The sequence below is a fragment of the Crinia signifera genome, chromosome 3 (genome assembly GCF_055691185.1).
Source record: "Crinia signifera chromosome 3, ASM5569118v1, whole genome shotgun sequence".
Taxonomy (NCBI): domain Eukaryota; kingdom Metazoa; phylum Chordata; class Amphibia; order Anura; family Myobatrachidae; genus Crinia; species Crinia signifera.
Genome location: NC_139219.1, coordinates 134,681,405 through 134,825,583, shown reverse-complemented (window position 1 = coordinate 134,825,583; position 144,179 = coordinate 134,681,405). Strand labels below are relative to the sequence as shown.

At 44.1% G+C, this 144,179-nt stretch overlaps 1 protein-coding gene across 4 annotated transcripts; it reads right to left on the bottom strand.

Moving 5' to 3' along the window:
* Positions 1–32,026: 32,026 nt before the first annotated feature.
* Positions 32,027–143,887, bottom strand: TAGAP (T cell activation RhoGTPase activating protein). Of its 4 annotated transcripts, XM_083176566.1 has the most exons (15): positions 143,745–143,887; positions 101,775–101,863; positions 95,154–95,195; positions 75,116–75,286; positions 63,784–63,948; positions 47,960–48,001; positions 43,252–43,336; positions 42,446–42,499; positions 42,103–42,169; positions 41,332–41,492; positions 39,256–39,417; positions 37,205–37,314; positions 35,387–35,582; positions 34,891–35,005; positions 32,027–34,443 (listed from the first exon to the last, which is right to left on the bottom strand). In XM_083176566.1, the coding sequence occupies exons 1-15, from the start codon at positions 143,814–143,816 to the stop codon at positions 33,206–33,208; spliced, it is 2,769 nt and encodes a 922-aa protein (XP_083032692.1). In that variant the 5' UTR covers positions 143,817–143,887; the 3' UTR covers positions 32,027–33,205. The 4 variants fall into 4 exon arrangements, with proteins under 4 accessions (XP_083032692.1, XP_083032693.1, XP_083032694.1 ...); XM_083176567.1 differs by lacking the exon at positions 95,154–95,195; XM_083176568.1 differs by lacking the exon at positions 143,745–143,887 and having other exon boundaries at positions 95,154–95,246.
* Between the last annotated feature and the right edge of the window lie 292 nt (positions 143,888–144,179).

The following is a 144,179-nucleotide window of genomic DNA, read 5'->3' as shown; positions in this document are numbered from 1 at the left end:
CCGAAGGAGTATGCTGATAGCGTCTGGAATAGGAAAGGCCAAGAAACGGTGTCAAACGCTTTGTGGGCGTCTAGGCTCAATAGCATATGTGGGGCAGTAGGATGGAGATTAGAAGCAATTACCGAAGCTATTACGGTGCGTATTCCCTTAACTGATTGTCGGCCCGCGACAAAACCCAGTTGGTTGGGTGAGATAATCTCCGAAAAGAAAGATTGGATTCTTGTTGCCATAATTTTGGATAGTAGTTTAAAGTCTACGTTTAAAAGAGTAATGGGGCGGTATGAGTCTAGTTTTGTGGGTTCCCGTCCAGGCTTGGGGATTAAGGTTGTATACGCCTCATTGAAGGAGGGGTATAAAGGTTGGGTTTTGTGAATGGTTCGGTATAGTTCTAATAGTGTCGGGACGATATCTGGCTGTAGTATTTTATAATATTCCCCAGAAAATCCATCTGGCCCCGGGGATTTATTTGTTTGAAGTGAAGATATTGCTTGAGTTATCTCTTCAGCTGTTATATCTGCATCTAATTTTTCCATTTGGGCTTGGGAGAGGGAGGGTAGTCTGGTGTCTTTAAGTAATTGGTCTATTTGTGTGTAGTCTGGGGGGTCGGCCGAGTATAGCGTGGTGTAGAAGGCTTGAAAAGCACTGACTATGTCGTGGGTTTTAGTAAGGGGTAGGGAGTCATTATTTTGTTTTATAGATGTAATATGGCTTCTACGATGGTTGGATTTTGTTAGGTTTGCCAGTAAGCGTCCGGTGCGATTGCCCCATCTATAATATCTGTTTTTTGTGAAGTCGAGGTGTCTTTGGGCTTGTGAGGTTAGAAAGTCTTCAAGAAGATGTTTTGCCTGTTGGTAGGCTGTATGGTTATCAGTAATGGGGTTTGCGATATAGGAGTTTAAGCATGAGGTCATATTGGCGTGGAGGGAATTATATTGTGTTCTAGAGGCTTTGTTACGTTTGGCCACGTATGCTATAATGTGTCCTCTCATTACAGTCTTTGCAGTTTCCCAGAATAGTACTGGCGTGTCCCAATGTTCAATGTTGGTGTCTATGTAGTCCATCCAGTGATGTTTTAGATATTGGCGGAAATTTTCTGAGTGAAAAAGGTATGAGGGGAATCTCCAGGATTTATGGAGGGGGTTTGTACATGTTAGATTAAGGGATAGAGTTACGGGGGCGTGGTCTGAGATCAATATGTCTCCTATATTGGCTGAAGTGACTGAGGAGATTAGATGGTCTGCTACTAGGATATAGTCTATCCGCGAAAATGAGTGGTGGACTCCCGAGTGGAATGTGTATGTCTTATCAGTGGGGTGAAATAATCTCCATGCATCAGTCATGTGAGTCTGTGCCGTAAATGTGTTAAATGCTGTCCATATGTTGGAGTGTGTAGACGTTGGGGGAGGGGGGGAGTCTGTCCAATGTGGGATCTTTAACTATATTAAAGTCTCCTCCTATGATTAGGGATGAGTGAGGTCTTTGTGCTAATAATTGAGAAATCTGGCAGAGAAAATTTGGGGTCTGGGTGTTGGGGGCATATATATTTAGGATAGTATATGCAGACTCCCCTATCTTAATATCTAATAGTAGGAATCTGCCCTCGGGATCCAAGACTGAATCTACTACAGAATAGATAAGTTTTTTAGCAAAGAGTATGGCCACCCCTCGGGTTTTAGTGGTATAAGAGGCTGATATGCACTCTGCTATCCATGGCGCTCTAAGTGTTGAGTTCTCATCCGCCTTCCAGTGGGTCTCCTGTAATAGGATGATATCTGGGTTGTGATTTTTTAAGTGGGTGATTATTCTCCTTCTCTTAATAGGGGAATTTAGGCCACACACATTCCAAGATAAGATGTTAATTGAATGTGCGGGGGGCGAATATGGCAGGTTTGTTGGGATGTGTGGTGTCATCCTACTCCGGCCCTGGCAATGACAACAAAGCAAGGATTAAGCGTACAAGAGGGCCCTCCATCCCAGCGAGTAAAGGGCCGTGTCTTAACATGTGATAGACCCCATTTTTGGTGGTATAGACATGTCTGAAATAACAATGTGGATTGAACAGTTGTGACAAACAGATCATATATTGTAGATGACTTATGAAGCTTTGACAACATTTTCCATTTTTTCCAAACCAAGCTATCGCAGTGGGTTCCGATTGGGGTATCAGAACCGACCGGATATGAACTATACATTAACAACATTATACCTAACAGTGGTAAAATTAACATTACTTTAAATCTAGCATAAGGAGAAACCATAGTTTATGCAGTATTGTGAAGAAAATAAAAAATAAAAAATAAAATAAAATAAAAATTCAAGTGGTCACTGGCGAGCCATGGGGGCTAATTGATGGCAGAAAGTGCGCTCTTGCAGCTTCGGGGTCGTCAAATAGTAAAGTACGGCCATTATCCGTTACCCGGAGTTTGGCTGGGTACAATAAGGCAAATCTCCTATGGGAGTCCACCAAAAATTTGCAGATTGGGGAGAATGCTTTGCGTTTCTGGGCCACCGCCACAGAGAAATCTTGGAATATGAGTACACGAGTGCCATCAATTAGGAGTTGGTCCATTTTTTTGTATGCACGTAGTACCTGTTCTTTGGTTCTAAAATCAAGGTATCGTGCTATCACAGGTCGGGGACGTGAGTTTGGGTCTGATTTTTCTTGTCCAATTCTGTGGACTCGTTCTATCTGGGGGAGATCAACTGTGTCCAACACTTCTAAGGCTAATAATAGTTTAGAGGTAAGGTAGTCTGATAGCATATTTGGTTTGATGCTTTCAGGTATTCCTATGAATCGAAGGTTATTCCTCCTGTTTCTATTTTCTAAATCCTCAATCTTATCTTGGAGTTCCTGTATCATCATTGTAGAGGATTGCATGTTGTTAATAGTGTCTTCTGCATCGCTCATTCTTTGTTCAAGATCAGCTATGCGGGAGGTGTTAGCTGCGACTTCCCTCACTGTAGTTTGGAAAGACGCTTTAAACTCTTCTAATTTTTTGTCAATATGTGGCATTAGGACTGACAATATTTCCTGTGCCATAGATGAGCCTGTCTGACTGTCTGAGGGGCGGTCGTCGTCAGGTGTGGGGCTCACATCTGTATTAGATTGTGAGGTGTGAGGGGTTGGGGGGTTTTGTTTAACGGGTTTATTGCGTCTCATTTTGTTCTCTTCAAGAGGTAAGGTAGAATGTGAGCGCGTTGGGGACAGGAACCTTTCCATTAACCAGTGTTAGTTTAAACAAAAAAGGGGGGGGAGGGGTAGATGTAAAGGAGGGGGCGTCACCTGGCGTATAGTGTTTAAGCTGCAATGGGCACGGATAATGTGTAATAAATTATTCCGTTAGCGGTCCAAACGTTTTAGGTGTCGTGTGTTTCCCTTCCCTACTTCGCCTCCTGTCACCGGGGCAGCTCGGGTCAGACCACAGTGTATTAGGACCAGATTAGGCCTACCAGTAAAGTCAAAACAGGATAAAAGTGTTCTGTATCACATTAACACATTATATTATGACAAGTAAGTGTTTCTCCCTATTGAATAGAAGGGTCTACATTATTACCTTAAAATAAAAGTTGTTAGCAACTGGGGGGACAAGAGGATGGTCAAACAATTAGTATGTTTGTCCGGTGTTACATAACGTTGGCAACCAAGACAGTTTTCTGTAATCACAGGATATGTGAAGCTTCCCCAGGTCTTTCTCAGAGTGTAGGATGTATGCTATAAAATCAGGAAGATTTTAAGGTAATTTCAATACTTTCCTCTAGGTGGCAGTATATACTAAGCAATTATTTTGTGAACGCAGTACTTTGATGTATAGAGATAAGGAAATGGGTTATCTAACCAAGGAGGTACACTGCCATAAATATGGTCACTGTGACTGCCCAGGCTATTTCTCTTACAGTACAATATGATATTGTGTTAAGCCATTAGAATAGTAAAACAGCAAGTATGTTATATGGTAAGGCGGACAGAGATATAAGGCAGAGAGTCTCAGCTGTTACCCGTTGTCTTCAGAGTTTCGGGTAGGTAAAAGTGGATTTGCTCAATAGCTGCAGCCTTTCAGTGGGGTTCAAGTTGAGAGAGTTCCTGGGAAGAGAAGGGATGGGGGGATGGTATTGGGAGAGCAGGTGGGGAGGGGGCCGAGGCACCAGTGTGATAAGGCCTGTAGAGGGTTTTGGTAATCCAAGGTGTGTGCTGGGCAATGATTCAGGATTCTCTTATCAAGTTGCAAGGTATATCGCAGCCAGTGTTTCCAGGCTGTGTGATAGGCAGAAGGGTTATTCAGTGCAGGCTTAGTGTGTGCCTGTCAGGGGGGTGTTCCAGGGAAAAGTCTCTGTGGAGCAAGGGCAAGGGTGCTGTCCGTTGGTTGTGGGGCTGGCAGAGGGGCACGATGCCTGGGTTTTAGGGCATGTGCAGTCTATCCAGCCTGGGCAGTTCCCTGGTTCTCACACATTCACAGGGGCTGGGTTGATTACTTTGTAGGGCTCTGTCTGATAGCCACTTGCGCTGCCCGCTGTATGAACCCCAAGAGCTCCCGACCTCCTGACCCCGCTCCTGTGTCTTAGGATAGATGCCGGTACCGGTGCGGTGATCTGTGGGCTTAGGGGCAGGGAATATGAGGTGCGTGGGGGGTATAGGCTCACCGTGCCGCGACTCCGCGGTGATGACTGCTGTGGAGCTCTCCAACGGTCTCCGGTGTGAGGCGCCAAGCTGCGTGTGTTTCCTCTGCTGTCTCCGGAGCCGGTCACAGCTCCACGGAAGCGTTGTCGGGTCTGTGGGGGAGTTCGGCGGGCTTCTGGTTGTTAGCCGCTCCCTGCGTGTTGTCTGTCCTGGCTCCCAGCACGTCTCCGGACAGGGGCTCGTCGCGTCTTCGCGGCTTCGTCTGTCGCCACCGGATCCGAGCTGCCTCACTCGTCTACCGGGACTCAGCAGCAGGGGGGGGGGGGCAAGGTATGATGGGCGAGGAGTGGGTCTCGGAGGGGCGAGTATCTGTAGGGGAGGAAAGCCAGGTCTCTCCCGGTCCCCAATTCAGCGGCGACCCACGTGAGGACCCGATCACGGGTCAGACTTCGGCGGAGGTAGGCTCTCCCAGGGTCCTGGTCCACAATATAGATGTCGGTCGATTCTCCAGGTAGTCAGGGGGCGACCTAGCCTGGTCTCCAGTTGATCTCTGGGTTGGTTGCGGGTGGATTAGGAGGGATGCTGCCTGTGTGAGCGGAGCTCTGTTAAAACGTGGCCATCTTGGATGTGCCACCCACCGGAAGTCACCCACCCCTTTTCAAAAAATAGTGAGCTCAATGGTAGATAAGCGCATAAAGTGACCAACGTAGCGCTCTCCACTTCCTGATTATATCTCGTTGCTAGGCAATGAAACGCAAGCCTAGCGCTATGCTTCCCAGATGGCCGGATACACAATGTTGCACACCGCCTTCCCGGCTGCGAGGCACCCGGACGGACGGCGGATACTGCAGGCTGTGACGCGGCCGGGGACGTTGCCCGGCAGCGTCTCAAGCCTCCTTCTGGCGGAGAGCGTCGGGACGTTGCTAGGCAACGTTCCCGGCTTCCGCCCGGCGGCAGATGACGTGCGCGCCTGACGTCAGTCAGGCGGCGCGAAAATTCAAATAAATAGCCGGCGTCTGCTGGGCACAGACGCCGGTTATAGCTTTAGCTTAGTTTAAGCTGCTAGCTCTCTGCCCTGTTGGCAGATAGCTTGTGCCTCCGGTCCCCGTGGCTTCTCAGCCCATTTCTCTGCATTCTGTTCCTGGTCCCTTCGTTTCCTCGTTTTTTTCCAGCGTCTTCTGGTGTGTCCTGTCAGCCACCTGCTTCAGCCAGAAAACCAGCTTCAGCCTGAGCCTGCGTTTGGCCCACTGTCTCCATCATCTCGTGGGTCACGTAAGTGCTCCTGTGGAGCCCCGGTCCTTCTTTCTGTCTTCCGTGGCCCGCCGTGGCCGTGCCCCTCCGTGGGTTCTGTATTCTCTTTTTCTTCAGCTCTTGTGGCCCGCCGTGGCCGTGTCCCTCCGTGGGTTCAGGGTTCCCTTTCAATTCAGCTTCCGTGGTCCGCCGTGGCCGTGCCCTTTAGGGGCTTCATTCTTTATCTTCTTGTATCTTTCTGTCTTTATTAACACCTGTCAGGCAGGGAGTGCCCTCTTGTCATATCCCGGTTTTGAGGAGTCACTGTCCCTGTAGCTTAGCCTGCTGGAGACTCCTCTTCCCATTTGGTTGTGTCTGCGACTTGGTCGCTTCCCGGTTTTGGCCTGGTGCCGGCAGTCAGGGGTCAATTCCCAGTGAGGCCTGGTAGTTAGCAGTCCTCTTGGGTGCCCTGTGGCGATCGTTTACCCCTTGTCCATACTTAAGACCTGGCTGCATCGGGGTCGGAGCGGGCCTAACTCGCTCCTTCGGACGCGGCGGCCACAGGTGAAGCCTAGCTCTGCAGGGGTTTACCATCTGCCTCAGGGACTCAATAGAGTCAGAGTAGGATCCGCTGTGGCCGTCCTAACCGGCGGTCCCGGCTGCGGGCTCACGCCTGACCACTTGCTCAAGTCCTCCACCCATCTCACCTGGTGCCACCGTAGGCATCGTAACATTATAACCGGCCATAAAAATAAAAGTCAGGCTATATTTGGTCTTATATCCCTTCTATTATTTTTTGGGTAATTCTGTATTATGAGTACCACTCCCCAGACTTTCTCTGATCAGCTCCAGGGGCTCACTCAGATGGTGCTGGAATTGTCTTTAAAAGTAGCTTCGCAAGAGCAAAGGATGAGGCCCCCAGAGTCAGGAGGTTCAGACCCCAAGATGAACCTACAAGACCGGTTCTCTGGGGATCGCAAAACCTTCTTTAATTTCAGGGAGAGCTGTAAACTGTATTTTAAGCTCAAACCCCGCTCTTTCACGTCCGAGGCCCAGCGTATTGGGTTAGTAATATCTTTACTGCAGGGTGACCCCCAGACCTGGGCCTTTGGACTGCCTTCTGACAGCCCAGCTTTGACCTCGCTGGACAGTTTCTTTAGTTCCCTTGGGTTGTTATATGATGACCCCGATCGTGAAGCCTCAGCAGAGACTCATCTCAGGGCCCTTAAACAAGGGAGAGACCCGGCTGAGGCTTATTGTACATCGAGTTCCGCCGATGGGCAAATGACTGCGGATGGAATGATCCAGCATTACGCAGCCAATTTCGTTGTGGTCTGGCCGACGAAATTAAGGATTGCCTCATTCAATATCCAGTGCCTAAAACTCTGGACAAATTAATGGAATTAGCCATTAAAATTGACCGTCGCCTCCGTGAGCGGAGGTCTGAACGGGGCTCTCTCACCCGGGTGGTTCCCTATGTTTTGGTGACCCCTGAGGAAAGTGAGGAGCCAATGCAACTCGGGGCAGCTCGCATTTCCCCGGAGGAAAGAGCTCGCCGACTGAGTTCAGGACTGTGCCTATAATGTGGGTGCAAGGGTCACATCTTAAGAAATTGTTCCAATAGGCCAGTAAAAGGCCGGGCCAAGTGAACGAAGGGAGGGTTCACTTTAGCCTTCAACTATTCTCCTCTCTAGATTCGTTATTAGTACCGGGCTGTATCACCTTTCAAGGAGACAAATTTTCTGGTTCTGTTTTTATTGATAGTGGTGCGGCTGGTAACTTCTTAGATGCTGCCATCGCCCAAAGTTTGGGGATTCCCCAACTTCGGCTTCCTGTTCCCATCACCCTACGGGGTTTAGATGGTGGAGTGCTCTCCAATGGGGCCATCTTATTTCAGACTCCCCCTCTGCAGTTGACCATTGGTCTTTTCCACCAAGAGGAAATTTCGTTTCTGTTAACATCCTGTCCTTCGGTGCCCATCGTGTTGGGTTTCCCCTGGTTGAAGAAACATAATCCCATGATTGATTGGCACCTGGGAGAGATTGCCCATTTGAGTCCCACCTGTCAGCAACAGTGCCTTCAGATCTCCCTTCCGGTAAATTCCCTTTCCTTAGCAGGGGTCCCCGTTCCCTACCAAGATTTTTTAGATGTTTTTTCAAAGGGCAAGGTCGACACTTTGCCTCCACACCGGCCTTACGACTGTGCCATCCAGTTGGTTCCCAACGCTCCACTACCCAAGTGCAGGCTTTATGCCTTATCTGTCCCGGAGACTAAGGCCATGGATGAGTATATCCAAGAGAGTCTTTCTAAAGGTTTTATTCGGCCCTCTAAGTCACCTCTCAGTGCCGTTTTTTTCTTTGTGGCAAAAAAAGACGGTTCCTTGAGACCTTGCATCGATTTTCGTGCCCTCAATAAGATTACGGTGAAAAATACCTATCCCCTTCCTTTGATTACAGTTCTGTTTGACCAACTTCGATCTGCTACCATTTTTTCCAAAATCGATCTTAGGGGGGCTTATAACCTCATTAGAATCAAGGAAGGGGATGAGTGGAAAACAGCATTCAGTACTCAGACGGGGCACTACGAGTACCTGGTAATGCCATTCGGCCTCTCCAATGCCCCAGCCGTTTTTCAGGATTTTATCAATGACGTCCTTCGGGAATTCTTGGGTAAATTTGTTGTTGTCTATTTGGACGATATCTTAATTTTTTCCCGGGACTTGGACTCACATAGGGCACAAGTGCACCAGGTTTTGCAAAAGTTGCGGGAAAACCAGTTATGCGCAAAGCTAGAAAAATGCAAATTTGAGGTGACCCAGGTTTCTTTTTTGGGGTATATAATTTCCTCCCAAGGTTTCCAGATGGACCCCAAAAAATTACAAGCCATTGTGGATTGGGTTCGTCCCACCAATTTAAAAGCGATCCAGCGGTTCCTTGGGTTCGCTAATTATTATAGGCGTTTTATTCATGCCTTTTCCTCAATTGTGGCACCCTTGGTGGCTCTGACCAAAAAAGGGGCAGATCCATCAGTATGGAGTCCTCAAGTAGAACTTGCCTTTGAGACTTTGAAGCAAGCCTTCATTTCTGCTCCAATTCTTAAACACCCCAATCCTGATCTGCCATTTGTGGTAGAAGTTGATGCCTCTGAAGTAGGGGCTGGGGCGGTTCTCTCACAGAGAGATCCTGAAACACTACAGTTCCACCCTTGTGCCTATATGTCCCGAAAATTTTCCCAGGCAGAGTCCAATTATGACGTAGGCAACAGAGAATTACTTGCCATTAAGTGGGCATTCGACGAGTGGCGACAGTGGCTGGAAGGTGCGGTCCATCAGATTCTTGTCTTGACTGACCATAAGAACCTGCAATACATTGAGTCAGCCAAAAGACTAAACTCTCGCCAAGCCCGATGGGCTCTCTTCTTTATGCGGTTTAATTTTATCATCTCATATAGACCTGGGTCTAAAAACATCAGAGCAGACGCTCTTTCTAGATGTTTCCTCCCTCAACAGGAGAGTAGAGATAAGTCGGGGCCCATCGTTCCCACATCCTGTGTTCATGCGGGATTGAGTCAAACCTTGGAGGGTCTTCTCCGCCAAGCTCAAGGTCAAGCTCCAGCCCAAACACCAGAGAACAGGTTGTTCGTTCCTCCATCTCTAAGACGCAGAGTCTTGGCAGAATGCCATGACTCCAAAATTGCGGGTCATCCAGGAGTTTATAAAACACTTGCTCTTCTATCTCGTGTGGTCTGGTGGCCAGGTATGGCCAGGGACAGCAAGGATTTCGTACTGTCTTGTCCGGATTGTGCCCGCCATAAGGTTCCGCGTTCTCGACCCCTTGGAGAATTGTTGCCTCTGTCCGTTCCCTGCAGGCCTTGGTCTCATCTGGCCATGGATTTTATCGTTGGTCTTCCGATCTCTTCCCAGTGTCAGGTCATCTGGGTAGTCATCGATAGATTTTCCAAGATGGCACACTTTGTGGCCTTAAGACAATTACCCTCAGCTAGGGAATTGTCCACTTTGTTCCTCCAACACATTTTTCGGTTACACAGACTTCCCAGTGATATAGTTTCCGACCGTGGTCCACAGTTTGTGGCACAGTTCTGGAGACTGTTCTGTGCAGTCTTAAAAGTAAAAACCAGTCTCACTTCCGCGTTTCATCCACAGGCCAATGGGCAAACGGAAAGTCTCAATCAGTCTCTTAAGCAGTACTTGAGGGTCTTTGTTTCCAAGCTGCAAAATGATTGGGTCAGTTTCCTACCGTTAGCCGAATTTGCATATAATAATGCATATCATTCAGCCTCAAAATACTCACCCTTCTTTACGGTCTATGGATTCCATCCACGAGCCAACTCCTTGGGACCTAATACCCTCGGTTCTTCTTCATCAGCTGCCTCTCGACTCCCAGTCATATGGAAAAAGGTCCATTGTGCTCTTAAAGAAGCTTCTTTCAGAGAGAAGGTATTTTCTGACAGATTTAGACATCCTTGCCGTTTCAAAGTTGGTGACTGGGTGTGGCTATCCACCCGTAATATAAAGCTTCACCAACCATCAGCAAGATTAGGACCTCGGTTCATTGGTCCTTTCCAGATTGTCAGGAGGGTAAATCCGGTAGCGTTCCGTTTGTCCCTACCTAAGTCCCTCAAAATTGCAAGTACCTTCCATGCTTCGCTTCTCAAGCCAGTGGTTTTTTCTCAAAAATTTCCTCGCAGACTGAGGAATAGCTCCGCTCCAGTGATGGTACAGGGGCAACAGGAGTTCTGTGTGGAGAAAATCCTCGATTCCAGACTCATGAGAGGTTCTCTGCAGTTTCTTGTGCACTGGAGGGGGTTCGGTCCCGAGGAGAGGTCTTGGGTTCCGGATAGGGATTTGCATTCACCCAACCTGAAAAGGGTTTTTTTCCGGCAATTTCCCAATAAACCCGGTGGTAAAGGGTTGTTAACCCTTCCTCAAGGGGGGGGTACTGTTGCACACCGCCGTCCGGGCTGCGAGGCACCCGGACGGACGGCGGATACTGCAGGCTGTGACGCGGCCGGGGACGTTGCCCGGCAGCGTCTCAAGCCTCCTTCTGGCGGAGAGCATCGGGACGTTGCTAGGCAACGTTCCCGGCTTCCGCCCGGCGGCAGATAACGCGCGCGCCTGACGTTAGTCAGGCGGCACGAAAATTCATATAAATAGCCGGCGTCTGCTGGGCACAGACGCCGGTTATAGCTTTAGCTTAGTTTAAGCTGCTAGCTCTCTGCCCTGTTGGCAGATAGCTTGTGCCTCCGGTCCCCGTTGCTTCTCAGCCCATTTCTCTGCATTCTGTTCCTGGTCCCTTCGTTTCCTCGTTTTTTTCCAGCGTCTCCTGGTGTGTCCTGTCAGCCACCTGCTTCAGCCAGAAAACCAGCTTCAGCCTGAGCCTGCGTTTGGCCCACTGTCTCCATCATCTCGTGGGTCACGTAAGTGCTCCTGTGGAGCCCCGGTCCTTCTTTCTGTCTTCCATGGCCCGCCATGGCCGTGCCCCTCCGTGGGTTCTGTATTCTCTTTTTCTTCAGCTCTTGTGGCCCGCCGTGGCCGTGTCCCTCCGTGGGTTCAGGGTTCCCTTTCAATTCAGCTTCCGTGGTCCGCCGTGGCCGTGCCCTTTAGGGGCTTCATTCTTTATCTTCTTGTATCTTTCTGTCTTTATTAACACCTGTCAGGCAGGGAGTGCCCTCTTGTCATATCCCGGTTTTGAGGAGTCACTGTCCCTGTAGCTTAGCCTGCTGGAGACTCCTCTTCCCATTTGGTTGTGTCTGCGACTTGGTCGCTTCCCGGTTTTGGCCTGGTGCCGGCAGTCAGGGGTCAATTCCCAGTGAGGCCCGGTAGTTAGCAGTCCTCTTGGGTGCCCTGTGGCGATCGTTTACCCCTTGTCCATACTTAAGACCTGGCTGCATCGGGGTCGGAGTGGGCCTAACTCGCTCCTTCGGACGCGGCGGCCACAGGTGAAGCCTAGCTCTGCAGGGGTTTACCATCTGCCTCAGGGACTCAATAGAGTCAGAGTAGGATCCGCTGTGGCCGTCCTAACCGGCGGTCCCGGCTGCGGGCTCACGCCTGACCACTTGCTCAAGTCCTCCACCCATCTCACCTGGTGCCACCGTAGGCATCGTAACACACAACATACGCGTCACTTCCGGAAGACGCGATGCTGTGGAGTACAGAGTGGGGCCGCATGGATGATCTGTCCGGCGGCATTGTCTGGCGATGATGAATGGGGGGGGGGGGGGTAGCGCACCTCGCCTGCGTATTGGTGATGCAGGTAGACTTATTTATTTGGCCATATAATTCGGATTATGCTAATAGCCTTTGGCGGAAACAATATGGCGGTGCGTTCCACGGAGTTGGAACGCACGCCGATACTATATACCCGGTGCCATAGAGGGGATGCGGTCAATTTGCCGGCGGTCGGGATCCCGGCGTTCAGAATCCCGACCGCCGAAATCCCGAAACTTTCTCCCTCCGTGGGTGTCCACGACACCCATAGAGGGAGAATAAAATAGCGTGCCGAGCGTAGCGAGGCACCGGGCCCGCTGCGTGGCGAGCGCAGCGAGCCCGCAAGGGGGGCGATCCACGTCCCCCCCCATGTCGGGATTTCGGCGGTCGGGATTCCAGTGTCGGGATTCCGACCGCCGGGATTACGTATCGGTTCCCCATAGAGGGGTTTCTTTTGAATGTATGGTACATGTAGTGGAATCCTTTATGTCTTTTGACACATACACATACAGAGAAGTCTGGGAGATGTTTGTAGTTAGCCCATTATCACTTATAAGCATATTGCAATTACATTGATTTCTATTGGTATACGGAAGGTACTTCCTGTATGGGTGGGTATAAAAGTTCACCAGGGGACCAGTGTTAATTAGGTCTCTGTTGGAGTAAGATCTCTTGCTGCTATACTGTCTGTCTTGAAGAAGGTTTGAAATGCGGACCGAAACATTGACGACTATCTGAGGTTCAATATTTTAATTAATTGAATAAATTGAAGTTTTATCTGCATATTGGTGAGTGCCCTCCTTTCAAAATTCTATGTTGTAGTCTTGTGCCTTAGAGTGAGTACAACCGTGATGAACCAGTGAATTGTGTGCGGATTCCATGTATATATATATATATATATATATATATATATATATATATATATATATATATCCATATCGTGGGGATAGCACTCTCCCAATATGCAAAGAACTGCCGGGGTGCCTAAAGCCAGAAAGTCCCGATCCTGGATACTTCCAAACACATGCGAGTGAAAATTGGAGACAATCACCGGACTTGCTGAAGCAAAAGTTTTTAATGGTACATACCACCTTTAATTCAACCAGTGCATAACAGTGGGTACAGGTCAACCTGTACCCACTGTTATGCACTGGTTGAATTAAAGGTGGTATGTACCATTAAAAACTTTTGCTTCAGCAAGTCCGGTGAGTGTCTCCAATTTTCACTATATATATATATATATATATATATATATATATATATATATATATATATATATATATATATATATATATATATATAACCACAATAGTGTTAGGCGCCCTCTGTTGTGATGGTTATTCCTGTCTTTCCTTACTTACAAACTTTTTTACAAGAACCATACATATATTCACGTATAAAACTGTTTATTAAAACATAGATTTCTTTAAAACAGGTTCTTCTGGTCATAGAAGTACAATCTTTGTTTTACAGATGAAACAAAGATTGCACTTCTATGACAAGAAGAACCTGTTTTAAAGAAATCGATGTTTTAATAAACAGTTTTATACGTGTATATATGTATGGTTCTTGTAAAAAAGTTTGTAAGTAAGGAAAGACAGGAATAACCATCACAACAGAGGGTGCCTAACACTGTTGTGGTAGTATTGGGTAGAGGAAGCTCCGCTAGTAGGGAGCTAAGTGTTATTGGCGACCATCCACTAATAGCACAAATTCCAGGAATTTTGTTGTTGTGTGTATATATATATATATATATATATATATATATAGATAGATAGATAGATAGATAGATAGATAGATAGATAGAAGTAGTGTTGCGGCTTGGCACTCCAACTCAATGTGGCAAATTCCCAGGTGCCCTCAGGATACGATAGGTAACCAGGTTGTAACAAAGTACACACAAACAGCGGCACTCGGTGGGTTTTCAAAAAGATGTATTCAAATATTGTCCAACATTTCGGGGACTAGCCCCTTTGTCAAGGTGCAGGAAACAACAAAAACAGTGGTCATGCATCAAACTTAAATAGGGTGACACGCAAAGTAAGCACCACCCACACCCCGGCATTCGCCTTCTGGCTAGAGCGGCTTCCGGCAGCGGGCTCCCCGGCGTCTGAATGAACACGCCTCACGGTAAAATTCACCCTATTTAAGTTTGATGCATGACCACTGTTTTTGTTGTTTCCTGCACCTTGACAAAGGGGCTAGTCCCCGAAACGTTGGACAATATTTGAATACATCTTTTTGAAAACCCACCGAGTGCCGCTGTTTGTGTGTACTTTGTTACAACCTGGCTATATATATATATATATATATATATATATATATATATATATATATATATATATATATATATAGCCAGCTAGTAGTCTGGATGTCTAAAGCTAATTTACTGTTACTTTAGGGGAGCAGCCTATTAGAATATTTATAGTGCACACGTACACATATCTGAAAACCCCCTTCACAAATCCTGCATTTGCCCCTGGACCATCAATTGACTAAACACAATGTAATATTATTAATTTAATTAAAAAAAAAAAAAAAAGTTAACATTTTAAACAGTGAGAGTTACATTTTGTCATGAATGTGGTTTTCCTTCTCCCTGCAGATAGAACATAATGTTCGTCTTGAGGAAGCCTCATTATCTCAGTTATTTTAAACATTTGATGTCATGTTTATGCAAATAGTGTAAAAGATTCTAGTGCATACTTGGATGGTTTCTGTCAACAAATAGAAAACAAGTTAAGAAGCAGTGAAATAATTTGGTCAAACATACAGTAGGGGCTTTATTTATAGTAGAATCGAGTTTGTGCCCCATACCCAACTGTAAAAAGTCACCACAAAATTGCATTCCTAACCTGTGCTGGTTACCGCTAATGTAAGAGAACAAGCTGCATGAGCATGCACCTGCATGGCACAGCATGATCATGCAACCACTGGAAGCTATGGTTATGCAGCCATGTAGTGGTCATGTACACAGGAAAGAGTTGGCTACATCAAAGTGTTCACTTCACTTCAGCGCTATTGTGCAGGGGCGGTCTGGTGATCATGCAAGCGTGTGGTGATTGCCTAGTGGCGGTACCTACGGAAACCCTCTTCCTGTAATATCTGCAAAGTGTACATGACAAATGTTACCTCAAAGTTGATTAGTTGCGATGGGCATTGTATTCACTCATCATTGCTCCAATCATCTCCCACAGAGAGAAAATTCGATGTCTCTATGCTGGGAGCCTGGTGTGGGGGAAGCATGAGCCAAGAGTGTCGCTCTGCCCATAACACACCCCCCTGTCTGGAGGCACTGATTTCCCTATTTGCTTCTGGCGTAGCTAGTGAAACCATCCCTACTTCCACCTACTGGACAATTACTGTCAGGAGAATAATAGGATTAGGGCATGGTCTGACAACTTTGTTGTCAGCACACACCTCGATTGGTTGAGAACCAGGCCCTAGGTGGCCACTCTGATGACAATGACACACAAAATGAACATCATTATTACAGTATGTGCTAATGCCCTCTTGCCGCTCAATTGTCAACAAGCAATGTTCATTCATTAGTGTCTCAAATGAAAGGTACAGTATATTTCAGCAATCCAATTCAAATGCATAATGCAGGGGTTAGTTCTCCATACTCATAGTCCTCAGCTGTTTTAAACACTGTTGTCACTCTTCTTGGATCTGTGATTGTTTTGGATTCATGACAGTAGCCATGGTTTGTACAGCTGGAGGGAGTATGGGAAAAAAAACTAGGTCTAAGCATAAGAAATATTTTTTTATTGAATACAATATAGAGACACAGCAACAGCCTCTGTTACCAGCAGGGCTGGCGAACATGATCTAGTAGGTGTGTTGGAGTGACCAGTAGTGTTGCACGCCGCCGTCCGGGCTGCAATGCACCCGGACGGACGGCGGATGCGGCAGTGAGTGACGTGGCTGGGGACGCTGCCGAGCTAGGCCCGGTAGTTAGTGGTCCTCTTGGGTACCCTTTGGCGATCGTCTACCCCTTGTCTATTCCTAAGACCTGGCTGCATCGGGGTCGAAGCGAGCCTAACTCGCTCCTTCGGACACAGTGGCCACAGGTGAAGCCTAGCTCTGCAGGGGTTTACCATCTGCCTCAGGGACTCAACAGAGTTAGTGTAGCATCCGCTGTGGCCGTCCTAACCAGCGGTCCCGGCTACGGGCTCACGCCTGACCACCTGTCTACTTCCGCCAACAGTTGCTCCTTGCACCACAGTGGGCATCATAACATTATAACCGGCCAGAAAAAAAGACATACCATATTTGGTCTTATATTTACTCCTGTTAGTTGTTGAGTGATTTGGTATTATGAGTACTACTCCCCAGACTTTTTCTTATCAGCTCCAGGGGCTTACTCAGATGGTGCGGGAATTGTCTTTAAAGGTAGCTTCTCAAGAGCAAAGGATGCGGCCCTCAGAGTCAGGGGGTTCAGACCCCAAAATGAACCTTCCAGATCGGTTCTCTGGGGATAGCAAAACCTTCTTTAATTTTAGAGAGAGCTGCAAGCTGTATTTTAGGCTCAAACCGCGCTCTTTCACGTCCGAGGCCCAGCATATCGGTCTTGTAATATCTTTACTCCAGGGTGACCCCCAGACCTGGGCCTTTGGACTGCCTTCTGACAGCCCAGCTTTGACCTCGCTAGACAGTTTCTTTAGTTCTCTTGGGTTGTTATATGATGACCCTGACCAAGAAGCCTCAGCAGAGACTCATCTTAGGGCCCTTAAACAAGGGAAAGACCCAGCTGAGGCTTATTGTACAGAGTTCCGCCGATGGGCAAATGACTGCGGATGGAACGATCCAGCGTTACGCAGCCAATTTCGTTGTGGTCTGGCCGACGAAATGAAGGATTGCCTCATTCAATACCCGGCACCTAAAACTTTGGATAAATTAATGGAATTAGCCATTAAAATTGACCGTCGCCTCCGTGAGTGGAGGTCTGAACGGGGCTCTCTCACCCGGGTGGTTCCCTATGTCCCGGTGACCCCTGAGGAAAGCGAGGAACCGATGCAACTTGGGGCAGCTCGCATTTCCCCGGAAGAAAGGGCTCGCCGACTGAGCTCAGGACTTTGCTTATACTGTGGGTGTAAGTGTCACGTTCTGAGAAACTGTCCCAATAGGCCAGTAAAAGGCCGGGCCAAGTGAACGAAGAGAGGGTTCACTTCGGCCTTCAGCTATTTTCCTCTCTAGATTCGTTATTAGTACCGGGGTGTATATCCTTTCAGGGATACAATTTTTCAGGGTCTGTTTTTATTGACAGTGGTGCGGCTGGTAACTTCCTAGACTCTACCATCGCCCAGAGTTTGGGGATTCCCCAACTCCGGCTTCCTGTTCCCATCACCCTACGGGGTTTAGATGGTGGGGTGCTCTCCAATGGGGCCGTCTTATTTCAGACTCCTCCCGTGCGGTTGACCATTGGTCTTTTTCACCAGGAGGAAATTACCTTCCTGATAACCTCCTGTCCTTCGGTGCCCATTGTGTTGGGTTTTCCCTGGTTGAAGAAGCACAATCCTATCATTGATTAGCACCTGGGAGAAATTGCCCATTGGAGTCCCACTTGTCAGCAACAGTGTCTTCATATTTCACTCCCGGTAAATTCCACCTCTTTAGCAGGGGTCCCCGTTCCCTACCAAGATTTTTTCGATGTTTTTTCAAAGGGCAAGGCCGACAGTTTGCCTCCACACCGGCCATACGACTGTGCCATCCAGCTAGTCCCTAACGCTCCATTACCCAAGTGCAGACTTTATGCCTTGTCCGTCCCGGAGACAAAGGCTATGGATGAATACATTCAAGAGAGCCTCTCAAAAGGTTTTATTCGGCCCTCTAAATCACCTCTCAGTGCCGGTTTCTTTTTTGTGGCAAAAAAAGACGGTTCTTTGAGGCCTTGCATAGATTTCCGTGCCCTCAACAAAATTACTGTGAAGAACACCTATCCCCTTCCTTTGATTACGGTTCTGTTTGACCAACTACTGACCGCTACCATTTTCTTCAAAATTGATCTGAGGGGGGCTTATAACCTCATTAGAATCAAGGAAGGGGACGAATGGAAGACGGCGTTCAGTACTCAGACGGGGCACTACGAGTACCTGGTAATGCCGTTCGGCCTCTCCAATGCCCCAGCCGTTTTCCAAGTTTTTATCAATGACGTCCTTCGGGAATTCTTGGGCAAATTTGTAGTTGTCTATTTAGACGATATTTTAATTTTTTCACGAGACTTGGAGTCGCATAGAGCACAAGTACGCCAGGTACTGCAGAAACTGTTGGAAAACCAGCTATTCACAAAGTTAGAAAAATGTGAATTTGAGGTGACCCAAATATCTTTCCTTGGATATATAATTTCTTCCCAGGGGTTCCAAATGGATCCCAAGAAATTACAAGCCATCGTGGATTGGGTCCGGCCCACTAACTTAAAGGCAGTCCAGCGGTTTCTTGGGTTCGCCAACTATTATAGACAATTTATTCATGCTTTTTCGTCCATTGTGGAACCCTTGGTGGCTCTGACTAAAAAGGGGCAGATCCGTCTGTATGGAGTCCTCAGGTAGAGCAGGCCTTTAAAGTTTTGAAACAGGCCTTCATTTCGGCTCCGGTTCTTAAACACCCCAATCCCAGTCTGCCGTTTGTGGTAGAGGTCAATGCCTCTGAGGTAGGGGCTGGGGCGGTTCTCTCTCAGAGAGATCCTGAATCACTACAATTCCACCCTTGTGCCTACATGTCCCGAAAATTTTCTCAGGCAGAGTCCAATTATGACGTAGGCAACAGAGAATTACTCGCCATTAAGTGGACCTTTGACGAATGGTGACAGTGGCTGGAAGGAGCGGCCCATCAGATTCTTGTCTTGACTGACCATAAGAACCTACAATACATTGAGTCAGCCAAGAGATTGAACTCTCGCCAAGCCCGGTGGGCTTTCTTCTTTATGCGGTTTAATTTCATTATCTCATATAGACCTGGATCTAAGAACATCAGAGCAGACGCTCTTTCTAGATGTTTCCTTCCTCAGCAGGAGAGTAGAGTCAAGTTAGGGCCCATCATTCCCACATCCTGTATTCATGCTGGAGTGAGTCAAACCTTGGAAGGTCTTCTCCTTCAAGCTCAGGGACAAGCTCCAGCCCAAACACCAGAGAACAGGTTGTTCGTTCCTCCATCTCTAAGACGCAGAGTCTTGGCAGAATGCCATAACTCCATGATTGCTGGTCATGCAGGAGTATATAAGACACTTGCTCTTCTGTCTCGTATGGTCTGGTGGCCAGGGATGGCCAGGGACAACAAGGATTTTGTGCTGTCTTGTCCGGATTGTGCCCGACATAAGGTTGCACGTTCTCGACCCTTAGGAGAATTGTTGCATCTGTCTGTTCCCTGCAGGCCTTGGTCCCATTTGGCCATGGATTTTATTGTTGGTCTTCCGATCTCATCCCAGTGTCAGGTCATCTGGGTAGTCATTGATAGATTTTCCAAGATGGCACACTTTGTGGCCTTGAAACAGTTACCTTCGGCTAAGGAACTGGCCACTTTGTTTCTCCAGCACATTTTTCGGTTGCATGGATTACCCAGTGATATCGTTTCCGACCGTGGTCCACAGTTTGTGGCACAGTTCTGGAGACTGTTCTGTGCAGCCTTAAAAGTAAAGACCAGTCTCACTTCTGCGTTTCATCCACAGGCCAATGGGCAAACGGAACGTCTCAATCAGTCTCTCAAACAGTACTTGAGGGTCTTTGTTTCCAAACTACAAAATGATTGGGTCAGTTTCCTGCCGTTAGCTGAATTTGCGTATAATAACGCACATCATTCGGCCTCCAAGACCTCACCCTTCTTTACGGTCTATGGGTTCCATCCACGGGCTAACTCTTTGGGACCAGATGCCTCCGGTTCTTCTTCGTCAGCCGCCTCTTGACTCTCGAGTATATGGAAAAAGGTCCATTTGGCCCTTAAGGAAGCTTCTTTCAGAGAGAAGGTATTTTCTGACAAATCCAGACGTCCTTGCCGTTTCAAAGTTGGTGAGTGGGTGTGGCTATCCACCCGTAATATTAAGCTTCACCAACCATCGGCGAGATTGGGGCCTCGGTTCATGGGTCCTTTTCAGATTGTCAGGAGGGTTAATCCGGTAGCGTTCCGTCTTTCCCTACCTAAGTCCCTCAGAATTTCAAGTACCTTCCATGCTTCACTTCTTAAACCAGTGGTTTTTTCACAAAAATTTCCTCGCAGACTGAGGAATGGCTCTGCCCCGGTGATAGTGCAGGGGCTAAAGGAGTTCTGTGTGGAGAAAATCCTTGATTCCAGACTCGTGAGAGGTTCTTTGCAGTTTCTGGTACACTGGAGGGGGTTTGGTCCCGAGGAGAGGTCTTGGGTTTCGGATTGAGACTTGCATTCGCCCAATCTTAAAAGGATTTTTTCCGACAATTTCCCAATAAACCCAGTGGAAAAGGGTTGTTAACCATTCCTCAAGGGGGGGTACTGTTGCACGCCGCCGTCCGGGCTGCAATGCACCCGGACGGACAGCGGATGCGGCAGTGAGTGACGTGGCTGGGGACGCTGTCGAGCAGCGTCCCAAGCCTCACTCTGAAACGGAGCGTCGGGACGTTGCTAGGCAACGTTCCCGAACTTCCGCCCGGCGGCTGCAAGCGCGCGCGCCTGACGTCAGAAATTCAAATAAATAGCCGGCGTCTGCTGGGCACAGACGCCGGTTATAGCTTTCTGCCCAGCTAGCAGACAAGCACTCTCTTCCGGTCCCCGTGGCTTCCCAGCCCTCAGTACTTTGTCCAGCTCCTTGTCCCTTCTGTGTCTGGTTCTCCCAGCCTTCCATGGAGTGTCCTGTCCAGTATCCTGCTTCCGCCAGAAGACCTGCTTCAGCCTGAGCCTGCGCTTGGCCCATTGTCTCCATCTTCTCGTGGGTCACGTAAGTGCTCCTGTGGAGCCTCGGTCTTTCTTTTCATCTCCTGTGGCCCGCCGTGGCCGTGCCCCTCCGTGGGCTCATTATTCTCTTTCCATTCTTCTCCAGTGGCCTGCCGTGGCCGTGCCCTTCCGAGGGTTCATTCTTTTATCATCGATTATTGTATCCTTCTTATTCTCTGGTTCTTTCTCTTTTTTGTCTTTATTAGTATCTTTCTAGCAGGGAGTGTCCTCAATTGCTATCCTTGTTTTGAGGAGTCGCCGTTCCTGTGGCGTAGCCTGCTGGGGGCTCCTCTTCTGGTCCTCTTGTGTCTGCGACTTGGTCGCGTCCCGGTTTGGCTAGGTGCCGGCAGTTAGGGGTCAACTCTCAGCTAGGCCCGGTAGTTAGTGGTCCTCTTGGGTACCCTTTGGCGATCGTCTACCCCTTGTCTATTCCTAAGACCTGGCTGCATCGGGGTCGGAGCGGGCCTAACTCGCTCCTTCGGACGCGGCGGCCACAGGTGAAGCCTAGCTCTGCAGGGGTTTACCATCTGCCTCAGGGACTCAACAGAGTTAGTGTAGCATCCGCTGTGGCCGTCCTAACAGGCGGTCCCGGCTACGGGCTCACGCCTGACCACCTGTCTACTTCCGCCAACAGTTGCTCCTTGCACCACAGTGGGCATCATAACAAGTAGAATAACAGCTAATAATTTGTGGCAGACATCATGTGCAATAAAGCTGGACCTGGACTAGAGGGATCGCTGTCATCTGACTGAGAGCAAGATGGCGGTGCTCATGTCCCACCAGTGTCTGCTCCACCATGTAAACTATTACTGGAAAATGTGTCCTGTGGGTCAGGTGAATGATGAACCGCTGTTAAGTGACATCATTTAGTACACAGATGGGTTCTCTTGTTCCAGTTTGTGACAACTGCTAACTGATGTCAGCCATGTCATTTGCTAAGTACTAAGAGAATGAATATTAGTCCTAATAACATACAATACACACAAAGAAACACAATATCCAAATTTTGGGTCATCACTAGTCTTCCTTAGAAGACCACTGCCACTAGCATTACACTGCATTTTCTGAGGAGACCTTATTCACACCTCCCAACATGACCCACAGTCCAAAATTCAACTAGGGGACCCACACAAACTGCCCACCCATTTTGTCCCTGCTGGAATGGGTCATGTTGGGAGGTATGTCTTATTCAATTTCTACCTAATACTTACCCACGGAGATGGAGTAATTTTTTGCTTGAATGATGTGTTTTGTTAAAGGAACATTGTACGGGTGCCGGAAGTCTCACCGACAGTCTGGATTCCGACAGTCATTGCTCCGACGTCGGAATCCCGACTGCTCCCTCGTGGGGGTCCACGATCCCCATAGAGGGTGAATAAAATAGGTGTCGAGCGCAGCTGGGCACCGTGCCCGCAGCGTGGCGAGTGCAGCATGGCGAGCGCAGCGTGGCGAGCCCACAAGGGGCTTCATTGCGCTCCCCCCCCCCCCCGCTGTGCAGTTGGGATTCCGACGTCGGAGTAATGACTGTCAGAATCCCGACTGTCTGTGTGGAATACCACACCCCATTGTATACCCACAGAATACAATGTCTGTCCGCAGCAAAATTAAAACAAAGACAATACTGTATGTGCACAACCCCAAGTTTGGTACAGAACCCAATAAACTTATAAATCTACAAGTGTATGTTTTTACTAGCTAAATTTCCAAAGAGATCCATACTGTAATTATGAGCTATTAACTTAAAACAGTAAGAAGTATTTATCGAACAGCATGGTGTAAAGAAGAAGCATCTTTAACATATGTACTGAACTCTTAGGTATTTAGGGCAACCAATCAATTCGGACATCCCACTGTTTATGTTTGAGCGCAGCTACAGTGCATCTGGAAAGTATTCACAGCACTCCTGAGCGATATCTTTTACTATATTGCCTAGTGTGTACACTGAATATCTGGAGAACAGAAGGGGCCAGATATGATGTCAAGCATATTGGGGTGATTTCTGGTTGGTTTGGTTGGTTGGTTTGTAATGGACACAACCATGTGCACTGCAGGTGGGGCTGATGTAACATGTGCGGAGAGAGTTCCATTTGGGTGAGTTATTTTGTTTCTGTGCAGGGTAAATACTGGCTGCTTTCTGTTTACACTGCAATTTAGATTTCAGTTTGAACACACCCCGACCAAATGTAACTCTCTCTGCACGTTACATCTGCCTCACCTGCAGTGCACATGGTTTTGTCCATTAAAAGGAGTTTTCTTTTGCAAACCAAACAGAATAACCCCCAATATCTCATAGGCAACGGAGAATATCTCAAGACATCACACCTGCACCCCACACTAACCCAACCCATCCATCCTGCTGTCTAATATGGCGTACACAGGGTTTGATTTAGTCTATTTTTTTCCTTTCAATTTTTGCTGACATAAGCAAAATTGAATTGAAGTCGAACGTAAATCAAATGCATTCGATCTTGATTTGAGCCCGATGTGTGGCCCTGCAGCATTGAAATCAAATTGGAAACTAGACTGTGCAGGCAAGACTATATAGTACATATACAGTATGTACTATATAGTCTAAATCGAATGTGTACACAGCGCAAGTCGATCCTGATTCGATCTGGATTGAATTGAAAGTACATTGTACGAAGTGTACACCCCCCCCCCCCCCCCAGCTTGGCAGTAATTCTCACCACAAGTACCTAACCCCCATACCCTGCCACCTAAACCTTACACATGCCTGTTCCACAGCCTAACCCTAAGTATCCCCCTAGCCCAGTGGTTCCCAACCCTGGTCCTCAAGTACCCCCAACAGTGCACATTTTCCAAATCTCCACACAGAATCACAGGCGACATAATTAGCTCCACCTGTGGATCTTTTAAAATGTGACTGAATAATGAGTGCACCTGCCGGGTGACCTGGAAAACGTGCACTGTTGGGGGTACTTGAGGACCAGGGTTGGGAACCACTGCCCTAGTTCTTAAACCTAAAATACATACACACACTATATGGACAAATTTATTTGAACCAGACCATTACACCAACAGGGACTATAATGACAGTGTATTTAAAATACGTTAATATGGAGCTTGTCGCCCTTTTGCAGCTGTAATAGTTTCCACTCTTCTTGGAAGGCTTTTCACAAGATTTTGAGTGTTTCTGTGGAAATTTGTGCCCATTCATTCTGTAGAGCATATATGAGGTCAGGCACTGATATTGAACGAGAAGGCCTGGCTTGCAATCTCTATTCCATCTCATTGCAAAAATATTTCATGTGGTTTAGGTCAGGGCTCTGTACGGGCCACACAAAGTCTTAAAACCATCGGCAAATGTAATTGCCTCTAAGTTCCTTGACCTTGCGGGATGCCGACCAAACTCAAAGGTTTTTAAAGAAGCAGTTGTTTAGAAGGCATTGTTTTGCCTTGTATTGCCCTCTCAAAAAAAACCAGAGTTCAGCCGGCATCACATATGGCTGCCAAAATCGGAGGCTATTACATGTCTTTATAGTTCTTGCTTTGTCATGTTGGAATAGAAAAGAGCCTCCCCGCTCAATCCTTTCCTCATACCAGTACCAATATCTACAGATTATTAGTTTTGTTAACTCTCAGTTCCCCTCCAGAAAACATCTAATGCTCCCTCAAATAGTATGCCTCTGTACATACTGAGTAGGTCAAAAAGGCAGCATCTCTGTTATTTATCACGCCATTCTGGCCCCAAATCCCCCTGACTGAGAACCTCATGAACTAGCATGGGTGGCAGACCCAGCCGTTCTTTTTGATGACGGAGAGTCTAGGTTGAGAATTGCTAAAAGCTTTGATTAACATTTCAATAAGAGAGATGTCCAACAAAAGTATATATGCAAGATGGTATTTGCTACCATCTAAGCTTCACACGATATTTCCATCATCCTCAACATCATGTTGGAGAAACTGTGGTGAAAACTGTACATTCCAACCCATCTGGTGGTCTTGCCCACTTATAAAAGTTTTGTGGAAAGTTTTAGCAGCGTTGGAGAGAATTATATGCCTATCTCAGCCAAGTGACAGCTCTGTGGCACTCCTAAGTGCTCCTGTTCAATCTGTTAACAAACACCAAGATAAGCTTATAGTCCATATTTGTAATGCCACCATATATCTTTGATTGCCAACAATTACAAATGCTTGGTGGTACCTTCCTTAACAGCCTTATATAGACATATTAACTTTGTGGCCTCGATGGAGTATATTTTGAGTTTGCAAAATGACATGGAATACTTTTCATAAAAGATGTTTCCTTCCTCAGCAGGAGAGTAGAGTCAAGTTAGGGCCCATCATTCCCACATCCTGTATTCATGCTGGAGTGAGTCAAACCTTGGAAGGTCTTCTCCTTCAAGCTCAGGGACAAGCTCCAGCCCAAACACCAGAGAACAGGTTGTTCGTTCCTCCATCTCTAAGACGCAGAGTCTTGGCAGAATGCCATAACTCCATGATTGCTGGTCATGCAGGAGTATATAAGACACTTGCTCTTCTGTCTCGTATGGTCTGGTGGCCAGGGATGGCCAGGGACAACAAGGATTTTGTGCTGTCTTGTCCGGATTGTGCCCGACATAAGGTTGCACGTTCTCGACCCTTAGGAGAATTGTTGCATCTGTCTGTTCCCTGCAGGCCTTGGTCCCATTTGGCCATGGATTTTATTGTTGGTCTTCCGATCTCATCCCAGTGTCAGGTCATCTGGGTAGTCATTGATAGATTTTCCAAGATGGCACACTTTGTGGCCTTGAAACAGTTACCTTCGGCTAAGGAACTGGCCACTTTGTTTCTCCAGCACATTTTTCGGTTGCATGGATTACCCAGTGATATCGTTTCCGACCGTGGTCCACAGTTTGTGGCACAGTTCTGGAGACTGTTCTGTGCAGCCTTAAAAGTAAAGACCAGTCTCACTTCTGCGTTTCATCCACAGGCCAATGGGCAAACGGAACGTCTCAATCAGTCTCTCAAACAGTACTTGAGGGTCTTTGTTTCCAAACTACAAAATGATTGGGTCAGTTTCCTGCCGTTAGCTGAATTTGCGTATAATAACGCACATCATTCGGCCTCCAAGACCTCACCCTTCTTTACGGTCTATGGGTTCCATCCACGGGCTAACTCTTTGGGACCAGATGCCTCCGGTTCTTCTTCGTCAGCCGCCTCTTGACTCTCGAGTATATGGAAAAAGGTCCATTTGGCCCTTAAGGAAGCTTCTTTCAGAGAGAAGGTATTTTCTGACAAATCCAGACGTCCTTGCCGTTTCAAAGTTGGTGAGTGGGTGTGGCTATCCACCCGTAATATTAAGCTTCACCAACCATCGGCGAGATTGGGGCCTCGGTTCATGGGTCCTTTTCAGATTGTCAGGAGGGTTAATCCGGTAGCGTTCCGTCTTTCCCTACCTAAGTCCCTCAGAATTTCAAGTACCTTCCATGCTTCACTTCTTAAACCAGTGGTTTTTTCACAAAAATTTCCTCGCAGACTGAGGAATGGCTCTGCCCCGGTGATAGTGCAGGGGCTAAAGGAGTTCTGTGTGGAGAAAATCCTTGATTCCAGACTCGTGAGAGGTTCTTTGCAGTTTCTGGTACACTGGAGGGGGTTTGGTCCCGAGGAGAGGTCTTGGGTTTCGGATTGAGACTTGCATTCGCCCAATCTTAAAAGGATTTTTTCCGACAATTTCCCAATAAACCCAGTGGAAAAGGGTTGTTAACCATTCCTCAAGGGGGGGTACTGTTGCACGCCGCCGTCCGGGCTGCAATGCACCCGGACGGACAGCGGATGCGGCAGTGAGTGACGTGGCTGGGGACGCTGTCGAGCAGCGTCCCAAGCCTCACTCTGAAACGGAGCGTCGGGACGTTGCTAGGCAACGTTCCCGAACTTCCGCCCGGCGGCTGCAAGCGCGCGCGCCTGACGTCAGAAATTCAAATAAATAGCCGGCGTCTGCTGGGCACAGACGCCGGTTATAGCTTTCTGCCCAGCTAGCAGACAAGCACTCTCTTCCGGTCCCCGTGGCTTCCCAGCCCTCAGTACTTTGTCCAGCTCCTTGTCCCTTCTGTGTCTGGTTCTCCCAGCCTTCCATGGAGTGTCCTGTCCAGTATCCTGCTTCCGCCAGAAGACCTGCTTCAGCCTGAGCCTGCGCTTGGCCCATTGTCTCCATCTTCTCGTGGGTCACGTAAGTGCTCCTGTGGAGCCTCGGTCTTTCTTTTCATCTCCTGTGGCCCGCCGTGGCCGTGCCCCTCCGTGGGCTCATTATTCTCTTTCCATTCTTCTCCAGTGGCCTGCCGTGGCCGTGCCCTTCCGAGGGTTCATTCTTTTATCATCGATTATTGTATCCTTCTTATTCTCTGGTTCTTTCTCTTTTTTGTCTTTATTAGTATCTTTCTAGCAGGGAGTGTCCTCAATTGCTATCCTTGTTTTGAGGAGTCGCCGTTCCTGTGGCGTAGCCTGCTGGGGGCTCCTCTTCTGGTCCTCTTGTGTCTGCGACTTGGTCGCGTCCCGGTTTGGCTAGGTGCCGGCAGTTAGGGGTCAACTCTCAGCTAGGCCCGGTAGTTAGTGGTCCTCTTGGGTACCCTTTGGCGATCGTCTACCCCTTGTCTATTCCTAAGACCTGGCTGCATCGGGGTCGGAGCGGGCCTAACTCGCTCCTTCGGACGCGGCGGCCACAGGTGAAGCCTAGCTCTGCAGGGGTTTACCATCTGCCTCAGGGACTCAACAGAGTTAGTGTAGCATCCGCTGTGGCCGTCCTAACAGGCGGTCCCGGCTACGGGCTCACGCCTGACCACCTGTCTACTTCCGCCAACAGTTGCTCCTTGCACCACAGTGGGCATCATAACAAGTAGAATAACAGCTAATAATTTGTGGCAGACATCATGTGCAATAAAGCTGGACCTGGACTAGAGGGATCGCTGTCATCTGACTGAGAGCAAGATGGCGGTGCTCATGTCCCACCAGTGTCTGCTCCACCATGTAAACTATTACTGGAAAATGTGTCCTGTGGGTCAGGTGAATGATGAACCGCTGTTAAGTGACATCATTTAGTACACAGATGGGTTCTCTTGTTCCAGTTTGTGACAACTGCTAACTGATGTCAGCCATGTCATTTGCTAAGTACTAAGAGAATGAATATTAGTCCTAATAACATACAATACACACAAAGAAACACAATATCCAAATTTTGGGTCATCACTAGTCTTCCTTAGAAGACCACTGCCACTAGCATTACACTGCATTTTCTGAGGAGACCTTATTCACACCTCCCAACATGACCCACAGTCCAAAATTCAACTAGGGGACCCACACAAACTGCCCACCCATTTTGTCCCTGCTGGAATGGGTCATGTTGGGAGGTATGTCTTATTCAATTTCTACCTAATACTTACCCACGGAGATGGAGTAATTTTTTGCTTGAATGATGTGTTTTGTTAAAGGAACATTGTACGGGTGCCGGAAGTCTCACCGACAGTCTGGATTCCGACAGTCATTGCTCCGACGTCGGAATCCCGACTGCTCCCTCGTGGGGGTCCACGATCCCCATAGAGGGTGAATAAAATAGGTGTCGAGCGCAGCTGGGCACCGTGCCCGCAGCGTGGCGAGTGCAGCATGGCGAGCGCAGCGTGGCGAGCCCACAAGGGGCTTCATTGCGCTCCCCCCCCCCCCCCGCTGTGCAGTTGGGATTCCGACGTCGGAGTAATGACTGTCAGAATCCCGACTGTCTGTGTGGAATACCACACCCCATTGTATACCCACAGAATACAATGTCTGTCCGCAGCAAAATTAAAACAAAGACAATACTGTATGTGCACAACCCCAAGTTTGGTACAGAACCCAATAAACTTATAAATCTACAAGTGTATGTTTTTACTAGCTAAATTTCCAAAGAGATCCATACTGTAATTATGAGCTATTAACTTAAAACAGTAAGAAGTATTTATCGAACAGCATGGTGTAAAGAAGAAGCATCTTTAACATATGTACTGAACTCTTAGGTATTTAGGGCAACCAATCAATTCGGACATCCCACTGTTTATGTTTGAGCGCAGCTACAGTGCATCTGGAAAGTATTCACAGCACTCCTGAGCGATATCTTTTACTATATTGCCTAGTGTGTACACTGAATATCTGGAGAACAGAAGGGGCCAGATATGATGTCAAGCATATTGGGGTGATTTCTGGTTGGTTTGGTTGGTTGGTTTGTAATGGACACAACCATGTGCACTGCAGGTGGGGCTGATGTAACATGTGCGGAGAGAGTTCCATTTGGGTGAGTTATTTTGTTTCTGTGCAGGGTAAATACTGGCTGCTTTCTGTTTACACTGCAATTTAGATTTCAGTTTGAACACACCCCGACCAAATGTAACTCTCTCTGCACGTTACATCTGCCTCACCTGCAGTGCACATGGTTTTGTCCATTAAAAGGAGTTTTCTTTTGCAAACCAAACAGAATAACCCCCAATATCTCATAGGCAACGGAGAATATCTCAAGACATCACACCTGCACCCCACACTAACCCAACCCATCCATCCTGCTGTCTAATATGGCGTACACAGGGTTTGATTTAGTCTATTTTTTTCCTTTCAATTTTTGCTGACATAAGCAAAATTGAATTGAAGTCGAACGTAAATCAAATGCATTCGATCTTGATTTGAGCCCGATGTGTGGCCCTGCAGCATTGAAATCAAATTGGAAACTAGACTGTGCAGGCAAGACTATATAGTACATATACAGTATGTACTATATAGTCTAAATCGAATGTGTACACAGCGCAAGTCGATCCTGATTCGATCTGGATTGAATTGAAAGTACATTGTACGAAGTGTACACCCCCCCCCCCCCCCCCCCAGCTTGGCAGTAATTCTCACCACAAGTACCTAACCCCCATACCCTGCCACCTAAACCTTACACATGCCTGTTCCACAGCCTAACCCTAAGTATCCCCCTAGCCCAGTGGTTCCCAACCCTGGTCCTCAAGTACCCCCAACAGTGCACATTTTCCAAATCTCCACACAGAATCACAGGCGACATAATTAGCTCCACCTGTGGATCTTTTAAAATGTGACTGAATAATGAGTGCACCTGCCGGGTGACCTGGAAAACGTGCACTGTTGGGGGTACTTGAGGACCAGGGTTGGGAACCACTGCCCTAGTTCTTAAACCTAAAATACATACACACACTATATGGACAAATTTATTTGAACCAGACCATTACACCAACAGGGACTATAATGACAGTGTATTTAAAATACGTTAATATGGAGCTTGTCGCCCTTTTGCAGCTGTAATAGTTTCCACTCTTCTTGGAAGGCTTTTCACAAGATTTTGAGTGTTTCTGTGGAAATTTGTGCCCATTCATTCTGTAGAGCATATATGAGGTCAGGCACTGATATTGAACGAGAAGGCCTGGCTTGCAATCTCTATTCCATCTCATTGCAAAAATATTTCATGTGGTTTAGGTCAGGGCTCTGTACGGGCCACACAAAGTCTTAAAACCATCGGCAAATGTAATTGCCTCTAAGTTCCTTGACCTTGCGGGATGCCGACCAAACTCAAAGGTTTTTAAAGAAGCAGTTGTTTAGAAGGCATTGTTTTGCCTTGTATTGCCCTCTCAAAAAAAACCAGAGTTCAGCCGGCATCACATATGGCTGCCAAAATCGGAGGCTATTACATGTCTTTATAGTTCTTGCTTTGTCATGTTGGAATAGAAAAGAGCCTCCCCGCTCAATCCTTTCCTCATACCAGTACCAATATCTACAGATTATTAGTTTTGTTAACTCTCAGTTCCCCTCCAGAAAACATCTAATGCTCCCTCAAATAGTATGCCTCTGTACATACTGAGTAGGTCAAAAAGGCAGCATCTCTGTTATTTATCACGCCATTCTGGCCCCAAATCCCCCTGACTGAGAACCTCATGAACTAGCATGGGTGGCAGACCCAGCCGTTCTTTTTGATGACGGAGAGTCTAGGTTGAGAATTGCTAAAAGCTTTGATTAACATTTCAATAAGAGAGATGTCCAACAAAAGTATATATGCAAGATGGTATTTGCTACCATCTAAGCTTCACACGATATTTCCATCATCCTCAACATCATGTTGGAGAAACTGTGGTGAAAACTGTACATTCCAACCCATCTGGTGGTCTTGCCCACTTATAAAAGTTTTGTGGAAAGTTTTAGCAGCGTTGGAGAGAATTATATGCCTATCTCAGCCAAGTGACAGCTCTGTGGCACTCCTAAGTGCTCCTGTTCAATCTGTTAACAAACACCAAGATAAGCTTATAGTCCATATTTGTAATGCCACCATATATCTTTGATTGCCAACAATTACAAATGCTTGGTGGTACCTTCCTTAACAGCCTTATATAGACATATTAACTTTGTGGCCTCGATGGAGTATATTTTGAGTTTGCAAAATGACATGGAATACTTTTCATAAAATATGGTCCCCCTGGTACCTCTTTCGCTCCCCCCCCCCCCTGCACTCTGCTAGTCATCTCTCTATATTCTTTCATTTTCATATTTTATTTATTTATTTTTGTTTTCCTTGTTTAAACAAGTCCTGAAGCCCTCTTGGTTTCTGTGTTATCAGTGGACCATTGATTGGGATTTTGCTAGATCTTATATGTACTGAACTTATTAATCTTTTGGTACCATACATGCATTGCTTTTTTTTTTACTGTTTCTGTGGGTAATATGTAAGCCCAAATTATTGTATACTGTTTCTTCTAAAAAAATATATATAAAGAAAAAAAAAAAATTTAAAGGAGAGGAAGGAAAGGGCCTTTCCCAAACGGTTGCCACCAAATTTTAAGTATAGCATTGTTTAAAACAGCCCCCCCCCCCCATAGTCAGCATAGCCCCCCCCCAAGGATAGAACAGACCCCCATAGATAGTAAGCACAGCCCTCCAAAGACAACACAGACCCTGCATAGTCAGCACGTCGAACACATCACATTATACATTATTTTCACTGGATCTCAAGGCAACACATAAGAAACTCATATTATCTGCCTGTTTTATACACTGTTCAGTAAGTATAGCTAAAATCAAAACCAAAAAATAGTATATTTATCTTAAAGTGCTTTATTGTAGTGAAAAATACATCAAACTATTGTTTGATGTTTGCATTACAGTCTAAGTTACAATAGTGAATGGACTATAAAAGTGACAGTACATATTTACATATTACATTCATATAAATATCCATGTGATTCATTATTGTAAACCAAACAAACAACACATGTTTATACACAGGGCCATCTTAATGGCATTATGGGCCCTAGGAAAAGCAATGCACTGCGGCCTCTACTTAAGTTAAAATAAAATTATGACTTCCTGCTCTGTCTCTCCACCTGCTATCAGCCATCCAGCAATTAGCATGCTTACAGCCAGTAACTGTCTGGCTGCAGCCGGTAGAGGATGTTTCCCAGCAGTTCTGATTTTGTGTAATTCACAACCAAACAGCCGGGGAGCAATCTCTACTAGCCTCACAAGAAACTCCAGAGGTACCAACAAACCCATGCTCGAAGGCCCCTAGATGGCCCTGTTTATAAATCTGCTTTAGGGCCAGATGTATCAAGCTTTAAAAAGTGATACCATGGAGAGTGATAACAGCCAGCCAATTAGGAACTGATTGGCTGGTTGTTTATCGCTCTCCATTTTATCACTTTTTGAAGCGTAATACTATAATACTATACTGGTCCTTTGTAAGACAATCCATAACATGGCGAAAACACTACGATGCCGATTGTGCACAATTAGTTCTCAGAATATTGTATAATACGTTTTTAAATATATGCTAAGCAGCGCCATAACAGGAAGATACTGCACCTTGTGCAGGTCCCTCCTGCTAAACCAGTGATGTCATGATGCCACACCTACTTCCTAAAGCCACCAGCTCTATGAAGTAGAGCACTACCTGGAGCTTCACAAGTTGCCTGTCTGGAGCATCACTTGGATGCTCCAAGGGGCACAGTAGTAGAACTACTGACTGCAGGATGCCATTCCAGACACCCAACGGTCTCTCCCACAAAGCCCTGCGCGATGACATCAATCACCTACTGCCATTTACATCCCTGATGGTTAGCCACTAATTTCTGACAGAAATGTAAATTTATTAATAATCACACAACTAACAAAAACAACACAGATATATAAAAAGGTTCTAATTTGTACAGTATGTGCATACAGTATTTTACAATTCAGAGATCTCTACAGTATATTTACACTATGCTTTTATTAACTGCTTAAACATATGACTCTTTAGCATACTGTATCTGATCATAGACTTCAAAGATAGGCTGACTGCATCGTCGACCTAAACTTTCATGCTTGGTTCTTTGACAGGATTCTGACTTGGTCCTGAGAATGTCTAACTTTGCTTTCTCAGGCTGGTGAAAAAGTGGAGTTAATCCACAGACTTTGTCCTTTTGCACGTCCCCATTAGAGTTGGGGTTATTGCCATCATGAGTGGAATCTGGTGATGGTCCTTTCATTGAGTAAGATGTAGTGTAGTCATCACGTGATACATTGTCTCTCATGGTTTGAACAGTCATACCCTTGTAGGAAGATACATTTTTATGAATGGCCTCTTCATATGATGGAGGTTTGCCAGGATTTCTTTTGTCCACCATTCTAAACACCTCATCTACAGATATTTTGCGAGCAGTCTGAGGTCTTAATCTTATTACCTGGGGTTGTTGGAAACCTGTGTCTCGCACACCATTGCACTCACGTTGACTTTTAGTGAGGAAACTCCGGCTCAAACCATTTCGTTGCAATCCAGCATGATCTCCGTCCGGACTCCAGCTCTGTGTTTTGGTAAGCATTTTTTTGTGGTTTTCATAGCAAAAGGAATTTGAATGTTTTTTTAACTCACTTCCAACCTTGACTATGTCATTTAAGTCTTTACACTTTAAAGAGAAAGATTTATGTCTTGATAAATCATTTTTCTTCGGACTTATAGGGGAGATAAGTGGAGAGCTCGTAAAGACAGAACAATCTGAAAAAGAACTATCGACCGAACAGATTGAAGATGCATTTGCTAAAAAGTCATCTGCTATGTCCGAAGCATAGCTAGTATTAATTGTCAGTTCTTTTGGCATATTCCTCTTATATAAAGCTCTATCACAATATTTTGGAAGTGTATGGGTGGGCAATTCCTCATCACTAAATGGTACTCTTTGTTTCTTGATTGTAACATCATCTTGGCTTCTGGTGAGCTTTTGCTCTGCCACTGCTGCATCATTCTGTGAGGGAAAAATGTATGGTTCGGAACACCTCCTGTCCACGCCATGGATCTCATGTCTGATTCGGGCTATAGGCAAAACTGAGAGATCAATATCTTGGTCCACTGTGCATTCCCCACCAACAGCTCTGTTGTGTCTCCACTGATTGTCCTGGTACCTTCTTGAAGTGTTGGCATGAATCTCATGATCTGGATCAGTGCTGTCATATGCAGAGTCATTCTGATGAACAGACATCTCTGGAAAAAAGTAAAAATTCCAATTACTTTCTCAATGAATAGATAATCATCCACAGTTTAATTTTTAGCATAATCAAAAAACAGGTTTTAATGTAAAATTTAAATTATAATTACATTACAGGAAACAGAGGTGTTCTCATATATCTATCCTCATTACACCATGAAAATGGTGAAAATGGTATTCCTATATTGTGTGTGTAACGGCAGCTGTATTTGCATACCAAATGCTATATGATAGTATTTTTAAGGAAAACACTCTAACGTTCCATTTCATATCATTTTAATCACCAAGGCCTTTATTGAACTACACAATTTGGGTAGAACTGCAAACTATATTATCCCATGATGCATTGGAACAATTACCCTTCCTGCTTGGAATTCTATCAAGTAACATTATAAATATATATAATGACCATCTCCCTATCTTCCATTCATATATGAACATACCTGCAGCATCAATGTTTTCTAGTGAATCCTGCTCAGATGCACTGAGCAACTGTGATATGTTGTTCCCAAACAATTCAAAACAATTATCTATGAAGAACTCAACCAGTGCTGTAACCTGTAAAAAAAAACAACACATACAGTATAAGCAATGCAATATACAGTATATGGTAAGAGGAATACTAATCATCAGTATTGCTGCACCTGAGCAAGATATTTTGATAATATATCTGCAACTCAGACAAAACTAGGGGTCAATAGCACTTGAAATTGTATTTTGTTTTCATATGGTTTGTATATTCTTAGTCAGGAAAACCAGATTTTAACTATAGGCTTCCATTACAGATTTTACACATAGATATACTCTATTATGTCTTGTTATTACTGTCATAATGTTCAGATATGAGATCCCTTATCCAAAAAAGTCTATGTCCCTAGGCATTCTGGGCAATGGACCCCATATATGTATTTAAAAAAGTGCAACATTGGAATTCCGTACCTTGTCATTAACTTCTTTTTGCATTTCCAGTGGAAGATTCTTGTCAACATATGGTATGAGCATGTTTGGGGCAATGCAGACAGATAGATTTCTGGAATCCATTTTATTTATGTCTGAAGCCTTACTTATGTGATGGAGAACACAGATCAAATACCGTAATACAATAAGGTTTGGTTTTGGCAGTTTGTCTGCAATGCTGAAAAAAGGGAAACAGAAAGATGTTACAATTTATGCAACGTTAGTGCAAACAGGCCAGAAACTTCCAAGCCAAGCACAGAAACCAAGACTTCCTTCTGAAAGAGGAACTGACCACCAGAAAAACTCCCATTCAGAAATAACCGACCAACCGCCTGGTTAGCAAGCAGACATATGATGGAGGAATTAAATAATAATTAACGCTGAACCATAAAAAAGATGCATTAGGAGTTTCTCTCATACAGTAGTAAGCACTGTGATATACAGCCAAAGTTTTATCCTTCAAACATCTGGGAGATAGTCACATGCACGTGGAGCTCCGACCACTGAGCTCCCATCCTCAGCCCTTGGTCTCCAGAGGGGAAGTAGAAGCATGGTCTAGACGATGGATGGTGGTGGAGGAGTTGGACGGAGAAGGCGGATGGTGGATGAGGATGGAAGCGCTGAGGAGGACTGCTCAGTGCCCCCAGATGCAGGGCATGACGGGTCCCGGCATGACCTGATCGCCATCGGCCGGTAGGATACCCCCCCCCCGATGATCCACCAGGCCAACAGGATCCCCATCCACGTCACCAGGCTGAGACAATGAGGGATTTCCGGCCTGCATGCTGCGGTTGCTGTCCCCCAGCAGACTGTGGGAGCCCATCTGCCCCCCACCCGATGCTCCAGCTCCGGGCAAACCCAGTGGGGGTGGCCCCCCATGGAAGTAGGTACTGTTACTCTATCGGCCTAGAGAGGGCCAAACTCTGGCCTCAGGCCCCACAGACTCTCCCCAGCCTCACTGAATCCCCCCCCCCTCAAACCACCTCTGGTACGCTGCACCCCCCAAGCCCCACAGCAGGACAACCTCTGGATCCATCCAAGCAGACTCCTGTGGGTGCTGATGGGGGGATGGTTTGTTGAGGCCCTCCACTACTGCCCTGGGATTAGCAACATCAAGATGGTGCCTCCGATGGATGCCTAGGATCTGTGCTGCTAGCCAAAATATGTACCCATTGTCTCCCCTGTCCTGTTCTATAGCTGTACTGTTTTTTACTTGCTAACTATCTGACTGGTGCAATCACCAAGTGGCGCTGATGAATGTCGGTCCTGGGTGCTGTACAGCTCAGTAAATATATGTTCCCCATGTCTGTGCGTCAGGATACATCTAGTGCATATCTGTACGTGCGATATATATCAGTACTATCACTGTTTACTTGTTCCCACCCTGGCTGTTGCACAACTCTATTCCTATTATACACAAATATACCTGGCCAATAAAGCGGATTCTGATACAGTACAGTATATGGCACTTTTTTCGGTACTTGTTTAGTTACACGGCGGCAGCGTCTCAGTCGCAGCAGCATCTGTGTCCCCTTGCGGGGCTCGCTTTGCTTGCCCACACTACGGGCTCGGTGACTCGCTACGCTCGCCACGCTATCTAAAATCAACTCCATGCCAACGTGGATAGTGGGGGTATGAACTATTCACGTTGGCATAGACTTTATTTTAGAAAGTTTGCAGAACCCGGAAGTAGCGGGTAGCCATGCTGCCGCCGTGAAACTAAACAAGAACCCTTTTTTCTGACACTATATACAGTGAATGATAAAAAGGATCATGGCACATGACATTTGTTATTCTTACCGTCGCATCTCCTCGATTTTTTCATCCAAGTTTAGCATCTCTAAAGCACAAATCCATTTACTGTAAAGTTCTGATGACAGCAGCTGGTTTGGGATACCTCGTAGGAAATCCTGCCATTCAGAAAATATTGTATTTAGCAGTTACCATCAAACAATTAGTTGTTTTTATACATAGTAAAAAAAAAAAAGGTTAAGCTATACATTGGTAAGAATTCGGGTGGGATGTATCATGCATTGCATATTGCATGCAATACATCATGACATTTATTGCATGCACAGCAACAGCTATTATTGCCTTATGCATGCAAACAAATGCAGAGGACAGCTCTTTCAGTGAGATTCAGAAAGTGTTTTGCTTTATGTTCCTTGGAGTCCTCCTGTGCATGTACAGCCATCGGCCAATGCAAGACACAGGAAGGGATCAGACAAGTATACTTCACATAGGCAAACGCAGGGGGGATATGGATTGCTCATAAACCCCCTTCCTCTTGCCATGTGGCTCAAATTATGAAAATAATAGAAGTGGTACTGTATATACTGTAATATGATTACAAGAGCTGCTGCCAATTCATGCAATTTAAGGGCAGAGCTGCTGCACATGCCTAGTGGTATCAGCTGCTTTTACCAAGTTTGCGGTGTGGATCAATCAGTGCAATGGACCAAAGAGTAACTATCAGGAAAAAGAGAAAGGAGCCTTACCATAAGGTGGGAGAATGTGTGCTTAGTAAGTGTAGTATGTGTATTTATTTATTATGGTATGTGTAACCTTATTCTTACAGAATGCGGTACTTGATCTACAAGCATTAGGTTGACAGTCACTAGGTCGACACATGACATAGATCAACATGGTCATTGGGTGGACACAAGCAATAGGTCAACATGGACAAGGTTGAAACAAAAAAGGTTGACATGAGTTTTTCATGTGTTTTTAAAAATAGGTTTTCCATACTTTACTATACAAGTGGGCATATAGTGAGAATTTAATAGTGTGTCGAGGATAGCGAATGAAGCGAGACATGCAAGGGGATGCAGTACACTTATATGGTGTCCATGTCAACTTATGTCAACAAAGACACCCCAAAAATGTAAACTCATGTTGACCTTTTCCATGTCAAGTTAATGCTTGTGTCGACCTACGTTCTGTCGACCCTATGAACCATACCCTCTCTTACAACTTATTTATATTATTTCTATTTTTGATACAGCCTATACTATAGACAATCTACATGGTGTTAAATATTAATACAGTATCCAGTGCATAGGAAGACCAATGTTTACATTCATGTCCAGGGTCATTAAATGAAAAAAACGAAATTCTTCTACCCGGGGCGGATACAGAAAAAAATGACAGGGGGTGCACGGTGAATAGGGGTACTATGGTTGCCAGGGGGTGAGATGGGTGTAGATGTTCATAATGAATATATATACTGTAGTGTCCACCTAAAGTTGTGACAAATGCTAAAGTATTTGAAGAAGGTTACGGCAGAGTTAGGCAGTGGGAGGGGAGGTTAGAAGGCTTGCCTCTCTTTGTGCAAATGCGTTGCAGCCCCCAAAAAGGGTTCTGCACATGCGCAGTACCGTGGACCATACTGTGCATGCGCTGGACCCGGGAACCTGAATATGCCACCGGGGGCTGCTGCAAAGGCAGCCCATGGAGGCTTGGGCCAGTGCATGCGCAGTATATATGAAGTTATTGCGCATGCGCTGACCCCGTGCATGCGACCGGTGGCCAGGGAGCGTGGCAGCAGGGGGGGGGGGGGGGCATTGCGGCAGCCCCCCTCCTCCAAAATGGTAAGTGCCGACACTGATTAGTATGATTAAATGGCTCCCTTTCCCCAGCTCTCCCCACCTCTTTCCGGAGCGTAATACATATGGAGTTTTCTGAGTTTTGTTCCCCTTTTACCCTTCGTATATACAGCCCTGAACAACAAATTATTATTAGTATGAATTGTTTATATTGTGCCACAATCATGTTTAGTCTTCCACTGAAATCTTATGGGTAAGAAAAGTTAGTATTCCACAAATCACACTAAAATTTGTTTATAGGTTTACCTTAAATACCACAGCCAGTAAGTGCACAGATTTGCTTTTGAAGTCCAGGTTTCTTCCATAGTTTAGGTCTTCCTTCAGCTCCTTGCGAGCTTTCTCATTGGCAGCTTTACGGAAAATGCCCTCAGTCAATGGTCCCTGCACTCGCAGGATGGTTAATATGTCCTAAATAGGAAAAGGCATGATTTAAGGTATGGCAGATGCTTCTAATTTAGGAATGACACATGCTGTTAATGGTGTATACAAATTCAGGCTAATGGACAATTTTTACTAATCTTGGCTAACTGCACTTAAGATTTACACTACCTTGCTATTTCGCCCTGGGCCAAATACATTCTACAAGCGACATACTGTGGTCAAGATAGACTTGCATGCACAGTCTATTTAGCTATGCCATACTGACGCTGCAGGACTGCACATCGGGATCGCAAGCGGCTGAACACTGTATAATTTTGACTAACTTGCTATATGATTTTGGCTGTACTGTATGGTAGTGGCGGCTCCTACCTCTTTCAAGGAAGGGGGCTGCCTCTGGCTGCAGGCACCCCCTCCCCCTGCCGCTGCTTTCCCGTCCCCTGTCCTATGATGACAGTCACCGGGACTGGCACATGCGCAGTACAAACATATGTACTGCGCATATGGCCAGCTTCTATGGGCTGCTTCGGCAGCAGCCCATAGAAGTAATCATGGTTCTGGCGCCTGTACAATATAAGTTACAGGCACTGGGACCAGCGCATGCGCAGTACCGATATAGGTACTGCGCATGCGCATTTGCCATTTTTGCATGGCAGCCCGCAGCAAGGCGTCCCAGAGGGAGAGAACACCTCCCAATGGGACTGCCTTGGTGACTGGCAGGTCGGACTTAAAATAGAAAGTCACTGTCAGTCATAGTGAAGCCAGTGCAGTCTCACAGACGGCATCTGGCTTCACTAAAGTGGCAGATTTTACCTGGGGGGCTGCAGACCTGCAGCCCATAGGTAAAAACCACCACTGCTGTATGGTCAAAATGGATAGCCAAAATCACACCGTGTGTACATAGCTTAAGCACTTAATTACTGATGCTAACAAGTGCTAGTGTACAGTATACAGTATATGACAAATCAGAAACACAATTTCAAATTATTCATCTCAATAACATAAATTTCACAGACAATGTTGGCCACCTTACAGCACACAATATTGGTGTGGCTTGCAGAGCCACAGTCCTCGGATGTACAGTGTTACATGGCCTGCAGAGTCACAGTACTTGCATGCATAGTGGGGTGCAGCCTGCAGAGTCACAGTACTTGTATGCACAGTGGAGTATGACCTACAGAGTCACAGTCCTTGGATGTACAGTGGGGCATGGCCTGCAGAGTCACAGTACTTGCATGCATAGTGGGGTAAAGCCTGCAGATTCAAAGTGCAGAGTAGCGTGCATGCATCCCATATAATGCCACCGAGCCGCAGCGCCTTATATGGGATGCAAGAATCCTACGCCGGGATGGTGTTCGGCTTTGAACTAGGATCCTAGTCTGGCTGGAACACCCTAGCTGTGGTGCAGGTTTGGACTGGCATTCAGAGCACTTCAGATTCCAAAGAAAGTATGCAGCTCCTCCCTACTTAAAAACTATGGAACAAGAGTAGTTGCGATCTAGCATTGGCTTATCTAGGGCAAATAGAGATGTATCCAGGCAGATTCAGAAGGATAGGTTGTAATTTGAGTAGTCATGCAGGGTTGTGAGTTATAGCCAGTCAAGTTTTTATCACACCATTGTACACTTATGAGACCTAAAAATGTAAACTTTATATGAGGAAAGTTTTTCTGTCATGGGTGGATACAATACTATGTACAGTGCCTTAACATTGTGGTAGTATGCTCTGTTCTGTCCCCTGACTGCATTACACCATGATGGCGCACCTAAGGGGCGGTGGCATCAGAAAGTGCAGAATAGCCTAGAACATCACTGCAGCAACGAGGTAGACTTAAATAATGTGGCTGAATTCATTAAATTACAGTTAGAGACAAGAGAAAGTATCACTGCTGCAGAAAAACATTACAACAGTAAAGTGCAAATGTAAGATAATAAGTTAGCTTACAAGAATTGCTTTAGGAAGATTGTCCTCCTCACAGACAATGGACAGTGGTTGGTCAAACAAAGTTGTTTTTAACTCTGGTGGAGTTGAAGACTCAGACAAGGTAGAACTTCTTCTGAATGTAAAGGGCCAGGAGAGGACCGCTTTCCTCTTTTTATTGCTGTCTGGACAGTCCAAAAAAGAAACATGGTTTCAATTTAAAAATCGAAGTATACATTGAAAAGCAATTGTAAAAAAATAAGTGAAAAACCACAGTAGCCATTAATAGGTAATTGTTCAGGAAATTCATTTTAATCAAAAGTGGGCATAGCTATATTTAGCCTCTTCCTGCTGCCACCCCTGTGTAGTCATTATCTGTAAACACAGCCTCTATCTAGGTCATGCTCTGTGGGTGAGTGACAAGGTGGGTTTTTCCTGCTAACCACATAAAGTATTACTGGCCTGCAGCAGGGTAACACACGGAGCACCGGAATACTGACTCCATCAGAACGGTCATATTTTAAATGTAATCTATGGATTAACCCTATGTACAACTTGTTTCACCCATATAGCTGGTTATGTATGAAGTACATAGGTACAGTATGTTCATTTGTTTGTTACAGACTTGATAAGTGTTTTGGAAACTGTATTTTAATACAGCTATCTTTTCTATATACACAGCCGAAGTGTGGGATATCCCCAAATTGTTTTACATATACACATGGTGTAGAAAAAAAGATAAAAACTGAAAAAATTTAGAGGACAGTTATTAGTGGAGACTGATTTTTTACTAACCAATCATGTGGCAGAAGCCCTCCTCACGGATCATATCTGCCAGCAGCTGGTATTTCTTAGCATCTGCCTGTAAAATTATAATAATACAAAAATAAATGTGCTATTTATTCATTTATGACAATGTATTGACTGAATTTCCTAAAGGCTGCTCATGGCTGGTACTACACAATGCCCCAATAGCATGTTGTTAATATACAATATTTTTTATTAATTTTACATAAACAACTGTATCTCAAGAAATAAGAAGTAAAGTAGTGGTTGCCGCTGTTTCTTAAGAGGAAGCATTCATGCAATTTTTGTTTCCTATGTTTCATTCAAAACAGGCAAATGATGCATTAATTACCTCTGTGTGGCATTCAATTAAGCTGTCCATGTTGCTGACAACCAGAGCTTTGGACTAAAATGAAAAACAAAATATATGTTATTTAATCACAGCGTTGGATCCATGATAAAGTTTTGTTAAATAACAAACAATACAGTATGTACAACAAAAGCCATTTTTGCTTTATGTATCATGGAATGATTCTTCCTAATACATAGGGGTATATTCAGTACCCTTAAGGTGAACTATGACAGCGAGCAGTGCTGCTAGCTCGCCGTCCGTATTCAACTGCTCCCCGTTCACTTGCCGTTTCCACCTCACTGGTTCTATTCAGTGAGATGGAAACGGCGATTGTGGCCATCAAAAAGGCGAGGCTCGCCACAAAATGCAACCAACTGCAGCGAACCTCGCCATATTAGGGAATCCTTGCTGTCCTCTGATGGTGATGATTTCCCTGGAACATTGACTACAGCGAGTGACCAGAGAGGGGGTTTACAACGAGGATGGCTTGTTTTCGGCGATGCTTGCCCAAAGCAAGCCATCCTTGCTGCACAAAGCCCCATCGCCGGCTGCATTGAATACTGCCCATTAGCTACATGTTTTCTGTAAATCACTTGAGATTTAATTTCATACAGTTGGAGCCCCTCTCAACTATCTTCCTTAGGTCGTGGATCACCATGGCACCATCATATGGCTATCCGATTGTTCTCAGCAGCAATACAATACATAGAACAATACAGTAGGGGATTATCATAGTAATCCTATTACTCACTTAATCCAATTAACAGGCTAAATGAGGAGGGCTCCATCTGTGTATAAATACTTACAGCATTGCAGCCTGTGAGAACCTTCATTAGTAATCGTGCACAAGGGATGCTTGTGTCCTCAAGTCCACCAACTTCTTTTATCTGCCTGAAAACACAAATGGTGGGTGCTCAGCAGTCAGAATTATCACAATATTGGCTATCAGCTGAACACTTCAATGGTTTTGAATTATCAAAAAAATGGATTTGCCCTGAACTGTGCTGGCACAGGTTGGTATTTTTCGGAAGTACAGTAGCTGTAAAACTGTGTGCCTTGGGATGCTCCAGGTGACGCTGCAGCAGCGACAGTGGCTGCAGGGTTCCCTGCTAGCTAGATGCAGAGGCCATGGGCCAGCTACTGTGCTTCCCCAGGGTCCTGCACCCAGTGCATTGGCAACTCTCACACACTGCTAGTTAAGGTTGTGAACACACCAGTAGAAATCCTAATACATGGATCCTGAATGGATGAAGTCAGCAAATAGCCTTTATCATAGCCCCCTGATATTCAAGGAAGACCCTGTATGTCAGAGAGAAAAGCCTTTCATCTCCTGCTCTAATTTGTATATATATCCATATATTTTTATTTTTAATTTTTTTAAAGCTATCCATAGTATAGTATTAATAATTACCAAAACTTACATGCAAGAAAGTGCTGCTTTTGGTATTCCAATTCTTGAATTGAGTGTGTATTAGCTCACAGACAATGTCTAGGTAGACAGTCAATAAGTCAATACTAAAGGGTCCCTGTGCACTAGGTTGATATTGTCAAAATGTCGACATTCAGTAGGTGAACAGTAAAAAAAGGTCTACACAAGCAAAATGTCAACATGGAAAAGGATTGACACATGAAAAGGTTGACATGAGTTTTCAGAGGTGTTTTGGTGTCAATGTGGACACCTGAGCTTGTGGACCCCGAATTAGTGTAGTATGTACCCTCGCATGGCTCACTTCGCTCACCATGATTCAGGCCAGGTGCCTTGCTCCACACTGTTCAACATACGTTACTGTTCCCAAGCAGGGTCCATGTGGATGTTAAACCTTGAAGTCCCAAAAAATTGTGAAAAACTCATGTTAACCTTTTACTGGTGTCAATCTTTTGCCAATGTTGACCTAGTGCATGTTGACTTTTTTGTGTTGACCTATTCACTGTCTATCTAGACACTGTCTGTAAGCCATCCGGATAGCCACTACTGTCAGTGTAGTGTGTACCCAGCTTAAATTGGTTAAGTGAGAAAGTAATGGTTTAACCGGACAAAACCTGTTAAACTTCAGGGGTGTTTATAAAACATTTGCATGCAGTAAATATTGGCTGGTTTTGCATGTAGCTTACCAATGCTGGGCAGCTTTATTTGTGCACAACAATTTAGTTTGGACACCACCCACACCTATGGGTGTGGATCATTGGAACGACCATAATTAGGTCGCCAGGCAATAGGTTGACCCCATACGGTCGACATGCTAGAGGTCAACTGGAGCAAAAGAGATCTAAAAATGTAGACACATGATAAGGTTGAATGGAATACAGTTAAAATGTCGACATGAAAATAGTTGATGCCGGAAATGTCAGCATGAGCATTTTTCGTATATTGGGTCCCATTTACCATTTAAACCACAATGTGACCCCCAAGAGAGTGTACTGCTACACTAGCCACACTTCAGTTTGTTGCTGTTCAAAATCATATTCAATGTGGATGGGAAATGGTGAAAAAGTTGGGAAAAAAATAAATAAATGAAAGCGTGTCGACCATTTTCATGTCGACCATTAGAACATGTTGATCTTTTGTATCTGTCAACTTTAATAAGTCTACGTTTACATGTTAACCTTTTGTCCACGTCGACATTTTGTACTTAATGCATGTCGACTATATGGGGTAGACCTATTGACTGTCAGTCCTACAGCATCTTCTGGAACACCAGTGCTACACGGTTTTACCAAGGTACAAAGTTACTGCTCTTTCTTACTTTGGGGCAGATGTATTAAGTCTGGAGAAGATAGAATGTGGAAATAAATTGGGAGGTGATACCGCACCAGCATAGGCATGCGCACATTGAGTGTTAAGGGTGCACAGGCACCCCCTAATGCTGTGCCCCCACCCTCACACTTATTGCTGCTAGTAATACCAGCAATACCTTTTACCAAAGACTTTTGCGTTTTAGACCTTTATTCCATTAAAATAAGCGCCCATCAATCAATTATGTGTGCTTTGCATGATTAATTGTATTACACCATTGTCATATCACTACGTATCTGTGTCATCCAGATATGATTTTGACTTTGCTATTTGCATGTACTGTTACACAGAGTAATTAGAAGATTAAAACTGAAATAGGCAGGATATAATGGTGTGGCTGAGAGACATTTTATATTGTAGTGAGTGCACGCCTGATTGGCGGTGTTAGACAGACCCAATGGCAGTGTTAGACATGCCCAATAGGTGGTGCTAGGCATACCGCTTTGACAGTGCTGCGCACGCCTATGCGCACCATTCAATCAACTCCTAACTGTCATTTTTCAAACATGACTGATTGACTGGTGTGTCATCACTTCTCTTTTATCTCCAATTTAGCTCTGTGCCAGGCTTAATAGGGTGCCGAATGACTGACCAGCAGTTGGGTTCCCACAGTCATTACACCAACGTCGGAATCCCGACGGCTAAAATCCCAACAGATGAGCAGCGGCTATTCTCCCTCGTGGGGGTCCACGACCTCCATAGAGGGAGAATAGAATAGGTGGAAAGCGTAGCGAGCCACCGTGCTCGCAGCGTGGTGAGTGCAGCGAGACTGAAAGGGGCTTTGTTGTGCTCCCCCCGCTGTCTAAATCCCCACACTCGGGATTCCATTGTCGGTCTAATGACTGTCGGAATCCTTACTGTCGGTGTGTTATATCACACCCGCTTAATACACCTGCCCCTGTGTTCCCAACCCAGAATCAGGCTCAGAATCACATGGGCCCTTATTCTGATCTGTGCGGCCGGAGCCGCATACGTTGCTCCGGCCGCACAAACCAATCCCCGCCTACAATACGGATCGCCACGGCCGTCCGTACGCGGACGGCTGGCGATCCGCATGAAAATGGTGGGGCGTACGCCTCCACCATGGTGGGAGCTGCCCCCTGCATTCGATGGTCGGCGACCATCGAAGGCAGGGCCGCACGCTCCACCAGCTCCCGCAAGCTTAGACCACACGGACAATCGTCCGTGTGAAAGCTTGTATGGGGGCGGAGAGCTGACATCCAACGATGTCAGCTTTCCGCCCCCATCACTGGCGTCATAGCCTCATTACCATGCATACGCCCCGCGTTTGCATGGGAACGCCCATGAAACGCTGGGCGTATGCATAGGGTAATGAGGCTATTAAGCCCCTCACGCCCCTATACGCCCCCTTTGCGGCGTATACATTTTTTGTGCGGCGATTTCCCCTGCACATGCGCAGAGTGACCTCTGCGCATGTGCAGAGTGAAAACATCGGCGGTACGGCCGCACGCGGGCCGTACCGCCGAGATCAGAATAAGGGCCATGGTGTGGAGAAGGGCCCGTAGATATTGTTTGTGGGTTTGTGGATCGTCACCTGCAACTTTTACTAAAAGCATTCCTTTTTCTTTCTGTGCTTTTCAGAATGGACATATTTGTAGGTAAAGTTATTTTCAGTGAATGTGCATATAAAGCAAAGGTATTCTAACACAGCAGAGCTCCATCAGATCACAACAAAAAATGAATATCTGTCTATATATACACACACAGAAGCAGAATAAATGTTATTTTGAGTCATCTGGAAATAACATTCCAAATCCAGTGCAGCCTCTTCTTTTAAATCTGAATTTAATATACATTTATACAGTATTATGAGTAAAATTCCCCAAAATAAATGTGTTATTGCTATTGATGATTTTAGTACATTAATAAGCCTGTGGTCACAGTTTGCTGCAGAATGAATAACAAACATAACAGAAAAAAAATTATGAATGCAGCTGAGAATTCATTAAACCACAAGGTGACACCCATGACCATTACCATTACCACAGTCAAATTAAGTGTGGGAAGCCTCAATATATTTAATTAAGTACATTATGTATGGATATGTCAGCAATTATCCTAGCAACTTCATATCGTTACATTACTGAATGAAGACCAAATCATTACATCAGAGTGCAGTAATGTAATCATTACAAGAAGCATGTGGAACACATGACCCCATTACAAGAAAGCAGGAGAACCTACTGTAATACTGCATGCATCTGTGCGCTGGTACATGAAACACCTGTTGTACACCATGTACTCCATACTCACACATATGCTAGTGACAAACTATTCACAAGTGACTGTCAAATTTGCTAAGACTTGTAAAGAGATAAAGTGAACAGAAATTAACTACCAACGAGCCAGCTCCTAGCTGTCATTTTTCAAACACAGTCTGTAACACGGCAGTTAGGTTCTGATTGGCTGGTACTTTATCTCGATCACATCCCAACTACCATGTTACAGGCTGTGTTTGAAAAAAGTCAGTAAGGAGCTGATTGGCTGGACATTTCTCTCTCTTTATCAAACTTGCATCTATCTCTTGTTACGGCTTAATACATCCTCCCCTATGTTTGATACACATTTTTTTACTAGTATTAAACATCAACAAAAATAAACAGTTTATGAAAAGCCATATATTTGTGATTTGGCTTTTGTCGCTTTTGTTTAATTAGGAGAATTGTACAATGTTATCATGCAATTGATATAAAACTTACCACACAAGAGTATCCAGCCAGAGTTCCTTCACTTCACAAGAACTAGAAAGAAGAGAGGACAAAGTGCATGACACTCCAGGACCACGTCTGGGACCTGCACTGACCGAACATGCCTGCACCACGCTTTCCTACAGTATGTAGTGTAGGGGGCAGGTGGAAATTCACAGAGACAGGAAGAAACATCATCATGAGCAGATGTGTAAAACACGCCTGCTTCCTCCTCCACAATGACAAAGGGAGACCAAAGTTTCTGTAAGGTTATTTTTCTAGTGGAAATCATGACACCTCATAGGTACAAGCACCCATTGCGTCACAGGATTCACCTAAATACAAATAACTTACTTACGCACACAGGTTTGCAGCTCAATAACCAACGTAACATTTGTTCACACTAAATATTAAAAATAAAAATTCCTATTTGTAAAGTTCATATTACATAAGTTAAAATGTCAAAATAAGGCAAAAAATTGGTTAGTATTAAATACCAAAAGTCATAATTGTTACAATAATTATAGTAATTATAATATATAAATGAAAATATGCTAAGTGAGATATTACATTGTTGCTGATGGCCACAAAGTGCTGGCATTCCAACCATGAACAGCATCATTGCAGGTTATCCCTTGGAGGTGCGCATATTGGTGGGGTATGGGTCATTAGGTCAATTTTGTCTAGGTAGACAGCCATTAGGCTGTCCACTATTGGTTGACAGTTATTAGGTCAACACATGAAAAAGGTCGGCAAGCATTAGGTCAACATTTACAAAAGGTCAAGATCTTAAAAACGGCGGGGATTGCTAACCAGAGCTATCTTTGGAAATACGTATATTTCAGCGGTGGCCAAAGGCGTAACTATCAATGGAGCAGCAGGTGCATTGCACCAGGGCCCCTGAGGACTAAGAGACCGGCCTACTGCTGCCACCCACTGCTGTGTGGCATATTGTGAATTTGGGTTAACATGGAGGAGGGAGGCCAAAATAATATTTTTGCACCTAGGCCAACCACTCACAAGTTCCGCCACTGGAGGTGGCTCCAGAGGTGGTGCTGTAACCAGTGGCATATTTATAATGGGTTCAGTGTGCGCGATGCACACTGGCCCTTAAGTCCTCGGGGCTGCCCACACCACCAACGATGAACCCATTTTTCGATACTTACCCTCCGTCCAGCAGCAGCAGGGGTGCTTACCGATATTGCCATTTTTTTTAGTAGATGCACAATGGAGCTTGCGCACTCTAGTACTAAGACTCCCTGATGCTGACAGCAGCAGCAATGCTAAAATCAATGGAAAAATGGCTGCTGCATAATTTTTCAGGAGATCCGCACATGCACAGTAGGGTCTGAGCATCTTAAAAATACCAAAATTCCAAACAACTCCCAATGAGTTAGTTTGGGGTAACAGTTGGGGGCAGTTGGTGAGACCCTACTTCTGGAGCCATCACTAATAAATATAGACACACACACACACACACACACACACGTACTCTTTATGTAGGCTCATGGTAGGGTCCTGCTGCCTATTCCTTACACTGACATATGTTTCCCCGCCTCCCTTAGCCTTGCACATGGCCCATGATGTGTGCTAGGGAAGAGAGGCAGCTGCAACAGCAGTCAGGGGAAGACTTATAAGCATGGTGAAGTGATAAAGTGTCTGGTGATAACTTACCACCCAGGCAGCTCCTGTCATTTTTCAAACCCAGCCTGTGACTTGACTGGCACTTTATTACCGGACACTTTGGGCCTTATTCTGTTAGACTTGCTCGGATTCGAATTTGCACCCTTACGAGTCATCCAGAACCCGCCCTGCGAATGGTGGTATGCCCGCCCCCCTTTACACACCAGGTTAGTTCACCTGGCATGCAAATGGATGTTTAACATCCGTTTGCATACCAGTGAGAACCTCCCCCATCTCTCAATGGTCGCCGACGCATAAGTAAGGATGGTCCAGACCCCTCGTACATATGCATGTAGATTTCCAGGGAATTGGGCGGACAGCTGACATCCGGTTATTTCAGCTGTCCGCGCCCCCCCCCCTCCCCCCAAACGTGCGTCACAAACGCATTAGCATGTGTACACCCAGCATTTTCATGGGAACAGGGCATTCCATTCCATATGCTAATGGTCCTGCCTAGCACCCCAAGCCCCTCTCCATTATTCTTCCGAAAGGCAGGGAGCGTGCACTCGGCAAACAGATTTAGCGCAAAGTTCGCACTCTCCCAGCGTATGCACATGCGCAGAAATGCTGCTGTGCATGCGGCTACGAAAAACATCGGTCCACCTTGCGAATTCGCGCAAGAGGGAGTCAACCAGAATAAGGTCCTTTATCACTTCCCCAGGCTTAACATGCCTGCCCTTCAGTCCGCTCTCCCTGTATGAAATGTCACTCAACAGGAGCCCATTACATACTGTAGGTCGCCTCTCAGTCTGAACAATGCAAGAAAGATCTGCCAGGTGTGATTGAAATTTCCCTTGGTAAAACACATGACCTGTTTCAAGCCATTTAATATCCAATTCCTGTGTTTCTGAGCAAACGGTAGGCATGTCACCCCCGTTTGCAACAGGTAGTAAATGTATACAGGTAGGCCTTTTGGTCCTGTAGCCCATATGATGTAATGTTATCCCTATAGATTGTAAGCAGGGCCCTCCTACCTCCATATCGGTTTGCATCTACCCAGTTTGTTTAATCACTGTTTCCAATTGTAAAGCGCAACAGAATATACTGCGCTATATAAGAAACTGTAAATAAATAAAAATAAATGTGTTCTTTACTGATCTGAATTGGTCCTTGGTTCCAAAATGTAATGTGATGTCTGCTTGTGGCACTCATGAAGTCTGTTTACTCAGCTGCAGCATCCAGTAGCATTTTACAGGCCTTAAGCGCAGACTCAATTTTTTGGTCCACTGTACACTTTAGGAAAAACTCACTAGTGCAGCTGTTTGCTAATTTTGCTAATGATTGCATGTTTATGGTGAGCACCAACAATCATTCCATAATTCCATTCCAAGTCTATCGGATCGTGTAGCTTACCCATTATTTTATGAGTGACGCACTTTATAAGTCTCTGCATATCTTCTCCTTCCCGTTCATATACAGATTCAGACATCTTATGTCACTTATATCTCTCTCTCTAATTTTATATATATATATATACAGCGGTGTAGCTAGGTGCCATGGTGCCCGGAGCAAGGGCATATTTCGCGCCCTACCCCGGCAATGAATTGGGGGCGTGGCTAACATGTGTTTGCATGTTACATTTGAAAAGAAAAAACTTAAAAAATAAGACACTATATAAGACGCTGTTACGGAATCTGCTGCGCTATATAAGACACTGTAACGGAATCTGCTGCTCTATATAAGACGCTGTAACGGAATCTGCTGTGCTATATAACACACTGTAACGGAATCTGCTGCTCTATATAAGATGCTGTAACGGAATCCGCTGCGCTATATAAGACACTGTAACGGAATCTGCTGCGCTATATAAGACACTGTAACGGAATCTGCTGCTCTATATAAGACGCTGTAACGGAATCTGCTGCGCTATATAAGACGCTGTAACGGAATCTGCTGCGCTATATAAGACGCTGTAACGGAATCTGCTGCGCTATATAAGACGCTGTAACGGAATCTGCTGCGCTATATAAGACGCTGTAACGGAATCTGCTGCGCTATATAAGACGCTGAAACGGAATCTGCTGCGCTATATAAGACGCTGTAACGGAATCTGCTGCGCTATATAAGACGCTGTAACGGAATGTGCTGCGCTATATAAGACACTGTAACGGAATCTGCTGCGCTATATAAGAACCTGTAACGGGATCTGCTGCGATATATAAGACACTGTAACGGGATCTGCTGCGCTATATAAGACACTGTAACTGAATCTGCTGCGCTATATAAGACACTGTAACGGAATCTGCTGCGCTATATAAGACACTGTAACGGAATCTGCTGCGCTATATAAGACGCTGTAACGGAATCTGCTGCTCTATATAAGACGCTGTAACGGAATCTGCTGCTCTATATAAGACGCTGTAACGGAATCTGCTGCGCTATATAAGACGCTGTAACGGAATCTGCTGCGCTATATAACAACCTGTAACGGAATCTGCTGCGCTATATAAGATGCTCTAACGGAATCTGCTGTGCTATATAAGACACTGTAATGGAATCTGCTGCGCTATATAAGACGCTGTAACGGAATCTGCTGCGCTATATAAGACACTGTAACGGAATCTGCTGCGCTATATAACAACCTGTAACGGAATCTGCTGCGCTATATAAGAACCTGTAACGGAATCTGCTGCGCTATATAAGACACTAACGGAATCTGCTGCGCTATATAAGACACTGTAACGGAATCTGCTGCGCTATATAAGACACTGTAACGGAATCTGCTGCGCTATATAAGACACTGTAACGGAATCTGCTGCGCTATATAAGACACTGTAACGGAATCTGCTGCGCTATATAAGACACTGTAACGGAATCTGCTGCGCTATATAAGACACTGTAACGGAATCTGCTGCGCTATATAAGACACTGTAACGGAATCTGCTGCGCTATATAAGACACTGTAACGGAATCTGCTGCGCTATATAAGACACTGTAACGGAATCTGCTGCGCTATATAAGACACTGTAACGGAATCTGCTGCGCTATATAAGACACTGTAACGGAATCTGCTGCGCTATATAACATGCTGACAGCTGTAAATAAATAAATATATATACAGCACAGCAGGGCAGCAGCAGATGAGAGAGATTCACTCCCCCCCCCCCCCCCAGGACCCACGAATCCCCCAAACCCCAAGTGTATTATTAATCTTATTATTACATCATTAATTAGCTGTAAAAAACGGAAAAAAAAAAGAAATCCACCTTGAATAATGTTAGCAGGGCGGCAGCAGAAACTCTGCTCACCAGCGCTTGGGATGGATGTGGCTGATGACGGAGGAGGGAGTGAGAGGCAGGACACTGTGGGAGGAATCTGAGTGCTGCTGCGCTGCCCGGAAGTCGGTCCGAGCAGCAGCAGCAGCACGAATTTACATGAGTGAGTCACCAAGCGTCACGGACCGGGCAGGGGGCAGGAGGCAGGCGCACGCTGCCCATATAGTCTTTCGTGCAGGGATGATTTTTGCGGAGGGGGGGCAGGCCGGCGGCGCCATCCGACCAATCGCCGCCCGGAGCATGAGCTCCGGTGGCTCCGCCCTCCCTACGCCTCTGTATATATCTGCACCTTGAAAACGGGGCTTCCCCCCGAAACGTCGGTCTTTGTTTGCACCTGCTTGATGTTTTTATAAAGTTGTTTTTTTCACTAGTCTCCGAGTGCCGCCGCTGTGTTCTCTTAGCTACCTACTCTGTATTGGAAGGCACCGGAGCAGGACAAAGCATTTGGGACTGAGTGCCGGTCCGCCCCACCCTGCTATATATATATATATATATATATATATATAGTCGATTTGTAGGGCGGCACTCTCATCAAATAACGGATACAGATACGGAGCTGGATCAACGTTTCGAAGTTTAATAATTTACTTCGTCATCAGGATACATAAAAACAGTGCATACCATAACAGAATTTATACATACCAGACCCCGCGAAAAGGAGACGCCGTCCGCACGTTCTTCCGGGTCACGTGGCGTATGGACGTCATCATCCGGCTGCCGTTGCCATGGTATCAGCATAGCATTCGGCGCTCAGATGGCGCGTCGACGCTGTTACCCGGGAGGCTGATGAATCAAGCTGATAGGTGTATGCGCAGTAGCCCGTCGTCATGGATACATGACGCTAGCACGCTGCAACATTCATCACAGCTATCTCAATCAGTTATACGTCTGGCACTCCCTAAACACAAATACAATATTACCCAATACGAGTGATAAAAAATAGAAAAAATAGAAGACATATAATAAGTGAAACTTTACACATAATGCTTTACATAAGAATGCCTGCATAAAAGATCATATAATTTTAATATTAATACATATGCACCCATAGTAGTTCAATGTAAACAATCAAGAATTCAAAACATGAATAAATTTTTAGTAGTCAAGTATAGTTACATAAGATAATGTACTCCAGATTTGCATGCTTATAGAAAGCAGTGCAGCCCATGGGATTCATTCAGGCCACCTGGAGAGAGGGTGCCTAATCTTTGAATCCAACTGGCCTCTGCCCTGAGCAGTTTGAGGGATCTATCCCCCCTTCTCAGTGAGACAGGAATATGGTCAATAATAACACTTTTGAGAGATGCAACGCTGTGTTTGGCCTCAAAGAAATGGCGTGCTAGTGGCTGATCACTGCCACCTTTCTCAAACGCTGTTTTAATAGAGGATCTATGTCCCGCAAGTCTTTCCCTAAGGGTTCTTTGAGTTTTACCAATATAGTTTAATGAGCATGGACACGTAAGCATATATACGATATATTTAGTAGTACATGTCACCCGATGATTAATGTTGATTTTGATGCCTGAATGGGGGTGTAAGAAATATGGACCAGACGACATTGATCTGCAAGACGTGCAGTCCAGGCACCTATAGCAACCATTCCTGGGCCTAAGGAATTGCTCGCTATTTTGGTGTCTAAGACCTGTAACGTCAGCCTTGACCAGATGGTCTCTCAAATTCCTTCCCCTGGTATAACAACTCATAAGTCCCGTATCAGTAAGACCCAATGTTGGATCTGATTCAATCATGGGCCACAATCTCCTGCCCACATTACTGATGGTATTACTTTCAGCATTAAAGTGTTTCACCCAAGGGAGCTTTTTAAGCGTTCTATCACGTGGTGTTGGACAGAGGAGTCGGTCCCTAGGTTGTTCGAGGGCTTTACTTTTAGCCTTTTGTAGTAAAGGCATTTGATACCCCCTCTGAGAGAACTTGGTCACCATCTTATCAATAGCCTGTTCAGCCAATAAATCACTGCTACATATGCGTTTGGCTCTCACAAACTGTGAGTAGGGGAGGCCAAACTTAAGGCTTTTGGGGTGAAAACTAGAAGCATGTAACAAAGAGTTAGCGTCAGTTTTTTTGGTAAATACATCAGTTGTGATCACACCATCTTGGATGGTGAGCATCACATCCAGAAAGCTGACACAATGTGTATCCACAGTATATGTCAGCTTGATGGGACTGAGGCTATTATTTTGACGTGTGACAACAGTAGCCAAATCCTGGGCGGATCCCCTCCATATAAGGAACAGGTCATCAATGTATCTGGCATAGAAGACCACCATGCCAGATACATTGATGTCCGTGAAGAAGATGTCCCGCTCAACTTGCAGCATAAATGTATTGGCATATGCCGGAGCAAAATTACTGCCCATGGCACAGCCCGACATTTGGATGTAATAACACCCATTAAACAGAAAATAGTTGTGCGTCAACACCATCTCCAGTAAACTCAGGAAAAAATCAACATTGGGTCCCTTGTATAGGGCATTACCATCAATCAATCTCTTAACAGCCAATAAGCCTTGATCATTGGGTATGACTGTATATAGACTTGAAACATCCAAGCTACATAACAAGCTACCAGTGGGGACATGGTCAATTTCATTAAGTCTCTTCAAAAAAGCAGTTGTGTCACGTAAGAACCCAGTAGTAGCTGTAACACACGGTTGAAGTATAGCATCTATATACGTGGATACGTTTTGGAATAACGATCCACATGCAGCTATTATGGGTCTGCCCGGTGGGGGCGTAATTCCCTTATGAATCTTTGGAAGTGTGTACAGGAGTGGCACTGTCGGTTCAGGTTGACTTAATGCTTTAGATAATTCTGAGCTAATTACTCCAGCAGATACCGCCTCCTGTAACACACCATCCAATAGTTTCATAAATTGTTCAGTGGGGTCCTTACGCAGTAATTTATACACATTAGTATCAGCAAGTTGTCTCTCAATTTCTGTGACATAATCTGCAAGATTTTGTAAAACAATTGCCCCGCCTTTATCTGCGGGGCGAATAACCAAGTCTGTGTAAGTACCCAGATCCTTCAGTGCACCAGCCTCTTCCTTAGTGAGGTTACTATGTATTTTGGCACATTTTGAGTTCTTCCCTGTTTCTGATGTTACATCATGTGCAAGCATTCTATTAAATGTTTTTATGGTAGCACTGTTGGATAGGGGTTCAAACACAGACTTGGGTTGCAATCTCTGTACTTGACTGGGAATATCATTTTCAATGGGAGCATTCCCCTTCTTGTTCCTAGTAAAAAATTCTTTGAGCTTCAATTGCCTTGAGAGTTTATATTTTTCAATTTCCCACTTAGTGGGATTAAACAGTGTTGTAGGAACAAAAGACAAACCCTTATTCAAAACACTCAACTCATGTTCATTCAATATATGATTGGATAAATTACACACTAAATTCTCGTGGGGGGGCGTCCTCTGCCCCTTCCTTTTCCTTTGGCATTGGCCACCGCGCCTCGTCCGATGGCGCCGGTGCCAGTCCACGTTCTTGCCCCTAAAGGGAGAGAACCAGAGGGTGGTCTAGACATGATGTTGGCATTGTCCGAATCACTGGTTGTAGTAGCCTCCGCTGATGAGTCAATAGTTCTGGATGATGCTACTGTATTACGTGTTCTATTTCTATAACCTCTCCGGTTGTAGTTAGGCTGTGACGGCCCACCTGACAACCAGTGATATACTTTATTCTGGTCATAGTCATTTTTAACACGGTCCACAAAATGGACCGTGTTAAAAATGACTATGACCAGAATAAAGTATATCACTGGTTGTCAGGTGGGCCGTCACAGCCTAACTACAACCGGAGAGGTTATAGAAATAGAACACGTAATACAGTAGCATCATCCAGAACTATTGACTCATCAGCGGAGGCTACTACAACCAGTGATTCGGACAATGCCAACATCATGTCTAGACCACCCTCTGGTTCTCTCCCTTTAGGGGCAAGAACGCGGACTGGCACCGGCGCCATCGGACGAGGCGCGGTGGCCAATGCCAAAGGAAAAGGAAGGGGCAGAGGACGCCCCCCCACGAGAATTTAGTGTGTAATTTATCCAATCATATATTGAATGAACATGAGTTGAGTGTTTTGAATAAGGGTTTGTCTTTTGTTCCTACAACACTGTTTAATCCCACTAAGTGGGAAATTGAAAAATATAAACTCTCAAGGCAATTGAAGCTCAAAGAATTTTTTACTAGGAACAAGAAGGGGAATGCTCCCATTGAAAATGATATTCCCAGTCAAGTACAGAGATTGCAACCCAAGTCTGTGTTTGAACCCCTATCCAACAGTGCTACCATAAAAACATTTAATAGAATGCTTGCACATGATGTAACATCAGAAACAGGGAAGAACTCAAAATGTGCCAAAATACATAGTAACCTCACTAAGGAAGAGGCTGGTGCACTGAAGGATCTGGGTACTTACACAGACTTGGTTATTCGCCCCGCAGATAAAGGCGGGGCAATTGTTTTACAAAATCTTGCAGATTATGTCACAGAAATTGAGAGACAACTTGCTGATACTAATGTGTATAAATTACTGCGTAAGGACCCCACTGAACAATTTATGAAACTATTGGATGGTGTGTTACAGGAGGAGGTATCTGCTGGAGTAATTAGCTCAGAATTATCTAAAGCATTAAGTCAACCTGAACCGACAGTGCCACTCCTGTACACACTTCCAAAGATTCATAAGGGAATTACGCCCCCACCGGGCAGACCCATAATAGCTGCACGTGGATCGTTATTCCAAAACGTATCCACGTATATAGATGCTATACTTCAACCGTGTGTTACAGCTACTACTGGGTTCTTACGTGACACAACTGCTTTTTTGAAGAGACTTAATGAAATTGACCATGTCCCCACTGGTAGCTTGTTATGTAGCTTGGATGTTTCAAGTCTATATACAGTCATACCCAATGATCAAGGCTTATTGGCTGTTAAGAGATTGATTGATGGTAATGCCCTATACAAGGGACCCAATGTTGATTTTTTCCTGAGTTTACTGGAGATGGTGTTGACGCACAACTATTTTCTGTTTAATGGGTGTTATTACATCCAAATGTCGGGCTGTGCCATGGGCAGTAATTTTGCTCCGGCATATGCCAATACATTTATGCTGCAAGTTGAGCGGGACATCTTCTTCACGGACATCAATGTATCTGGCATGGTGGTCTTCTATGCCAGATACATTGATGACCTGTTCCTTATATGGAGGGGATCCGCCCAGGATTTGGCTACTGTTGTCACACGTCAAAATAATAGCCTCAGTCCCATCAAGCTGACATATACTGTGGATACACATTGTGTCAGCTTTCTGGATGTGATGCTCACCATCCAAGATGGTGTGATCACAACTGATGTATTTACCAAAAAAACTGACGCTAACTCTTTGTTACATGCTTCTAGTTTTCACCCCAAAAGCCTTAAGTTTGGCCTCCCCTACTCACAGTTTGTGAGAGCCAAACGCATATGTAGCAGTGATTTATTGGCTGAACAGGCTATTGATAAGATGGTGACCAAGTTCTCTCAGAGGGGGTATCAAATGCCTTTACTACAAAAGGCTAAAAGTAAAGCCCTCGAACAACCTAGGGACCGACTCCTCTGTCCAACACCACGTGATAGAACGCTTAAAAAGCTCCCTTGGGTGAAACACTTTAATGCTGAAAGTAATACCATCAGTAATGTGGGCAGGAGATTGTGGCCCATGATTGAATCAGATCCAACATTGGGTCTTACTGATACGGGACTTATGAGTTGTTATACCAGGGGAAGGAATTTGAGAGACCATCTGGTCAAGGCTGACGTTACAGGTCTTAGACACCAAAATAGCGAGCAATTCCTTAGGCCCAGGAATGGTTGCTATAGGTGCCTGGACTGCACGTCTTGCAGATCAATGTCGTCTGGTCCATATTTCTTACACCCCCATTCAGGCGTCAAAATCAACATTAATCATCGGGTGACATGTACTACTAAATATATCGTATATATGCTTACGTGTCCATGCTCATTAAACTATATTGGTAAAACTCAAAGAACCCTTAGGGAAAGACTTGCGGGACATAGATCCTCTATTAAAACAGCGTTTGAGAAAGGTGGCAGTGATCAGCCACTAGCACGCCATTTCTTTGAGGCCAAACACAGCGTTGCATCTCTCAAAAGTGTTATTATTGACCATATTCCTGTCTCACTGAGAAGGGGGGATAGATCCCTCAAACTGCTCAGGGCAGAGGCCAGTTGGATTCAATGATGAGGCACCCTCTCTCCAGGTGGCCTGAATGAATCCCATGGGCTGCACTGCTTTCTATAAGCATGCAAATCTGGAGTACATTATCTTATGTAACTATACTTGACTACTAAAAATTTATTCATGTTTTGAATTCTTGATTGTTTACATTGAACTACTATGGGTGCATATGTATTAATATTAAAATTATATGATCTTTTATGCAGGCATTCTTATGTAAAGCATTATGTGTAAAGTTTCACTTATTATATGTCTTCTATTTTTTCTATTTTTTATCACTCGTATTGGGTAATATTGTATTTGTGTTTAGGGAGTGCCAGACGTATAACTGATTGAGATAGCTGTGATGAATGTTGCAGCGTGCTAGCGTCATGTATCCATGACGACGGGCTACTGCGCATACACCTATCAGCTTGATTCATCAGCCTCCCGGGTAACAGCGTTGACGCGCCATCTGAGCGCCGAATGCTATGCTGATACCATGGCAACGGCAGCCGGATGATGACGTCCATACGCCACGTGACCCGGAAGAACGTGCGGACGGCGTCTCCTTTTCGCGGGGTCTGGTATGTATAAATTCTGTTATGGTATGCACTGTTTTTATGTATCCTGATGACGAAGTAAATTATTAAACTTCGAAACGTTGATCCAGCTCCGTATCTGTATCCGTTATTTGATGAGAGTGCCGCCCTACAAATCGACTACATTGGGGACCCCATGACTGGGAGCATCCAGGGGAAGGCACCCCAAGTGAGTTTCGACTGAGGTGTGCTCGCCTATACCGTACCTATATATATATATATATATATATATATATATATATATATATATACATACATACATACATACATACACACACACACACACACACATACATACACACACATACATCTTATACACTGTACATGGGACAAGGCTTGCATAAATTGGCCAAAGAAATTGGACAATTTTTAAAAGTATTACACTCATGGGGCCTGTAAATGAACATGAAGTTTTGAAGAAAATTGCAATTTTGAAAACATATTCAAATTTGTATTTCAATATACAGTATTCACATTATTTACTCATCCAGCACATGTTACTGTATCTGCATGCACTCATGCAGAGTGCAGTGTGAAATAGGCATACTTAAAGATGAAGAATAAAATATTCATTATCAAAAGCATAACACATTGTCATGGGGCTCTGTGTTGGCCAGGTGAAGTCACCTTCAGTGGGTATTTGGCTCTGTCCAATAGTAGGTGCAAAAACTACGGGTGGTGGTATAATTTGTTGACCTTCATAATGTCAATTTATGGTAATTTCAAAATACAGCAGGTTAGCATTCTCACAATGTCAACATTGAGCTGGTCAATATTCATCATGTAGACATTGTGGAATGTTGACATAACCTCCCTGGTGGCCTAGCAGTGACTTGCCTGCTATGGCAGCTCCATTGATGTTGACATTTTGAATAACTCACAGAGCGGGCTGTATTCGAATTTGTGCAGGTCTGCATTTGCATGTACATATCCTTGATGTACTCAGTATGTTGGCACTTTTACGGTTTCCTCTTCGCAGTCATAAAAATATGCAACTCTGCCAGAAAGGCACTTGTCTGTTTTTGTTTTTATTTATGTATTCTCTTTGTGAGCAAGCACGGGGCAAAGTAATACCCCTTTCACATCGCACTTTTAAAACGGTATATTGCCGTTTTTTTTCCATTTTAAAACGTTTAAGGCTGCAATGTGAAAGTGCCAGAGTTGATTTACCGGTTAAATTTAACCGGTATTTCAACACGGTTAAAAAGCAGAGTCCTACACGTTTTAAAGCCTTTTTTTGGCAGTTTGAACAGCTCTATTTCAATGGCTTTAAATCTGTCCCTTGGGGGTTAAATGAGTTGAATGTTTGAATGGTATTAAATGATTTTTAAAACGGTTTTCACCTTGCCCAGGTTTTAAGGCTCTGACCCGTTTTAAAGTCCCATTTAAGAATACAGTGTCATTACCCATTTCTGCAATGTGAAAGCAGTATTACACAATTTATGCTAAGAAAACTGAAGCAAATTCAATTCAGCATGAGGCCCATTTTTCAAGCACAGAAAACTAATTACTTCCCAACATGTAAAGGCTATTACCATTAATCTAAACAATTAAAGTTAAAGTAAAGAGAGAGAGAGAGAGCGAGCTGTTGCGGGATTATTGGTTACTGCAAGTACTTTCCCTCAGTGGCATTGGATTATGCCACGTCACTACCCTGCCTGCACTGTTACTTTTAGTGATGCTTCAGGTCTCTGTCTGATCCATGTGATTTCATAGAAATGCTGACTTTACAGAAATGGGGAAATGCATGCAACAAATTGTTTTGCTTGTGAAATAGAGTAAGATAAAATGAAACATTTACAACAGTCTTCAAGGCAACTGTTGCTGAGTTTTTAATACAGGGAACTAGATTGCTAGTGAAACTCTGAATCAGGCCTTGTACTGCTAACTAGGACATCAATACAGTAAGTCCCTGATTTTATGCTTCTCAAGGGACCAGGAAAAACTGGTTTCAAATCGGAGAAAGTGTAAGGCCTGGTACACACCAGAACGATCCTGATTGTTAGTAGATCGTTAGCAGATTGTGTGATGCTCGCACGATCTGTTGAAGCCACACAATCTACTAACGATCTGCATCCAATCTGATCCCAATCCGATCTGAGTCTGTATCCAGTTGAATGGATCTTTTACAGATCCTCACTGCAGCAGGTAGGATCTGTAAAACGACCAAACGACAGCGGGGACGCGCATCGGATTGGAATCGGATCGGAATTGGACCTAAACATGCCCAATCTACACACAATCTGCATCCAATCGGTCGGAATTGGATCCAGATTGATGGAATTGAGCCCTAATCGTTCTGGTGTGTACCCCCCCCTAAGCGAAAATGTAAAAAAAAAAAATGGATAAAATAGAATAAGGAAAGTCACATAAGGTAACCACATCAACCAGTGTGGTAAGTAGTTTTTCCACAAAAAAAGAAAACATATGTCTATAGTAAAATAGCATGTTACCTAGAGCAGACCTGGCCAGAAGATAGAACACCTACCACCAGTTTGGAGAAACAATGCTACATACTAAGGACAATCTTGCAGCCGGCTGCCTGCTCCCCACTTTTCCGATGCTCGTGGAGAGCGCTCTGACAGGAATTGCTATGTAGTGGCACCATGTGAAGAATCCATCCAGGAAACGGGCAGTCACACAATCTATGAAATATGGTGGAGTGGAGGATCAATGTGCGGCCCACCTACCACCCATACACCAGCAGGAAACGGTTGTGAATATCCAAGCTTTTGGCTTTCTGCTATCCAACTCAGAACGGGTGTGGATCATATGGTCTACAGCAACTAGGTCAACAAGCATTAGGTCAACACCTCTAGGTCAACATGCAGCAAGGTCAACATGCAGCAAGGTCAACATGGGACGTCAACCTGGGTTAGGTTGACAGGGTCATTAGGTCGACACAAACATTAGGTCAACATGGGCAAGGTCGACAGTCAAGAGGTCAACATGGGGTTTTTCACTGTTTTTTTTACCAGAATGTCGACACTGAACATGGACACATTTTAAAGTTTAAAGCTCGTAATGCTTCGGGGACGGTGCCTAGCTTTGCTCACCCACCACGCCCCAATGGATGGTAGGGCATGAAATACCGCGTGTCGGCACATGTAGGCTAAAAAAAAAAACAGTGAAAAACCCCATGTCGACCTCTTGACTGTCGACCTTGCCCATGTCGACCTAATGCTTGTGTCGGCTAATTGACCTGTCGACCTAAACACATGTTGACCTTCACCAATGTCCACCTTCCTGCATGTCAACCTAGTGGTGTCGACCCAATGCCTGTCGACCTAGTTGCTTTAGACAATATGACCGTATCCCCTCAGAACAGTTATTGCTGGGCTCTCTGCTGGACACCTGACTTTACCAGGTGAGATTAGCAGAGATATTAGCACGGAAGAATACCTTCAGATAAATGTGAAAGAGCTCAGTATATAATTAGTTCATTAATTCATATTTAATTAAGCTTCAATTACTTGAGTTCAGGTCATTTGCCGGCAATAACTAAAGTGATTCATATTCCTTACAGCCCTGGCATTTCTAGGGAATATTTTGCACATCTTTCACAGCAATGTTGGCACTCAAAGGGTTAAAGTGGTCCATTTTTCATTTAGTATGCTCCAAGTAAAAATATACTTAAATAGTATTACTACTTTAATGTCATCCTTTATTCTGCCTTCATTTAAAAGCTATTCAAAGCATTTATTTGAATAATCGCTTCTTGTTTACATTCTTGTTACTATTGAATATGTATGGGGTGTTCCCTTCCAAGTTCTAATGTACTGTAACTGACACATTATGTATCACACTAGCAGTGTCTGTGGTTTAGTAAAGCATTGTAACTGTGCCACTGTGGTCCGATTGATAATACAGTTACAGACATTGTATAAAAGACTCCAACCTACAGTATAAACCTGAATGGATAATTAATGCACAGTAGCTGCTGTTTCCTAAACTATAGTAAAGACAAATCTAATAGAGACCTCCAGTATTTATGAACAGGAATCCTCAAAATTACTGCACCTACCGATACGATACAATACAGCCATTGTAGGGCCATATAAAAATGAGAGCATTCTTAGGAGAAATGTGTAGAGCACATGAATCTTCATCATCTTCCTCTTCATCACATGACAATACTATCATCTGGGAGAGTTCCACCCGGTGTTTTAATCTGAAACTGGTACCAGATCTGAAAGACAAAAAACAAAGGTTTTGAATAGTTCACCCCTATACAAGTGTTTCACAACTCCAATCCTCAGAACCCCCTAATACCCATTTAACTCTGAAACCCTGGCTCTGAGACAAGGCTCCAGCTACAGTATGCTTTCCCTTTTAAACTGCCGTCAACACCAACTTTAAAAATGTGTGACTTTTCATGTACTCAGTGGTGCCAAGGGCCTGGGCTTCTGGAGACACCTGTGTTGTTGCCTCCTTCCCAGACTATACTTATAGCCAGCGTGTGTAGTATGGTGCTATAACAATCAGGATATTGACGATCAGTATCCCTGACATCGGAATCTCGACTGCCGATGCTCAGACAGGGGGAGGAGTCCAAAGAAGCCCCTTGCGGGTTCGCTGTGCTCACCACACTGCGGGCTCAGTGGCTCGCTTCACTTGCCACAGGTTCTATTCTCACTCTATGGGGGTCAGGGAGAATAGCCTGTTAGTCAGGATCCCAACAGTCGGGCATTTAAACAGTCGGGATCCCAATGTTGGAGCACTGACCGTCGGAATCCCAACTCTCAGACAGTCATCCGGCACCCATAGCCAGCACCATCTTCTTTGAAAGCAAAGACAGTTTGTCTTTGGCAGTGTGCCAGAGTCTTTGCTCTTTAGTGTACATGCGCCATCTTTCCAAATACCAATTAGATATTGGCACCAGCCCATAAGCAAGGTAGGAAGTGGTTGCCCTACCCCGCAGCCGCTTCTGCTTTGCCTCCCTTCCTGCATTAGAATGGCACCCCCTTTTGTGACCCCAAAATTATTAGTTTTTAGCAGACATGGGCACACCCCCTGTTTAGGTTTGTGCAGCACATACTTTTTGTACTGTGCGATGAGGTGCCGCGGGGCGCGCACCCCATCGCATAGCATCGCACCGCCGGGAACAGTACGTGTGTGGGCACCAATACTTTTTTGTACTGTGCGATGAGGTGCCGCGGGAGTGCGCACCCCATCGCATAGCATCGCACCGCCGGGATCTGTGCGTGTGTGGGCATCATTAGTCCCAGTCTGCTTCAGAATGGTCTATTCATTTTTATTTTTATTAAAGATGAATTAGTTATTTTCAGTCTTTTCTGGAATACATTTTTGCCTTTCCCTTTATAGAAAGTGTCTGTGTTAATAATTATTTATTATTAATAATATTAAACTGCTTGAAAAGTGATTAATTTTGGGAATTCATTTTCATGAAACAAATCATTATTACACCTAGCTGTTTGTATTCGAGTATTAGTAACATCTAATGTAATTATTAATATGTATTAAAGATGATAGGTCTCATGCAAAATGAACTTTAAATATCATGATGCCATCTAATCCAGCTCTTGCATTAAAAAGTGCGCATAATATGTATTTGTTTTATTACATTTGTACCCTACACCAAAAATGTAAATTCCAGAGTGTCATTTTGATAGTAGCCCATGAGTAATCAGGGGTGCGCAATTGCTCTGGAGCAGACCACCCACTGTGTTGGTTTACCGTAGGAGGAAAGTGAGAAAGTCAAACCAAAGCCATACTGTGTAGTGGGAGAGTGGCCACTGGCTGACATTTGCTTTCTCTTCTATATATAATGTTGTTGTTGCACACATCTAAGTAAATGAAGGAAATGGAAATTATATTTGTCAGTACTGTCAAACAACTATACAGTATGCTACAGAGTCTTTGCTGCATACCTCTTGTACAATCTGCATGAGATCCAGATGCGATTACAATTTAGACTATCTGCATACAATTTACACTAACTGCATTCAATTTAGACTATATAGTGCAGATCTGCACTATATAGGCCCTTATTCTGGTTGGTGCGGTCAGAGCCGCACACGGGGCTCCGACCGCACAAACCAAGGGCCGCCCACCGGACGGATCGCCACGGCCGTCCATACACGGACGGCTGGCGATCCGCACAAAAATGGTGGAGGCTACGCCTCCACCATGGTGGGAGCTGCCCCCTGCCTTCGATGGTCGACGACCATCGAAGGCAGGCCCGCACGCCGCGGCAGCTCCCGCAAGCTCAGACCACACGGACAATCGTCCGTGTGGGAGCTTGTAAGGGGGCTGAAAGCTGACATCCGGCGACGTCAGCTTTCCGCCCCCATGTCATGGTAATGAGGGCGTCATGCCCTCATTACCATGCATACGCCCCGCGTTTTCATGGGAACGCCCATGAAACGCGGGGCGTACACATAGGGAAATGAGGGGCTGAAGCCCCTCACGCCCCTATACGCCCCCTTTGCGGCGGACGAAATCCGTCTGCGGCGAAGGGGGCTGCACATGCGCAGAATGACCTCTGCGCATGTGCAGACAAAAAACATCGGCGGTACGGCCGCACGCGGGCCGTACCGTGCCGATCAAAATAAGGGCCATAGACAGGGCAGCCAAGACTTTCTGGCTGAGATATGGGAGCGCGCATCTTGAACGCATCTGGATCGCTTGGGATAAAACCCATACAATCTGCATGAGATCCAGATAAGATTTTGACTATATAGTCAAAATCTCATCTGGATCTTATGCAGATTGTATCAGTGTGTACACAGCATTATGCAGATTGTACTAGTGTGTACACAGCATTACTTAATGCTAAATAAAATAAATAGAATGGTGCGGTCTAAACTATAGGGTCAAGTATAAACAGATATTCTTCTATCGCTATGTATTGTGGAGCTAGAAAATCAGCAATCATGTAAACTGGTAATACAATGTAACTGGGGAATCTGAGAGTTCTCAGCTGCGAGACCGTAGGGACTGGCAGAGAGGGGGGCGGTTTTACCACGTTACTCAAGAGCCTTGAAGCACATGCGCATGGAGCTCACACAAGGGACTAAGTAAAAACCGGACCCGGATAAGACACCGGAACGCCGGACCAGACATCAAACTCTGCATTCCGGAGCTTATAGTGTCTGGTCCGAGGGGTGTCCCATGCGGGGGGTGTCTTGTCCGGGGGGATGCCTGTGATTGCTCACACCAGGGACATGGGGAAGGGGTGATTACAGCCTCCCCGTGTGGTCTGGAACGTTCCAGTTTTTATTACACCCCCGGACCATGCGGTGAGGCTGTATTCTCCCCCCTCTCCTCTCCCAGGTGACAGGTGCGAGAGCAGCCTCATCAGATGGAGCACCCCCGGACAGGACACCCCCGGACCGGATACTACAAGCTCCGGAATGCAGAGTTTGATGTCCAGTCCGGCATTCCGGTGTCTTATCCGATTCCGGATTTTACCCATACCCCTCACACAAGATATAAACATGCCCTTTCCCAGCCCAGGGGGATGTGTGTGCCTACAGGGGATTATGGCAAAGTAGTAACACGTTTGCAGCACCTCAGGGTCAGAGTACTAGTGTGTACCCCCTTCCTACTTTCCCTGCACACATGCACAGTGAACTGGAAGTAAAAAGCAGAAAACAACAGCTTAAAAATTCAGTGGGATTTTTTTTTATGTTTTATTTAAATAAAGTATTTTCCTCAGAGGTGTACCCCTGCTTTAATAATCCTGAGATGAGGGTCTACCTATAACCATGTTGAGCAAAGAGCTAACCAGCAAATATAGAGGCTGAGACACCTTAATACCTCCTTAATAAGTAGAACTGCATGGCTGGGATTTACAATGAACTACCACTTCATAAAGTACACTTTTCTAGTACTCGATAAGCCCCCTTTTACCTCCAGGACATCCTGGATAGGTCATGACAATTATTCAAGATAAGTCCCTATTCTGCCCCACCTAAACACTTAACGGAATGTAATTGCATCTTGACTAAATACGTCTGCCCGACTGGGCCCCCCAAACTCACGAAAATCTAAAATGACTCCACCTAAAGCTAAAGGGGGTCTCTGTCTCCCTGATCTGGCACTGTACCATGAAGCCTGTGTTTTAGCCCAACTTAAACGTATATATGTGCTACGGACCTAGTTACAGGGTGGGCTATCTTAGAGAGAGCAGCTCGCACTGACTTTCCGCTAGCGATGCAGTGTACATACCTAGACCTCTAAGACCCCCTTCTCCTTACTCCCCTCTACACCAGGGATGGCCAAACCTGTCCTCAAGATCTACCAACAGTGCATGTTTTCCATGCAGCCTGTGGCTCTATAGTAGGAATGAATGCAGCATGTTTTAAAATGTGACAGTTAGTAATGACTACAGCTGTGCGTCAGCTAGGTAACCTGGAAAACGTGGACCGTTGGTTGATCTCGAGGACCAGTTTGGCCACCCCTGCTCTACACAATCTTCATTGAAAATCTGAGATACACTCGCTGACAAACTACATATTTCTTCCTTCACTAGCCCTCATTACATTGAAATCCCTTGTAAGCTTATACCTAACCTGAGTCTTGTGAAGTAGGTCTCCTGCGGTGTGAAAACATTTTGCGATTTGTTAATCGGTACACTACTACTACTACCGTTCCCTACGTTGCAACATAAATATCAAATCCCTGACTCGGAATTACTAGGGTATTTCCAAATTCAACACTGGTGGAAAAATAGGTGAAAATCAGTAATGGCTTGCCAGATGACAGGCAATCCCATAGCAACTAGAAGCCAATCAGTAGCTAATGAGACTGTCAATAAAAAATATGAATTATGGTTATTAATTGTATCCCCATAGCAGTGTAAAGAAAGAACTCTTCCCTTTGCATATTGATGAAATAGAAGTTTTGTCTAATGTACCCTCAGGGGTGAATCTACCAGCAGCACTGCTATATATCCCACAGGTGGTCCTTCATTGCAGTGTTTATCCCATGTCTATGATCAATATCTACCTGCTTTACTGAATTCCATCTTAGATTGGTTTGTCGTCACAAGCATTATGTGGACACTGATACAGACAACTTGTCAGCACGTGTTAAATGCTAGCTAACACTTACCAATGCTTCCCAAATCCAGCCCTTGCAATGTACTACAGAGCATGTTTTCCATATCTATCAGCTGGAGCACAGGCAGGGCTGTCTTTTCTTATGAGCTTAATGGGCACTTGCACAGGGGCCCCAGGTGTATAAGGGCCCTATGCTGATAGCCGAGGATCACCCTTTTCCAGGGATACCAGAATTTTGAAAATTGGCCCTGGGGAACTGGAGATATCCAACTTCAAAAACAGCAGTCCACATCTGACCTGTTAATTGCAATTTCCAGTCATATTTCTCAGGTTTCCTCTGACTCTGAGAGTATATTCCAAAAGCTGGGACTCTTCCCTTTCTGTCGACACTAGTGGCTTGTCTCTATCATGCCCAAAACCAGAGATATCAGCCTTCCAGCAGCCGGTCCCTGCTGCAGCTCTAGACGTCTAGTGTACAATTTTATATTTTTGTCAATGGATTGCTCTGGCTCCTGATCTCTGATCCCCAAGTTCCCAGCACCTCCTGAAAATTGGGACTCTAGTTTTTTATACTATTGAAGGCTAAGAAATCTTTTTCCAGATAATGCCAATATCTGCAGTCAAACAAGCTGCCCTTCCACCGGAAAATGACGAATATTAAGCCCACTCTATTATCCAACCCTCCCCTGCGTATAAAACACCCCCTACCTCCCTAGAAGTAATTTACAAGGGACCCTTCATTCAGCTCAGTGCCCCCTTCCACACGTTTGTGTTCTCCCTCCCACCACCTGTGCAGTAAAGGAGTAATTAGCAGAAGTTACTGCTCCAGGTCCTACATGTTGAGTGGAAGATAAAGCACCCCCTGCCACCCATGGGACATCAAAGCTACTGCTGATGGCACCCCCCACCCCTAATAGGGGAGAATGGGTAAGGGCCCCAGTGCATTGATTTGCCCAGGGGCCCGCACTGCTGTTAAGACGGCCCTGAGCACAGGTATGTTGAACACTGACTGACATTTTTAAGAAGACCCACAGTTGGTTCTACTAATTTCACTTGTGATTCTGAGAGGAGACCTAGAGACATGCACTGTTAATGAGTCCCTAGGACTGCATTGAGAAGCACTCCATTATACTGCATACCTCTCAACTGTCCCGATTTTCACGAGACCGTCCTGTTTTTTGGGGGATGGTCCTACGTCCCTCGCAGTCAGTGTCATGTGGTGCAGAGGATGGGGCAGTTGGGAGTCTCTTCTGCTACATGCTGCTCTGCTTAGCACACGATGGCCCGACTGGGGACCTAACAATGTTGGTAGATATGATATTGTATCTGTTACGGTAGCAAAATTGGTCATCCATTATCTACACAGATGGCTTAAAGCTGTTTATTTGCAGGGGGCCCTTCCCCTGGGATTATGAACACCAAAAGATGTAAAAGCCATATTTTGGTATTAACAAATAATCACCTCCCTGTAACCTATTGCATGCTGTGGTTTCAGACTGTATGCACTGAAAAATGTATTCCGTTCATGTTTTCTTTCACTTTCTAGTTGGTTTTGAAAGCTTCCAATGAGCAGCTGTTGCAATCGGAGATGTGATGAAAAGGTTACAAAATGGGATTTCCCAACTTTTGCTTTACAATTTGATTATCATTAGTATCATAGTAATTTGTTTGTACTTTTCCAATATTAAAAGTGTAATGTATTAGGAAATCCATATATTGGGGCTACTGTTACAAAATTGTCAAGCCAGGGGACCTGATTTTAACCCTTGAACACAAACATAATTTCGGCAGGCTGTAATTTTCCGTTTATTTGTGGTATATTATTAATCCTGTATGTGTTCTAGGGTTAACAATACAACAGTACCCTCACTTTACAGACAGTGACTGGTTCTCTCTATGGCAAATATTTATTATGCTGCCCTTAATATTTGCAGAAAATTTACACATGTAAAAGAGAAGAATTAAGTACTATCTCATAAATGTATTAAATAGGAAATCATGAGGTATTAGAGCTATTGGTTTTCACCCGCTGGCTCCTACAGCAGCTGCTCCCCATAGCTTCCTATAAGATTTTATTTAACAAGGTATTGCCTGTGTGGGCCGACACGCGCACACACACACACACACACACAAACTCTGAGGATAACCATAGGTAGACGTAAGAGATCACGTCTGTGGTCATTTTACAGTGCTTCGTACTGATCACCGTTATAGGCTGTCATCTCAGCCTTAGCCCAGGCAATAAAAATTGGTACATCCCAGCAGAAAAATTATCCTTTTTGGTGCAATATGCACCTAATATGCATATTTGGAATGCCTGCATATTTTAATAAATATTCCTCTATGACAGGAGGACCACATGCAGTTACTTTACCTGATATAGTGGAATCCAATTTAGAACTTTTTCTTGAAAGAGGAGTGCACTACTGCACTATCCCAAGATGGCCAAATGGATCTCCACTAAGCATGTGTAGGTGCCATCTTTGTTTGACTTTACACTGACTCATTTTAAATTTTTGTGTTTCTTCAAAAGATTGCCTAATGTGATATCATCTACCTGACCTGTTAAGCCAGACGTTACGAGCTGCCTCTGGTGGGTCTGTGTAAATGCAGCCTGACTTGTATTTGTTCTGTGTCACATAATTAGGGAATTAGCACTCTGCCTTGTGTGTCAGGCTGCTCACCTGCAGCGACTTTCCTCCTTTTGGGGGCTTGTCCATTCCAGCTGTTCTGATTGGATATTGCTCCCTATATTATCCAGCCTGCCCTAAACTCTGTGCTGGTTATACTGCTTGTTTCAAGCTATTGCAGCAGATCATACACAGTCTTTCCTAACCAACCCTGATTCTGATCCTGATCTAATCCTGACTAGCCTGTGTTACCCTGAGATATGCCGAGTTTGCTGTTGCTCTGCGAGCCTTCTCCTGCATATACCAGCCTGTACCTGCTCTAATAGAGCTTCTGCTTAGTCCTGTGTAATATACCTTGCCCTGTCTGTCCCTGCTCATACTGAGCTTCTGTTTATGTCTTGTGAACATATTTCTGTCATATTGTGTTCTTTATGTACTTACTCCTATTGAGCTTGTGTGTGTATATACCTGTGCTTAAATGTCAGTACACCTGTGCTGGCTCTGCTCCCCAGTTCAGTCCAGTAGTCCATTGTCTGCCTGTAACCCGTATTGTTTTGCATTCCGGTTCTGTCTGTTTGTCTGCTCATATTGCACTCTGACACTACAGCGACTGCATCATTAAACACCTTGCCATTGCAGTTCCCTACCCTGTACTTATAACATCTATTGTACGGTGACTAGCATGCACCATCCGCTGCAGTGGTCCAGTGCCAGTAGCACTGTGTCTATCTTAGTGTCTATCTTTTGCCTTGTGTGTCTGGTCCTTTCTTTTGTGTCCCAGTCTGTCCAGTCCTGTATTTGCCTTGCCTAGCCTCCTGTAGCAGCCTTGTCTACCTTAAGACCTAGCGGCACCCCAGTATCTGGTGGACCTAGGCACTTATTCAGATCTCATTGAAGTACAAATTTGTTCTCAAAATTGGCAAAACCATGTGCACTGCAGTAGGGGCAGATGTAATATGTATCGAGAGTTAGTTTTGTGTGAGTTATTATGTTTCTGTGCAGGGTAAAGACTGGCTGCATTACTTTTACACTAAAATTTAGATTTCAGTTTCAACACACCCCACAAAAAAGTAAATCTCTCTGCACATGTTACATCTGCCCCACCTGCAGTGCACATGGTTTTGCCCATTTTGAGAACAAATTTGTACTGCGATCAGATCTGTATAAGGGCCCTAATCCGCCAGGGAAAAGTGGCTGGTATAGGCTTTAAGGACTGCTGGGCAAGTGCAACATTGCCACCTATACCACCTTGTTGGCACCCCTAACACCCTCACTGTATAATCATACTTTTCAAAACTGTATTTACCATCTGGTTTGACTTAAACTAAAAACGGTGGTGTTTCAATTGTTTCATGTTTTTTTTTTTTTAAATCAGACATCCAACAAGATTGTAAACAAATTGTTTCTTAATGCATTTTGTTGTTTGTTGTTCATATTTACATCTCCAACAACATTTGGACTGGTGGTATCCAATTAGCCAAGGTAAATTACAGTGACTAATGGATCCCCCAGAAGGATCCAAATAGTCCCAATAGCTGGCACTTAACTGGGATTATGATTTGCGTGCCTTGGGAAAAATCACTGTTAAACAGTGGCGGGGGGGGGGGGGGGGGAGAGAGTATGTTGGAGCAACGGCTGGGAACTAGTAGTGACATTATCTGGGGGACAGGAAGCGGCCAATAACCGGCCGGTTATTGGCTGGGAGAATTCAAAATATTTTTTTACATTTACCAGCCGCTTCCCACCCCGCTGCCTGTAAAATGCTGCTACTAGCTCCCAGCCACCGCTCCGACCCTGCTGCCCGGACCCGCTGCCCCCCCGCTGCCCGCACCCCTGCCACATGGACCCCACCTCTGCACAGAAAGTAAATGCAGCCATACCACTACAGCTGTTAACCACAGTATGCTGTTTTTTTTTTTTTTTCATTTAAAGCTTCATATCTTATATATGTATACTTATAAAGTATACTTTATATTAAAATATGAAGCTTTAAATGGAAAAAAAAAACAGCATACTGTGGTTAACAGCTGTATACTATTATCCTGTATATAAGGTGACCAACCATCCTCCTTTAGGGAGGACAGTCCTGCTCTTGGGTACTTATATGTTAGTTGGGAGCCCACTAAGCTATTTGCTTCGTTTTCCGCGTCCGCTCGCCTTGTCTCCCAGTGTCCACAGCGGCCTTTGGAATCCTCTTCAGCGGTATCTCTGTTCCCAGGTCCCTGCTCAATGCACCCCTGGGACTGGAGATGCCGCTGAAGAAGACTCAGAAGGATGCTGGGACGCAAGGAGACACCGTGGACATCGGTGGACCATCTGGGCACCGCGTGGGGACCAGGTAAGTATGAGGAAAAAAAATGTTCCAAAATTAGTAAAAATACCTTATCCAAAATGCTTGTGGTCCCGAGCATTTCGGATATGGTATACTCAACCGGTAATATAATAGCCTATGGGAGCTGTTGCGCATGCCTACTCGAAGCACCAGCACCCTGCAGCTCTGAGTCCAGTCTCCAGCTAGCTGCACAGCACAGGCCCTGTCTCGGTGGCGGAGGTAAGAGACAGCTCAGGGCACAGTGAACATATGGGAGATGGGGGGTGGAAGAGATGCCAGTGCTGATATGTGTAAAAATGTATTAAATGGGGATGTACAAAATGGGGTTGGCTTTTATTTTTCACTGACTGGGTTGGTAGGCCAAGCCCCCTTGCCACCAGACCAGACCCCCAAATTTCGGCCTCGCGTTAATGTCTCTCCTGCCGTGGATTAGAAGTTGGAAGGTATGGGTTGCTGGGGGCCCAAAGTATATGGTTGCACCTGGGCCTATGAGTCGCAGTTGCACTGTGCATGTCCCATTTTGTACAGAGCAACAGAATGAATTTAGATACACAGCAACAGAAATGTATAGGGCATCCCTGGGTGCTGAATTAATAGGAATTTAGCAATAATGTGTGCATATGGCAATTTACTGGAGCATCTAGATTTTAGAACGAGACAAGCAAATATTCTAGGTGTTCATGTCACAACCATTCTAGAATATTCCAACCTCTGTATATAAATGATTGTATACTATCACTTGAGCAGATTATGGTGTCCAGTGTGTCTTTTTGTTTGTTTCTTGTCCATGTATCTCAAATATTAGAGCCAATTTAGCAAAACTGATATCATATTCAGATTCAGCAACACAAATTAAAAAATAACAGTTGGGAGTTGATTGATCAAACAGTTGTTTGGCTGGTGCTTTATCTCCTTCCATCTTTTCACTATCTGCCCGCCATATGCCAAGTTAAAGTCTTGGTACATAGATTGCATAAAAATAATGGTATAGTATTTATGTGGCAAAACATCTGCCTACCATTTACAATGCATCACCATTGTGCTCTGAAAAAATGTGACAGTTGTTGAACGCTCCATGCGCACCTACTTGGTGACCTGAAACATGTGACCTGCTGGGTGGTCTGAAAACTGTGACAGTTATTTGCAGCCACCCACAAAGCAGGGATTTTTCAAAAATGTTACTCTTTTGGGGGTGAAAGGAGTAAAATGTTCTGCCTAGCAAACCTTTGCCCGGATGAAACTGGGCACATCAGCCAATTCATTTCATTCTGAAAACGATAGCAGATTTCAAGCATAATTCACTGAAAAGACAAAACAAATGTATTCAAGTCTGTACATTTCATGGTAGGGATTGAATTCAATTCTTACTTTAGTTTAGCGATTATGATCATGTCACTGAAGAGGAAAAGATATCTTTCCTTTGTCTTCAAATCCTGCGTCAGCTGTACACATTCATGCAAAATCAGCTCTGAATCTTTATTGGATAATCCCAGCACAAAGGGACATTGCTCAATGGATATGGAACAGGCATTGTTTTCCCTAGGATTAGAACAGATATATCATATTTTAACATCAATCTCACTAGAACATTTTTATTTAGCTAAATGTAGCTTATTGGTTTTTTTTTATTATTATTATTTCATTTATTATTATTAATAAAAAGAAGGAAGATTAAATCCAAAATAAAAGAAAACTGATACTTGTAATCCAATGAAGGTTCTTAATGGCTCCCTAAATGAAGTCTAATTAAAAACAGCTACTTGTTTAAATGTATTTATCTTTGGCCTTGGCTAGCAAAATTATGTACAATACAGAACTATTTTTATACATCTATTCTGCTTTTTTCATCTGTGAATTTATTTTATTCTGGGGTGCACCAGGAGGTATGAGCTCTGATAATTCCAACACCGCAGGGTGGGTAGTGGTGGCTGGCATGCTGTATGTGCTGTCTAGGAAGCAGTGTACGCAGAGGCTGGCTCAGCGGCAGCATCAATGGAGTGTCGAGTGGTGCCAGGGCCCTGTATCCCTGAGGCTGTGGGCTGAGTGAGCTGTCCTCTTTCTGCTGTGGCTCTTCTGTCTGCTATATGCTGCTGTCTCACCCCACCACACTACTGCCTGGGCGGCTCCCTAGTCTTCCCTTCATAGGAAGACAATACATGAAAGAAAACTGGGTGAGTGTGCACTGGGTGTATATGGGGAGGGGTTATATATAATATACAATTGTGGTACTTGTACTGGGTGTAATACGGGGGAGGGCGGCTTTGTATATTGTACTGGGTGTAACATGGGGGGGTGGCAGTGGCGTAAATATAGTCCTGCAGCCCCAGCAGTGGCAGGGAGGCGCTGAGAGGGTGTGAACGCCGGGGGGCTGCGGGACTATTGTTACTCACTGCCTTCTGCCACGGCACTTCTGCCTGCGCCGAGTCCCGGCTCTCCCGGCTACTGCTGCAGCACGGAGAATTCAAAAAAAGTGACACTCGGAAAATGGCTGCCCCCATACCGCAGACGGGTTTTGAGGATGCTAGAGGAGGCAGCGGCCTCCTCTAGCAACCTTAAAAACGGTCTGCTAAATGTTTACATATACAGAAATGATTAAAGAACACTAATCTACAGTATATTAAAAGTATATTTATATAGAATACCTGTATTGATGTTTACTCAGTTAACTTTAAAGGAATTTTAATCATTTTAATTTTCTTCAAGAAATATGCATTTTATAATATATGCTAAATGTGTCATTTTGGCCATATCAATACATTCATGATTCACAAGCATTTTTACACAGGGGACGTGACCAAATTATGCAGATAGTCATGCCCCACCCCCATAAACTACCACCTGTATCGCCTTTATGGGTTTCTACCAGGGAGAAGATTTTTAATGTAAGCAAGTATGAAGTACTTAGTAAAACCATGTTTCACTGTAGGTGAGGCAGATTTAAAAAAAAAGGTGCAGAGAGCCTCATACACAATAGCCGATCCACGACGACATCGGCGGTAGTGGGGACCCAGGGGTGCAGACATCGACAAGTGTATACATGCAATAATGAGGTCATCCCTCGTCCGTACATGTAGATGATGAAGGCGGGAGTCATTACCAAAGCACAGGAGCACGCATCGTTAACCATATTGAGTGTACACATTAGAGGATATTGTAGATGATATCACTCAGAAATGGGCTTCTGAAGAATAGCTTTCACAATATCCTCTAGTTTGTATGGGGTGTTATGGATACATTTACCGAGAAGTTAGTTCTTTTGGAGATGGGATGTTGCATAGCAACCAGACTATATGTATTATCTTATAGAAGGTGCTAATTAAATAAAAAGTACAAATCTGAATGGTTGCCATAGGCAACATCCCATATTTAATATAAATCTCATTTTAGTAAATTTACCCTTTACCATCACTATTTGATTTCTACCGATCATTACTAAGAACTGATTTTTAGCACCATCCATTCACAGTTAAAAAGTTTTTAGATATTTTTAAGTATTCATTTATGACTTACACATCTCAAAAGCAGTTTGTCCAGTTTTCAGTCAAGAGTACCGGTACCTTATATATAACCAATTGATTATATGTGATATATCCACTTATTTGTTACCAAACTACAGATTGTTTGGTGTTTACAGTATATACACCAGCGCATCAGACAGACCTTACATTGAGAACATATAGGGCCTTATTTTGGTTCATTCTTTCTGACAAAATCCTTCTTAGATGGGCAAAACCATGTGCACTGCAGGTGGGGCAGATGTTACTTGTGCAGAGAGAATTAGATTTGGGTGGGGTTTTACTTCAAAGTGAGATCTATATTGCAGTGTAAAAATAAAGCAGTCAGTATTTTCCCTGCACAGAAACAAAATTACTCACCCAAATCTAATTCTCTCTGCACATGTTACATCTGCCCCCCCTGCAGTGCACATGGTTTTGTCCATCTAAGAAGGATTTTGTCAGAAAGAATGAACCAAAATAAGGCCCATAGCATTGTGCACTCCGCCATTCTATAATGGGAGAGCTGACATCTGACATGAGCTTTTATTTCCTTCTTTGTAGTTTCCCGTAGTATCATTGTAATATCAAGTTACTTTAGTTATACCACATGTAGCCATTTGTGGCCACTTTAATATCTATTTGATGAGACCTCCAGTGCATGATTTTTCTGAATCTTGTTTCAAATAAATATAGATAACTTCAACAGAGATGAATATAGAATTTATACTTGATACTTTATATTGAGAGGTATGAATCTTAGATGTTTCTGAATCCTATCTCATATGGATTATATATACTTTACTTTTTGTCAAAAAAAATAATAAGGGAAAAGAGAAAGAGGGAAATAGTGCAAACAACATTATATACAAAGACACAGGTATTATATTGCACACGTTCAAGAAACAGGAAAGCCATGGGACACTATACATAAAGAGACAGGTTCTATGAGTCTTCAATGAACGGATTAATGTCATAGTTCAGACCACGGGGTACCAGGGTGTCTAACATTAGGATCCAGTAGGTTTCTCTTTTTGTGAGATCTTTTTCTCTTTCTCCTCCCCTCCTGCTTTGAAAAACTTGTTCTATTCCCTTAAATTTCAAACCAGTGGAATCCCCATTGTGCACACTCTTAAACCATGGGATGCTTTCATAGAAGCATTAGTCATCACGCCTCTTAGCGATTGTATGATATGTTTGTGGCCAATTGTTGGTTAACATGTGACTGATTGCAGAATCTTCAGCTTTTCACCTTGGCCTTTTCCTGTTCTAGGAAAGTGAAAACATGTGACTGTGGCCCTTATTCTAGTTCACTCTCAGAAGCAAATTCCTTCTCAAATGGGCAGAACCATGTGCACTGCAGGTGGGGCAGATGTAACATGTAAAGAGAATTAGATTTGGGAGACTTATTTTGTTTCTGTGCAGGGAAAATACGGTTTTATTTTTACACTGCAAAATAGATCTCACTTTGAAGTAAAACCCCACCCAAATCTGATTATATCTGCACAAGTAACATCTACCCCACCTGCAGTGCACATGGTTTTGTCCATTTGAGAAGGAATTTGCTGCTGAGAGTGAATGAGAATAAGGCCCTTAACCTCTACTTTCCTTTCATAGTGTATTAACAAACAAAAACCCTGCAAATACATAGGTAATTCTATTTGTTCAGACTTTGGGGACCAAAAGAACAGCAAATAAAACCAAATGGAATCTTCAGTACCTTTAAAATGAACAGGCAGTGTAGATGGCAGACATTGGAATAGAGTCTTGGCTATGGGGTTATTAAGACCTGATCGCAGGTGTGCGAATTTGAAAGCCTGTCGATTATCAAATTACTACACATGCACAGAGAATGTAGTGTGCATGTGCAAGGCCAAACTCAGACAAAATCAGCAATTATTTTTTGGCAACTGACTGACGGGAAGCCGCCATTTGGGGTGTTAACCTGACATTTTCTGTCAGTGTCCAGAAAAAGGCATGTGTTTCCAGGGAGGGTGTGTGACGCCAGTCTTGGCCATGGTCAGCCTCTCTCTGTTGCAGAGTTTTGGAAGGGTCAGAGATACACACACTTACTCAGACTGGGAAAACCATTAGAAGATTAGTGAATTGTGAATGGATGTACAGCTGGCAGAGGACAAAAGCATTTCAGAGCAACAGCCTGAAATACAGTATATTATTGTCCAAAGCTGATATAGCATACTGTATGTTACAGTTGTCAAGGACACTACAGGTTGGTACTGAAAGTTTAAGGGATTTTCCTTCTTGCTACAGGTCAGATATATTAACAAAAGTTTATATTTATCAGAGAGGAACTCAAAGTCATGAGATTAAACAGCACCCGCTATTTCTACTTCTAGGCTTCCTGTCTGTAACGTTTCTTAAGTCATTAGTGTGACCTTGCATATATGGGTTTCATAATGTATGCAATCTCTGTCCCGTGATTAAACAGAAACAACAGTATAAGGCTCAATAAGATACACATCGGCAGCCAAATAACCCGGGAAATACCCAGCTTTTGAATCAACGGGTTATTCGGCAGCTCGCGGTCAGACCCCCCAGCACACAGAAGAGCTATTACACAGGTTTTTCGTCTGTGTGAAAGGGTGAACCTGCATCTTAAACTCCGGTTCTCCGGCCCTTGTCATATAAAGGGTCGGAGACCCGGAGTTTAGGATCCAGATTGTCCCTTTCACAAAGAAAAATTACCTGTTTATTTCATGAAATTCCTGGGTGGAACTGCTTCACCGGGGAATTTCATTTTCTGTGTAAAAGGGGTATAAACATCACCAAATATTCTATATAGACATGAAGATTTGCAGTGGTATAATAAAGCAAAAGTCAATTCTAAACAGATGGTAGGTGACCCAGTGTTGAACAATAACTCCCAGCATCAAGGCGAAACTGGGGGGGGGGGGGGGGGGGGGAGGGTGATTCGGGGGTGCACCAGACCACCAATTTGCCCAAAACATAGTTTATTAGGTACTTATGTAGTATCTGGGCGTCCGATTTTGTGATTGTATGCCTTACCTTAAGGCATACAATCAGATGCGATGCGATTCGATGCGATTTTGCATAGGTTTCAATGTTAAGAAGGTCCAGTTCATTTCCCCACTATCCAAGTGGGCATAGAGTTGATTTTTTATATAGCGTGGAGAGCGCAGCGAGCCACCGAGCCCGAAGCGTGGCGAGCGAAGCGAGCCCCGCGAGGGGACGCATATTTCTTAAAAAGTATTCTGTGTCCCCTCGCGGAGCTCGCTACGCTCGCCACGCTTCGGGCTCGGTGGCTCGCTACAGGTTTATATCCAACTCCATGCCCACTTGGATAGTGGGGAAAGGAAAAGGACCCCTTTTTCCCATTGAATTCTATGTTAAAATGGACTCAGACCATTTTAACATTGAATCCTATGGAAAAATCTTGACCATCGCATCGCATACGATTTGGTCGCATGCAATGCGATGCGATCCGATCTCTAAATCGGACGCCCAGATACTACATAAGTACCGTTTATTATTTTTATTACCCTCCGGCAATGGCGCCTGGTCATTCTGCATTTGGAGACCCACTGGGAGTCTGCTGGTTCTCCCCCACTCCCCCCCAGACACACTGAAAATGAAAGTGCAATGAAGTCAAGCATACGCCAATTAAAGACCACCTTCTCTTCTGCCTATCCCTTGCTAGATGATATACCACCCCCCTATTCCCGTATGCCAATGCCAGCCACTTTGATGGCTGGCATTGGCATATGGGAACGGGAATTGGCATAAGATGGTAATCTTGCGAAATATGATAACTTGGATGCAGTCCTTTGTATAAACAAAGATATAAATACTTGAATAAATGAATAGGAATACCTGGATGATTGACGATTGGGTGTTTGAGAATTGGATGACTGGAGACAAGATGGTTGCGGATTACCCACCAGGGTATGAGGATGAGCCGAGGATATCCCAGAAGGAGAGACAACTGAGGTGTGTGGCTCACCGGAGGCAGCAACCAGGAGATCAGAGACCAGCAGGGACAACCAGCTGGAGCACAGTGCATAGGCACTAGGATGGCCAGGAACTTCCCCTTGCTTGCAGGCTCAGGAAACAAGTTGTTCTGACACAGATGGACCTGGGCAGCTCTTCTTTATACCAAGGGAAGGACTGCCATAGGCCAACTGGTCAGAATGGGAGGGAACGTCCTGACCTGGCCAATACTGCTTACGCCCTTAACCAAGATGGCAACACCATACTCGGTGTCAGCCTCCTGACAGCCAAACGGTCGCGCCTCTTGTTTGAATCTCTGCACGCCACTCACAGCTGCATAACACCATCACTGCTCATCCGACCAGGACCCCAGCGGACACACACCAGTTGTCGACTGACACAGATGGGTGAGTACTGTACCCGACGTGCCAAGCCATGGCTGCGCATGACATCTATATATATATATATATATATATATATATATATATATATATATATATATATATATATATATATATATATATATATATATATATATATTTATATATTGTGTGGTGCACGAACAGCGCTATCCCTCACTTAGTGATTAATATAAGTGACAAATTTAACAATAATATATACAAGTGGTATTATCAACACTCCAGAATATATACTGTGTCAGCAAAAGTTTTCAAAATGGCCTAATTCCCTTAGGACCAGAAAAAACGTCTATTTGGTGGTAAAACTTCTGCGCCTTCAGTGTTGACAAGGAATAAAACTGTGACAATCCTTAATAAATTTTATATGTGTGGACCGCAACAAATAAGCAAATTCACGTGTAGTGGTGTCTTTCACTCCCAGATATTCATCCCTTTCTCCTTCCAGAATCCGCTGGAGGCGTGGAGATGTTCATGCGTTTGTATAAAAGGATGATATCAGGGTTTAAGTGAAAGAATATATATAAAACTGTGCAAAAAAGTGCTGTTTTTCTCTAAAGTGCTTAGTGCATGAGAAATACTTAAAAAGGTGAACAACGCCACCTTGTGGCTGTTATTGTTATCACACGTGTAATCACCCTGTGATAAAAAAAAGTTTTTAAAAAGAGATGGACTCACACTGGGGTTAGCTTTGTCCAGGTGTAGTTCCCGGATCCGATACGATTTGCCGGCGGTCGGGATCCCGGCGGTCGGAATCCCGACACTGGAATCCCGACCGCCGAAATCCCGACAAGGGGGGGACATGGATCGCCCCCCCTTGCGGGCTCGCTGCGCTCGCCACGCAGCGGGCCCGGTGCCTCGCTACGCTCGGCACGCTATTTTATTCTCCCTCTATGGGTGTCGTGGACACCCACGGAGGGAGAAAGTGTCGGGATTTCGGCGGTCGGGATTCCAGTGTCGGGATTCCGACCGCCGGGATCCCGACCGCCGGCAAATTAACTGCATCCCGTAGTTCCCATCAGGCTTGGTATAAAGGCCCTTAAAACCAAAAAACTCCCAACAAAGGGGAAAGCTGATAGCGTAATATTGTTTTTATAAAACACATTTATTTCAAAACAATACGCATAATAAATAAAAACAGAAACAGTAGATGGACCCGTACATTTGACATAAAATCATAAGCTTATCTGATTGTAGTCATCGGGAGTGGAGAGGTATGTATAGCCCGACCGGTTTCGTCCCTTTCCTATGTGCTGGGACTTCCTCAGGGGTTAGAGATGAGGTGACATGTATCTCATGGATATAAATAGGTTGTTACAGGTGAAGGAAATTACCTAGCGTCCGGAAGCGCTGTTTGCGCATGCGCAGGACGCTTGCGTTGTTATGGTAACCTAATGCGACTGTGCCTGGTAGTTTAGGACACTGCGCGTGCCTACCAGGCACAGTCGCATTAGGTTACCATAACAACGCAAGCGTCCTGCGCATGCGCAAACAGCGCTTCCGGACGCTAGGTAATTTCCTTCACCTGTAACAACCTATTTATATCCATGAGATACATGTCACCTCATCTCTAACCCCTGAGGAAGTCCCAGCACATAGGAAAGGGACGAAACCGGTCGGGCTATACATACCTCTCCACTCCCGATGACTACAATCAGATAAGCTTATGATTTTATGTCAAATGTACGGGTCCATCTACTGTTTCTGTTTTTATTTATTATGCGTATTGTTTTGAAATAAATGTGTTTTATAAAAACAATATTACGCTATCAGCTTTCCCCTTTGTTGGGAGTTTTTTGGTTTTAAGGGCCTTTATACCAAGCCTGATGGGAACTACACCTGGACAAAGCTAACCCCAGTGTGAGTCCATCTCTCTTTAAAAACTTTTTTTTATCACAGGGTGATTACACGTGTGATAACAATAACAGCCACAAGGTGGCGTTGTTCACCTTTTTAAGTATTTCTCATGCACTAAGCACTTTAGAGAAAAACAGCACTTTTTTGCACAGTTTTATATATATATTCTTTCACTGAAACCCTGATATCATCCTTTTATACAAACGCATGAACATCTCCACGCCTCCAGCGGATTCTGGAAGGAGAAAGGGATGAATATCTGGGAGTGAAAGACACCACTACACGTGAATTTGCTTATTTGTTGCGGTACGCACATATAAAATTTATTAAGGATTGTCACAGTTTTATTCCTTGTCAACACTGAAGGCGCAGAAGTTTTACCACCAAATAGATATAAGTGCACCCCTGCACGTCCTGATGAAAAGGTCCTGCGTGACCTTGAAATGTTGACATATGACGTATCCTTGTCACCACTAAATACATTGTCGTTTTGAAACTAAAATCCGTGAGTGCCGCCTTATTTCGGGGAGCCCCACCACAAGCCCCTGGTCTTCTTCTATATTGTCTGCGGAGGAAGGCACAGCGGTTTATTCCCTGTCGTCTGGAGTGCCGAACAAATCTACTGCTATATATATATATATTTCCGAGTGCCGCACTTCAAAGAGTTTATGTTGTTTGTTTACCACGTGAAGGCACCGGGACCCGTTTAAAGGGCTCTATTTGGTCACTAGGAGTGCCGGACCCTCGATTTTTTTTTTAATATATATATATATATATATATTATATATATATATATATATATATATATATATATATATATATATATATATATATTAGGGCGGAGTGAAAAAACTGAAATTGAGAAATTCAAAATCGGCTAGTGTGGAAAAGTTGTGACTTGACTTGAATAAGAAACGTGCAAAAGCATTTTGATCTGAGTCAACATCTTCTGTTCTGGCAAGAGGCCTGAAGTTTCACTTTTTTGGTGAAAATGACGAAAACTATGAAGATGCTCCGATCTAGTTAAAATTATGTCAGGATGTCTTAGAGTGGTTCATTAATATACTTTAGCATAGTAAAAGAGAGTACGAGATTGTCCTAGTGCAAAGTGAATGACTTTGGTGGGAGAAAAAATCCCTAATAATTGACCCATTTTCATGGTCACAATTGTGAATATTGTGTTTTCTCCTGAACGTGTTTATAATAGAAGAAGCACAAATACTCTAAATGGAATTTCGGTGACACTGTGTGAAATATAACACTGCATAATAGCCCTTAATCAGACCTGATCCCAGTACAAATTTGTTCTCAAAATGGGCAAAACAAATGCTGCATTGCAGGTGGGGCAGATGTAACGTGCTGAGAGAGTTAAATTTGGGTGGGGTGTGTTGAAAATGAAATCTAAATTACAGTGTAAAAATAATGCAGCCGGTATTTACCTTGCACAGAAACAAAATAACTCACACAAATCTAAAGGTGGCCATACATCTACAGATCGATTGTCAGATTGGGCCGGTTGGAACAAACAGCTGGTAATATCTGAATGACAGTTTTTCAGCATTTCAAAGCAAATGATCAACTGTCATTTGCTCTCAACTTTTACCAGGATTTTGTTCCAACCAGACAGATCAGACAATAAATCTGTAGATGTATGGCCACCTTAAATATCTCTGCACATGTTACTTCTGCCCCACCTGCAGTCCAGCATTTTTTTGCCCATTTTGAGAACAAATTTGTACTGCGATCAGGTCTGATTAAGGGCCATTATGCAGTGTTATATTTCACACAGTGTCACTGAAATACATGAAATTGGATTTATGCTGCTCTCTTTGCAGTGCATATACAAAGATAGACAATCCTGTGTATATAAATAAGAAATAACTGTTGCAGTCTGTTATTGAAAAACAGTAACTGTAAAGGCCCATACACACTTGACGATTTTCACCTGAAAATCGGTCAAAACAGCAGTTTTGAGCGATTTTCCGCTGAAAATCGCCTAGTGTGTATGCCTCCCAGATTGCAGACTAGCGATGATGCGCGCTCCCGCATCATCGCTGTCAAAGTCTTTAATCTGCTGGTTTTACTGATTTATTCAGCCATCATCTCTGTGTGTGTACGCCGGGCTGCCGGGCTAAAGATTAGCCACTTTGAGCCTGCGTACCGCCCCGCCGCCCCGCCGCCTCCCCCTGCTCCTTCCCCCCTCCCCCAGCACGCACCTGTATTCCGGGCGGCTGCAGTACTCCTCCTAATGCCCGCAATTTCGTCTGGCTGCTGGGCACCCCTCCGCCGGCAGGTCCTCCCGTTCTTCCACGATCATGTCTGCCTGGCTGCCCCCGCAGCAGCTTCCAGGGTCCCCAGCCGCTGCCTCCTCATATGTTAAAAAAAAAGCAGTTGTTAAAACGTTTATAAAATGAGACCACTGCCACCAATGTGAGATTGCCCACAAGTGTATTTATATTATAGATATATATATCTATATATATATATATATATATATATATATATAGATATCTATATATCTATATAGATATCTATATATCTATATATATATATATATCTATATATATTATATTTATAGATAATAAATATATATATATATATATATATATACATAAATATATCTATAATATAAATACACTTGTGGGCAATCTCACATTGGTGGCAGTGGTCTCATTTTATAAACGTTTTAACAACTGCTTTTTTTTTTAACATATGAGGAGACAGCGGCTGGGGACCCTGGAAGCTGCTGCGGGGGTGCGGGGGCATCCAGGCAGACATGTCAGGTGGGCGTGTGGCCGGAAGGACCTGCGGGCATTAGGAGGGGTGCCCAGCAGCCTGACGAAATTGTGGCCATTCGGAGGGGTACTGTAGCCGGAATTTAGGTGCATGCTGGGGGAGGGGGGAGGGAGCAGGGGGAGACGGCGGGGCGGCACGCGGGCTGAAAGTGGCTAATCTATCAGCCCGTGCTGCGTACACACATAATCCAATAGACCGGCGGGTACTTGTGTAGTTTCACGGCGCCACTAAATCGCATGCGATTTAATACCTGTTCATATCCCCACTATCCGCCGTAGTGGATAGTCGGGAAATAAAGAAGTATTAAATTGCGTTTGATATTGCATGCAAAATCGCATTTCTCCGAATATACTCCGCCCAGCGATCAATTCTGAATCAGGACCCAAAAACTGAAATGCACAGAATAATATGGCCCCTTCTCCCACCCTTGGAAATCAAACCCAGCCCATTATGTAAATAGCCTTTTACATGAAAGATTTTCAGCAAAGTCTTTCACCTCCTGAACATCTCTTGCTCTTTTGGGAAAATCGATCAGTGTGTACGCACTACTTTGGTGACAGATATATCTATCAAAGATTTTGGCAAAGTCTTTTGAAATGAAAATCTTCAAGTGTGTATGGGCCTTTACAATAAGTATTACAAGTAAGTGTAAACTGTCTAATGTATCATTTTACATATCACTTCTGTTTATTGACAAAAAAACAGTGTTGCATCCCCTATACTGGGAACATGATTGGGCTGCATTACAGCATATAATTATGCCAAAGATAAGCCAATATATTAACTGTTAAATACGTTGAAGTGTATTATGATGTAATAAATTGTAAGCTTGCAGCAGGGCCCTCTAACCCCCAAGTCTGTCTGTCATTACCCAGTTTGTTTTATCACTGTCTACTATTGTAAAGCGTAAAGGAATCTGCTGAGCTATATAAGAAACTGTAAATAAATAAATAAACAAATACATCTAATGTTTAGGGGGAAAAAAAACAAGAACATTGATTCAAAAAATAACAGGTTAATCATTCTATGAGTGGTGTCCAGCAGTACATATATGCCAATCACTGTGTTCATTTCTAGGCAGCAGGGCCGTCTTAACAGCAGTGTGGGCACCTGGGCAAAGCAATGCACTGGGGCCCTTACCCATTCTCCCCTCCTAGGGGTGGGGGGTGGTATCAGCAGCAGCTTTGATGTCCCACGGGTGGCAGGGGGTGCTCTATCTTCCATTCAACATGTAGGACCTGGAGCAGTAACTTCTGCTAATTACTTCTTTACTGCACAGGTGGTGGGAGGGTGAACACTAACGTGTTTAGGGGGCACTGAGCTGTATGAAGGGTAGGGGGTGTTTTATACACAGGGGACGGTTGGATAATGGAGTGGGCTTAATATTCGTCATTTTCCAGTGGAAGGGCACCTTGTTTGACTGCAGATATCGCCATTATCTGGAAATAGATTTCTTAGCCTAGTATAAAAACCTAGAGTCCCAACTTTCAGGAGGTGCTGGGAACTTGGGTATCAGAGATCAGGAGCCAGAGCAATCCATTGACAAAAATATAAAACTACACCAGACGTTTGGAGCTGGAGCAGGGACCGGCTGCTTGAAGGCTGATATCTCTGGTTCTGGGCATGATAGAGACAAGCCGCTAGTGTCAGAGAGAACCTGAGAAATATGACTGGAAATTGTAATTAACAGGTCGGATGTGGACTGCTGCTTTGAAGTTGGATATCTGCAGTTCCCCAGGGCCGATTTTCGAAATTTTGGTATCCCTGGAAAAAGGGGATCCTCAGCTATCAACATACAGCCCTTATATGCCAGGGGCCCCTGGGCAAGTGCCCATTAAGCCCATACAAAAAGACAGCCCTGCTAGGCAGGATTGATCAGCAATACTTATTACAGCATAATGCACTTTAATGTATTTAACTGTTAATATATTGGCTTATCTTTGGTATAATTATATGCTGTAATGCAGCTGCAGGTGGGGCAGATGTAACATGTGCAGAGGGAGTTAATGTGGCCATACATCTACAGGTTTATTGTCCGATCTGTCTGTTTGGAACAAAATACTGGTAATGGATGAGAGCACTTTGCTTTGAAATGCTGGAAAACTGCCAAAAACTGTCATTCAGATATTACCAGGTATTTGTTCCAACCAGCCAGATCTGACAATCGATCTGTAGATGTATGGCCACCTTTAGATTTGTGTTGAGTTATTTTGTTTCTGTGCAGGGTAAATACCTGCTGCAATTTAGATTTCAGTTTCAACACACCCCACCCAAATTTAACTCTCTTAGCACGTTACATCTGCCCCACCTGCAATGCAGCATTTGTTTTGCCCATTTTGAGAACAAATTTGTACTGGGATCAGGTCTGATTAAGGGCTATTATGCAGTGTTATATTTCACACAGTGTCAATGAAATTCAATTTAGAGTATTTGTGCTTCTATTATAAACACGTTCAGGAGAAAACACACAATATTCACAATTGTGACCATGAAAATGGGTCAATTATTAGGGATTTTTTCTCCCACCAAAGTCATTCACTTTGCACTAGGACAAGCTCGTACTCTCTTTTACTATGCTAAAGTATATTAATGAACCACTCTAAGACATCCTGACATAATTATAACTAGATCGGAGGATCTTCATAGTTTTCGTCATTTTCACCAAAAAAGTGAAACTTCAGGCCTCTTGCCAGAACAGAAGATGTTGACTCAGATCAAAATGCTTTTGCACGTTTCTTATTCAAGTCAAGTCACAACTTTTCCACACTAGCCGATTTTGAATTTCTCAATTTCAGTTTTTTCACTCCGCCCTAATATATATATATATATATATATATATATATATATATATATATATATATATATATTAAAAAAAAAATCGAGGGTCCGGCACTCCTAGTGACCAAATAGAGCCCTTTAAACGGGTCCCGGTGCCTTCACGTGGTAAACAAACAACATAAACTCTTTGAAGTGCGGCACTCGGAAATAAGCGGTATAGACAGGGTCTCCGCAACGTTTCAGTTTAATCAAAAACGGTTTTCAAGCTAACATGTGAAATAAGTGACTTACCTAAATACCATTGCTTGCTACCTCACCCGGCGAAGGAGCCCGCCTCCGGAGCGCATTGTCTGTCGGCGTCGCCACTGCCGATGACGTCACCCCGTCGGCCCGGCTTCCCCGTCTGGAGCGGTGATCCTGTTGCTAAGCAACAGGACGCTGCAAGTACAAAAACATATGAACATACAATACGGACATAAACCAAAATAGTGCATATACAAATACAAGCAGACCAGATGGAGCAATACTGGCACGCTATTCCTGATCCATACAGTAGTAAGATAAAGCTATTAAGTGTGCTTTTTATAGGAAGCAACCATACGAGATCTGTTCATTCAAACCTTTTGGTTGAATGGTGTCAAGTCTTGTCTTGCGATCCAGCGGCTCTCACACAAGATCGCAAGACTGGACACCAACCAAAAGGTTTGAATAAACAGATCTCGTATGGTTGCTTCCTATAAAAAAGCACACTTAATAGCTTTATCTTACTACTGTATGGATCAGGGATAGCCTGCCAGTATTGCTCCATCTGGTCTGCTTGTATTTGTATATGCACTATTTTAATTTATGTCCGTATTGTATGTTCATATGTTTTTGGTACTTGTGTAGTTTTTACGGCGCCACCGCGCGCACAGTCTCTCATGACACTTGGCAGCTTGCCAGACTCTGTGTTTACTGAGCGCGTGCCGCTCTAGATATAATGTACGTTATCAGCATAGCGCTGGCAGCAGCAGCGCGCGCTGCCCAGCACTGACAGGTCAATGTGGTACTTGTAGTTGCACAGTGGACACCCCGGCACACCGCTAACGAATGGGGTGTCCCAAATGCAGACGCTAAAATTTAGATGCTAAAGCGTCTGAATCTAGACTCCCTGCAAACCAATAAGAAGGGGGCACCTAAATTTAGACTCTAAAGCGTCTAGATTTAGTAGGGATTAGGGGTACATAGGGGTGCACTGTGCAAAACACTCTTAAACCTGTTCACAATGACACTAGTCGACGTAACAGCTGTCGACCTTGTTAATTCCACTATCCACGCCAGACCGAAGCGTGGCGAGCGCAGCGAGCCCCGCGAGGGGACGCAGTACGTGTTCGACCGACCTTTTCATACCCCCACTATCCACGTTGGCGTGGAGTTGTTTTATAAAGTGTGGCGAGCGCAGCGAGCCACCGAGCCCGAAGCGTGGTGAGCGCAGCAAGCGCCGCGCATAACTTCACAGTTATACGGGTCCGGTCGCCACGCTTCGGGCTCAGTGGCTCGCCACACTTTATAAAATCAACTCCACGCCGACGTGGATAGTGGGGGTATGAAAAGGTCGGTTGGACGCGTACCGCGTCTGCTCGCCACGCTTCGGGGGTGGCGTGGATAGTGGAATTATCAAGGCCGACAGCTGTTACGTCGACTAGTGTCATTGTGAACAGGTTTAAGAGTGTTTTGCACAGTGCACCTCTATGTACCCCTACACCCTACTAAATTCCGATGCTTTAGCGTCTAAATTTAGGTGCCCCCTTCTTAGCGGTTTGCAGGGAGTCTAGATTCAGACGCTTTAGCGTCTAAATTTTAGCGTCTGCATTTGTGACACCCCGTTCGTTAGCGGTGTGCCGGGGTGTCCACTGTGGAACTACAAGTACCACAATGACCTATATATATATGTCTCTGGTCGGTCCGGCACTCCTGCTGTGTCAGGTACAACTGCTCTGGTGCCCCCCGCAGAATAGGTTAATACAGTAGTGGGTAGGCAGTGGCACTCGGGAGTCTTGAATGGTGGAAAAAAAGTTTTTTAATGCTAAAACGCTGACATCTCAATTCCCAACGTTTCGGGGTCAAACTCGCCATGTTTTCAAGGTGAGAGCAAAGGCCTTTGATAAAGTCATCTGTGGATGACGAACCGCGTTAGGCGTACACTACCTACTGGACCTTTGTGGATTACAAATATATCTTCACCATATTCTTGCTTGGACCAGCTCTACTCTTTGAACGAAGTCACTGGATTTACAATCAAAAGACACCACCACCTGCTAAATTCTTGAAGCCCTCCATTCCGTGAGACGTGTGCCACCTTTCCTCACGACGGGAGTATCTAACACCAGGCTACAAGTCAGGTTTATGGACACCCGCCAATCCAGCACTTCCATTTAAAAACAAGAGAGCGATATCGGGAACAAGTGAGACTTTTTCCATCTATTTATCTCCACATCCAGGTCCCATGTAGGGGTGATTATTGTCTTTTATTGATTTTTACCTTATATACGGTGTTTTATATGATATGTTATATTAAAATATTAATGTAATACCCAATTGGTCAATATATTCATAATTTTTAAATTAGATAGCGCTCCACCACCCACATTTTTTCTTTTTCAGCTCCAGCTATATAGGGGCCTTACCACCCCCAGGTGTGAGCAGCTTGGCAACATCCACTCTTCTCTCTAAAGCGCCCGATATATTCTCTGCCATCCAGGTGGTAGAGTATATAACCTTTTTCTTCTAAACTATATCGAGGACTGTGAGTCAAAGGCCGGCACCGGAGCAATACACAGCTTTCCACAATTTAGGAGTGCCGGGTTTCTATATATATATATATATATATATATATATATATATATATATATATATATATATATATATATATATATATATATATATATATATATATATATATATATATATATATATATATATATATATATATATATATATATATATATATATATATATATATATATATATATATATATATATGAGAGAGTGGAGAGCGCCAGATGTTTACCAACCACCTTGATGATATGTACAGTGCAAAAAACACAGAATACAATAAAAAACAGATTTTTATTAAAAATTAGATTATCATATCAGGATTTCATCTTTTGAATGCAGTTTCAATTGGGTTATTGAAACTGCATTCAAAAGATGAAATCCTGATATGATCATCTAATTTTTAATAAAAATCCATTTTTTATTGTATTCTGTGTTTTTTGCACTGTACATATCATCAAGGTGTTTGGTAAACCTCTGGCGCTCTCCACTCTCTCTTCTTTTTCCTTTGTTGCATTGCATCTCCCACTAACAGGGGGGATCTGTGGAGTAGCTGCCATACTGTATTGGGCGCTCCTTTGGGTCACTCTTTGTATATATATATATATATATATATATATATATATATATATATATATATATATATATATATATATATATATATATATATATATATATATATATATATATATATATATATATATATATATATATATATAGAGATTTATATATATACATATATACACACACACATACATACACATATATACACATATATATGTGTGTGTATAGTGTATGGTAGAATATTTTTCAGGGCACCCCTAGGCCAAAGTTGGTTACCAAGAATAATAAGAAAAAATATGTAATGAAATAAGTTGTGCTTAAATGTCATCCTTAGGTCCAGTTCTGTGGTGAGGAACACGATTCACTTCTATTTCCTCACATTTTATAATTGGAAGCCCCAAGCACTGATTTTGCCTTTTTCATTGGCCATAAATAATTTGAATTGGTTCCGTACCACCAACCTGAGGCACCCCTGCAAGTGCTCCGAGGCACCCCGGGGAGCCTAGGCACACAGTTTGGGAACCACTGGTGTATGGGAGCTACATGACTACAGTACATGGCATTTCCCCCACCTCCTTCACTTCTAATAGGCCATTTACAGTTCCAAGCACATGATACCCTTAATCTGGAATACAACACAGATACTTTAACCATACTTGCCTACCCTCCTGGAATGGCCGGGAGTCTCCCAAAAATCGGGTCCACCTGCCAGCCCCCCGGAAGGGTTGGCAAGGCTTCCACATTCCCCCCAGAGCCCCTGCTCCCCCCCGGAGCTGGGGAAAGAAGTGCCATAAATCGCGGGTCCGAGGGAGGGGGTGGGACTAAAATGATGCAAATCGCGTTATTTCACATATTTTTGCGTGGTTTGGGGGCAGGGCTTTGATACGGCAGCCTTGTCCCCGCGCTGCACATTTTGTTGTCCTCTCCGGGCGTCTCCCTGAGTGGGACATTGAAAAATTCGGCAAGTAGGACTTTAACCTCTAGAACCTGGAGAGACATACCCTATGATGAGGTTACTTGGACATGGTTTGTAAGCCCATACATAATATTGCCCCAAATTATGCAAAGAACCTTTATTTAAGTGCAAAATGTATTATAATACTAATGAGTAATGTTTGATTAGTGCACCTGCATTCTTTATCTTTGTGTGTGACACTACACGTCCAGGCAGTGGCAGGAATTGCAAAGGCCAGCTCTTATTTCATGTGTGGAACAAAATACATTGGGCGGGATGTACCGCCAGTGCTTTTTTATATTTCACATGCTAAATATTCATATTTATACAGTATATGGTGATTCTATTTTATGCAACACAATTGTATTATGTGTATTTCCAGTCGTCACATCATACTGGAAGTTAATCATTGAATAATTGGCACTATAGCCGTGCATAACAATGAAAGCATTCATTAACAAGTGGTAGAAGGTTGGACTGTCATGTGACATTTACACCTTGCACCTCTGCACATTTTCCTACCTCACCACAACGTTTGCTGGTTTAACCATTTACGTGCATTGGTAAAAAAAATCGAAAAATAAAAATAATCAGTTTGCCATCATTGCTTTGTAATTTGGACCTTATGACTCTTATGGATAAGTAACTACCCTTATGTAAGATGCTTATGTTACAAAATACTTTTTAACCTGAAAATTAAAGCAGAACTCATTCATAGAGACTTTGGTGGTGTAACTAAAATAAAGTATGATCAAATATAAATATGTGCTATAATTATAGGCATGTCAGTGTTACTCTGATATAGGAGGTCATTCTGGTTGATTAAAGCCAACTAAACGCCACCTGCAGGAATGCCCGCCCCCTGCTGGACGGTGAATGTCCCCACAAACATCCATTTGCAGCCTTACGTGTGGGACAGAAATCATTTGACGGTCGCCGGCCATCGAATGATTTCTGTAGCACTCGCAAATCTAAGTCACTCTACGGTGAATCAGATTTGAGGTACTCTGCTACGTGAACAGGGCGGGCAGCTGACATCCAGTAATGGAAGGCAGGTAGCCACCCATTCCCATGGGGACACCCGGTGGTTTACTGGGCGCACCTAACATTTTCGTGGGTATGCTTCCAGCACGGCTCTTGCATGCCCCACCCACTGCAAGTCCCTCAGAGACTTTGCATGCGCAGGCCTTTACCATCGGGGTGAAACAACAAGAATGACCTTCATAGAGTGTACAGTTCCTCAAAAGATCCAATTGCCAAAGTGTGTAGCGGTATACACATGTTTTATAATGGTTGCTACATAGAATCTAAAGTGATCCCAACTTTACAACCCTGCCTACACCCTAACCATAACCCTTCCCCCTAACCCTAACCTAGTGCCAAAGCCAACCCCTTCCTGTGGCCTATCCCTTAACAGCCTATGGACTACTTACAATAGGCTGCCGGCTGACAGGATTCCAGCAACTGCAATTTCAGAGATGCCAGAATTCGAGCACTGGTGAGAATTCTTGCACCCGGACTTCAACTGTTGGAACAGTGACCATATGCTAAATGTACCCCCCCCCCCCCAGGCATTATCTTAGTATTGTCCAGAGCAAGTTCCATGCTGAGCCTTGTCTTTATGTAGTCATCGACTTGCAAACCTTAAAACACTCACCACCACTTAAACACTTTTAAAGATTTTTGGTTCTAAATAATGGTGCTCGTGTCTACTGGGTTTACCATAACTGGTCTTTGGTTTGTCCAGGACCATAGTTTCTTACCATCTGATTTGAGCTTCGTATCTGTTTGTCCAACTGTATATCCTAGTCTGACCTCTCTCACCCATTATTGGTCACTAGTTAGGAGTACAAGGCCTATGAGAAACAGAATCAATTTGTACATTTATGGGCATCATATAATATTTTCTTTTTCTTCCTCTATTCTTATGATAACAGTAGTCAGATTTTAAAGGGTAATCAATCCATTTCAGTGGGATGAATATGTAATATGCGCAAAATTTACAAGTTAATGATTCACCCAGTTCCTCTACTAGAACACTACCAGATTTAGTGTGCAAGGTAGACATCATACATTTAATACATTTTCCTTTCTGTCTTCCATGCCCCCACAGGGGCAAAAATGGAGAGCTGCAGGCATAGACCATACTGATTCTCCAAACTGTGAGACCACTGCTTCCCTTAGTATATTATCATGGGACTCCAGGATCAAGACAAATCTGGATGGAAAGACAAAAGGTGGCGCCTCATAGTGTAATTTCCAGATCGTCATAAAAACATTGGACTTGTGCCAATAACTTCCTCAGTGTGGGCTTAAAAAACTTTTCTGGGAGTGGTGACAACAACATCAACGCACAGCCGCTACTGCCCTGTTATAGTTTAAGGCCAGTGTTTCTCCTATTATTAACATTATGTGGTTTTTAAGCCCACACTGAGTTATTGGTATGAGTACAATGTTTATGACAAGCTGGAATTTACCTGTTTTGTAATATTAAAAGTGTTAATACACTTTTTACAATTTTACTAATGGAGCAAATGCAGGTCCTCATGCTGGCACTTGTTGTTCGACAAACATTACCATACCCGGACAGGCTTGCTGGGACCATTGAGGTATAACCAGTCTGGATACAAAAATGAGACCTAGCTGTTAAAAAAAATGTACTAAAGTCTCTAAAAATGAAAAGAGGTGATATTACCATTTTGTGCAATGCTAATGTGTTACACATCTTGAAGCTGTTCCTGTCTACCAAATATAATTGCTGCAGCCATGGAAACAGCCGCCATTTTATGTGCGTCCTCACGAAAAACATCAGCCGCCCACCCTGTCTTCGTCCCAGCGGCCACAAATATAAGTAAGTTGAGACTGACTTATATTTGCGAAGGCAGGAGAAGTCATTCCATTCATATGGTTTGGAGGGGAAATGGGGGCTTGGTGGGTATTCGTACGGGCGCCGGGTGCCGTTACATGGCTTGCTAAGCAGCGAATTTTCGCTGCTTAGCGAGTCAATAAGAATCACAGGTACTTGTTTCCTAGCACGGTGCCCATCGCATACCTTAATTAGTGGTATGCGATGGGACCCGATTTTTGGGTCCTAAGAGCCGCACTGTACAATTTTAATATTGCATTGCATACCATTACAATGGCATGCAATGCGATTTCTAAATGTACAGGCACCCTGATAGCTGACTACTATGTTAAATGCACCCCCATTTTCAACGCCAACCCGAAGCGTGGCCTTCATACCCCCACTATCCACGTCGGCATTGAGTTTATTTTATATAGTGTGACAAGCGTAGCGAGCCACCGAGCCCGAAGCGTGGCGAGTGCAGCAAGCCCCACGAGGGGACGTGGAATACATGTGAAGTTATCCGCGTCCCCTCGCCTCGCTGCGCTCGCCACACTATATGAAATCAACTCCACGTCGACGTGGATAGTGGGGGTATGAAAAGGTCGGAGGACGTGTACCGCCGCCGCTCGCCACGCTTCGGGTTGGCGTTAATTGTGGTGGTGGCGTTAACAATGAGGGTGCATATAACATACTAATAACTTATCTGGGTGCATGTACAATTAAATCATCTTTTTGATCGCATGCCTTCTTGTCGCATGTGATGCGATCAAAACGATGTAATAAGATTAAAATTGTGGGCGCCGTACTAGGAAACAGGGTACCGAATCACCCCCCTAGTTTGCCTAAATTAAGGATAGAGTTATACTATATTGTGATTAACTGAGCCCATACAGTGGATCAGATAAAGTCTTGGTCTTTATTTTGCATAGCAGTTAAACAGCATACCACATAATCAGCAAAGTAATGGAGGTTTCAGCGCTTGCAGAATAAAGGTCACAGCATAAAGGTGGCCATACACACGCAGATTTATCTGCAGATCTGTCTGGTTGGAACAAAAACATGGTTATGGATGAGAGCAAATGACAGTTGACCATTTGCTTGGAAATGCTGGAAAACTGACAAACTGTCACTAATCCATAACCATGTTTTTGTTCCAACCAGCCAGATCTGAAGATAAATCTTACTAGTGTATGGGCACCTTAATACTAGTACCTCAGAAAGCTCCAGTGGTCCCTACTGGCCTATCACTTGGGCAACTAATCCACCATCAAATATTTTTCTTCTGCCCTGGAAACACTTAAAATCAAGAGAACACAGGTGCTGCTGATTATACAAGCTTGCTTCTGCTACTGCTCCTGGTCTGGATCCTCTATTACTCTCATGTGGAGAGATGCTGCCTCTGCCACAGTATGTACAGGGCCGGCGCTGGCCGCTCAGCAGCTCCTGCAAAGCAGGGAGGCGCCATGCTTCAAAGGCGCACTCTCCCTGCTCTGCTGCTAAAGCTGCCTCAGCCCGGCCCCTCGCCTTCACTGCCTGCATGCCGCCCGCAGCGCTTGTCTGACAGCGCCGGGCGGCAGTATGAAGTACTGGAGAGTGGAGAGATGGAAGCAGCTCCCTGCGTGCGCCCCGCTGGGTGCGCACACAAACACACTCCGAGTCTCCGACTAGTCCTACAAACTAGTCCGCCTCCTGCCTCCTATCATGTAACAGCAACGTGCGGTCACGTGACTCACGGCTGTTCCCTCCCCCTGCACCAGTCTCCGTACAGTAGTACAGCAGCCTGGGTCATTACATTTTTCAGAAGTGTAAATAGCCAGCCAGCCAGCAGAGGGCGCTGGCCAGCTCGGATACTGCAAGCTGCCAGACACCACTCGCTGGTTCAACTCGGAGGAGCTGATCAGAACAGAGAGGAACGTTCCAGCCTGGGCTAGGAATGGTGAGTATAACATGGCTAGGCTCTGGGTGGACTTTCTCCCCAGTAAGTACATGACTTTTTCCCTGCTGGGTTTCTTGTAAAATAGTTAATCTCTCCTGTCCTGAATTTAGCCAGCCTCCGAGATGTATGTATTACAGTACCTGAGCTTCATGGAGGTGGACAGGTCTTACAGGCAGGACAGGAGGACTACAGGTCCCATCATGCCCCTACATTAGGATTGTAATGCAGCTGATTTTACACACAGGATAGTGAGGATGTTATTCTTACTTGCCTGGTCCCATCCTCCCCTCTGCGGGTCAGCAGGCTCAATCAGCTTTCCGGCAGCCATGTGCCAGGTTTAAGCATTCGCTGTTACCCTGAATTTTTATATGTACATGTGGATGTTTGTCTTACGACATGGCCTGCATTTTCAATCTGTATTGCACTGTATATTGTCTTCCAGGTACACGCTGACATGTGCCCGATGACATAGCCCCCGTCAGATACCACGTTAGGCCCTTAATCTGTGGAGTGATATTTTTGTACCCACTTACTTGCCATGCTTATTGAAACGCCACTGAGTGTTTGAAACCACTTGCTGCAAGATTAGTGTTAAACCAGTATGTGCACACCGCATATGGCAACATGCAGCGGACACCATTACCCATACAGATCAGGAATTGCTGCTGTCTCCTGCGCCTCTGCCAGCGTGCATAACCCGCACTGGTCGTTATACACCAATGCCCCGCCATCTTTTATATTGCTGCTAACAATATTGGACCATTCAGGTACTACACTAGAGTGTCCATGATAATTATTGGTGGCATTTCCAATCTGTATGACCGCGAGCTCTGTTACATTGTAGCACTGCTGCTGCTGTTGTTTAGAACATTTACATGTTGTCCTTTGCACAAAGTGACCTACAGTGCCCATTTTTACCCAACCCCACCCAGTAGCAGGGATATACACTACCCACCCGTAACCTCCTTGCTCAGAAAAATACACACCCCACCTGTTAGCCCAGGGACATACACACCCCACCCTACCCCTCAACCCCAGGAAATACACTTATTCCCCCTCCATCCCAGGGATATACACACTTCACACTTCACCGTGCCTCAACAGCCCATATTTTTTTTCCTGTTGGGGCCCAATCTGTTTTTCTTTTCCTTTTGGGGCTAAGACGTTTATTTTCTTGTGTAATGTTATTTATCTGCACATGCAGCTACATTGCACAATACATGCATCTCGATAATGTTCGTACAGAGTTGCAGTACAGATTCAGATGCACACACAAATAAGGGGTTATCCATTCCAATCTGCCCCGTATGTAAATATACACATGGAGACACAATATGCCTACATATCGTGCTGTGTGTGTGTGTGTGGGGCCCATAAGGGAGAGGGGAGTGAGCTGCATAAAAATTCAACTATTCAAGAACAATCTTTGTTTTTATTATTATTTAATAGTTTAATTATAATGCCCCCCCCCCTCTTCCTAAACCTAATGTAGCAGGAATATATATTTTTATTTTATTGTTAATATGGTGGCACTACTGTGTGACATGCTGTGTATAAGGAGCACTGTTGTGTTAATGTACATAATAATTGGGTGATTTACCCCTATAGGGGTACTATTCTATTGTAAGGCCATACCCCTTCCTTGTAAGACCTCACTCCTTTTGTACAGTATGGGAGGGCGCAAATTTATAGTTTGCAGGAGGGCGCAAAATACCCTAGCACCGGCCCTGAGTATGTACTCTAAAAGTCTACATACTGTATAACCTATTTTCTCCTTGTAGCAACCTTTTAATTCCTTCAGCCGGCTGTAAAAGTCCTTCTAATGATCCTCATTGGATAAACTGTAATCAATTCACTTGATCTCTTAATAGAACTGTTTGGCATATACGATATTGCAATGGTAAAATTAATCCACAGTAAGGGTACTTTAGCTTTCAAATGTATAAAATGCTGCCTAACTGCAATACAGGCCAGTAAACACATTTGTGAGCCAATGTATCATATATTTGCAGCATATCCTCTGAAAACAACCCATTTTTATGAATGTGGCACATCAGGCTATATCTCCATATCTGCAGCAGTCCCTCTATTTTTGGACAACAGCCATTGCCCCCATTCGTTTCTATGGGAGGCTTCAAATATGTCAGATTTGCAAGCTTTGGCATGTGAATTAATCTAAGGTTTGCCCCCTGGCAGCTATTGTTAGTTTAAAATGGCATTAGCCATTGTAGCCTATGGGCTACATTCTGTAGAAATTACCGTGAGAGGGTTCCTCCAGATGGAATACATACGGATAACCAGCATATTGATACTGGCATCCCAATAAATGAAATTCCACCAAGGTCCAGTAAGTATACTTACTGTACCTTCTCTCCAACCCTAAAACTCCACCCGGCTGCCAAACCCTAACCTCCACCCACAACCGAACCCTCCCTGCTAGTGCCTAAGCCTACCACCAGGGCTGGCAAAAGAAATCTCAGGCTCCATAAAATAAAATCTGAGGGCCCCCCCACCCCCTCAAACACTATTAACCCCCCATGATAGAACATAAACTCACGGCCTATCTCTATCTACAGTAATACCCCTTTAACACCAGAAATGCAGAGACCAACCGGGAAATTAACTTTATCACACCGACACACTCCCTCACCCTACCCTCGCAGTCAAAACCTGACCCTCGTACTCTGCAGTCCATCCCTAACCCACCCCATATACACACACACAAAATCACTCTTACATTAGAAACCCCCACAAAGTGCAGTCTCAGTGGCTGGGTGACCCTGCAGCCCCCTCTCTTCTCCCTCCTGTGCTTAGGTTCAGCAGCCTCCCAGTCCCGTGTAGCTCTGCCCCCAGGAGATCCATGTAGCTCCACCCCCAGTGAGTCCACTTTAGCTCCACCCACACGAGTCCCATGTAGCTCCACACTCCCTGAGTCCCATGTAGCTCCAGCATCTGACCGAGGCTCGGCATCTGAGCTAGATTGAAGTGCTGCTTTAACCTCACGCCTTTTTGTTTATGTAATGGTTACACTTAAAGTGCCTCCACCCAAGTTGGGTTGATTTTATCCAATCAGTGTACTTGGGAAACAATAATATCTAATACTTGTACAAAGTATTAAATGGTAGATTGGATAATTGTCACATATGTTCTAACCCTACTTATCTCTTTTTATTTTATCCTATATAGGAGGAGCGACCCAACCTAAGGCATCAAACAGTCCACCTATAACACGGTAGTATAATGTTTCATCTACATATACACAAACTTAAATCATGACAATAAAGTCCAAAACATTACACATTACTATTCACAATAATATATCCTATACCATATTGTGAATAGTAATGTGTAATGTTTTGGACTTTATTGTCATGATTTATGTTTATGTGTACATGTAGATTAAACATTATACTTACCGTGTTATAGGTAGACTGTTTGTTGCCTTAGGTTGGGACTGAGCAGCTGAGGGGCTAGCCTTGGGGCCCCTGAATTTTTGGGGCCCGGGATGGCTGTCTCCTTTGAACTCCCTGTCGCCGGGCCTGACTACCACACACTGCTTTATTTATATGTATAGTTCACACAAAACAGAGTCTGACGTACCTTCCTGCAGACCATGGTTTGCTAAGAGTTTTTGGAAACACAAGGGAAGGTGCTGAACATCTTCTTTGAGCCAGATGCTTGTGATTGACCTATTAAGTAAAAAAAACAAATAACATTTATTTCACTTACAACTGATATGTTCCTTAGCAATTGTTAATTAAGGGTTGTTAAATGGTACAGTAATCTTATTTAATTCAGCCAACAGGTACTTCATGCTGTGCCATTTAGGAAATCAGGATGTTGAAGGAATGTAAAAAACATAGATTTATGCGCATTAAATGTTTTTTATTGGCAGATACCTACACATTGGAGGTGTAGCAGATGTGAACAAGGAATATTCCAAATCAGAGTAAATTTTATGGAAGATACTGTATACAGGTGAAGACAAACAGTAGTCAAGATGTTAACATCGCAATCTCTATTTGGCTAGGTACAGCACTATGGCAATCCAATAACAGTGACAGGTTTGGGCATATGCAGACCCTTTTATAGAACCAATTTAAACAGTATGCACCTGCAATCTAATTAGCCTAACCTTAGGTCTGCTGATTCAGACATGTGCTATTGATGTGGCTGGTAAGTCATGCACAACAATACTCAGGCAAAAGAAGAGAAACGTTCAATGTTTTTTGCCCCAGAATGTACCATACTTTCTATTGGGCCAAAGTAAAGGATGATCACAGATTTTCCAGGTCAGGTTGACAGAAGAAAGAAGCCAGTTAGATCTATATTCATAAAAGAAAAGATTGTTCAATGGAGCTAATAAAATAAAAATCTTGATCATAAAGCGGCAATGTATCAAAATAGGACTAGTGCTTTTTCTGTGATTATGTTTTACCCTCCTGAAATGCTTTCCTCGTGTCTGACCCTCTCTGTCCTGCCCGCACCATCAGTCTCTTTTTCTCCTGCCATCAGTTCCCCAAAATCTCTGTCTTCTGCAATTCAGTTTCTTTATGCCATGTAATTTGGTGTCCTTTTTACTGCATGCCCTCTTATGCCAAATATTGCACTTGCACTGTGCACAGAAGGGAAAAGAGGGATGTACTGTCTTTCAAATGTTATGACCCCTTTGTCTCAATTGTGTTGATCACATGCGATCATTTAAAATTTCCATCAATGGGGAGAAAACATTGTGTTCCAACTCTCCTATACAAACGAGCAGTATTTAAACCAAGTCAACACAGGTCGAACCACAAACTATTTGTCTGTGGTGTTTACATAAAATGAAACCCTTAACATATTTGCTTAAAATTTCAACAAACCATGTTTTGACCATTTAACATGTTGGAATTAATAAAAATACTAATGGTATTTCTTGCTAATTCAAAATCTTTGGGGGGAAAAAACCCAATGTATTTGTGCATAAGCAATCATTGATCAATGTTGGAATGTGATGAGCACAAATGTGAAAAATAAAATCAGCACAGAGATGAGAAAACCCTCAGCAGTGAAGTGGTTAATCAATTTTGCCTAAGGTAAGATACATAGGAACAAAATAAATCCAGAACCTGCCAATCGGCTCCTAGCTGTCATGTTACAGGCTGTTTGAAAAAAATCACAAGAGCCCATTGGTTGGTGGTTTCTCGCTCTCTCTTTTCACTTTATATCAGGCTTAATACTAGTGGTGGGCAGATTAACACGTTATTATCGCGTTAACGCGGAAATCTAATACATCACGTGACCCCGCAGCTCACAGACCTAGAAGAACAGCGCAACAGGACACAGCAGCCGAGGTCTGGGGAATGGAGAGTACCAGCAGTCAGTCAGAGGGCCCCGGAGAACTGCTTATGATATATCTGGCGGCAGCGAGACTTCCAGACTGCGCCTTGTACTTTAGCATTGAGAGGGCGGGCCAACAGGATGCAGCTGCGGAGCCGGGGGGGGGGGGTTTCTTGCCTTCAAGCGGAAGCTCTCTCCGGTGCCATACTGTGTGCTTGCAGAGTGTCTGGTGCTTCATACTGCGCAATACTCTCCTCATTGCGATTCTCCTTCTCATCACAGCCCAGCGTTGGGTGAGGCCTCTCCATCGCCGGTGAAGACATACCAGCTCTACAATACAGTAACACTGGCCGGGCTCACCCTGCACCTTAATAAATCCATGTTGGGGTCATATGTGTTCCTGCAGCTGCTCTCTGACGCAGAAGGGAGCGGTGCAGGGGAGGTTATGAGCAGCTAGTGGACAGTAGTTACACCACTGCGTGGTGCACTCAAGAGGGAGGAGGGATGAAAGAAGGTGCACGGCTCTTGGTGCAGCGGCTTTCTTGACTCTGCGCTCCCCGCAGACCCCGTCGGCACTGGCTCCCCCAAGCCGCCGCCAGGGCTGCCAAGAGAAATCATGGGCCCTGGTACAACAACTTTCCAGGGCCCCCATGGAGGGCGCTTCCCGCAGACTCCGCTGGCGCTGGCTCCCCAAGCCGCTGCAGAGACTGTGTACCTATCAATATTCCACTGCTTCCTAGATGGGCGCTTACTGAGTAGCAGTTATTGCATATATATATATATATATATAAAACCAAAAAAAGTTCAGTATTTGTTAGTGTAAAGCTATGTACACAGCTCAGTTTAAACCTAAAATCCATATTTTAAGAAAATATTGTCAGCATTTGCTCTGCAATGCAATTATTGACTAATTAAGCAATTGGAAGTTTACAATTAAACTAATTAGTCCTTAATAGCTCACCTGCAGTTCTGTCCATGGACCAGGCACAGGACAGGCTAGTTTCACACACTCCGGCTCCTGCCAGGTGGCGAAAACCCGTTCGGCCAGGAAGCCGTGCAGCACACAGTAATTTATTATGGAGGGGGTGGCCACAGCCCGGCAGCCGTCCCTTCCAGTGGCGGGATCCGGCTGCAACCGTGCCGCCGGGCCATGGCCATCCCGTGTGAATGGACACAACAGTGTCCATTCACAACTAATGTGTGCGGCACGGCTCCCTGGTCGTGCGGGATTTCGCCGTCCGGCGGGAGCCGGACTGTGTGAAACCGGCCTTACCCTGCACCCACTTTCCTCACACACTATACTTAGGACTATTTCACACTGTCCGGCTCCTGCCGGACGTCAAAATCCTGCACGGCTTAAAAGTCATGCCGTCCCTGCAGTGTGTAATGGACAGCTATGTGTCCATTCACACGGGACGGTCACGGCATGGCTGCCGGGTAGCAGCCGGATCTTACCACTGCAGTGTCTGGCTGCCATGCCGTGGCCGTCCCGTCCTCACAGGTCAGTGTGTGCTGAGGGCGATGGGGGCCTTTCACACACACCGGTCATTTGGTGTCCGGTTTTAGCTCTCCACCGCCACCAAACTGACGTCACTTCAGTTTCTACCCTCAAATTTACACAGCACTGGCTCACGGAGCCGGTGCATGTGAAAAAGACAACTGTCAAGTGTGTCCGGCTTTTTGCCGTCCGGTCAAAATCGGAGTGTGTGAAACTAGCCTTAGGCCGGTTTCACACACTCCGGCTCCTGCCGGACGGTGAAATCCCTTACGGCCAGGAAGCCGTGCAGCACACAGTAGATTATCATGGAGGGGATGGCCACAGCCCGGCAGCCGTCCCTTCCAGTGGCGGGATCCGGCTGCAACCGTGCCGCCGGGCTGTGGCCGTCCCGTGTGAATGGACACAATAGTGTCCATTCACAACTAATGTATGCGGCACGGCTCCCTGGCCGTGCGGGATTTCACCGCCCGGCAGGAGCCGGAGTGTGTGAAACCGGCCTTAAACCTGCTTCTCTCGCACACTATCCCTAAACCTGCACCTGTTTCCCCACACACACACACACTATACTGCTGCTAACCATACACCCACTCCCCACGCCCACTATACTAATCACCACTACCCCTGCACCCACTACCCATGCACACTATACGATCATCACTAACCCTGCACCCGATCCCCACACACTATACTATAACCGCTAACCCTGCACCCGATCCCCACACACTATATTACCACCGCTAAACCTGCACCCGATCCCCACACTATACTATCATCGCTAACCCTGCACCCACTCCCCATGCACACTATACTATCACAACTAACCCTGCACCCGCTCACCACACACACACTATACTATCACCACTAATCCTGCACCCGATCCCCACACTCATGATACTACCGCTAACCCTGCACCTGCTCCCCACACCAGGGGCGGAACTACCATTGGTGCAGCAGGTGCATTGCACCGGGGCCCTTAAGGACTAAGGGGCCCGCGTCATGCGGCATATTGTTAACTTGGGTTGGGGAGGAGGAGGGGGGCCCAAATTAAATTTTTGCACCTGGGCCCACCACTCACAAGTTCCGCCCCTGCCCCACACACACTATACTACCGCAAAACCTGCACCTCCTCCCCACACACATTATACTACCGCTAACCCTGCACCCGATCCCCACACACTATACTATCACTGCTAACCCTACACCCACTCCCCATGCACACTATACTATCACCACTAACCCTGCACCCAATCACCACACACTATACACTATACTATCAGCACTAACCGTGCACCCAGTCCTCACACACATTATACTACCGCTAACCCTGCACCTGCTCCCCACACACATTATACTACCACTAACCCTGCACCTGCTCCCCACACACATTATACTACCGCTAACCCTGCACCTGCTCCTCACACACACACTATACCACCACTAACCCTGCACCCGATCCCCACATAAACTATACTATCACTGCTAACCCTGCACACTATACTATCACCGCTAACCCTGTACCCGCTCCCCACACACCCACTATACTATCACCGCTAACCTGCACCTGCTCCCCACATAAACTATACTATCACCGCTAACCTGCACCTGCTCCCCACATAAACTATACTAGCACCGCTAACCTGGACACACTCCCCTCATACATTACGCTATCCCCCTGCAGTCACGTTCAGCACCGACAATCATCCGCAGGCTGCACGCTAACTAAAAAAAAAAACACCTGTAGGATTTTGCCTGCCAAAAATCATGAAGCAATTTTTTTCTTCATTGGACTTTGCAAACTAAACTCGCAGTAATATAAAACTAAAGGTTCAGATCCTTTTTGCCAGCAACTGTGTAGCCAATAAAATAATGCCTTTAGTCCCCCCACATTGTATAGAACCCCCCACCCCCACCCCCAGCAGAGTTAGACACATAATTTGTATACACAACCATCAATATATACATGTTTTTTGTGTATGCAAGAGTAGCAGGCAACCCCCCTCTCCCCTCTCTTCCCCCTCTCTCTATACCGTTTTGTCTCTCTCCTCCAGTCCATGATGGGTCTCTCTTCATGATCAGGATGCAGTTTCTCTTTTCTTCCATTTGCACTGCAGCAGACCCCGTTAAGCCCCGCCCCCTATTTCCCACTTGTGTTTCCTGGAAAGGAAACCTGGCTCCCCATTGGTAAACGGCGGCCATCTTTTTGTAGCCTGGCAAGTGGGCAGTCATTTTCTGTTAGCCCCTGCCTGCTACATTTTCCTATAGCAGAGCTGCGCAAGTACGCAGGGGAGTCCGGACTGGCGTCGGAGAGCAGGAGCATTCTCTGCTCTGAAGCTGCCGCTGGCCGCTGCCACTGAACACACTGTGAGTGACAGCTCACCCCATCCCCGCCGCTCTCCATTATACCTAGCGCCCGCCTGCACTCCCACCTGCGCGACCACCACTACCCACGGGCAACCGCTGCCAAAATAAACATTTTTTTACAAAGTGTGTGTGTGTGTCCCCGGCCTGGACCAGGGGCCCCCTGACAGGCCCGGGCCCCGGTAAAATGTACCCGCTCCCCCCCTCTCTCGGCGGCCATGGCCGCAGGGTTTGCCTCACCTTTTTATGTCAGTGGATGAAGCACCAGTCTTAGATCTAACCTGTTCAAAACAGGTAATGGCAATCATAAATTAAGGGGAAAGTCCAGAAGTAGAGTAGTTTGTCCTTCCAGTCATGTTGGGGGAAGTATTAAAATTATTTTATTCTTTTAAATGCTACAGTATAAGTAAATAAATACTGCTGTGAAAAAGGCAAACAGCACATTCTACTAAGTGTTTGCAAACAAAATGTTATTGTACTGTTGTTCCTATAACAGTACTTGAATACGTTCTTGAATTTTTAGCATAAAAAGGCGATTTAATCGCAATTTAAAAAAAAAAAATCGTTGCCCACCACTACTTAATACAAATGCCCCTTAGAGATAACTATATCCATGCAGCTTAGTAGGCAGGTTTTTTATTTATTTTGTAACCATATTATTGTTGAAAGGAGCTGAATGCCCAGGTACATTGATTGATTTGTTCTCTTTTGCAAAGTCAAGTCTTAGCTGCAGAATTTTATTTTCAATAAATAAATTACTACTAATTAGTCAAGTCACTAAAAATCCTGATATTTACCAACATTCTACAGTATGCAAGATTAGAAGCAGATAAGCCTTAGCTGTACTGAGATAAAGAAGCAAATCTAAAGCGAAGTCTCTGGAAACATGGCGCCCATCATGTTCTGGAGACAATGCAGCAGCCATTGTGTCAGCAATTTTTGCCACAAATGCAGCAGCAGGCGCGGGGCTCCGGGAAGGGTAATACCGCCTGTCGACCTTTTGACTTTTGACCTTGCCCATGTCAACCTAATGCTTGTGTCAACCTAATGACCCTGTCGACCTAACCCATGTCGACCTAGACCCATGCCGACCTTGTCCCATATCGGCCTAGACCCATGCCGACCTTGTCCCATATCGACCTAGACCCATGTCAACCTTGCTGCATGTCGACCTAGTGGTGTTGACTCAATGTTTGTCGACCAAATGACCACATCACCAAGAAGGTAATAAAACATGGATGCAGTGTGTGCGGTGTGGGGGGGCCCATTATAGAAACGACTATGCATCTTTGTAAATTTACCCTGGCCTAGTTTCTCTTTACTTTGCACAAATAGTAGCAAAGTGGGTTTTCAATTTCTTTGTAAACATGAGAGATATGAGGCAGCATTTAGTGCCTGATCTGATGTTTGGTGTCTGATGCCATCCCACTTCATGCCAGGATATTATTTCCTATAACGCTTAAATAACTGACAATAAATACAGTTTATTGTGACAAGATGCCACATAGTGGCAGAGGTGACACATCACATGTAAATATTCATTTTTTAAGAATTAAATTAAATGCATAAAAATAAAGCAGTGCTTAAATTTTATTCCATTTCAATGTAAAGTCCAGGGGTTAAAGTGGGGGACGGGGTGGAACGGAGTTCCACCACCTCTGGTGGTGAGATGGAACTAGTTCAGCTCTGCCTTGGCCCTGGCACAGTAATTCTATCAAAAAAGCATTCAAGTTTGCATGGGGGTACTGAAAACCCTGCTACTGGCCACGGCTCTGCCTAGTGGGGGGGTAATTAGGTGGCAGATGAAAAGCAGTTCCCCCACCTCTCCAGGACCACTTTTAGTCCTGGTAAGGTCCTAGAGCTCCATGATAATTGATTATCAGCATTACTGTTAGTACTGGCTTATGTAGGTCACTTTATATAAAGCAGGCCTTCCTCCTTTTATAGGGATTAAGGTGGCCATGCACGGTCGACGATGTATCACATGTGACCCCATTCCCCGCCACCAGGATGGGAGCAGAGGTGGAAATTGGACAGGCAGCAGATCCAACCTCCGGCTCAGGTCCAATGCATCCGGGACATGCATCAGACCGGGGGGGGGGGGGGGGGGGGGGACACTAGATATACAGTATGTATATATATATATATATATATATATATATATACACATATATATACATACATACTGTATAGAGAAGCCTTGACGCGGCTTGGGGGCATGTCATACACCTGCGCAGGTATATGTAACCAATATCTCTGAATTCTATTATCATGTAGTGTTCAAGATTGGTTACTATTACTATTCAGTGTGCTGGAGGAACCAATGTCTTGTTACTGACTAATATATATATATATATATCCCAATAATCCTCTACGTGCTATGTATGCAAATCTGTAGCAATGGCTGCCTTACCACAAAGTCCCTAGAGGGTTAAGGGACAGAAAGAACAACAGAATATGCAATTGTGGTGTGTCGCCTAGAATTAATATATAAAGTCCATATATATGGTGATCCCAATGTACAGTGAAGCAGACCAGAGAGTTTCGTCCAATTTCTTGTTTATTTAATATCCTTCAAATTAGTCACCGGCAAAACCGCGAGAAATGTCCCAACGCGTTTAGTCTAAAGCGACTTCATCAGGGGTAACATCACAAATTCATTAAAATTCTAGGAAAATGTTTTCCTTCCCTGTATAGTGCACCTCTCTCTATGAGTTCTATCTCCAACAGGGAAGGACAGCAAATACAGAGAGAGGTACGCGTCGTCCGACCTTTTCATACCCCTACTATCCACGTCGGCGTGGTGTTGACTTTATAAAGGGTGGCGAGCGCAGCGAGCCACCGAGCCCGAAGCGTGGCAAGCGCAGTGAGCCCCACGAGGGACCGCGGCTACCTTCACAGGTATCCGCGTCCCCTCGCGGGCTTCACAGGTATCCGCGTCCGCTCGCCACACTTTATAAAATCAACTCGACGCCGACGTGGATAGTAGGGGTATGAAAAGGTCGAAGGACACGTACCGCCGCCCCTCGCGGGCTCGCTGCGCTTGCCACGCTTCGGGTTGGTGTCAATAGTGGGGTGGCATTAACAATGGGGGGGGGGCATTAAACATACTTTTTAACCATATTCAATGTCACCTATGTAAAATCGGGTTGATCGCATCGCAGGCCATTATAATGGCCCACGACCGACGCGATCAACCCGATTTTCACTTTAAAAATAATTTAACATTGTTCCCAATGGGAAAATCGCGTTGATCGCATCGCGGCCCCTTATTAGGGGCCGCGATCAACCCGATTTTGTCTTTCACCGGCAAATTAGCTGGTGATTGACACAAAATCGGGTCCATCACATTGATTGTATGCCTTAAGTGCCTTAAGGCATACAATCAACGAGATGGGCGCCGTGCTAGAAAACAAGTAATAATAACCAGTGGAGTAACAAGGACTGGGCAAGAAGGCCACATGCCCTGGGTGCCGACCCATGACTTGGGTTCAGCTTCAGCCCTTGCCTACAGGATACAATAGGGAAGATAAATTTAGCGTTATTCTTGCTATAATGGTCTTTTCTTGTCCCAGAGCTTAGCACTGTTTTTCTAACTCCACTTTGATTGGGCACACTAGGAATGAGCCTTTAAATAGCATGCACAGCTGGTATGAACAGTTAGATGCTTACTATTAAAGTATGTGACTGGCAAGTTGAGTGTGTCCTGGAAACAAAATAAACTGTAAGTACCACCAGCTGCATTGGATTTCTGCTTTATGGTACAAGAACTCCTCGGCATATCATTGTGTATAATTTTGTTTAACATTTTAAATAATTTGTGTGTGGGGTTAAAACTTTTAACCCCATAACATACTCATTAGTAGCCAAGTATCTACAGTGTATAAATGCTTATTTCAGTACTGTACTAGATGGCATGTTTTCAAAGCCAAAGTTTTATAGCTGTTTTATCTGTAGGATTTAAACCAGCAATATAATTAAATGCAACACAGTAGTATTGCATGCCATATCCCATGGGCAAAAGCTACAAAATGCCCACTGCCTATTAAATATAGCTTTCTATCCATACCTCCCTGTTTTTTGAGGACATACCCTAGTCCTGCCCGGGGCTGGCAGTGTCCCACGGCAGGTGGGTGGGGGGGCGGGCGTTGGGAGTTCACCCTGTCACCCGGTCTATTCATACCCCCACAGCGGAGAAAATGAGGCGTGGCCTCCCGGGAGCAACGCATGCATAGCTCATGCCCCCTTCCCACTAGGCCAAGCCCCCAAAATTTGGCGCAAGCGTCCCTCCTCGGCCATCCTCAGAGTTGGGAGGTATGGTTTATCTGATATTAGCAATACCAATTAAATAGAAGTAGAGGTATTGTGTGTGTAACCATTGGAATTTTAAATACAAAGGTCATAAATATTACATAGATACTGTATACAAACAGAAAATAACTAATTTAACTAAATAAAACTTGTGCTTAACAGTTGCAGCAATAAAAGAAATCTCAGCTTTAATTTGATTAATTTCGCTTTAGGTTATTAGAATTCACTCTAGGGCCTAATTCAGGTTGGCTGGCAAAAGCAAAATCTCTCTGTTATGGGCAGAACCATGCTGAACTACAGGTGGGGCAGATGAAATATGTGCACAGAGAGTTACATTTGGGTGTAGTATGTTCAAACTGAAATCTAAATTGCAGTGTAAAAATAAAGCAGCCAGTATTTACTCTGCACAGAAACAAAATACCTCACCCAAATGTAACTCTCTCTGTACATGTTACATTTGCCCCACCTGCAGTGCACATGAGGGTTATTCTGATTCACTCGGAAAGGCACAATCACTCTCTAATGGACAAAACCATATGCACTGCAGGTGGGGCTGATGTAACATGTGCAGAGAGAGTTAGATTTGGGTGGGGGGGTGTACTTCAAACCGATATCTATATTGTATTGTAAAAATAAATCAGTCAGTATTTACTCTGCACAGAAACAATAAAACACCCAAATATAACTCTCTCTGCACATGTTACATCAGCCCCACCTGCAGTGCATATGGTTTTGTCCATTAGAGAGAGTGATTGTGCATTTCCAAGTGAATCAGAATAAACACCATGGTTTTCTCCATTAAAGAAGGAGTTTACTTTTGCAAAAAAACCCGAATCACCCCCATTAGGCAGAACAGTGACAACAGCTAAATTTAGGAGAATCTGACAAGCACTTACTGAAAAGAGCTCTTTATTTGGGGGCAACAAGTTAATTTCCTTCCCCTGATGTGCCTGTTGGAGCGTGAGGCTTCTCTCATCTTACAACCTTGGCTTGTTACAAATGAAGTATGACAACAAGGGAGCCATTCATTGCCCAACTAGAAACAATAGGAACGCTGAGCCCAGTAAAGCTGTTACTATGATTTCACACAATGTAGAGATTTTCTGTCATTTTTCTGTGAAAGTTAATAACTACGAAAGGAACATGCTGCGTGACCCAAAAAAAAAAATCAGGCCTCTGTTGTGCAAGAGGAAGAAACAGAAAGAAACATGGATATTATCAAACAAAGAATCTCAGCAGGATATCCAAGGTCTTATGTCTGCGGACAGGCTAATCATTCACTAGCCATTATACATTCTCTATGTGCAGATTGGTACTGATCTAATGCAGTTGTTACTACTGGGTAATTATTAGTTCCTGTCTGCATAAATGTCAAATTAGAATTCTCCCCCTTTTGTGATAGAAAAGGGGAATAAAGTCATTATTTCCAAATGCACTGTAGGGGCTGTGATAACATTCCCTATTAACATTAAAATACTTTCCTAGTCTAGAAAGAGATCTAAATCATATGTCAGGGAGATTTCAGGTTATAGCAGAATTCATTAATATCCAATTGGCGACAATCTCTATCAATCAAATTGAGTCATTAAACTAGAGGGCAGGAAGTCCAAAGTAAAATGGAAATTTAAGTTGTGGCCAGTCTTTAAGGCCCTTATTCTGATTGGTGCGGCCGGAGCCGAATATGCGGGCAGGGCCGTGCGTGCGAAACCCCGCCTTCCATACGGATCGCCAACTCCGTCCGTATGCGGTAAGAAGCTGGCCGAACAGACCGCACGTGTATTTTTCACGGAATACGCCTCCTCCATCTAAGGGAACCTCCCCCATCATTCGATGGTCGCAGACCGAGTGCTCCACCAGCACCCGCAACCTCAGAGCACACGGACATTTTTCCGTGCAAAAGCAGGGATGTGGGCGGGCAGCTGACATCCGGCGATGTCATATGTCCGCCGCCTACACGTGCGTCACTGCCGCATTACCATACGTACGCCCAGCGTTTTCATGGGAACTCCCATGAAACGCGGGGCGTATGCATATGGTAATGAGCCCAAATAGCCCTTCACGCCCCTCTCCACCCCCTGTTCGGAGTGTTCACATATCATGCGGGATTTGGCCGTACGCCCCGCTCGCACATGCGCAGAGACGCCTCTGCACATGCGCAGACACAAAACATCGGCGGGCCGAACGCACGCGGATATATCCGCACCGATCAGAATAAGGGCCTAAGTGACACAACGTCTCCCATTCATGCACCCGCCACCCACCAGCTTTTACGGACTTGTGCATGCGCAGTTGGCAAATTCTTAGACAACAGTGAAAAATAAAACCGGAGAACTAGCAAGGCTAAATTTGTAAGGGTAGGCTAATGAAATTCGGGAGGGTAGGATCTAATAAAAGTAATTCCTGGAAATGGAATATGCGCTTTTTGGTAATGTATTGCAGGGTGTAGGTTAGAGATGACCATCGATGATTCATAAACATGTCCGATGAAGAATAGGTTTTCCTTTGATGGGGGAGAATCAGATGCTTCCCCTCAAATCGATGGAACAGCATAACAGAATTTTTTTTCCCTGAAAGTGCCGGAACACAGAGCCCCATACATATGACATATTTTCAATGATCAAGCACTGGGGCACAAATGTGGGACAAAGTCTGATTTGCAGGACTGTCCCATTAAAATCGTAACAGTTGGGAGGTACGCAGTTGTGCTACTTAAAAAACTGAAAATTCCAAACAGATCTTGAGCGCTTTTTATCCTTTATCCTTTTCATCCTGCACTAACTAATGATGGTTCAATCTAATACCACCTCAAAAGCACCACAATAAAAAATATAGGAGTGAGTTTGCAGCACTGGACAATATGTTCAGTATTCGATGGAAGGAAAAAATAAAATAAAAAATATGAAGAATATATATATATATATATATATATATATATATATATATATATATATATATATTCTTTACCACAATCTTTTTGAAGATGTAAACTATTCCTGGTACTTATATGTTAGTTGGGCGCCCACTATAGTTAGTGCGCTCACACCCCCACTATTCATGTCGGCATGGAGTTGATTTTATATAGTGCATGGCGAGCGGATGCGGAAAACTAAGCAAATAGCTTAGTGGATGCCAAACTAACATATAAAAGTACCCAATTCCTTTATTAAAAGTCAAATATATGGTGAAAAAAAATATAAAGGCTGTATAAGCTGTGTGCAGGGGCGTAACTATAGCACCGCAGCCCCCACCACCGCGGGGGGGGGGGTGCTGTGCATGTGGGGGCGCCGGGGGCTGCGGTGCTATAGTTACCCCCCCCCCAATCCCCCGCAGACTTACGTATCTCGCTGGTCCCGGCGGCTCCGTTCTTCTGATGAGGACCACCACAAAATGGCCGCCCCCATATAGCACAGTGTTCTCTGAAACTGTCTGATGTATGGGGGCGGCCATTTTGTGGTGGTCCTCAGCAGAAGAACGGAGCCGCCGGGACCAGCGCGATAGGCAAGACTGCGGGGGAGGGGGTTAGCATGGGCGGCGGGGGGGGGTGCTTGACGGGGCAGCGGGGAGTGGGTGCTTGACGGGGCGGCGGCGGGGGGTGGGTATGGGTGCCCCCCTCTAACGGCGGGGGGGGGGCACCCAAAACGTAGCTATGCCACTGGCTGTGTGCATGGTGTAGCATGAACAATATGAATAAAAGAACAACAACAACTCAGAAAATCAACGACTGCTTTGAGTGAGCTCAATTTATCCTCACAGCATACTACCCCTGGCTGCTTAATCTGGGTATTCATCCATAATATCACCATTTTTACATCTGCAACTTTTACTATCACTGTTAATGCTTGTATTTGCAGGGGTGTAGTGAGGGTGGAGCCGGTGTAGCACAAGCTCCGGGCGCCAGAAGATATCAGGGTGCCAGAGCCGTGCCGGCACCGCCAGCTCGCCCGCTCCCCTGCCCACTCTTGGCTCCCCACTGTGTCTAGGAGACGTGCTGCTATTTAAAATTCATATCTCCCACTGGACCACGCTAGCCAATAGGCGCTTGCGGTCCAGCAGCCAATCAACTGGTGGCTGATGGACTGTGAGCGCCTATTGGCTAGCGCGGTCCAGTGGGAGATATGAATTTTAAATAGCAGCACGTCTCACGGACACAGCGGGGAGCTGGTAGCGGGCAGTGGGGGGGTGCGTGCAGATTGCAACACTGCTTCTGTGGGGGGGTTCTGCACGCTGCATCTCTTAGCTCAGGTGAGTGGGGGGGGTCGCGGCTCCCCGGCGGCTGGCTAAGTAAGGAGTATTCCCACCCTCCCTTCCTGTGCCGCACTACTCCCTCCCTGTGCCTCACTACTCCCTCCCTCCCTCCCTTCTCCGCACTATCACTCCCACCCTCCTTCCCTGCTCTGCAATATTACTCATTCCCTCATCCTTGATGGGGGAGGGGGGCCCCACAGATATCAGTGTAGGGGCCCCATGATTTCTGTTGCCGGCACTGGGAGCAGGCAGGGGAGCCTGTATATATATATATTGTGGATATATATATATATAGATATATATATCTCCGCACTCCAAGCCACAGATCCATCAATATGGGGTGCTCCTTTATGGTAGCAATATATGCTCCTATATTATAGAATACGACGGGCCCCTCAGGGTCCAATCAGGGCACTCACCAGCAGGTATAATAAGAAAGGTTTATTTTAGTACATCACCAATAGTGAGGACCATAGTCCTGGTCGATGTTTTGGCCGATACCCGGCCTTTGTCAAGAAAACAGCCACAGGGATCAAAGTTTCAGGTCTAGCACAACCACTTAAATCACATTAAGATGGGAGGGTGCCCATGTAGGTAGGTATATAGAAAATTAATGTGCGGCACTCTGTCTACTTCAGATCAGTCAGCTTTTAATCCAAATATGCAGCAATGTTTCAATACAATTGTCTTCAGGCTCCAGACATAGACAGGCTGAAGACAATACACATTTTATTGAAACGTTGTTGCATATTGGCATATTGGATTAAAAGCTGATTGATCTGAAGTAGACAGAGTGCCGTGCATTCAAAATATATACATATATACAGTACATACATACACAGATGTGGTGGCGGCGGCACTCGGACAAAGACACAGCAGGGAAGGTTTACCAACGTTTCCAGACCACTAGGTCCCTTTATCAAGGTGCTTTTGAGAACAAGAAAACATGAAAATGAGCTTGCCTATATACCCTGGATCCATTTGTGTAACCCGGCGTCATGTCGGGAGGTGCAATGACATAATCTACCCGATTCCAGCGCAGAGGGACACGAAGGGGATCACGTGATCTAAAAATAGCAAATCACAAAGATATAGACATTGCTATGATAACAAACATGTACATATACAATTCAACATGCAACATAATGCATAGTAGCGTACAAAAAGTGCATGTATATAAGTGAACATGTCAAAACTGTCCAATTTACAAAACATTGCTTACTAGCAATGTAAAACGCAACACACAAATACAGGTTAATAAAGGCCAATAAACTGACTAGAACACAGAGCATTGCACAGTACTGTTCGGAATTGTATGCTGAAAACCCACGTGGAGGAAACTGGCACTATAAAAAAATGAGATAAGCCAAGATCCTCATTTAAACCACGTGGAGATAAGGTGTCAAAGTGATAAATCCACCTACTTTCAACACGAAATAGAATAGTGGACCTATCGCCCCCCCTCGACAGCGGGGAGACATGGTCTATGATTCTGTAGCATAAAGAGGTCAAGGGGTGCCTGGCTTCAATGAAGTGTCGGGCCATGGGAATTTCACTATGGCCATCAGCTAAATCGATCTTAATATTGGAGCGATGCGCTGCAGCCCGCTCCTTGAAAGCTCGATCCGTCTTTCCAACGTAGTGACGTCCACAGGGACAACTTATCATATAGGCGACAAATTTTGTACTGCAGCTGACCCTATGCCTGGTTTTACATTTTTTGCCAGAAAAAGGATGAAAAAACGAATCACCCTGGACCATGTAACTGCAAGTAATGCAGCCGCTGCAGCGAAAGCAGACGATTTTAGGAGTACCTAAAAAGGTAAGAGGCTTAGGTGGTAGAAATCTTACATAATTTTTAACAAGGTGAACGTTGAGATTTTTACCCCTTGTGTGTGTGCACACATAACTGATTTGTTGTGTAGCGAGGGTAGCTGAGGATCTGTAGTTAGGATTGGCCAATATTTCCTAGTAATATGACTAAGTTGCAAACTTTTATTATGGAAGGAATTAACCCAAATTAATCTGTCTTTGGTGCCATCAATTTTGGTAGGATTGAATGCTTGTTCGCGACTTATGACCAGAACTTTTTTAGATTTAATCAACTCCTGATGGCAATAACCTCTTTTGACAAATTTCATGACCATCTTGTTCAAAGATGATTCCAGATCTGAGAGATCACTAGAAATACGGCAAACACTCAACATCTGCAAAAAAGAGAGACCTTTCTTAAGTGGAATGGGGTGGTGACTGTGGAGAGTGTTATTTCTGTCAGTGGATATCATATGTAATGAAGTAACAACTTTTGCCCTCTAATAAATTTGATATTAACATCCAAGTACTGCACTTGTGTGGTGACAATGGTGTACGTAAATTTGACGGGGGAATCAGTCACATTGTGGTTGTCAATCAAGTTCTTAAGACACTCAGATCCACCTCCCCAGTTCACCAATAAGTCATCTATGTACCTTAGGTACAATATGACTGAGTTGTTGATCACCGGGTTTTCCGTGAACAGCAATTTGTAAATGGTGTACATAAAAGCATTGGCAAAAGATGGGGTCACAGAGGACCCCATCGCACAACCCGTTTAGCTGTAAATAAAATTTCCCATTGAATGTGAAATAATTGTACTTCAGGAGTGAGAGACAAAAAATAAAAAATAAATCAATGGGCCAGCTTATAAGGGATTATCGGTAATTAGCACAGCCACTGCATCCAATCCCTTGTCATGCGGGAGGCATGTATATAAACTGGATACATCAATGGTGCCCAGTCCACAGGCAATGTGTCTAATCTAGAAAGGCTATGTAACAAGGCATTAGAATCCTTGAGATGTGTGCTCATTCCCTGAATGCATGGCTGTAAAAAGCAGTCAAGGTACACTGAAATAGCATGGTACAATGACCCCCGGGCAGATATAGGCCTGCCCGGAGGGTTGACCAGGCTCTTGTGTATCTTGGGGAGTAAGTATAGCAATGGCACAATGGGGAAAGAAGTACACAGAGATTCTCTAGTAGATGCAACAATTATATTATCATGGACAGCATTATCAAGGATAGAATCCAATTCTGTTTTATACGCTGTGGAAGGATCTTTGGAGAGTGGTCTATACATTTTGTTAATGTCTATTAAATATGACCAAAGAAACAATAAGTAAAAAGCGCAGGTTACGTATTATGTCCGTAACCTGCGTACCCTTTATACCTAGCTACGTGCGAACAAAACGTAGCGCAGCGTAGCGTCCCTTTATTGTGTATTACACACCAAAGAACCAGTACCTTAATAAGAGATCCTTTCGCAGTACTTTGACTCTAATCTGCGAATATACCTTTTTGGACAGTGTCCGTAATATACCTTATCGCTATGCGAATAACAGACACAACCACAGTATAGAAGTAAGGAGATAGAAACTCCGTAAAAGGATGTATTTAAGTCCCTAATGGACAAAAGGGGGTTACAGGAATAGAAAATACAGGTATAACCAGTAATACAATAGTCTAACAATGAGTATAATAATCAGGCTCTGCTAGGGGAAGAAAAACAGATACAGGATACAATCATAATCAGCCACATTACATAAAAGGGGAATACGAATGTTTACCTTCAGGGGAAATAGCGCAGCGCAGTCCGGTCGGAGCTCACTATGTTCAGGTTTGAACATAGTCCGGTCAATGGTCAGGGAAAGGAAGATGTGCCGAAGTGACCGAGGCCGCCCTGGGTCACCTATCTTATAGGGTCAGAAGGGGGAGGTCAAAGGCCATTCCTATTGGTCAGGGTTCGTATGTCAAGTCCTCTGTGATTGGGGCAAAGTAATACAACTGGTTTGCAAAGGTGCAGGGGGAAGGTGAACTTTGGAGTCCTTTGTTCTGTTGGTATCGTCGTCAGGGGTTGTAAATAGCAGTGAGAACCGGTTTTAATAGATTCCTTTGTTATACACTTTTTAACAGAAACTGTCTTGGAAATGTGGATTTTGTCCATAACTATCGGGCCGTATGGATTGCGATTTATTCGCAATGACCGGAATACTGCGCATAAGAAACGGAACGTAACGGTACTAAACATGATACAGACGGATGTATGCAATGCTAACTAAGCTATGTGTGGCGTTCTAAACCTTTAACTATATTTTATTTAGTGTCAGTATGTTCTTATGAATTTATGTGTAATAGTATGGCTGCGCTTCTGGTCCACTTTGTCACACAGACTCGGGTATGGAAACTTTATTTGCGCAACTCTGCGAACCAAAATGGCGGCCATACTATCCTAAAATGGCGTGTGTGCAACTCGACTTTAACAATTTCAATATCACAAAGCTGACGATCAGCTTCCAGCACATAGTCTGCTGTATTAAGAATCACTGTGGCTCCCCCTTTGTCCGCCGGGAGAATAGATATAGAAGTATCGTTGCTTCAAAGTCTTAACTGCTTGCCACTGACTGGAAGAGAAGTTAGAGTGGCTTTTGCTGTGAGCTGTATGAAGGTCATAGGTCTCCTTGTCCAACATGTGTCCAAAAGTCTTAATAGACAGGTTAAAAGACACCGGCTCAAATTTTGACTGTTTCGAGTACTGGGTAATAAATGTTCTGTAGAAGAGCTGTCAATCATGGGTTTGTCCTGGAAAAATTCTTTCAATTTCAGTTCAGTTTTTTATTTTATTTTTGTAAGCAGCAAAGTCAATAGTGACTACGATCGACTTCTCGTCTATCCATGGTTGACGGGTGGTGGGCAATCTACTCATCCAAATAAAAAGAGTCCGTTCATCCGTTCATCCGGGTTATCAGAGTTGGCCGTGACACTAAATCATCCAGGGATGAACAATCATCTCAAAGTGATATTGATCAGTGCTCAAGTTCCCAAGGTCATCTCCATTTAGGGGCACATCCCAAGAATTTGGTACAATGCGGGCCAGAAAGTTTACCTGCCGGGGCGGCCAAAAACAAAGATCGAGAAGTCAAAACCCGATTCCCGGTTCCAACCAAAGAGATACCCGAAGAATTGGTCTTTAATCTTTCTAACAGAAAGCTGACAGCCAAAGAGCACAAGGTGTTATCCAAAGGGCTTAACTTTGTGCCTGTCTCTAAAATGGATCCTTTTACCTCCAAGGTTGAACAATACAAATTACTTCGTCAACGGATATTGAAAGAATTTTTCAAGGACAAACCCATGATTGACAGCTCTACTACAGAACGTTTATTTCCCAGTACTCTACGGAAAAAGTCAAAATTTGAGCCAGTGTCTTTTAACCCGTCTATTAAGACTTCGTTCACCATTGCTTTTATGTACACCATTGACAAATTGCTGCTCAAGGAATACCTTGTTCTGCCTCTGACCCTGCTCCCCTTTCCCAGCACCATCAACCCTCATCATAGCAGTCATAATTTTGGTGCTCCTACCCGCAATATTTTAAATAGAAACAGTGCACACATTTGGTGCGCAGCTCAAACAGGGGTGTGTTCTTGCTGGGAAGGGGCATGGCCACACAATAGTACCCCCAATTCAAATTATGCCACACAGTAGTGCAACTTTATTCACATTATATCATGCGATGGTGTCCCTTATTCACGTTACATCACACAGTAGTACCACTTTACCTTATGTACATTACTCCTCACATTATTCACATTATACCCTTAGAAAATATTGTATTTTAAGCACCTCCATGGCCACACTGCAACCCAGCACAAAGCAGTGTGTGCTGGGCAGATGAGAAGAGTGGCTGCTGTCACTTAAGGGGAGGGGGCTTGGGTAATTTGTACCTCCTACCCCTTTCTCTCGGCACCCCTGATAATACCACACAGTAATGCCCCTTACACATAACACACATTATTAATGTCCTTATAACCATAATGCCCCTTACACATTATGCCAACCTTTATTAATGCCCTTCATACACATAATGACACACATAATGCCCCTTACATATATGTTGCACATTATTAATGCACTTATACACATGACAAACAATGCCTGTTACACATAGGTCGCACATTATTAATGCATTTATACATGACACACATAATGCCCCTTACACATATGCCGAACACTATTGCACAACCAACCCACCCGCAGAGAGCACTCGCACAGCCGCTAACACTGTGACCTCTGCCTCTGCTTGGATACAGATGTTTCCTCATACATCTTGCCTCAATAGTCCATGCAGCTCCTGGCCAGTTCTGCTAACGTTGGGTGCCTTTTTTGCTGAAAATTCGTCTTATTTGCATTGTTATGGCCAGCACATACAAGGAGCTTCCGATGATTAAAATGATATGTGGCATGCCTATATTCTGTGTGCGACTGTGGCTGTTCCTGCATACAGAATGCTATGTTACAGTGATTTCCATGAATACACTATTTCATATGCAGATACAGCCTCACTCACACACAGAATATAGGCATGCTGCATATCATTTTAATCAGCAGAAGCTGCTGATGCCCCTAGGCATTCCAAATGCCCTAGGCAACTGCCTAGTTTGCCTATGCCTAAGGCCGGCTCTGACCTAAGATACATAGATGACTTATTGGTGATCTGGGGAGGTAGATCTGAGTGTCTTAAGAACTTGATTGACAACCACAATGTGACTGATTCCCCCGTAAAATTTACGTACACCATTGATACCACACAAGTGCAGTACTTGGATGTTAATATCAAATTATTAGAGGGGGAAAGTTGTTACTTCATTACATATGAAATCCACTGACAGAAATAACATTCTCCTTGCGAGCAATCACCATCCCATTCCACTTAAGAAAGGTCGCCACCTTTTCCCAGATGTTGAGGGTTCGCCGTATTTCTAGCAATCCCTCAGATCTGGAATCCTCTTTGAACATGATGGTCACGAAATTTGTCAAAAGAGTTTATTGCCATCAGGAGTTGATTAATCTAAAAATAAAAGTTCTGGCCATGAGTTGCGAACAAGCACTCAATCCTACCATAATCGATGGCACCAAAGACAGATTACACACACACACACAAGGGGTAAAAATCTCAAAGATCTCATAAAAATGATGTAAGAATTTCACCACCTAAGCCTTTTTAGGAACTCCTAAAATTGGCTGCAGCAGCATGTAACATGGCCCAAGGTGATTCGTTTTTTCATCTTTTTTCTGGAATTTTTTGTAAAACCAGGCATAGGGTCAGCTGCAGTACAAAATTTGTCACCTATATGATAAGTTGTCCCTGTGTACGTCACTACGTTGGAAAGACGGATCGAGGTTTCAAGGTGCGGGCTTGCAGCGCATCGCTCCAATATTAAGATCGGTTTAGTTGTTGGCCATAGTGAATTTCCCATGGCCCAAAACATCATTGAGGCCAGGCACCCCTTGACCTCTTTGCATTACAGAATTATACATCATGTCCCCCTGTTCTCGAGGGGGGGGGGACAATAGGTTCACTCTTCTGTTGCGTGCTGAAAGTAGGTGGATTTATCACTTCAACACCTTATCTCCACGTGGTTTAAATGAGAATCTTGGCTTATCTCATTTCTTATAGTGCCAGTTTCCTCCACATGGGTTTTCAGCATATAATTCCGTACAGTACTGTGCAATGCTAGTGTTCTAGTCAGTTTATTGGCCTTTATTAACCTGTATTTGTGGGTTGTGTTTTACATTGCTAGTAAGCAATGTTTTGTAAATTGGACAGTTATGACATGTTCACTTATATACATGCACTTTTTGTACGCTGCTATGCATTTTGTTGCATGTTGAATTGTATATGTACATGTTTATTATCATTGCAATGTCTATATCTTTGTGATTTGCTATTTTTAGATCAAGTGATCCCCTTCGTGTCCCTCTGCGCCGGAATCGGGTAGATGACGTCATTGCACCTCCTAACGTGACGTCATTTTCATGTTTTCTTGTTCTCAAAAGCACCTTGATAAAGGGGCCTAGTGGTCTGGAAACGTTGGTAAACCTTGCCTGCTGAGTCGTTTTTGTCTGAGTGCCGCCGCCACCATATCTGTTTATATATCTGGCTGCCATCACAGTTGACCAGTACGGAGGGCACCGCCTAGTGTACTTGCTCCCCAGGGTGGGTGGGGGGGGGGGTAGAATATATATATATATATATATATACACACACACACACATACACACACACACACACATATATACATATACACACACACACACATCATAATCATTTGAAATTGGAGACAAGAACAAATTGTACATGAGGCATGAAGTTCAATCGAGCAATGTTATAATAAGCTTTTGGATATGTAGATTTTTCAGTGCTAAAACCCAGGGCTGTGATGATTGAGATACAAGATGTCAGACTAATGCCAGGAGTTATGAAAAATTATAACCTCAGAGCTCACCAAGGATTCCAGTACATGAACTCTGAAATGGTAGACATTGCTGGACATTCTTTAGTTATCTCAGGGTATAATGTTCTTATAATATTCTATCCAATAGTGAAGTCAGGAGCTTTTCTCTACTTCAGTGAACATTTAAAAAGCAATAGAACACCAACAGCCAGATACAGTGCATCCGGAATGTATTCACAGCGCTTCACTTCCCACATTTTGTTATAGCTCTATTCCAAAACTGGATAAATAATTTTTTTCCCCTCAAAATTCTACACACCCCATAATGACAACTTGAAAAAAGTTTTGGGAGATTTTTGCTAAATCAACTAAAAATAAAAAACTAAGAAATCCCATGTACATAATCATAGCTGACTACCCTCCTGCATTCTGCAGGAGACTCCCTGAAATAACAGCAATCTCCCTCTCTCCCTCATTAGTCTAGCAATCTCTTTCATTTCACCTAGCCCACGTTACACTGTTACATTTTTGGGAGGGAAAAGGAATGAGGGACAGATACATTTACATTGAATCATCAGCACCATTTCCAGCACTTTACCAAGTATAGTATCTCTAACTGCTTTGGGGCTCATCTACATTTGGATATAAGTCAATATCTCCATATATGGAACTAGACACTCCTTTTGGGTGGAGCATGACACGTCTCCTCATTGGGGCGCTGTGCAAAACTCTGCTACCAACTATAATCTCCCTGAAACTAGTTTTCAAAAGTAGGCAAGTATGACATAAGTATTCCCAGCCTTTGCCATGAAGCTCAAAATTGAGCTTGGGTGTATGCTGTTTCCACTGATCACCCTTGAGATGTCCCTACAGCTTAATTGGGGTCTAGTGGTCAATTCAGTTGATATAGGGTCACACACCTCACAGTGCATGTCAGAGCACAAACCAAGCATGAAGTCAAAAGGTATCCTCTGTAGACCTCTGAGACTGGATTGTGTCGACGCACAAATCTGGGGAAGGTTTCAGCAAATATCTGCTGCTTTAAAGGTCCCAATGAGCACAGTGGCCTCCATCATCTATACATTGATAAAGTTCTGAACCACTAGAACTCTTCTTAGAGCTGTCTGGCCGTCCGTCTAAACTGAGCGATCAGGGAGATCAGATAGATTACCAAGAACCCAATGGTCACTCTGTCAAAGATACAGCATTCATCTGTGGAGAGAGGAGAACCTTCCAGAAGGACAAACATCAGGCACTGCTCATCACCAGGCCAATACCATCCCTACAGTGAAGCATGGTGGCAGCATCCTGCTGTGGAGATGTTTTTCGGCAATAGAAAATATGAGACTAGTCAGCATAGAGGGATATATGAATGCAGCAATGTACAGACACATCCTGGATGAAAACCTGCTCCAGAGTGCGCTTGACCTCAGACTGGGGCGACGGTTCATCTTTCAGCAGGACAGCGACCATAAGCACACAGCCAAGATATCAAAGGATTGTCTTCAGAAAAACTCTTTGAATGTTTTTGAATGGCTCAGCCAGATTCCAGACTTGAATTCAATTGAACACCTCTGGAGAGATCTGAAGATGGCTGTACACTGACGCTTCCCAATCAACCTGATGGAGCTTTACAGGTGCTGCAAAAAGGAATGGGTAAAACTGGCCAAAGATACTGTATGTGTGCCAAGGTTGTTGCATCATATTCAAAAAGACTTGAGGCATTAATTGCTGCCAAAGGTGCATCAAGAAAGTATTGAGCAAACTCTTTGAATGTTTTTGAATGGTTAAGCCAGATTCCAAACTTGAATTCAATTGAACACCTCTGGAGAGATCTGAAGATGGCTGTGCACTGACGCTTCCCAATCAACCTGATGGAGCTTTACAGGTGCTGCAAGAAGGAATGGGTAAAACTGGCCAAAGATACTTTATGTGTGCCAAGGTTGTTGCATCATATTCAAAAAGACTTGAGGCTTTAATTGCTGCCAAAGGTGCATCAAGAAAGTATTGAGCAAAGGCTGTGAATATTTATGTACATGTGTTTTCTTAGTTTTTTTATTTTTAATAAATTAGCAAAAATATCCCAAAACCTTTTTGCAACATTTTTGTATTGTGTGTAGAATTTTGAGAGGAAAAAAAATGAATTTATTCCATTTTGTAATAAAGGCTTTAACCTAACAAAATGAGGAAAAAGCGAAGTGTTGTAAATACTTTCCAGATGCACTGTAGAAGTGGTTTCTAACCCCTTTCACACTGCAGCTATAACCCGGTATATTGCCGATTTTTAAGCGTTTTAAAACTGTTCTAGCTCCAGTGTGAAAGCTCCACTCTGAATTTACCGGTTACAGAATACCGGTATTTCAAAATGGGTTAAAAGAAGTTTCCTACCCATTTAAAAGCCAATCCATTTGCAGTGTGAAAGCCTCAGACCCAGTATTTGGAACACATGACTGAAGCCAAGGAAGGTGATAGGCTGTCTCATTGCCTGTCCTTGCAGAGGATGGGAAACAGGGGGTCCTTGCACCGGACAGTTCCCATGCTCCGCAGGGACCCAGCTGCTATCTGCCCATCTGGCGCAGGGACCTCCTGCCCCCCACTTTGCCCAGACCCTGCAGCACTCCTGCTCCCCATCTTTAGACTGTATGGACCCTGCTGCACTTCTGCTCCCCATCTTTAGACCGCAGGTCCAGCCAGCCAACTCCCGGAACTGGTAAGCGCCCGGAGCCGGCTCCTGTGGAGTTTGGAAAATGGTTTAGAAAATGCAATGTGAAAGGGGTTTAACTGGCTTTAGACGCGTTTCAAGAAACATTTACAATATGGGTTGAAAGCAGGTTTTCAATGTGAAAGCAGCACGAGTGGGCCCATTAATGCCCCGCATGCTGGGCCTTGTGCTTCTCCAAGCTTGCTTGGCCCTGTAGTTCTACTACAGAACCCAATATCTATTTTTAACCATTTTTTTTTATTTTGAACACCATTAGCTGACCACTGATGGCCCAGGGGTGGCAGGGACAGCTCCAGGCTTCCCCTTGAGGAGTTGGACACCTTTATTTAGGGGGACCCTACTCCAACAGGGACCTGGCATGATGCTCATGCTTTGGCCTGGGGACCTTATGTAAAAAGTGTCCTCCGGCTATGGCATGACACTGCTGACTGTGCGGATTTCCAAAATAAGGGGGACCCCTACTTTTGTACCCCATAGTTTGGGAATCAGGACCAGACCATGGGCCAAAATACAGGGGGTCCCCATTTGCTTTTCCCAGTGTATTTCTGCAAACAAGACAAGCTCGATAAGATAGTGACTGGTTATGCTTATGTGGGGGATCCCATGCTGGTTTTTTTTTTATTATTTTTCTATTTTTTACAAAAAGAAGCATTGCACGTTTCTGACAAACTCGGCAGCCAAATACAAATCACTTCACCATCAGAAAATACGTTTTTGGAGAATACAGCAGCTTTGTAAATTAGCTTTATTCTCCGTTTTAATTTTCAGCCGTGCTGGTTCATATACACAGTCATTTCAGCTGTACTGATTCATATACACAGTCATATATACATAGTAATTTCAGTAGTACTGGTTCATATACAAGAACGGCTGAAAATGGCCTTATTAGTAAGTTTACCCTAAAGTGCTTTAATCAATTTGTCTGAATTACTATTGTCTGCTTTTCCAGCATTTTGGAGCAAATGGTTGTCCTTGGTTGCCAGATTTTTGTTCCCGCCAGACAGATTGGACAGATAAAGCTTTAGGTGTGTAAAATGTTTAGGCACTCCTGCATTTTCCCTGCCACTCCCAGAATTGTTTTTTTTTTGCAAATCCCATGAAACGGGAGGATACCACCCACAAACTGCTTGCCAATAGAAAAAGTAGCAGGCTTTCTTGCTGCCCAGCATCACCCACGCACACTGCGGCCCATACTCATGCGCAGTTCATCGATAATTGTCCGCTGTGAGATCAGGTCTGAAATCGGGCCTCAAGTTAACTACAATTTAACTCTAGAATATAGAGTGATCAATATCGGAGACAGACATGACGGGGCACAAGAGTTTTTAGCATTATTTCAAGGAATCCCTAGTCCAAAAGTTTCTTATTGAGAGATTAAAAAATCAATACAGACACTTAAGTAAAATGTGCTTACCAGTCACCCTAAAGTCACCCATATTTTATGGCTGGCAGCCACCAGCACGGGTTTTGGTTGTCACTTTGACAATAAATAATTTGTTTTAGTCCTGGACCACAAACCCAAGGCAAGTTTCTCAAGACACCCCAGAGTGCCTAGGCACACAGTTTGGCAACCAATGTTTTATGGGATTATAAAATGAGCAATACCGTATCCATAATTGTGGTTGGAGCAGCTGCCTGTTATTTTGGTTCATAAAGAGTTACATTTTGGCACCATACATATTGTTAGTTAATGGATGACTTCAAAAGAATTGATTAAAAGTTGCATAATCACTGACATCCGTCTCTTAGAGTGAAGGCAGAGAAACACAGAACATCATGTTGAAACATAATAATTTTAAATCCTAAGAACACAACCAGTTGGCAGTGGCATAACTACATAAATTGCACCCCCCCCCCCCCCCCCAAGAAAAAAAAAGTTACCCCCCCTGTCTTACCCCCGTTGCCTTTGCAAACGGTACACCCAGATCTCTGCGGTCCCAGGTTGATTTTGCCATGTAATTGATTGCTGCTTTAAAAAAAAAGGGGAAAACTCTCCCAAAATCTCTCACTTTCTGAAACTCTCACCCGATTACATTTGGCCCATGATTGTACACTAATTTATACCCACCCTAGTTGTAGCTTCTTCCACCTCTGCCCCCCACCATCCACCTATGCTCCACTGGGAGAGGGGGGCCCTGACACTTTTGTCAGTCCCGGGCCCCACGGTTTCTGATGGCAGCCCTGCAGGAGGGACACAATTCTCTGAGGAAGTGGCTGGAACCACACAGCACGTTAGGTAATGAGTGAGTTCCCATCGGAACACATGGAAGATGCACCGGTTTTTAAAGTGAAGGAAAAGACCAATCTTTGATATGCTCGTTGATCTTACTCCAATGTGAGTGTGTTGTGTAAATTAAATATATATTTTTTTTTTCCAAACAATATATTTGCACTATGGTCCTTCCTGTTTTCATTTTATTTTAGTACACCAGGACCTATTACATGAAATAACTGTTCAATATTGTGTAAGTTAAATGGTCTGTGAATTTCGCCAGGGTGCACTTTTTTCTTTGTTTTATTCTAGGTATGCTTTGCAGCATGTATGTTTTGAAATGCTGATCTTGTAAATGTATGGAATAAAAACATGTAAGATGTGAGAGAGGAATATTTTTTTTTTTTTTAGAATAAATCAGGACCTAAAATATAGTGTAATGGATTCCTTGAGGAGGAATAGGTATTGTTTATAGCCCCATAAAGAGGCATGCTGGTGATGTGGACATGTAAAGAGGCCACTATTTGCACATTTTTCCAGGGCTACTTTAAATTCCCAATCCACCCGTGATTGTAGTTTCTGTTTGATAAACCTATTCTGGTCCAGTGACTCCAGAGAATTTTATGTTATCAGTAAACAGTGAATTTAATGTGTATCTAATAATTGATAGAACATCTGTTGGATACTTCATGTATGAGGCGTACACCCATTCTCACTGCCACAAAAACCCGGGTATTTGCCAGGGCAAGCAGTGATTTCCTGTATCCTGTCTCAGTGTGAAAGGATATTTGTGAAATTCGCGGGTGTTATGCCCTGGGAATTAGACACAGGTTTTTTTGCAGGATTTTTCCTGTGTAATACACGGGTGTATGGCAGCACAGACCCGGGTTTTTCTCACAAAATGCAAAAAAGCAAGTTCATTGGGGGATGTAATCATGTGATATGTGACAGACAACCAATAAAAGCTGGTTTTTAAACAGCCAATAACAGCAATTTGTACAAATTTCCCAACACCCAATTAAATTCCACACACTTGTTGGAAGGCAGACCATGGAAAGCAGTGTGAAAGGGGCAGACACGGGAAATTCCCGGGTCTGAGGTGCAGTATGAAGGGGGTCTGTTGAGCTGAGAAGCTCTGTGCCCCACCAAAAATCCGGCAAGAGAAATCCGGGATTTTGCAGCAGCGGCAATGAGAACACAGCATTATATGGAACAGCGCTTCCTCTCATCGAAAAGGATTGTATTTCCCCTGAAGACTATAGGTGGAACTCCCATAGCTTCTGGTCCTCCACCATAGTGACAATGCCCCTGAAAGTACAAATTCATGGTAAGCATTGAGAATTGCTCTGTGTGGCTCTGGTCAGCCCTCCATACTTTACCATTGATTAGGCATGCCATAGCTCTCACTGCACACTCATAACATTAGCTGGATTGATGAAATCTTCAGTTCTTCACTATCATACAGGATGCATTATTGCCTTTCATCACCTCCTCATTACATTACAATTCCCATCATTGGAGTCTCCTTGGATTGGATACATTTTCCCCCAGTCTATCACAGTTGCACTGAGGTTTTTAAAAAGGTAACGTGGATAGTTCACCGCCTCGCCAGGCATAGGACTACTTGATTATTACACAGCACAAATCCGCATTCAGAAAGTTTTACTCTTAGATTTGCCTAAAGTAATTTTTGGAAGACTTAAGAAAAAAAAAAAAAAAAAAAATTGTATCAATTAACCATAGGCACAAATATATCTAAACCAAAAACTATGAATACCCACATGTTGTTTGTCATACAGTTATTTTTAAGTACATTCATCAACATCTACATGTATCTATAAAGCATTACCATAGCCAGGGCCACCAAGAGAAATCATGGGCCCCGGTAAAACAATTTCCCAGGGCCCCCACGGACAGAGCTCCCTGCACACTCTGCAGGCGCTGCCTCCCCAAGCAGTTGCGTGGTCTGCAGACCTGCTTTTATGCTGATGCTACCAAATCATATACAGGGACAGTGCGCACCAAAAAAATTTACTCCGTAATTCCTATTACACGTCACACACCCATTACATATTATACTGCATGCCTTAATGCCCATTACACATTATGCCACACACCATAATGCTCATTACATATTATGCAACACACTGTAATACCTATTACATATACCACACATTTTATGCCACATACAGTAAGTTCCGCTTACCTAAATGCTCATTGCTATGGGTTTCATGCTTGATGCCAGGGGTTAACATGCTTGTTGCCATTAGTTTACATGCTCTGCCAGGGGTTAACATGCTTGTTGCCATGAGTTTACATGCCCTGCTAGGGATTAACATTCTCTGCCAGGGGTTAACATGCCCATTGCCATGGGGTTAACCTGCTCTGCCAGGGGTTAACATGCTTGTTGCCATGGGGTTACAGTACATGCTCTGTCATTGGTTACATGCAGACTTCCAGAGTTTGATCTCAGCCCCAGCAGCATGCAGGGAGGCAGCAGGCACAGAGCACCAGCCACCAAATAATAAAAAAAAACTGTGTGTGTCCAGACCCGGGCCACCTTGACAGGCAAACTGGGCAAACTGTAACTACTCCCTCCACCCCCCCCCCCCCCCCCTCAGCGGCCCTGACCACGGCAGCCAAGGAATACTCAGCTGTTCTTGCAATACTGTGTTGACGTTATTCATATGGTTTACCATTACTATAAATGGTAGCTCCTCTTAACTATCATGCAATGTATAGTTAACTAAAAATAAAAAAATATAATGCTATGGATACCAAAATAAAGTGATAAGAAAAGAGAGAGGGCCAGATGTACTAAGCTTGAATGTGATAAAAATGGAGAGTGATAAACCACCAGCAAATCAGCTCCTACCTGCCATGTCACAGGCTGTCTTTGAAAAATGACAGGTAGGAGCTGATTGGCTGAGAGTTTATCACTCTTCATTTTATCACTTTTCATAGCTTAGTTCATCTCGCGCATAGTGAGAGAGATATCCATGCAGGATGGGATTAAATCTACAGTAGTATAATAAAGAAGCCAATTCACCGCCGGAGTACAGACTTAAGGTCCCATACATACCTCTCAACTTTCAGACACCGGCAGGAAGGATATATGTGCGTGTGGAAGGTGCGTGCCTGAAATTGCACACTGTACCACACACCGTGATGCCCATTACACATTATGCCCCACAATGATGCCCATTACATATTTTACCACACTCAAGAAAAAAGAAAGAGACCTACTGGTGCACTCTTTATAACTATGTTTTCTGGACTCCAATAAAAAAAAAAAATCATTAAAAATGAACCTTGATTATAATTACCATAAAATTCCCATTAATATTTTACCACACACCATAATGATATCACATATTATGCCACATACTCATTACTAGAGGTTTCTTCCATAATGCTCTAAGCCAGGGGCTTCATGCTCCATGCTATGAGCTATTACATGCTCATTGCCACGGAGGAGTAAGAAGCTCATTGCCACAGGGGAGTTAAATGCTCATTCCCATGGTGGAGTTAAATGCTCGTTGCAACAGGGTAGTGAAATGCTAATTACAAAGGGGAGTTTGCAATTAGCCCGTTTTTTGGAGATGTTCCCGCATCCCACCTGGGGCCGGCAGTTTCCCCCAGCACCCTATCACTATCTCTGCAGCCACATAGGCTGCAGAATAAAGGCTGTGCCTGAGGGTCTGGGAACATAGCCAGCAGCTCAGAGCAGCTAGCCATCCCCCACAACGGCAAAAATGGGGCATGGCCTCGCATAAATAGGCCACGCCCTGTGTCACTACGCAACTTGGTATGTGTGCAGGGTGTAAACAATATACATACAGATAGTGGTATATGCTCAAATTAGTTCAGTAATACCATTCAGGTGCATGCAAGGGAGGGGTTAATACTGAGTAAGTAACAAGACACTGGTTCCCCCAGCACACTGAGTGGTATTAGTAACCAATCTTGAACACTACATGATAATAGAATTCAGAGATATTGGTTACATATACCTGCGCAGGTGTATGATATGCCCCCAAGCCGCGTCAAGGCTTCTCTGTATAATGGGGGTCCCTAGCGCTATATCTAGGTGCAGGGTGCGGTACCCCAAAAACTATCATAAGCTAGGAAGCCCAGTGTGGCACGCCAGTGAGATAATATAGTGTTAATAAAAATTAGTGATAGGAAGCCGAAGCTATAAAAAGATAGAGAGATAGAGAGAGAAAATAAAAAATGAAATACAGAGAAGCCTTGACGTGGCTTGGGGGCATAGCATACACCTGCGCAGGTATATGTAACCAATATCTCTGAATTCTATTATCATGTAGTGTTCAAGATTGGTTATAAAATACCATTCAGTGTGCTGGGGGAACCAATGTCTTGCTTTACTTAGGGTGTAAACAATGTAAACGTTTACAAACATTTTGTTACATGCAACAGTTGCAATGTGATTTATTTAATTCAATGTGCATGTAAAAAGCAATATGTCGGCAGAATGAGCCGGCAGTTCAAGAGAAGGATGAGAGAGCATTTGAATAATATAAGGAAGGGTGAGAGACCCATGGTATATCTGCTAACATCAAAACTGAACATCAATGTTCAATAAATAGTATAACCAGTTTTAAAATCATAGATTCCATCAAAGGAAATTGGAGGAAAAAGGATAAAATAGGAGATCTAGCATGGCCAGAAATGCGATGGATCTATAAATTGGACACATTATACCCCACACGGTTAAATGGGGAGTTTGAAGTGAAATGGATTTTATAAATGGTTTTATGAGTATCTTAAATATATAATTATGAATGCTCTCGATGTCCTTATAATCTTATTACATGCTTGGATATTTGTGTCAGTCTTTTTTATTAGAAGTAAATGCAATAGTGGAATTTTTTTTATGTGGGACTACAACTTTAAGAAAACACAGTAATGTGTACACGTTGTACCCAGGAAGGAGCTGACCTGATCTTTTTGAGATGTATAAATAATGCTATGAAATACTCATGTACTATTGGAAAATACTCATTCTACCATAATACATTTTTATTTTTACAGTACCACAAAATGATGCAGCTCAAGGCAGTCAGATTGACCTCATACTAGTGTATACCAGGTTGATGAAGGAGGTGTACCTATGAAAGAGGGGTAGCGAAGTCCTTACTTATGAGCACTTACCTATATTGAGACAGAGCAATTACAAAGACAATAGTGGGGCACAGCGTGAAGATTGGACTTAGGACCAGATGTATCAAGCTTCAAAAGTGATAAAGTGGAGAGGGAGAAACTGCCAGCCAATGAGCTCCTATCTGTCATGTTACAGGCTCGGTTTGAAAAATGACAGGTAGGAGCTGTAGGGTAGGGCTGGTTGCTTTTTACTCTCCACTTTATCACTTATGAAGCTTGATACATCTGACCCATAGTGAGAAGCTGCACTTAAATTACAGGCAGTGAGCTGCTGCTCTATCTGTAGCACAAATTATAACTGAGCTCCAGTCAATATGTGCTAATGTGTGGTCTGTAGTTTCACCAATGAACTCAGTGCAGAGACTACATCTGCTTATTTGTACATACAGTAATGCGTCTTCTATACTAAGGGTTTTAGGGCGAGATGTATCAAACGGAAAATGCGGTAAAACCCAGGTTCTACCGCATTTTCCAATGTATCAAAAATGATACCGCATTGAAGGGTATCGCCACCTTTTTCACCGACGCAAGCCCGCCGCCTCGCCGACCCCCCCCTCTTGCTTACCTTCCTGAAGGGTCCTCCTGGACCCCGGAAGGTAAACCCCACCTCCCCCTAGTGAAGCAGCTGGACATCCTTCTGGCTGCAGGGGGGAGGAGGACGCGCCGGGGAGAGCCAGGCAGCAGGGAGGTGACGGAGACCCCCCGCACACCAGAGTACAGGTATCGCAGGGGGACTCCGTCACCGCACCGCGATGCCAGCCGCATATGTTAGTACATATGCGCTGGCATCGCGGCGGCAGGGGGCGCGAAGGGCGGCGATGTATTTTAATACATCTCGCCCTTAGTAGGCATAAGTGTTACTTTTGGTATATTACAACAGACCCATTCCACGTTGCTGCTTATGCCTTTTTGGAAATGCTGTCCCAGTGGTTCTCATGTGACCCCAGATCTTATATTATCAAAAATAGCTGCCACCAAGAAAGGTGGTTAGAGTCTATGGGACAATTTAAAAGACTCCGGGGGAACTGTACTGAAGATTCTGTATTTACAGAACAAGCAGAGGAAATGAAGAGCCAATTTATCAAACGTGGCTACAAAGAAACAGATATTGATCTATCCCTTAACAAAATTAGGACTTTGGATAAAAATACCTTGATCCACAATCAAAAGACTGTGGATAAAGAAAAAAAAACACACAAGTAAGGTTCAAGTGTTTGTTTGTGACGGACTTTTCTTCCTACAATTATCAAATTTAAATGATCTTAAGAAAACATTGGGGGTTATTAAAGCAGGACCCCCTAATTGGTCCAGAAATCCCCAATAATCCAAATTGTATCTTTAGAAAGACACCAAGCTTAAGAACTAAGTTTGTGAAAAGCCTTTTTCCCACATCCCCCAAAAAGCTATCAGTCACATCTATAGGCTTTTACAGATGTGGGGCATGCACGGGTTGCATACCCAATAACTTTGGAATGAAGGCGATCGAGGTCGAAATCACTGGGAAGAAGTGCAATATCAAGGATTTTCTGACTTGCCATGCGTCTAACGTAATTTTTGCAGTTGAGTAAAAAATTCTATATTGGCCGTACCAGTAGGCCATTAAAAATTAGAATATTGGAGCATCTCCGTAAAATAAAAAAGGTTGGAAACCCGTTGCACTTTAAACAAACTCACAATCATGATATTAAAGAAATAAGGAATTTTTATGCTTTGCGCAAAACGGATTAGAAATGACCAGGATATTGGACTCTAGCACTTTACATCCGATTGGTATTAACAAAGATTTTGAAATTAAATGGTTTTTACAGTTTTACCATTTTAATCTTTTTTTTTTTTTTTACTGTATTATTCCACTTACATTGTAGCATCTTATTGTTTTTATTGGATTAAACTTTGTTTTTAATTACAAATTCTCATGTTTTTGAGGCTAAAACAACTATGGACTATGCTAACAGTATAGAAGTCTTAGTTTATGGGCTCAACAACATGGTCGCGAATACGAAGAGACTTTCCCATGCTAGAAATATAGAATTTGACATCAGATAAGAAACACTTGGCCCATAGAAGGTAAATCTCGGTCCCGGCTCCTGTTCAATACAGATGACAAGCGCCGGGATCAGAACTTGAGCAGTACCGACATAGGTACTGCGCATGCGCAGACCTTGGATTTTATGGGCTACCGCTCAGCAGCCTATAGAGAAGCATCCTAGAGGGAGGGAACACCTGTCAATGGGACTGCCTTAGTGACTGGCAGGTCAGACTTCCAATAGGATGTCACTGTCAGTCACAGTGAAGCCAGTGCAGTCTCACAGACTGCACTGGCTACAATACAGTGGCGGATTTTGACTGGGGGTAACCATAGTCTCTTTCTGCTACGGCTATTTTCTAGGGCGGCCAACCAATTCGATGCAATGAGCCAAAAAATATGTTATGGTAAGACAACGAGCCAATACCATGCACAAAATGGGTGTGACCTAGCTAGAACAGGGCCACACCCCATTTTTTAAATGCGTTGTAGCTTAGCTGGCACAAGGTCATACCCCATTTTTGTATTCGCGCCTTTGGCATGACATTTGCAGAAGCATGACCTTGTATCAAACCTGTGTCTAGGTAGGCTGGGGGTGAAATAAGAACATTGAAAATGCACAATTTACTGAATCTTCCCAATATAAAAAAAAAAAAAAAAACTTTATTACCATTTCACTTTGCTGTAATTTTGTTTATTAGTGGTACATTTGACAATCCTTGTTTTCAATGTTTTTCAAAAAAATTCTGGCTTGTATGGGAAGCTACACGCAGTAATTCTCTCACATGTGTGTCTGTAAGAACAGATAGATGTTTTCATTTCATTTACTTCAGTATTGAAAAGAAAACAACTCACAGAGGTAGACAGCCCTACACCCGCTCTGCTATGCAGCTGCAGACCTGCTCTGTCTGGCCATCACACCTGCTCTGCCATCTGGTCATTGCACCCTCTGTGCTGTCCAGCCTCTCATCCCCTCGCGGTCTCTGTTACCACTCCCTAACGCTGGGTACAGCATGCTCCTCCCTCAACATGACTTCAATGGCATTCACGTCGAGCACACAGCAGAGTACTCAGAAGAGGCATGCGGCAGTGCTGCGGGTGCGGGAGGCGGCACACAGCTGAGTAGCATGCAGTCAGCCGAGGCATGCAGCAGTGCAGCAGGTGCGGGAACCACATCTCATTAACCACATGAGGCTAGGGTGCTAGGGTGTCACATTTTGATCACTGGGAGCAGTTTAAGTCTTGCATGTGTTGTGTTATCTACCTATTGATTTTGCAGGCCACTTTTCTTTTAATATGTAACATCATCAGTTTGATGTATTATTCTGTGCTGTGCCCATATTTTATTAAACACCCTGCAATGATGTTTTCTCATTCCCTGCCCTTTTTTCACTTACAGTATATGATTTATTCTGTAAAATTGGATGGTGTGACATTTTTTATGTGAATGTAATATAAGCCACCAACTACTGTACACAGGTAATCTAGGAACTTCATCCGCTCTCATTTCTAGCAGACTATTTCCCATAGAGCTCACTGGTACACAGGTGTCCTGGGTAATATGTTCTACAGTATTGATTTACATTAAAGACTGTAAATACAAATAGAACAGAAGAAATTAGATCAGGAAAAAGGAATCTCTGATCAAGAAAAAAGGAAATACCTGAAAGCAAAACTAACCTAGCTGATATTGGAACAGGTGGCAATAGATAAAACAAGCAGGGTCAAACAACAAGCCCACTTCAAACTAATACAGAGCACAACGTCTAATGACCTAACACTGTGAGAGACAATGAGTTCATGGTGCAGATGGCTTAAATCTTAATCTACCACAAGTTCTCTCCCAGCCTCTGTTCATAACTCTGCCAGTTAAGGACACTGGCTTTAATGTGCCATCTCTAACCTCTTATACATTTGTAATTAAATCCATTACTTGCTGACTTTTTTCACAGTCCTGCCCCTAAAATGTTTTGCTGTGGTATAATACTGGTAGGGGCAGGACCACTTTATTTGCAAAGTGCAAAGGTATGGGACACTTGACCTAATTTCCAGGGGCTAGGAAACTTTCCTCAAACTCTCAAGTCTTCCAGAAATTGCAGGAGAATATAATACGATTTGATGTTTTTTTATTTATTTCTTCTAAGCTCTATTTAGTCTAAAGTTGGCAAGATTTGTTGTCTGAGAGACAAAGACTAATACAAAGGGGTGAAAATTGTCTCCTTCTCTGGGGATTTGAGAAAACGGATTCTAAAATGTGGCTGCCTGTATAATAGAGCTGTCCAGTTCAAATCTGGATAGCTGGTATTCCTAGGCCAAACAGCTTGCACTCACATGTATTATTATACATACTTGCCTACCTGGCCCTCTCCTTCAGGGAGAAAATGCTCTGTTCCTGGACTTCCCTGGTAATGTATGATTGTCATCACCTGGGGTGAGCCATTTAATTGAGAAGAAAGGTGTTGGCAATCATAAATTACCAGGGAAGTCCAGGAACAGAGCATTTTCTCCCTCATTGAGATGGTCAGGTAGGCAAGTATGCCTGTATAACAAATGTGTGACTACAGTGGCAAACATCCCACGTTCTGCCATAGTCTGAGCTTTTTATCAAGAACATTGCAGAGCCTACTAAACATACCATGGCCACAGGAATCACCAATCCCAGAAAGAAATAAGTAGACAGAGGCAGATATTGTAAAAATGGTTAAAGGTTAAACATCTAAGCCTGTGGAATTTAGAACCACCTGACTGAATTATTTATACTTCAGTGGAACTATGGATGAGTGCAAAATTGACTAAACTTCTGTCATGAGACTTCTAAAAAGAAATAACAATCAAAATAATATGCTGCGAAAGGAGCATAATCACATGTTTCAAACACTATCTCCAAAGATTATATAAAAGAAAGTAAATTAAAAGAAAGATGAGAAAGAAGAAAACGACATCTTCGCTGGGTTCATTTTAGAACGACCAGATAGAATTGAATGGTTTTGTAGTTTCACAAATACAAGTACGTTTTGCAGATGTGCCTTGTGTGTTTTAGCACTGCCCATGGGGCCTGATTCAGACCTAATTGCTGATTGCCCAGCGATCAGGTAAATGCCACCTGGACGAACGCACTCCCCCCGTCCATGTACACAGCTGCAAATGCATTTGAAGCCGGGCACATGATGGGAAAACCATTCACAATCCATCACCATCTAATGGATTACCCCTCTGTTCGCATCGCTGAGTAAGCCAGGACGCACTCTGTGCTGCGCTGGCCATGGGGAGAATGAGGCCGCTCATGAAACGCCTGTGTTTTCTGGGGAACTACCAGAAAATGCCCTCAAAGGGCTGCAGTGTGTAAATCGCTGGCTGACTTCTCACAGATGTCTCACACAGAATACCGAATTCACAGCTGTGCTATCGAGTCTGAATCAGGCCGATGCTCCAAAGCCAAGTGTACTCAATTGCATACACTGCTGACTCTCATTGACACTTACTGCACCAAGGCAATGGAAGACCGACTTTCACCCAAACATTTAACCAGCAAAATCATTTAAATAGCAAACCTGCAACTGATTTTGCATACTGGGAGCCACCCAGCAAGAGGGCAAGGCCACCCAGCATGAAAAGTCCTGCCCTGTGATTGCAATATAACTGCGATCGCATTGCAGAAACAGCTGCTGTTGGAGGAATTAGGGTTACCCACTGCCTTCGCAGCCCAGCCCCCTGGCTTTGGCCATACCTGCCAACTGTCCCGCTTACCGCTGGAACGTCCCTGTATTTGGGGATGTTCCCGCATCCCGCCCAGGCCGCCATTGTCCTGCGATGGGGTGGGGGGGACCAGTTGGGAGTCCCCCTCTACATGAAGAAAATATATGCTGTGCATGGGTCCCGATTCAGGGGTAGCGAAAGTTGGGAGGTATGCTGTGGCACTATGCTTCGAGCAGTAGCAGCAGACGTGTGTGAATGTAATTTCTGCAGGCTATACTGATTTAGCCTCCATGTGTAGTTATGGAAACTTGCAGTTACACCCATTTTATATCCTGCACCAAGGTCACACTAGTGCAAGAGTTCACAGATAATGATGATGGCTATGAAACTAAGCACGCCGCAGATATATTGGGCCACTGGAGAGAGTGACAGGCAGGGAGTTTGGTAAACCTGTCAAATCAGAACAGAGGTAATGCAGATGAGCTCAGGGAGGACAGAAACCTCCTGTGGGGCATAAGGGCAAAATTCAGTATGCATATGCAGCAAACCGCCCGATGGCAGGTAAATGATCTGATGCTGCGTCCTAGGTTACAGGTGGGAACACTACTGCAGGAGGCATCGGTTTGTAACAGCAACTCCCCACAATCTGAATTAGGCCCAATTCATATCAACATCCATGTTGTGTTTCAAGGTCTATACTGCACATTTAGTAAAATATGATTAACACGGTTTTCAAAGTGATCACATAAACAATCTGTTATTAAACGTGTGCTTTAGATCCTGAATCGCAACATTGATATTGATAGAACTAACCCCTTAGCCAAAGGTTGGTCTGCTAATAAGGTATCACCACATATGACCTAATAATTAGCCTATGGCTGTGAAAGGGGTATGTTTAAGCTGCCATTTTGGAGTGGATAGTAGGATTCCCCTAGTGGGGAGTTCTCTTTCTGACAAGAATCTTTCTGCCTGCCTGCCTGCCCTAGTGGGTTTATGTTAGCTTTGATGTTGACTATTGGTGGCAGGAAAGAACAGTAGAGGTCCCTCTCTCCATCGATACATGGGTTAGCCTGATTCTACCCTACATATGGGAATCTTGTCCTACAGATGGGAATCTTGTCCTGGTATCCCACTCTCATCCACTCTGGGATGAGAGTGGGATACATTAAGTTTATGGTAATGGGTTGACAATTGGCTTACCATCTAGGCCCAAGTGGAGTAGGTGAGATTGCATAGTGGGACCACTCTTTCTTAGCCACAATATTCTGGGTGAGATTTAATAGGATGAGAGATTCAGAAAGTGAGAGATTTGGTAAGAAATCTCCAGTTTTTTTAAAGCGGCAATCATGTACACTGCAAAATCAAACTGGTTTTGCAGTGTAAATGATTGCCGCTTTAAAAAAACTGGAGATTTCTTACCAAATCTCTCACTTTCTGAATCTCTCATCCTATTAAATCTCACCCTTTGTATCTGTCCTTGCCTTGATCTTATTTATATAATGATAAATAAACTGCCCTCCTTTTCCACCACAATATGTCTCTGTGTCGTTATTTTATACGTTTAAGCTTATTGTAATGTTCTTAACACACAGGAGTAGTCTAGCATTGCATCAGACGATAGGGCGTTTAGTGCTTCCTGTGGCCGTGTATTGTAATAAATAGTATGTATTAAATGTATGTATTTATTTTAATTGCAGTAAAGAGTGATCATGCATAAAACTTAGAAAGTGTTTTTGTTATTTGCATGATTATAATTACAAAATAATGGCACCCCAGAAAACTAACCCAAAAATATGCTATTTTTTCTCCCAAGATATTATTGGTAGTGATGGGCTGGAAAATCCGGAGCTAGGCTTCCATGCAGCTACTTGTTCCTCCTCACTTTCAGGAGATTCCTTATTTCGGACAATTGTTCTAAGCTGTGTCATTGTGGAGCACAGCAGTGGTTGTCAGGTCCCAAAACAGTTAAGGTTCTTAAGGTCACCTAGCAGATGCACAGGTGCATTCATTACTCACTGGCACATTTTAAAAAGATCCACACACAGGGTTAAATATTTCATTTATGATTCTGTGAGGAGACCTGGAAAACAGAAACTGTGTAGGGTCCTGAGGACTTAGTTGGAGTACCTATGCATTATAGCACAATTTTACTAGAAGATCACAATCAGAGTTACACATATGCCCATTTTCGGAGTACAAATATGCCCATCATCCAGAACCTGTAGGTCACTCTTCCATTTACACTGGTTACACATAACTGGGCTTTACTGGGACATTCATGTTAGGCAGACTATAGTAAGGTTGTGTTGACACAAGTGCCGACAATGCAGACTTGGATGGAAACATAAAAGGTGCATGTTTTCAGATGAATGTTTTCCACTAAGTACAATCTGATGCTAATGAACACTGGTGATTATGGCAACTATGAAGCATACGATTGGGGAAAAAAATATTGATTTAATTTCTTGTGCACAAAAGCATCAGGCCAATTGTGTAACAATAAATAAAAGATCTATCCTGCAGATTTCATAGAACTTCAAAAGAGGTAGGTTGAGTTAAGAGGTCTGTCCCTGCACAAGCTTTTCACTTATAAGCCCATGAATAGCATTTCATTCTGATAGCACCACCCAAGGACAAAAATCAAGTTTAGTAATTAAGTTGCAAATCTACTCTACAAATTCCGGGGTTAACTAACACACACACACACACACACACACACACACACAATATGTGTTTTCTTATTTTCTGCCTGGACCCTATTGCAGGCATAATTAACATTTTACTGTTCTTTTAAAGAATTTTACCCTAACAACAAAAAGTCAGTGCCTGAATTATGCAAAATTTATATTAGTGGACTAATTTATTTCATATGTTGGAGGTCAATCATTATAAAACAGCTCATTAAAAATGCCCTTTAATTCTAAAAAAGGGACTACAGTATGGAATTGTTATCAATGACAAATTCTATTTAAAAAAGTGGGAATAATAAACATCACAAATTGTTTACATTCATGAAAAATAAGCAAAATTTCAATATTTGAATAAAATAAAGACTTCAGTAAAAGCTGCAGAATCCATTGAACTTAACCCTTTCAGGTCTAGTCAGGCTCAACAGCCCTAGCGCTAGTAGCAGATCCAATGGTCAGTCACTTTAAAATAAGAATATTAACATCGTTCAACATTCAATGTAGACCATTTTTTAATTAAAAACAAAATGACAATTAATTTAAACCAGACTGAATTGCAAAAAGGGTTAAGTTTATATTATGTTGCCCCCAATGCAATACGTATATATATATATATTTATATAACAAGCTTATCATTTAAACTGAATTAAATAAAAGGACAATTAATTCCCATGTCAGGATCTTATTTTCCATACACACAGAAAGAAATTCCCATACTGTGCATTTGCTTGATAGAAAAGGAGAGCAGTATCTTATATCAAAGCAATAACACTACAAATATTTTTAGTGTTGCCTGCCCAGGACATGGAAAACATTTCCCAGTGCCAGTTTGCAGGGCACTGGCATTAAACTACATACATTGGAGTTAGGGTTAACAATAATTTGAATGGCTGCTGATATCTGACCAAGCACAAGCAATTCCTTTTCACACTGATAAGAATCACACAGCATGCCTGTGCAACACAAGAGCAATTCACAATTTGCACTTAGTTAAATACAGCAGGTCTGAATAGCAGAAACCAGCAGACACTATTTGTACTCACTGGATTTTTGTTGAGCAGAATTCCATCATAGCTTCCTCTGCGTGCCTTGTTCCTAGGGTGTGGAATAGACATAGCAGTATGATCAAGAGGGTAGAGAGCTTGCTTTACACATGCATGCCTATGCAGAAACTGAATAGCTCTAACATTTGACTAACCATAGCACACCAACAAAGGCGGAGCTATGCATTGGACTGACGGTCAGTGCAGTTAGACAGCTGAAGGATGAGTGATGAAATAAATGTTTGCTAAGATCCTTCTTGCTATAGTACCACTGATAGTTTTTAAAGTTGTTTCAAACAATACATTGGGGGTTAGTCAAGTACAGGATGCATTAGGCACATATGTGTTGTAAGCTTTTCAGGTGTGATCTCATTCACCTATCCTTTTTGCCCCATGGTAAAACAGGAATGGTCCAATTTGAGTTTCAGTTCCCAG

Coding starts and splice junctions, on each gene's coding strand:
- TAGAP (XM_083176566.1), bottom strand. CDS start 143,816: ATGTCTATTCCACACCCTAGGAACAAGGCACGCAGAGGAAGCTATGAT. Junction 95,196..101,774: donor AAACCATGGTCTGCAGGAAG/GTACGTCAGACT, acceptor AGGTCAGACTAG/GATATACAGTTGGACAAACA. Junction 48,002..63,783: donor GGCTGTATTGTATCGTATCG/GTAGGTGCAGTA, acceptor TCTTCTTTCTAG/TTCTTGTGAAGTGAAGGAAC.